General features: G+C 38.8%; 9 protein-coding genes across 15 annotated transcripts in view; 6 read left to right on the top strand and 3 right to left on the bottom strand.

The window, feature by feature from the left end:
- The window catches only part of LOC120288233 (protease Do-like 10, mitochondrial), a 1,946-nt gene extending 89 nt beyond the window's left edge, over nucleotides 1–1,857 (bottom strand). The window contains exons 1-3 of the mRNA XM_039301860.1: nucleotides 1,820–1,857; nucleotides 828–921; nucleotides 1–645 (exon numbers count right to left, since the gene is read on the bottom strand). The exon at nucleotides 1–645 is cut by the window's left edge and continues 89 nt beyond it. Coding sequence (XP_039157794.1) covers nucleotides 412–645; nucleotides 828–921; nucleotides 1,820–1,857 — 366 coding nt within the window. The 3' untranslated portion in view covers nucleotides 1–411. The remainder of the gene's footprint in view (nucleotides 646–827; nucleotides 922–1,819) is intronic.
- A 1,036-nt stretch (nucleotides 1,858–2,893) lies between these two features.
- Nucleotides 2,894–5,129, bottom strand: LOC120288339. The gene is made up of 3 exons (XM_039302271.1): nucleotides 5,115–5,129; nucleotides 3,618–3,675; nucleotides 2,894–3,497 (listed from the first exon to the last, which is right to left on the bottom strand). The coding sequence occupies exon 3, from the start codon at nucleotides 3,290–3,292 to the stop codon at nucleotides 2,909–2,911; it is 384 nt and encodes a 127-aa protein (XP_039158205.1). The 5' UTR covers nucleotides 3,293–3,497; nucleotides 3,618–3,675; nucleotides 5,115–5,129; the 3' UTR covers nucleotides 2,894–2,908.
- Nucleotides 5,130–29,090: 23,961 nt separating this feature from the next.
- On the top strand, nucleotides 29,091–34,544 carry LOC104418047 (diacylglycerol kinase 2). The gene is made up of 8 exons (XM_010029254.3): nucleotides 29,091–29,292; nucleotides 30,106–31,275; nucleotides 32,113–32,488; nucleotides 32,572–32,648; nucleotides 32,983–33,102; nucleotides 33,187–33,351; nucleotides 33,537–33,674; nucleotides 33,978–34,544. The coding sequence occupies exons 2-8, from the start codon at nucleotides 30,196–30,198 to the stop codon at nucleotides 34,125–34,127; spliced, it is 2,106 nt and encodes a 701-aa protein (XP_010027556.2). The 5' UTR covers nucleotides 29,091–29,292; nucleotides 30,106–30,195; the 3' UTR covers nucleotides 34,128–34,544.
- A 1,967-nt stretch (nucleotides 34,545–36,511) lies between these two features.
- On the bottom strand, nucleotides 36,512–45,912 carry LOC104418011 (ultraviolet-B receptor UVR8). The gene is made up of 15 exons (XM_010029221.3): nucleotides 45,474–45,912; nucleotides 44,598–44,674; nucleotides 43,405–43,483; nucleotides 41,766–41,825; nucleotides 40,868–40,969; nucleotides 40,697–40,790; nucleotides 39,750–39,792; nucleotides 39,607–39,652; nucleotides 39,414–39,460; nucleotides 39,236–39,338; nucleotides 38,381–38,435; nucleotides 38,168–38,234; nucleotides 38,036–38,072; nucleotides 37,762–37,841; nucleotides 36,512–36,991 (listed from the first exon to the last, which is right to left on the bottom strand). Exons 1-15 carry the CDS (start codon nucleotides 45,742–45,744, stop codon nucleotides 36,866–36,868), a joined length of 1,287 nt encoding a protein of 428 aa, XP_010027523.2. The 5' UTR covers nucleotides 45,745–45,912; the 3' UTR covers nucleotides 36,512–36,865.
- Nucleotides 45,913–72,508: 26,596 nt separating this feature from the next.
- On the top strand, nucleotides 72,509–79,331 carry LOC104418010 (probable magnesium transporter NIPA6). 2 transcript variants are annotated; one of them, XM_039302102.1, is made up of 9 exons: nucleotides 72,515–73,129; nucleotides 73,233–73,289; nucleotides 73,514–73,604; nucleotides 73,723–73,883; nucleotides 73,986–74,113; nucleotides 74,251–74,388; nucleotides 75,393–75,485; nucleotides 75,594–75,711; nucleotides 78,685–79,331. In XM_039302102.1, exons 1-9 carry the CDS (start codon nucleotides 73,009–73,011, stop codon nucleotides 78,813–78,815), a joined length of 1,038 nt encoding a protein of 345 aa, XP_039158036.1. In that variant the 5' UTR covers nucleotides 72,515–73,008; the 3' UTR covers nucleotides 78,816–79,331. The 2 variants fall into 2 exon arrangements, with proteins under 2 accessions (XP_039158037.1, XP_039158036.1); XM_039302103.1 differs by lacking the exon at nucleotides 74,251–74,388 and having other exon boundaries at nucleotides 72,509–73,129.
- Nucleotides 79,332–87,227: 7,896 nt separating this feature from the next.
- Nucleotides 87,228–90,016, top strand: LOC104430641. The gene is made up of 6 exons (XM_039301859.1): nucleotides 87,228–87,286; nucleotides 87,708–87,827; nucleotides 87,908–87,986; nucleotides 88,210–88,296; nucleotides 89,567–89,629; nucleotides 89,939–90,016. The coding sequence occupies exons 1-6, from the start codon at nucleotides 87,228–87,230 to the stop codon at nucleotides 90,014–90,016; spliced, it is 486 nt and encodes a 161-aa protein (XP_039157793.1).
- Nucleotides 90,017–105,296: 15,280 nt separating this feature from the next.
- Nucleotides 105,297–107,671, top strand: LOC104418008 (ammonium transporter 3 member 2). The gene is given in 4 exon segments (XM_010029215.3): nucleotides 105,297–106,037; nucleotides 106,486–106,508; nucleotides 106,510–106,769; nucleotides 106,910–107,671. Coding segments are annotated over 4 exon segments (1,464 nt in total). The 5' UTR covers nucleotides 105,297–105,374; the 3' UTR covers nucleotides 107,428–107,671.
- A 2,573-nt stretch (nucleotides 107,672–110,244) lies between these two features.
- Nucleotides 110,245–131,724, top strand: LOC104418006. 6 transcript variants are annotated; one of them, XM_010029207.3, is made up of 21 exons: nucleotides 110,247–110,933; nucleotides 112,069–112,131; nucleotides 114,790–115,136; nucleotides 115,230–115,329; nucleotides 115,416–115,493; nucleotides 115,601–115,660; nucleotides 115,763–115,867; nucleotides 117,696–117,806; nucleotides 119,800–119,841; nucleotides 119,924–120,070; nucleotides 120,151–120,332; nucleotides 126,213–126,526; nucleotides 126,620–126,741; nucleotides 127,291–127,333; nucleotides 127,423–127,514; nucleotides 128,017–128,065; nucleotides 128,503–128,570; nucleotides 128,678–128,794; nucleotides 129,972–130,072; nucleotides 130,374–130,419; nucleotides 131,130–131,724. In XM_010029207.3, exons 1-21 carry the CDS (start codon nucleotides 110,787–110,789, stop codon nucleotides 131,178–131,180), a joined length of 2,385 nt encoding a protein of 794 aa, XP_010027509.2. In that variant the 5' UTR covers nucleotides 110,247–110,786; the 3' UTR covers nucleotides 131,181–131,724. The 6 variants fall into 6 exon arrangements, 5 of the variants coding, with proteins under 5 accessions (XP_010027509.2, XP_010027511.2, XP_039157578.1 ...); XM_010029209.3 differs by having other exon boundaries at nucleotides 120,148–120,332; nucleotides 131,105–131,724; XM_039301644.1 differs by having other exon boundaries at nucleotides 110,248–110,933; nucleotides 119,957–120,070.
- A 4,346-nt stretch (nucleotides 131,725–136,070) lies between these two features.
- The window catches only part of LOC104420089 (DNA (cytosine-5)-methyltransferase 1), a 10,690-nt gene continuing 3,018 nt past the window's right edge, over nucleotides 136,071–143,742 (top strand). Inside the window, 10 exon segments of the mRNA XM_039302002.1 lie at nucleotides 136,071–136,577; nucleotides 137,191–137,454; nucleotides 137,457–138,693; nucleotides 139,823–141,234; nucleotides 141,237–141,328; nucleotides 141,468–141,632; nucleotides 142,738–142,936; nucleotides 143,034–143,145; nucleotides 143,238–143,385; nucleotides 143,479–143,676. Coding sequence (XP_039157936.1) covers nucleotides 137,193–137,454; nucleotides 137,457–138,693; nucleotides 139,823–141,234; nucleotides 141,237–141,328; nucleotides 141,468–141,632; nucleotides 142,738–142,936; nucleotides 143,034–143,145; nucleotides 143,238–143,385; nucleotides 143,479–143,676 — 3,825 coding nt within the window. The 5' untranslated portion in view covers nucleotides 136,071–136,577; nucleotides 137,191–137,192.

The following is a 143,742-nucleotide window of genomic DNA, read 5'->3' as shown; positions in this document are numbered from 1 at the left end:
ACGAAGGTCAATTGGAAAATTTGAGGCATTTGTACCGGCTTGTGGAGCAATGCACTACTGAAAGCATACAATTTAAATTGGACGATGAAAGGGTAATTGTATTCAACTATCGTACGGCGAAAACTGCCACCTCTACAATTCTGACGTGCCATTGGATACCCTTCGTTTAGTCGGCTGATCTCATTGATGAACAGGACAGCAAGGAAGACTTGACTGAAGCATAAAGCCGGATTTGGTGTATCATAAGTGCTTAGCCTTTTTTATGGATTCCGATTCACTTATTGTCCTACTTTATATGTGACGAGTTATTCAATAATTAATAGAGCGGAAACTGTTGTAGCGGAGGACGTTGGCTGGGGGGGGGGTTGTGGAATTGCGGTTCTGCGACTGGCCAGAGAGGAGAGCGTTGAATTATTGGAAATGGTGGAGGACGGAGGAGTGAAGGTGGATCTGTACATTGAAACCAAGAATAATGACACCGATGAGAGCAGTGCCTCCACTATTTCCCGGGTTTATAGCTGCATCAATTTGGATTGCAAGAAGTTGAGTCGCACCATGCGCACATTCAGTAGGCTCAACTCTGGAGACAACACCTTTGGTTATGGAAATATTGTCCCGACCTAGAGCGAAGTAAGAGCTAAGTTGTTATGCACTAATGGCGTAATATAGGTCGGGAATTGTGCAGCGGGTACCTTGAGGATACCCAACAACGGCTATTTCATCTTTAGGAACGGAATGCATCCAAACTCCAAGAAACTTATGCCCGCCCAGAATTCTTGACTGTCCACCTTTTAAATGGCCTAGTTACATTCATGGTCAATAGATACGACATGGGCCCTATACTTGGTAGGCGAACCATGCTTTCTAACTTGATTGAATGTATGGTCTGCAACTACAAGAGCGTTGGTAATTGTTATGTTACTTTGATTAAGTTATTTTTATTTTCTGGGTTTTATTCCTTTTTGCAACATAAGTAGTCATATATAATTTAGATTCAATATAAACACAATGGGTTTAGGGCTTCTATTACATAGAATCTAGAGCCCGCTCTTTGGTTTTCACGTTCTCTTTCTTTCTTCTCCTCCTCTCTATTTCTTCTCTCTTCCTTCTCTCTCTTGCTACTTGCCGCAGGTTCTCTACTTAGCTTTGTGAGATGGTATCATAGCTGATCTAACTACTTAATTCCTTGGTCCTATTGCTGGTTTGAGAGTCCTCTAATAACTCTATTCCTTCCCTGGTGCGTAGCCACCAAAAGTTTCAATGTTTACCTGTTCAAGTCTCAATACATATAATATCAGGAGAAATCAGATTCATTAGGTCAGTTTGTGACCGTAGATTACAACACTTATTGATCAGCGGATTCATGAATCAGAGTACTTCGTTGATTATGATTGACTGGTCTTGTTGGATTTCCGTAGAAAATATAATTATTTGAATCGAGATTTTTGATAAGATATTTTCTTCTATCTAGCAGCCTATATTTATGAGATTTCAGCATCCCTTTGGTTAATTGATGGAGCCAATTACATTTGATTATATGTCAATATTGCTGTTTTATTTCTTGCAATGAAGTTTCGGCCTTCTTGATTAGTGATAGATATATTTTTGTTGAGATTATCATCGTGAGTAACGCTAAGCCTTCTACAAACAATGTCAATGTTTAGATTGCCACTATTAAATTAAATGGATCCTCCAATTATTTGTTGTGGGCCCAAGTTGTAAAAATCTATATTAATGCTTGAAAACTCAATTATTTTATTACAAAGCCCTTGCTGAAAACTCTAAAGATTATAGTTGAATGGATGAGAGAAAATGATACATTTTTGGTGTGGTCATCGAATAGCATAGACCATCCATCGCTGCTGATGTCATATCTCACACGATTGCCAAGGGAGTGTGGGATGATCTTATGGACAAAATTTTGTTTAAGGTCTATGAACTATATGAGAAGATATTTAATTTTAAATAGGGGAACAAGTCTCTTGGACAATAGTATAGTGCTTTGAAAGGCATGTGGGAAGAACTCAATTTTTATCAGCCCATCACTACTCCCGAGCTTGTAAGGGATTAGGCGAGCTTCACCTCGCCCGAGGCTAGCCAAGTTAAACCTTGTCTCAAGCCTTGGCAATGTCACTAGTGGCCTACCGTATTCGATGCCAAGGCCTGGCAATTAGAGGAAGGAAAGAAAAAAAATAAAGAAAAAGAAAAATATTTAAAAGAACAACTTTTTTTTTTTTTTTTTGCATGAGATTGAAATTATTTTTCAAATAAAATTCAAACACTAAAAAATATTTTTATCATATATTACCAAACAAAAAAAAATTAATCATTTTCCCAAAATTGATTTTTTGGAAAATATTTTCCTTTCGCATGAAAATAAAGGCCCCTAAGTATTTCATGCATTTCACATGGTCAACCGACAACAACAACAAGAGACAGATACAAGAAAAACTTCATTCCGCCATGAATCAGTTGTATCGACCACATTCTACCTAAATGCAGATCTTCGACATTTACCATCCGGAAGTAAGTAATTTTAAGCTATGTAGCACCGACACGCTACACGCGACACGACACGACACGACACGTGACACGTCATTTCTAAAAAAGTAGAGAATTTCGACACGTTCCGACACGTTAAATATTAAATAAATATTTTTATATATAAATGCATAAATAAGTAAATAATAATAATAAAAAAGAGTCTAGAATTAGTCTATACTAAAAAAACTAATCATACATTTGTTAATATCATTCATTCTTTTAATTTGACAAATTCAACTACATTTCATTGTAATAAACCATAAAACTTAAAGGAAAAAACAAGTAATCCACATCCTATTGTTAAATTTAAAATTTAACAATAAGCAAAAAAACAGTTAACATTCCATCAAGTAATATAACAAAGTCATTCATCCACATTATCCACTTCTTCTGCAAAAAAAACAGACTCCATCTCTGGCTCATCAAGTGAAAGATTTGCAACTTCAAGCACCCCAACATCTTCAAACGAGTCAAAGGCATCTCCGCCAATATCCCACATCTTAGTCTCTCCTTCTGCATATTGTGGGCTTTTTCTTGATAGAAGACGGAGATTGCTATGAATAAAAACCAAATCTTCTGCACGTTTTGGGGTCATCTTATTTCTTCTCGCCGAGTGCACAAATGAATAAGTACTCCAATTTCTCTCAGCACATGATGAAGAAGAAGGTTGTGCAAGAAGCTTTAAGGCTATGCTTTGAAGCATCGGTGCACATGCACCATGATTGACCCACCAAGCCTTAGGATCCATTGAATATCGATTTTGAATGGAATCAAATTCTCTAAAATCCCCATTTTTACTTGCAAAATCTACGTACTCCAAATTCACCTTGTTGCGCTCATCCAAGTTAGGAAAGTATTTCTTGAAGCATTTCAGTCTTTCTTGGTTGATCTCCTTATTCTTGTACGGAGAAATTCGAGTAGGATCTTCATCAAGCCATTGATCACTATAGTACCTTTATTTAATAAAATGAAATAAAATTAGAAAACAATAATAAATAAGAGGAGTATTATATTATCACGTTAAAGAAAGAATAACTACTAAAGTAATAATCTCATACAAATTTAGAACTTACCTAGGATTTAAGGCATGTGCCAAGCAATGAAGTGGAGTGTTGTTCTTTGTCCAACGATCTACAAGAATTGTGTGAATCACCTCATAAAATGTGGACTTCTCATCTAGCCTCTTCACTTCATGTGCATATATAACTTTCTTCACTTTTTCGATCATCGAACCCCACATATCATAAACTAAGTGAAGACAAGGCTTATCGGTGTCACAAACTCTAAGCATATCATAAATAGGAGCCGTGAAGAAAAGTATATAATCAATCAAATCTCACCAAAAATCATCCAACACCTTCTCCTTGACAAGCTTAGCTTTCTCTTGATTAACATCCCGATAGATATTCCATTTGTCACAAATCACCATGTTTTGAAGACCACTTTTTATTAATTTGAATCTCTTAAGCATCACAATCATCGAAGCAAAACGCGTATCCGCTACAGAAAGCAACTTCAAGCTAACAAACTCATTATATATTGCTAATCTCATAGAATGGTTCATGATGAAATGTTTGATTTGCATAACTTCCTTAACAATATCTGAAATCCAACTACATTCTTCATAAACTATTTGATTGCTCTCCATATTTTTTGCTGCACAAATGTTCTTCAAAGCTAAATTAAGGGTGTGTACCACACAAGGCGTCCACATAATGGACGAAAATTCCTGCTCAATGAGTTGTCCCGCGCCCTTACAATTTGAAGCATTATCCGTAATTACTTGGACCACATTCTCATGCCCAATTTCATTGATAACTCCTTTCAGCAAGTTACAAATGAAATGCATATCTTTTGTTTCTCCCGAGCAATCAACCGATTTTATAAACATTGGTTCTCCATCCGATACCGCCATGAAATTAATAAGCGGTCTTCTATGTGAGTCGCTCCATCCATCACTCACAATACTTACACCCTTCTCCTTCCACATGATTTTGATAGGTGTACACAACCTATCAATATTTGCCTTCTCCTTTTGCAACAAAGTGGTCCTCAACAAATTATACTTCGGTGGTACATAACCCGCAATATTATGATTAGCAGCATAAGTGAAAGCGGATTGAAAATAAGGATTCCTTGCTAGGTTAAATGGCAAGCCCGTCGAATAAAACATCCTAGCAATCTCACAATCTAGACGTTCCCGTTGAGTCATATTAAATGCATTTTCAAGTGATTTTCCACTCCCACTTTCGCCTTTCCTTTTTTTGGAGTTCAATGATAAATCCATTCTGTCACCACCACCACCACTAAGTGAATAACTAGCAGGAGGCAAAGGTACATTTCTAGGTGCAATACTCATTAATTTAGTATTGACCTCTTCCTCTAATCTTTCCATCTCCAAAAGATCTTTTTTTTCTACTTTTGTGCACTTTCCAATTCCTTTTCCACTTATCATCATCAAATGGCACCTCACTCTTGTATATGAACTCTTAAAATCTTTTTCACAATAGTTGCATCTCCAAGACAAATTTCCCCCCACATCAGTATGATTAACTAACTTAGTAACATACCTCCATAATGGTTGTTTTACAACTTCATTGCTAGAGGTAGCTTGTGTGCTTGAAGTACTACTAGCCATATTTGAACTTGAAGACATTCTGCAAAAAAGAAGAAAAAATAAACATGTTATTATCAATTGCTATAAGGTTTCAAGTCGGAAACAAGTGAACCAACATCAATGCTAGTCAAACACCCAAGAAAAAAGAAATCAGAACAGAGCACAATCCATATCATCTTATAAGGTTTCTCACTGTCTACCTCGTGTAGCCCCCTTTCCTAAACCAACATTCAAAACCCAGATCATAGATTGCACTAATTGTATGAATGGTAATGCTTTAATATCAATTACAAATCAGTAAATCGCCCAAAAAATTAAAGATTACAAATCAGTAAATCACCCAAAAAATAAAAGAATTCTGTAAAGGGGAGAAACACATTCGAACGCTATAGAAACAAAAGAACGAAATTCAAAACTATCCCCTCATGCGTTAGCAGCAAAAGCAGGCCAATCAACCACAAAAGTTTTGAGTCTTGCGACATATTCTTTGCTTTGCAGAGAGGTATTCTGACTCCAAATGCAACCCCAAAACTGAAACACAAGCGCAAAAGACGAGTACCCACCTCGGAATCAATACTTCGAATTCGAAAGGCAGCTCGGAATTACGGCGACGGTCGCGATGGTAGAGAGAGAGTTTCCAAGCAGCAATCAACAAAAAAGATAATTCACGGAAAATCTCACAATCGTGAACAAACAGAACGGACAGAGCACCAAAATCTGAAAAAAAAAAAAAAAAAAAAAAAAAAAAAAAAGAGAACGCGAAGCATCAACCAACGAGCAGTCCACCAAACAAAAACAACAACAACCTAGGGAGCGAAACCGGCAAAAGAACGGCACAAGAGCGGCGGAGACAGAGAGATGGAAAGAGGGTCCGAAAAATCCCCCTTTCCCCGAACTAGGGTTCGCCAAAAAATCCCAAATCGCAAGATGCTAACCTGAGGTGCGGGGGCTACGGCGATTCGGCGACTGGTGGGGTGGGCCGTGCGGCTGGCAAAGCAACACCGGTGAAAGAACGGCGAAAGAAGAGAACCGCTCACTGCTTAGGCTCGTTCGCTGCTACTGGAGAAGACAAAGAGAAGACTGAAGTGAAGAACCCGTGCGTGCGAGTGGACAAACGCGAAGAACCCGTGCGTGCGGCGGGCCGAAGCGGCGGGCGAAGTGAAGAACCCGTGCGCTCGCCGCTCACAATCGTGAACAAACGGAGCAACGAGCACCAAAATCTGAAAAAGAAAGAGAACACGAAGCATCAGTCAACGAGCAGTCCACCAAACAAAAACAACAACAACCCAGGCAGCGAAACCGGCAAAAGAACAGCACAAGAACGCTAGAGACAGAGAGATGGAAAGAGGGTCCGAAAAATCCCCCTTTCCCCGAACTAGGGTTCGCCAAAAAATCCCAAATCGCAAGATGCTAACCCGAGGCGCGGGGCTACAACGAGTCGGTGACTGGTGGGGTGGGCCGCGCGGCCGGCAAAGCAACACCGGCGAAAGAACGGCGAATGAAGAGAACCGCTCCTTGCTCGAGCTCGTTCGGCTGCGACCGGAGAAGACAAAGAGAAGACGAAGTGAAGAACCGGTGCGTGCGTGTGCAAGCTGATGTTTTAACTTTTATTTTTTATTTTTTTTTTATTTTTTTCATATATTTATATTTAGAGCCCAGAAGTTTTGAAAATTTATAAAAATAACCCCGTGCGTGTCGAAGTCACGTGTCGGAATTTCCGACTCGCGTGTCGGAGCGTGTCGAAATAGTTGACCGCGTGTCGATTTTCCCGACACGCGTTGACCGCGTGTCGGAGTGTGTCGGACACGTGTCGGAGTGTCGGACACGACACGAAGGGTCCCGGAGAGTGTCCGTGCTTCATAGATTTTAAGTGCCACCCATGCATTTAAAATCTACAACTACACATAAGAAAACAAATATTCTATGCGGATTATGCCTAAACTCAAAATCCCATCACGCTAGAATCTATCAATTACGTAATCAAATATTTAAGTCGAATAAGACGTTGAGCAATTACCTAATTCAATCAATGAAAGCCACTGAGGTTGGCGAAGAGAGATTCTCGGCTACCGACGGGGCAAGGCGAAGACGGCAAGAGAACCTCGATGGAAACCTGTGGGCTAGGTAACTGGTCCGTGGCAGATGAGGACCACCGGCGGTTACTAAGACAGCAGAGGAGCCGGGCTAGCCGGAAGCCTTGCTTGGAACTGCAAAACCTCTCTTGGAATTGTGGGTTTCCTTCAAGGATTCGCAGGGAGGCACGATGAGTCATGTGAGCTGTGGCGGTGCGGTGAGGAAGGAGGCGTGGCGGCTGTCCAGATGCTTGCAGCAGCGGCAGCGTGAGGTTCACGGTGAGAAGAGGAGAGCACGCGGGTTTGCAACCGCAAGGAGAGTCTCGGAGAGTCTCCTTTCCGTATCTTCTGTCTCTGTATAGACTTTATTCTTGACTCTCTAGTTTTCTTCGAGCGTGCAATGTGGACCACCTTTTCTTGTGCTGTTAGCATAAGTACCAGATGACGAGAGCATGGAGAAAATTGATAGATTTCGAAGGGAACGAATGCGTTGACTTCCCTTTTGGGGAGTGGGGGAATAATGGTGTGCACGTGCATTACTTCTTTGCTTTGATTATTCTTTGGCCTTACATTATGCGGCTGACCCGACTTGGGATTTGTTTATATTATTTCGAAATGCTCTTCCATCGAAGAGAGGAAATGAACATGAAAGTTCGATGATACGTCGAGTTTGTCCCTGAAATAAAGGAGATATTTTTCTCTAGTTGTGGCATGAGCTTTCAATAATTCGACCACAAATGAGATTCAATCCAATTTGTGAGATTCTCATGTCCGAATTTATATTGATTTTCCCCAGTAATTTAATAGTTTATCTTTTTTTTTTCAAAATACTACGCGTATTCATACGATTGATGGTCAACAACTAGAGTAGAACAAAAAACTTTATTGTGAAACCACCATTTTTAAATAAAACTTGCAACTTACGTCTGATTTTTTCACTTTCATATATCGACTTGCATGCTCATAACCCCACTTATTTACAAAAGTTGTCATCTACCTTCCCAAACTGTTCTTCCCAAAAAAAAAAAAAAAAAAAAAAACAACCACGAACTTGTATGCATGTTTTTGTGCTCTACCACCTCTCTTCTGCCCATCATCGGCTGGCAGCTGCCTCGACCAACAAGCTTTGTCATGGACCTTGTCGGGCTTGCGCGAGTCCCATGGGCCAAGCTCGCAGCTTACTCAAGCCCATCACGTTTGAGCTCGTCGCTCACGCAAGCTTGACCTCCCTGTTGGAGAAATCCTCTTGATGTGTTTTGAAGTTGACAAAACGTTTCCATCAGTCTAGTTTGAAGGCTTGCAGACTCTGCTATTTAAAGTCTGAAGACCTCTGGACAGCCAGACTCAAGACTCAAAGTCTATCCTCATTGACAGTTTCTAATCCGTTGAAAGGCTATCTAGAACTTGATGTTTCATTAAGGATGTGGCCTTATCGACTGGAGAAGATCTCTTGGCTGGATATGACATAACGGAATCCTTTATTTGATCATAATTGATTTGAAGATTAAGGATCCGATGATTGGCAAAATATACATAAAAGGTTCTACTTATGGAAACCGAGATCCTGATTGTATGGGCGAACAGGATTGATGGGCTATCGACATATTCCTTTAATAGCTCGAATGATCTTCCTAATTGATTCATTCCAACGGGTAGATTGGAGGAATTCTTTTGGAAAGTGCCAACGTGTATGATGGCATGAAGGAGTATATAAGGAAGACGTTCCAATTGTTCGAGAGTGTGCACGATAGAAGAATTCCAAAGTCTGAAGCTCCTTGTTCTTAGTCAATTCATTTGTTGAGCAAAATCGTGTAAACAAAAGAGAGTGCATATTCGTGAGAAACCTTGAGGAAGTGTGGTAGAACATCTACACTGTGGAATCAAGGAAAAGCTGTACTGTAACTTCTCTTTTGTTCATAGTGAAATCCAGCCGGTGGGCTGTCAGTGCGGAAGAGTGGACGTAGGCTTAGAATAAGCCAAACCACTATAAATCTTGTGTTCATTTCTCTCTTCCCTATCCTTTACTTTACCTTGATCGTATTTTTCTTTCTATAGTTTGCCTAGAATTGCTTCCGTATCTCAAAAATTTGTTTGTGCACCTATTCACCCCCTCTAGGTGATTATACTAGCTATCTCAATTGGTATCAGAGCATGTGTACTCACTTTGTTTGAAGTGTTTTACTTCAGAGTTAAAGATCCATGGCTAGTATGTTGGCTCCAGGACTGGTAGAAGGGCAAAGCAATACCAGACCACCTTACTTTGATGGAAAAGATTACAACATATGGAAAAACAAGATGAAAGCGTTCCTAAGATCAAAGGATCCTCTGGAATGGGACGTTGTAGAAAAATGGATCATTCCTAAAGCTGCATCTGTCTCAAAAAGAGGAAAAGATGTTGTTGAGTCTAGCGAAATGACTCAGGAAGAGAAAATCAAGAGACAAGCTCTTGATGCAAAAGCAATTTATTGTTTATATTGTGCTTTATCCCTCTTGAATATAACAGAATATCTTCTTGTGTTACAGCTAAAGAAGTCTGGGATAGATTACATATTACCTATGAAGGAACCGATCGAGTGAAAGAAACTAGAATCAACATTCTCCTCGGTTAATATGAAGCATTCAAAATGAAACCAGGAGAATCTATAACGGATATGTTCAGTCGCTTTACAGAAATCGTGAATGGTCTTGAAAATCAAGGTCAACCAATTTCTGATCCCATGAAAGTAAACAAGCTACTGCGTTGACTCTCTAAGGATTGGAATCACATAAATACCTCAATCAAAGAGACCAAAAGAATCATGCCACTATCTGTTGATGAGTTGGTTGGGACTCTTCAATCTTATGAAGTGGAACGAATCAATGAAGACGAATATCCTAAAGGTAAGAAATCCATTGCGTTAAAATCTAATGATGATTATGATGTTACAGATTCTAAAGACGATATGGATGATGAAGAACTTGCACTTATGATAAGAAGATTCAGAAAGCTGAACAGAAAAGGAAGAAGATTCAATCCAAAGAAACAAAGCTTTCAAAAGCAACAGACTAAGTCTGTTGAGGATGATGAATCAAACAAGGATGTAGTCTGCTTTGAATGTAAGAAAAAGGGACACATCAGACCCAACTGTCCTCTTCTGAGAAAGAAGAAAGGAAAAACTGAAAAGTACCAGAAAGCTCTTAAAGTTGAAACCTGGAGTGATACAGAGTGTGAAGAAAGTGATGATGATTATGCCAATATATGTTTGATGGCACAATCGGATTCAGATTCAAATTCCAAGACAGATTCAGATTCAGAAATCGAATTTGAGGTAAGTAACTTCAAAATCCCTATTAAGGTTTCAAAGTATATTGATGAATTGTGTTTCAGTCTTAAGACTTCTCTTAAAAGAATTTCCGAACTCAAGAAAGAAAATTCTGCTCTAAAACAACAGGAAAATATTTTGAAAGAAAAAGTGAAATGTTTAGACAAGAATGTTTCTTCTCTTAAAGAAAATGAAGACAATCTTTTAAAAGAAAATGCATTCTTGAAAAGTGATATCTCAAATATTTCCAAAAGATTTTCTATAGGATCTGAGAAACTGGAAAAAATTCTCTCTGTTCAAAGACCTTATTTCAATAAATCTGGTTTGGGAATGACTGCTGAAACCATTCATTTAATTGATTTTCCTAAAGTGAAGGAAAGAATCAAACAACGACCCACAAGAGATGCTTACAAAAATCATTTTAAAATGATCTTTGTAAAACCAGTAGGTCGCAATGCTCTTAGATGCTCAAAGTGCAATAGTGCAGATCATTTTGAAAAAGAATGTCCTATGATTTGGAAATCTGTTAAAAATGTATGGGCAAAAACCGCATATCATACTAACACCAATGGACCCAAGAAAATATGGGTACCAAAGAAGGTTTGAGTTTATTTTTAAATGCAGGTCACTATCAAGAAAAAGGTAAAATGGTATCTGGATAGTGGATGCTCAAGACACATGTGGAGACTCAAATTACTTCATAAAGTTTGTTCGAGTAAATGGTGAAAAAGTCTCTTTTTGAGGAAATGACAAAGGAAAAATTGTGGGATTTGGAACCGTAAAGATTGGAAATCTCAAAATCAGCAATGTTTCCTTAGTAGAAGGGCTCAATTACAATTTGCTCAATATTAGTCAGCTATGTGATCTTTGGTTTCAAAATCAACTTTCAAGAGGGAATATGTTCGGAATTAGTAAAGATTCTACTCGAGTCATTCATGGGTCGAAGACATGGAAATATCTACCTCTTGGATGTGAAACCAGATGAATCACAATGTCTAATCTCAATCTAAGACGAAGCAAACTTAAGGCACAGAAAGCTTGGGCACGTCAATATGAAGCAAATAGCCAAAATCTCAGCAAAGAAGCTTGTTCGTGGTCTACCCAATTCATCATACCAAAAGTCTGATCTATGTACACCATGTATATTGGGAAAACAGAACACAAAGCATTGGAGGTAAGAAATATTGCCTAGTAATTGTGGATGATTACTCACGATTTACTTGGGTATATTTCTTGGCAAGTAAGTCTGAAACTTTCTCTTACTTTGAAAAGTTTGCTAAAAAGGTTCAAAATGAAAAAGGGTATGTTATCTCAAGTATAAGAACAGATCATGGAGGTGAATTTGAAAATCATGATTTTACAAAATTCTGTGATGAATTTGGTTTCCAGCATGTATTCTCCTCTCCATATACTCCAGAGCAAAATGGAGTTGTGGAAAGAAAGAATAGATCTCTTCAAGAAATGGCTAGAACTCTTTTAATTGAAAGTAACATCTCTTCACGTTTTTGGGCTGAAGCAGTTTCTACAACATGTTACATTATAAATAGAGTTTTTCTAAGGCCTATTCTGGAAAAAACCCCCTATGAACTATTCAAAGAAAAGAAGCCTATTGTTTCATATTTTCATGTATTTGGATGCAAATGTTTTATACTGAAAAATGCAAATGATCGAGTTGGTAAGTTTGAAGAAAAGTCGATGAAGGCATCTTTCTTGGATATTCAACCACAAGCAAAGCATACGAGTCTACAACAAGAAGACTCAAACGGTGGAAGAATCAATGAATGTTAAATTCCAAGACTCTATGCAAAATGAATCCATTCGGACTCATCTTGAAGAATGCGAACTGCTCCGGACTCGCAAAGTCTAAAATAGCTCGAGACTTTGAAGGACCAAAGCAACAAGTGACTGTTGAAGATTCAAGTGAAGGAAGTGACCATCAATCGACAAATTAACCAGCAACTGGAAACATAAGTCCGGTCATCCCAAAGATCTTATTATTGGCGACATCAATGAAGGAATTCGCACAAGATCCAAAAGGCACGAAGAGTCTAGTCTTTGTGGCTCTTATTTTGAAATAGAACCCAAAAGCATAGAAGAAGCTTTATCGATGAAAATTGGATTGAAGCTATGCAAGAAGAGCTCGAGCAATTCAAGTATTAATGATGTCGGGAATTGACTCCTAAACCGAAAGGTAAGTCTGTTATTGGAGCTAAATTGGTTTTCAGGAACAAGATGAACGAGAAAGGAAAAGTCATAAGAAACAAGGCAAGACTCGTGGCCAAGAGATACACACAAGAAGAAGGGATAGACTATGACGAGACTTACGCATCAGTAGCAAGGTTAGAAGCAATTCGATTATTACTTGCTTTTACTTGTTATAAGAATTTCAGGTTATTCCAAATGGATGTCAAAAGTGCCTTCCTAAATGGATTTATCCATGAGGAAGTCTATGTGGAACAACCACCGGGTTTGAAGACCCAAGGAAACCAGGACTCAGTATTCGAGACTCAAAAAGGCTCTATATGGCTTAAAACAAGCACCTCAAGCTTGGTACGATGACATCGAGTAAGTTTTTAATTGAAAATGGATTTGTTAAAGGTAAAGTAGACACTACTCTTTTCATTAAAAGAGAAAGCAAGAGTTTTCTACTTATTCAAATATATGTCGATGACATTATTTTTGGATCATTTAATGAAAGTCTGTGCAAGAAATTCTCTAAGACTATGCAGGATGAATTTGAAATGAGCATGATGGGTGAGTTAACCTTCTTCCTTGGACTTCAAGTGAAACAACTAAAGGAAGGAACTTTTATTCATCAAGAAAAATATGCTAATGATATTGTGAAGAAGTTTGGACTGGACAATTGCAAAAAGGCCGATATACCAATGTCAAGCTCCGTGAAGATAGATAAAGATGAAGGAGGAAAGAAAGTCGACCAAAAGTTATAGGGAGTATCATCGGTTCACTTCTTTATCTTCTTGTTTCTAGACCTGATATTTTGTTTAGTGTTTGCATTTGTGCCGGATTTCAAGCGCAGACCCTAAAGAATCACATTTAAATGCTGCAAAGCGTATTATCAAATATATTGCATCAACTTCAAGCTTCGGTCTCGGTATCCTAAAAGGGAGACTTTACTCTTCTTGGGTACTCGAGACGCGCAGACTTAGCCGAATACGAGTTGATAGAAAGAGCACCTCAAGTACTGTCAACTACTTGGAGCGGGGGTGAGTGTCTTGGTTTTCAAGGAAGCAAAGTACAGTAGCTCTCTCTACAGCAGAAACAGAATATGTAGCTCTCGGAAGTTGTTGTTCACAAATTATGTGGATAAAACAACAGCTAAGAGACTTTGAAATTGAAGATTCATGCACGGAGATTAAATGTGACAACACCAGCGCAATCAATCTCACCAAAAATCCAATTCTTCACTCAAGAGCAAAGCATATAGAGATTCGACATCACTTCATTAGAGATCATGTTCAAAATGGAGAAATTATGATTCGGTTTGTTGACTCAAAGAACCAACGGCAGATATATTTACAAAGCCTTTGGAGAAAAATCAATTTGAAATTATCCGTTCCAAACTCAACATTTTGAGGTTTGAAGAAATTAAAGTCTAGAGACTCTCGGACTCGGACAAATAAGACTTTGACTCGCAAGACTTTGTTGTAAGTTATTCTCTCTCTCTAATCTCATCTTGAAAAGGTACGTTCATCAACCGTGTGGATTATTGTTATCTCAATTGCTATCTTTAATTGACGAAATTATTGCATTGTTTCCTTTAGAAAAAGAAGTTATTTTGATGTGACCATTTTTTTTCCGAAAAGGCAGTTATTTTTTAAAAGGCATCTTTTCACTTTCCATTACGACGATTGGTATCCCCTCCTTACGACTGTCTTATATACAGTCGGTTTCTCCTCGCTTAACTCCAAAACCCTAAAAAGCACCAATCTTCCATTCTGTTTTCTTCTTTTGTTTAATCTTCGAAAAGTTGTCATCTTTCTTGGGAAAGTCAAGCAAGGAATCTTTCAAAGACTAAGAAAGATGTCGTCTTCAAGAAAGTCTTCGAGGATCGCAAGCAGAGGGCCACGACGAATGAGTGAGGGGCCTACGCACTTCGATCTCACTGAAGAAGAAGTGTCTCCAAATCAGCAGCAGAGCCCACAACATTCTCAGCAGCGTCATTCTCCTCAATCTAGTCCTTAAAATGTTGATCATCATCAAAATGAAGAAATCATTGAAGATGCAGACCCTATTATACAGCGAATTTCAACCAAGAATGGGAGTTGCGGCGGAAAATCGAGGAAAAAGGGGAGAGTTGTTTAGATCGAAGGAACATAAGGATCTATACTCAAAATTGCTGAAGCGTGGGGTGATAAACCCTAGGAGTGTGGATTTTGACTTTCTGGATGCTGTAAGTGTGAACTTAAGGGAAAAGTCCGATCATCTTCAACTTGAGAAATTCTGCTCTGACACCACAGAGGCATATCCTCAACTAACTGCTTATTTCTATTCAAATCTTAGTTTCTTGGATGTGAATAGATTCTCCTTCAGTGTCAAAGATTAAGACTTTGTTGTGGATATGGATATGCTGGCAGATGTGTTAGGAGTTGAGAGAGGAAGATATCAATGGATCAAAGTTTCTATTGCTCGTACTACTCTGGAACTTGTTAAGGACAGGAGAACAAATGGAAAGATTTCCTATTCAAGGATGAGTGCATTTAACATCTTGCTGCACAAAATTGTAATCAATTGCCTCAGACCGAAATCAACTTCCAAGACTGATGTCTCAAGTTCAGAGGCAAAGCTAATGTATGCTATCATCACTAGGAAAAGGTTTTCTCTTCCTCACACTGTTATGTTCCACATGTATAGAGCTGTGATGAAGGACAGAGGACAACTTTCTTATCCAGGTCTTGTGACGAAGTTATTCAAACATCTGAACATTCAGCCTCCGCAAATTATTTGTGCTCGATCGTGCGATCATATGATGGTAGGACTGAAAATGGTGACCAAGATGCGTCTGAAGGAACTAAGCAAGGCATTGGAGAAATTTAAGGAGAAGACTCCAGTCAAATCTCATCAATTCTCTTCTGCAGGGAAAAGGAAAGGGAAGGAGCCCATGGATGCTCCATCTAAGAGAAGAAGAGCTCTCCTCGTTGAGGATGAAGATGATGAGGATAACATCACTATCTCTGCAATGGCTTTGAAGAATCTCAGTCGATCTGTTCCAAAGAAAGAGTCAGAACAACAGACAGAAGAAAGAGCAGAGAAAGAAGCAGAGGAAAAAGAAACGCAGGAAAGAGAAGAAGAAGAAGAAAGAGATGCTGAGCAAGAGAGAGTTGAAAAAGAAGAAGAAGAGAAAAGAGATCAAGAAGAAGGAGAAAATGAGGAGCACTCTCCACCTGAAGGCATGAACATAGGGGGAGACCAAGAGAAAAGAGGAATGACCTCAAATCCTACAACCAGTGAGGGAGTCAGTCGATCCCCAGCAGATCCAGAGAAGGTTTTTGCCTCTCAGTTTCCTGAGGAAGGTCATGAGGTTTCTTTGCCAAATCTGCGTGATTATGCTAATCTACCATCATCTGCATTTACTCCATCAGATCGTGCTAATGCCGCACTGAGACCGATAATTCAGCAGACTTTCGCAGAGTGATGGATATTCTCTTGGAGATGCAAGGTCAGATATATGCATTGGGATGTGAAGTTCAGAACTTGCAGAATGCAGGACAAGTCTCTTCAGACTCATTAAATGATCAAATCCAAGCCCTTTCTCTTCAGATTCAGGCTAATGCAAAGGGTGAGGATGTTGCTCAGCTGAAGGAAGACTTTAAAAGGCTGGAAGGCATCGTTCAGTCGATGGGAGATTTCCAGCTTGTTCGTGTTCCCAAGAATCCTTGACTTCATTTTCATCTCAATCTTTTTTATGCTGACAAAAATGGGGAGAGTTGTGAGACTTGAAAAACTTTGAACTTAAATTTGTCGAACTTTTGGCTTGTTTGTTTTGTGGTTTGTTTTGACTTGACTTGTGTGTCTGGATATGGACTAAATTTGGGATTTGGATTTGACTGCTTATTATTAACTACTATTGACATCTTATGGATGGCTTTATTGCATATTGGACTAACCTATTTTTTGTGGTTACAGATTCTAGTGTTATTCATTTAGCCATTTATCTATAAGATATGCATATGTGTTTGAGAAATGTTTTGCAGGTCAAAGTTTTCCAAATTTGCAGGAAATTTTTGTCACCATCAAAAATGGGGAGATTGTTGGAGAAATCCTCTTGATGTGTTTTGAAGTTGACAAAACGTTTCCATCAGTCTAGTCTGAAGGCTTGCAAACTCTGCTATTTAAAGTCTAAAGACCTTTGGACAGCCAGACTCAAGACTCAAAGTCTATCCTCATTGACAGTTTCTAATCCGTTGAAGAAAGGCTATCCAGAACTGGATGTTTCATTAAGGATGTGGCCTTATCGACTGGAGAAGATCTCTTGGTTGGATATGACATAACGGAATCATTTATTTGATCATAATTGATTTGAAGATTAAGGATCCGATGATTGGCAAAATATACTTAGAAGGTTCTACTTATGGAAACCGAGATCCTGATTGTATGGGCGAACAGGATTGATGGGCTATCGACATATTCCTTTAATAGCTCGAATGATCTTCCTAATTGATTTCGTCCAACGGGTAGATTGGAGGAATTCCTTTGGAAAGTGCCAACGGGTATGATGGCATGAAGGAGTATATAAGGAAGACGTTCCAGTTGTTCGAGAGTGTGCACGATAGAAGAATTCCAAAGTCTGAAGCTCATTGTTCTTAGTCAATTCATTTGTTGAGCAAAATCGTGTAAACAAAAGAGAGTGCATATTCGTGAGAAACCTTGAGGAAGTGTGGTAGAACATCTACACTGTAGAATCAAGGAAAAGCTGTACTATAACTTCTCTTTTGTTCATAGTGAAATCCAGCCGGTGGGCTGTCAGTGCGGAAGAGTGGACGTAGGCTTGGAATAAGCCGAACCACTATAAATCTTGTGTTCATTTCTCTCTTCCCTATCCTTTACTTTACCTTGATCGTATTTTTCTTTCTATCGTTTGCCTAGAATTGCTTCCGTATCTCAAAAATTTGTTTGTGCACCTATTCACCCCCCTCTAGGTGATTATACTAGCTATCTCACTTCCATGGCTACAAGCCATAAGCTCTACGAGAGAGAGGAGAGTGGGTGGATTGTCAAGGCAAGGGGATCGACCGCAAAGGGAATGGAGGTGGCGGCGGGTGGCGGCGCTGACGGTGGCAAGGGGTGGAGAGAGCAAGAGAGGATCTACTTTGTGTGAGTGACTAAGTGAGAAGGAGGTGGAGGAAAAGAGGGAGACAGAAGAGAAATCGATGTAAGGTTGGCGGTAGATGTGTTTTTTTTTTCCATTTTGGAGGAGATGCAGAGATGATGGTAACTTATATGAAAGTGTAAATTTGAAGGTACGTTTCGCAAACATCCCATAAATTTTTGCATATTTTTATAATGGGCTAATATTATGAAAAACCTCAAATTGATACATATATGATAAATTTACTTTAAACTAATTTTTTAATCACAAAAAATTCCAAACCGGTACATCTATGACAAACATATTCTCTGTTAGTTTTCGTCAAATTTTACCATCAAATTATCGAGTTAGATAAAATATAGCGATTCTGAGATGTACCAATTTAGGGTTTTACCCTCCATTAGTTTCCGTTAAATCTTACATTCAAATTACCAAGTTAGATAATATGTATTGGTTTAGGATTTTACACTTCATTAATTTTCATGAAATTTTACCATCAAATTACAAAGTTGGATAACATGTAGAGGTTGACAGACGTACAATTTAGAATTTTATCCTCTGTTAGTTTCATTAAATTTTACTACCAATGACCAAGTTGGATAACATATAATAGTTGACAAATGTACCGATTTAGGATTTTACCATTAATGGAAAATAATAGAGAATTGCGGTAAATCACAAGTATACCAATTTAAATTTTTTATGGTAAAAAAAAATTAGTTTCTAATAAATTTATCATCAAATATTCGAATTGAATAGACTTTGATTGAGCAATTACCTTATTTAATCAATGAACTCCATCAAGGTTAGTGAAGAAGTGATTCTTGGCTACTAACAGGCAAGCCAAAGACGGCAAGAAAACCTCGCGACAAAGAGTTGCGGGCTCAGTAAGGTTAGCTTAAATGGTTTGTGGCGAGAGAAGGACTACCAATGGTCACTAAGGCCTGTTTGGTAACCTTCCGAAGAACAATTATTTCTGTTCTTTTGTTCCTCCAAATGAAAAAAGAACAGAAATTCATTTGGTAAATTTTTTGTTCTCGAGAATAGATTTGGAATAGAATCAATAAATAGAAAAAAGTTAATTTTTGTTCTCGAGAACAATTCTTAAAATCAGTTTTTATTTTTTTCTCGTTTTTTTTCTTTTCTTTTCTTTTCTCTTCTTCTCTTCCCCTTTCTTCTTCTTCCTTTTGGATGGTCACCAACCTTAGCTATGGTCGGCGACCGGCTAGATGAGGGCCACAACCTCAAGCCACGGCGAGGGTCCGCCATGGCGAGGCTCGTGGTGGAGCCTCGCCGTGGCTAGGCGAGGCCAAGGCTCGTTGAACCTCGCCCAACCGGTCACTGGCCACCCGTGGCCAATGACCGGCTACAAAGGAGGAAGAAGAGAAAAAGAAAGAGAAGAAAGAGAAAATTAAGAAAAATATAATGAAAGTATTAAAAAATTAAAAGAAACAAAAAAAATTAGGAATCTAGCAAACGCATTTCTATCTCGGGAATGGAAATTTTGGGCATTTACCAAGCATGTTCTTTTACTTAGACATTGTTTATGGGAATAGAATAAAAAATAATAATTTTTGATCAAAAATTGTTTCTGAGAATAGAATCGTTACCACGCGCCTTAAGATGGCAAAGGAGCCGCTACAGCTAGAAGCCTCGCTTGGAACCGCGAAACCTCTCTTGGAATTGTGGGTTCCCTTCAAGGATTTGAAGGGAGGCGCAATGAGTTGTGTGAGTTGTGGCGATAGAGCGAGGGCAGCAGTGCAACAATTGTTCGAATGCATGCAGCGGTGATGGCGATGATGGCAACAGCAACGGCTTGAGGTGTTGGATATTTCAATAATATTTTGAAATATTTACAATAATAGCTTCGATAAAAGTTATGACTGCATTGAAGACCATCATTATTTTTTAACGGTCGCATAACGGTTTCTTAACGGCCATATAACGGCTTTTCAATCGTTTTGTATCGTTTAATTTATTTTTCAAATAAATCATTCATTATTTTAAAACAACTCTTTTAATGGCTTTATTTAGTCTAAATATAAAATCTCATAAGACAATCTTAAAAATATATACACTGAATGAAACAGAGAATATTCTTTCTTTAAAAAACCTTTCCTTTCCTTTTCCTTGCTGGATTATACACAACGTTGTTTCTGTTCCTTCTAATAGTCAATGCGGAATATAAAAGAAGGTTTGTTGTATCTTGGGAGGATAGCCGTCAGAAGCCTATAGCACCGAGTTTCGCACTCCGAGGGGCGGAATTATCCTTAAGGACAGTGCTTACCCTTGCACGCCTTAGACAAATTTATTTATTCTCATCGCTTTTTTCCTACAATCTTAAGGATAATTCTCATGGAGCATCAAGTTGATACTGTTGCTGATGCCTCAATCTCCACCAGTCCAGTTGCACTACCACCATTACCACATATGTCCTATGCCAAACCATTCCCCGACATATCAAAGATCGAAGTTTTTAATGGCAACAATTTCAAAAGGTGGCAAGAAAGGGTTTTCTCTATCCTAGATGTGCACGGCATGGCTTTTGCACTTACGGAAGCCGAACCAACTGATAACAAGCTTCGAGATCAATGGATACACGCTAATAAGGTATGTAGGCACACAATTATTAGTACTCTTTCTAATGAATTGTTTGATGTCTACTGTCCGTACAAGGAAGCGAAACAAATATGGGACTCCATGACTACAACCGGAAATTATTATCGTTGGGAAAGATCTGATGATTAGGAGATCAAGACGCAAATCAATGAATATCACAAGCTAGTGGAGGACTTGAAGGCATAAAACATCAATTTACAAGAAAAATTTACTGCGGGCCTGCTGATTGAAAAGTTGCCTGAGTCTTGGAATAACTACAAGCAACTCAAGCACAAGGACAAACAATTGTTACTAGTCGATTTGATCGTGCATATTATCATTGAGGATACAACTCACAAGGAGATCAAAGCTGCCAAAGCTAAGGAAATTGCTACTAGGGCAAATTTGGTGTAAGGCAAATTTCAACATCACCAAAACATGTATTATAACAAAAAACCTAATTACAAACCCAAGGTTAAAAAGAAAGGCTTTTCTTTGTTTGTAGAAAACCAGGTCTCACCATTTAAAAAAAAAAAAGGCTTTTGCTTTGTTTGTAGAAAATCACCAAAACATGTCATCAGGCTTTTGCAGAAAACGTCATTGTAAAAAAAGAGAATAATGGGAAATGACAATCCCGCTAAACCAAAAGTTAATTTGGTTAAAGCATATGACTCTAATGATATAATTGTTGTGGTTATTTCCCAGGCTAACATTGTGGCCAATGTGAAAGAGTGGGTGGTAGGTTCAGGTGCTACCAGGCATATTTGTGTAGATAAAAATGCATTTTCCTTCTACATGCCAATAGGGGAAGGAGAAAAAATTATTTATCTTGGTGATTCAAGAACAGCTCAAGTTCTCGAGAAATGAAACGTTCTTCTCAAGCTCACATCTGGTAAAACTTTGGCCCTGAATGATGTATTACATGTTCCTAATATAAGGGCAAACCTAATCTCAGTAGCGCTTTTAGGAAAGGTTGGGGTGAAGATGTCATTCGAATCTAATAAGATTGTAATGACAAAAATAACATCTTTGTGGGAAAGGGTTATTGTAATCAAGGACTTTTTGATCTTAACGTTTCCAATGTTATCAATGAAAATGCTACTACTTTCGCTTACTTGGCTGAATCTATTGATTTATGGCATGGTAGATTAGGTCATGTTAGTATTTCTTATATTAAGAAAATGCAAAAACAATGTTTAATTTCTGGAATTAAAAACCTATGTTTTAATAAATGTATAATGTGTGCTGAAACAAAATTAACAAAAAAGCATTGTATTTCTATAAATAGAGAATATGATTTGTTGAGTTTAATTGATACTGATCTAGGAGATTTAAAATAAATTATGACTAGATGAGGTAAAAAAATATTACATGACATTCATTGATGATTATTCTAGATTTACTAAAGTTTATTTGCTTAGGTATAAAGATAAAGCTTTTGATATGTTCCTTTTGTATAAAGTTGAGGTAGAAAACCAATTGAATAAAATGATAAAAAGAATTAGATCGGATAGAGGTGGAGAATATGTATTGCTTAACGAATTTTGTGAAAAGAAATGAATAATTCATGAAACTACGCCTCCTTATTCCCCTAAATCTAATGGCATAGCTGAAAGGAAAAATATGACTTGAAAGAGATGATGAATTCTATACTTGTTAGTTCTAATGCTCCAAATAATTTATGGGGTTAAGCTATTTTATTTACATGTCACATCCAAAATAGAATACATCATAAGAAAACAGGTAAAACACCCTATGAATTTTGGAAATGTTATCGTCCTAATTTAAAATATTTGAAAGTGAGGGGGTGTCTTGCTAAGGTTATGCTTCCTAATTCTAAGAAAAGGAAAATAGGCTCTAAATCATCTGACTGCATGTTTATTGGTTATGCTGAACATAGTGCTGCATATAGATTTCTTGTATTAAAAAGTGATGTGCTTGATAATAATACTATAGTTGAGACAAAAAAATGCAGAATTTTTTTAGCATATTTTTCCATTAAGTGTTGATACTATTTCTCATGCACCTCTTCATAAAAACACTTTCGAAAATTCAAATGATGAATTGAGAAGGAGCAAAAGAATAAGGAAAGAAACTTCTTTTGGAAATGATTTTTATACTTATCTTATTAATAATGATCATTTGACTTATTCTGAAGCAATATCTTCCTCATAAAGCAATCTTTGGAAAGAAATTATAAAAATTGAGATTGATTCTATCTTATAAAATCAAACTTGGAAATTAGTTGATTTACCACTCGGTGTAAAATCAGTCGGTTGTAAATGGATTTTTAAAAGAAAATATAATCCTAATGGATCTACTGATAAATATAAAGCAAGATTAGTTGCAAAATGTTTTACTCAAAAACAAAATGTTGATTATTTTGACATTTTTGCTCCAGTTACAAGAATTTCATCAATTCGTGTTTTAATTGTTTTGGCTTGTATTTACAAACTTATTGTTCACAAAATGGATGCTAAAACATCATTTTTAAATGGTGATTTAGAAGAGGAAATTTACATGGTGCAACCTGAGAGCTGTATTTTTCTTGACCAAGAAAACAAAGTTTGTAAACTTATTAAATCCTTATACAGCTTAAAGCAAGCACCAAAGTAATGGTATGAGAAATTTGATGATGTTCTAGTTAATAATGGATTTTCCTTTATAGGAGTAGATAAATGTGTATACACAAAAACTATTGATGGTGAATCTATAATTATTAGCTTATATGTTGATGACATGTTTATTTTTTGTACATGTATTGATGTAGTGAATGAAACAAAATGTTTTTTGACTTCTAAATTCAATATGAAGGACATGAGGAAGCTAATATTATTTTGGGTGTTAGAATCATAAAGAGTGATAGTGGCCTAATGCTTACTCAATCGCATTATGTGGAGATGCTACTTAAAAAATATGATCACTTTGATGTCAAATCTGTGAATACTCCTTATGATTCTAATATCCAATTAGTGAAAAATAAAGGAGATGATGTGGCTCAGTCTAAGTATGTAGGAGTTTAATGCATTTGATAAATTATACTCGACCTGATATAGCTTACGCTGTATATAGACTGAGCAGATATACACAAAATCCCAATGATGATCATTGGATTGCTTTGAGTAGATTAATGAAATGTTTGAGAGGAACTAAGAATTATGGTATTTTATATAGTGGATTTCCCGCTGTATTAGAAGGATATAGTGATGCTAATTGGATTTCGGATTCAGATGAGACAAAATCTACTAGTGGATATGTGTTCACCCTTGGTGGAGGTGTTGTAACTTGGAAGTCAGCCAAACAAACAATAATTGCTAAATCTACTATGGAGTCAGAGTTTGTGGCTCTAGAATTGGCTGGCAATGAGGCTGAGTGGTTAAGAAACCTCTTATCAGATATTCCTTTGAGAATGAAACTGACACCTTCTATGTCTATGCACTGTGATTACCAAACGGCAATAGCCATTGCAAAAAATAGAACTTTCAATGGTAAAAATAGACACATCCGATTGAGACATGATGTAGTAAAGCAGCTGCTTAAAGATGGAACTATATCCATTGATTTTGTAAAATCGGAAGTGAATTTGGCCAATCTTTTAACTAAACCTGTGAGAAGAAAATTAATTTATGACACATCGAGGGAAATGGGACTTAAGCCAATTGAGGAAAAGCAATAGTGATGGTAACCCAACCTATGTGATTGGCGATCCCATGAATTAGGTTCATATGGGTAATAACAAGTCACTTGTTGTTCTAGTGATGCACTATTAAAAATTATTGTCAATCCTAAGATGAGAATAGTGCAAAACTGCAAGGAAAAAAGAGGTTGAGCTAAGCTCTTAATGAAATTCCATAGCCATTATTGGTGGTGTATTAAGCTACAGAATACACTTGATGGAATCACCTATATAAGTATGGAGTGGGGCCACTCCTATGAGAATTTTTGGCAAAAATTTCTAAAGCACTTATGAATAAACCAAGCACGCGCATGGCCTATTAGCGCAAAACCGCATTGAACAACAAAGTTTGTGGGAGTACAATGTGAATGATGAAAATTATAATTCACAAAAGAAATTTTTGGTTCATAGAAGTTTCAAACTTTACCAATAATTTCGTGAATTATATTTCATTTTTTCTAGGGCTGGTTCATAGCCTAACACGCACCAGTTCTGATGCATTACACTCTCATAACCCAGCATCATATTAATTTTTTATTTTCAAAATATTTTGAAATATGTGGGGGATTGTTGGATATTTCAATAATATTTTGAAATATTTACAATAATAGTTTCGATAAAAGTTATGACTGCATTGAAGACCATCATTATTTTTAACAGTCGCATAACGGTTTCTTAACAGTCATATAACGGCTTTTCAATCGTTTTGTAATGTTTAATTTATTTCTCAAATAAATCCTTCATTATTTTAAAACAACTCTTTTAATGGCTTTATTTTGTCTGAATATAAAATCTCATAAGACAATCTTAAAAATATATACACTGAATGAAACAAAGAATATTCTTTCTTTAAAAAACCTTTCCTTTCCTTTTCCTTGCTGGATTATACACAACATTGTTTATGTTCCTTCTAATTTTCAGTGTGGAATATAAAAGAAGGTCTGTTGTATCTTGGGAGGATAGCTGGCAGAAGTCTATCGCACCGAGTTTCGCACTCCGGGGGGCGGAATTATCCTTAAGGACAATGCTTACCCTTGCACGCCTCGGACAAATTTATTTATTCTCATCAGTTTTTTTCCTACATGAGGTTCATGGTGCGAAGAGCACGTGGGTTTGCAACCACAAGGAGAGTCTCCTTTTGCCTCTTCTTTATCTCTATATTGACTTTATTCTTGACTTTGTAATTGTTTCACTGGTCTTGAATCCCTCAAGAAAATATCTTTCACCATCAATTACCAAGTTGAATAATATGTAATAATTGACAAATGTACCAATTTATGATTTTACCATTCATTTGTCACAAGTATTAATCCAAATTAATGGAAAATAATAGAGAATTGCGGTAAATCACAAGTATACCAATTTGAAGTTTTTGATAGTAAAAAAAATTAGTTTGGAATAGATTTATAATCAAATATTTGAATCAAATAGACTTTGATTGAGCAATTACCTTATTTAATCAATGAACTCCATCGAGGTTGGCGAAGAAGCGATTCTCGGCTACTAACAAGCAAGCCAAAGACGGCAAGAAAACCTCACGACGAAGAGCTGCGAGCTCAATAAGGTTAGCTTAACTGGTCCGAGGCGGAGAAGGACCACCGATGGTCACTAAGATGGCAAAGGAGCTGCCATAGCTAGAAGTCTTGCTTGGAATCGTGAAACCTCTCTTAGAATTGTGGGTTCCCTTCAAGGATTCGAAGGGAGGCGCAACGAGTTGTGCAAGCTGTGGCGGCGTAGCGAGGGCAGCAACACAGTGGCTGTCCGAATGCATGCGGCAGCGACAGTGATGATGGCAGCAACAACAACGGCTTGAGGTTCACGGTGCTAAGAGCACGTGGGTTTGCAATTGTGAGGAGTCTCCTTTTGCTTCTCCTTTGTCTCTTTATCGACTTTATTCTTGACTTTGTAATTGTTTCACTGGTCTTGAATTCCGCGACGAAATATCTTTCACCAAACGTTATATTTTAATTTTTATTAAAGGAGACTCAATTTCTATGTTAGTTTTGGATAAAGTGGGTTAAGTGTGAACGAGACTATACACTATATAATCTCGAATCTAAAAAAGTCGCCGACTTAACGCGAGCTTAATATCAATGATAATCAATGTCAAAACTTAATCAATAGTGTCATATAAACTCATTTTAACACGATAAAGAAAGCCCATTAAAATTAAAGTGATTTTTACAATATAGAAGATGTTTCGATAACGCTAGATATTAACAAAACACTTAAAAGCCATTATTTAATCGACGATGTTGGACGATGAAGATAGCACCTAGTAGGTTTCTAGATGGTTATGAGGACACAATATCGGAATCTAATCAATAAAGTCGGACAGTGGTAACAATACCTAGTGAACACTCTTCTTGGATGAATGTAAACATACAACGTTAGAATTTAATCAACAATGTTGGAGAGTAGTAACATCACTTAGCAAACACTGCTCCTAGATGCATCTAAGGACACAATGTCGGAATCTAATCAACGATGCCAAATAGTAGGTTAGCATTGAATCTAATCAATAGCACTATCCGGGATATAAACACTTGCTGAATTTGAATCTACGACGGGAATCTTAAACTATGGCTAAGCTAGACTAATTGAGGATAAAGTAAAATAAAGTAATTTTGTGTGTTCTTCGGAGGCTCTTTGTTGGATTGCCCATGGTATTTATAGGCCAATTTGGTAACCGTCAACAATCGGTTAGTTTCTCCTCAAGAGTCGTTCTACATTTTATGTTGAATTGCATTACCTCTGTATTTGGTTTCTGACTTGTTCGACAACATTCTCATAACTTGTCCAGCAAGAATTAAGTGCTCTTCTTGAGTTTGGTGCCATTTTAACTATTCCCACCTAATTCCACTACTATTGTTGTGTCTTCAATAGTGATCATTCACTTCGACACGTGACAACCAACTACTCCGAATTATCTGTCCGTGCTTGTATGTCCATCGAAACTTAGCCTAAGGATTCTTGAAATTCTTGACTATCTTTTGTTTTCATAATTACTTATGGGCTGAAATGATGTAAATTATAACCCACATACGGCAATGAGGGCGATGTTAGAATTTTCTATCCCTCGCACCAAAACGTGTTTGAGGGGGGTATTTTTGGGGGTCAATTCGAGCGTGCAATGGGGACCACCTTTTCTTGTGTTGCTAGCATGAAGTATCATATCATATGACGAGAGCGTGGAGAAAAGTAAGGATTTCGAAGGGAAACGAATGCGTTGACTTCCCTCCTGGGGAGCGCGTGCAGAATGGCGTGCATGCATTACTATACTGCTTTGACCATTTTGATTATGCGACTACCCCGGCTTGGGATTTGCTTATATTAATTTCAAAATGAGGTTCCATTAGAAGAAAATGAAAAAAATCTGATGATACGTCGAATTTGTCCCTGAAAGGAAGGAGATATTTTTCTCTACTTGTGGCATGAGCTTTTAATAGTTCCAACGCAGATGGGATTGATCCAATTTGATTCTCACATCCGAATATTTATTGATTTTTCCTGAGTAATCCAATAATTTATCTTCTTTTTTTAAAGTATTACGTGTATTCATGTGATGTCAACAACTAGATTAAAATAAGATAATTTTATCGAAAAACCATCGTATTTTTTTTTTAAAATTTACAATTTACATCTGATTTTTCCACTTTCATTCTCACGACTCCACTTATTTACAAAAATTGATGGAGGGTTGGGGGTAGCTATGTATTTTTTTTTTTTTTCCAATTTGGAGGACACGCAAGATGATATTATTTTACTTGGCCATGCAACAATAACTTTTCGAGGCTACTAGTTTATGAAAAGTTAATGTCACATTGTGAAAAGTGGCTATCATCTTCGCAAGTAATTTTCTCAAAAGAAAGAATAAAAATAAAAATTGAAGAGTCAACTTTTATTCGAGAGATAGATCTTGCCACTATTAACCTTGGTGGCGTTTGATCTATCTAACGAATGATGACGTGACCAAAGGCGACTACCATGTCACCAATAGAGTTTAGACTTTGATTACCTTAAACGAGGCCGTGCCCCTCAATTTAATAACAATAAAATATATGCATTCTTCGAGATAAGATTTCATGAAATTACATCAAGATTTCTCCCCGAATCTGATTTTGCCCAACAGCCCTAGTCCGAAATTCCCTTGCTTGAGCGCCCTTCCCTCTTCGCCCCAGTCTCTCTGATTGATGGAATCGAGCTCCAAATTGAAGTCTCTTAACATTCTCCCCTTGGCAAAATTGATCTTTGACTTTCAAGAACCTTGACCCTAAAGCCGCAATTCTCTCTCTCTTCTCCCCCCCAACCCAAAGAAAACGACATCATATCTGTTTGGAACTTTCACTATGATGGTCGACATGGCATCCGTCACTGCCCGGTGGATGACATCACCTAAGTAGAGTGTAACGAAATATCTAACTAATGGTGGCCAGATTATGCCCAAGACGAAAATTGAGACGTTTTCACGACCCACAAAGAAGATGCGGATAAATTTGTTTTTTCCGGATGATAAGGTTGCTCTTGCTGGGGACTTCCGTTCATTTATCCCTTTTCCTGAAATGTTACGATTTTCCCGGAGAGATACGCTTTAATTGTCGTTATTTGCATCTGATCTCCCGATGGAGAGAGAGGAAGAGATACGACAAGTGGAAGAATAAGAGATCCCCTCCACGTTTGCAGAATCTAGACGCGAAATCCCCAAAAAGGGGCGGCCGAGATCCCCGGCCGACGCCCCTGCCCCGCGGGCAACACGGTAATTTCGCGGGGACGTCGTGGGGGCTGGGGGCTCCAGGCTCCAGCGCAGCCTGCTCGTGTCGGGGGGGCATTCCGCGTTGCCTTCGCGGGCGGGGCCCACGAGCGCCCACCTCCCTCGCTCGCTTTCTCCCCTCCCGTTCAAAACTTGTCTGTAACACAACAACACAAATAGTCTCTCGTTGAAGAAACCAATAAAGGCAAAAAATTAAAAAGAAGAGAGGCGAATCATCATCACCGCCCTGGCGAGCCAAAGCGCTTTTCGATTTCTTCGCTCCCAATCCAAAAAAGCAACCCACGATTCTCTCCCCCTTCGCCTCTCCGATCTCGCCTCTCTCTCTCTCCGTATCGCTTTCCGTCCGTTTCGATCGGATCCGATCGCCGTCGCCGTCGCCGTTCAGGTCAGTTTCGGTTCGCCGCCGTTCGCCTCCCCCCTCGTTGACCTCCCCCGCCTGTCTCGCTCGCCCGATCTGCGGCTGCCGGCGTGGTTTCGACCTCGCCGTCCCGTTTTTCTCCGCGTTTTTTCCGCTAGCCGCGCCGATTCCGGGACGGAATGAGCGTGCGTAGGTTCGATGGATGCGGTTGATGTAATGTGGCTTCGATCGCGGGCTCTCGAGTTGCGCGCTCGATGGTTTTTTGGCGTTGTTTAGGCGTCAGAATCGCCGAGGCGGTCTACGGGGTTATTGGCCGTGTGTTTGTGTCGGTCCGTCTGTTGATTTCGCAACCAATGGATATCTCTCTTGTTGAGCTCGATTGATCGGTAGAGCTGGCAACATTGCTTCGTGATTATAACTCGTACAATTAGCTCTCTTGATGATGCGTATGGAGTAATTTACTCAGCTCATGTATGTGCGTACGTTCGTATGTATGTTGTAATTTATTCTGCTTCGTGGTTTTTGGTGTTGTTTAGACATCGGAAACGCCGAGGTGGTCTTCCTTTTGTTTGTGTCGATTTCTCTTGTTGAGCTCGATTGATCGGGCAGAGCTGGCTGCATTTTTTCGTGATTATAACTCGTACGGCTGAAAGTTGGCCTCTCGTTGCTTGATGCGTATGGAGTAATTTGTTCAGCTCATGTTTGTGGGTATGTTTGTGTGTATGTATGTAGTAATGGTATAGAATCATGGGAATGTGAAGCTGTGCTTTGTTATGCACGGTAGTCTTGCACTTTGTGCGTTATTATCCGATGGTGTCTTATCCCTCTTTTATTGTGCAGTTTTCATCCGCCTAACCCTTTTGGGGATTGAAGGTTCAAAGATTGCATTTTCGAGAGGGGGGTTGTTGTTAAGAATGTTAGATTAGTTTTATGATGATCGAACTGGCTATATCACTTGTGAGGTTGCTTTCCAGCTCCAGTAGTTATGGCCCATTCCTTTTAGGGTGGACGGTCACCTTCGCATTTGGGATCGTAGCTTTTGTGTACGCATTCCTCAAATGGCAGAAGACTACGTCTTTGCATTGGGTGAAAGCTGCTGCCATGGCGAAGACGAAAGTTTGGAAGAAGCTAAAAGTTCCCCTGTCGTTTCATATGTGGGTAGAAGACTCTTCTTATGACGAGCAACCATCCACGTGTTGTGTCTGTTTGAATTCACTAGTACCTCATACATTGGGCACAAAAGTGGCATCGCGTAGTCCGCTGCATAGGTGCTGTGTCTGTGGCGTTGCTGCTCATTGTGATTGTTCTCAGTTTGCTTCGAAGGGATGCAAGTGTGTTGCTCAAGCTGGTTTCACCCATGTGCAGCATCACTGGTCAGAAAGATGGGTCAACATGGACGAAAATCCCGAAACCTCTGCCTTCTGTTTTTACTGCGATGAACCGTGTGGAGTTCCTTTCTTGGATGCCTCTCCGACTTGGCATTGCTTATGGTGTCAACGGCTTATACATGTAAAATGTCATACCAAAATGTTGAATGAATCTGGGGATGTCTGCGATCTTGGTCCTCATAGAAGGATGATCCTCTCTCCATTGTGTGTGAAAGAGGTTGATGAGGATGTTGCAGGGGGTGGAACGCTTGCAAGAAGAAGGCGCCACAAAGGTAAAAATGGAAGCACTCGTTCGCTTAATGGTAAACTGCTTAATGCTGCTGAAAGTAATCCAGCCTTGGAGTATATGTTCAATGGGTTTGTTGGCTTGAAGAAGTTGAGTGGGGAGAAGAATGTTGATCATTTCATGAAAAGGGATGGCCGGGTACTTGGTTTGCGGGGGCCATATAGCAGGTTGTCACAGAAAAAAGGTGAAACCAACTATGGACAACTGAAGAAGTTTGCCCTTGTTGATCTGCCAATGGATGCACGACCTCTATTAGTCTTCATCAATGTCAAGAGTGGAGCACAATATGGGCCTTATCTTCGTCGGAGATTGAACATGCTTTTGAACCCTGTGCAGGTGAGCCATGGCTACTCAGGTATATTATGAGAATTGATAGCACTATTGACATCTAATGTTTATGTCTTTAATGATCAAAAGAAATGCTCTCGAACAGAAGTTTAACCATTTTTTTTTTCTTTTGGGGAAAGCCTCAATTGCGTAACTTCCCTCGATCAGTCCAGGTACTAAGAAGCAGGGGTGAGCAAGTTAGGCCTAGTTCCCAATTTGACCATAGTTTCTGCTAGATCGAGCATACCAATTCCGGTTTCCAAAAAGCGGGAATCAACTTTGACAGTTCCCACCCCGGAAACCTATTTTGGAACCGATTACCCCTAATAAGAATTTATATTCCGTGACCCTCCTCTCTTGTTTTGCCAAAACCCACCACCCGCACAGCCACACAAGTTAGACATATTTTCTCCTCTGGTCGGTAGTGCTCATTACCATATTTGTCTGAAAAAATCGAAAGAACAGTTTAGAGTGCTATCCTTCCCCAGAGCCATTTTCCTTGGTGTTGATTTTTTCTTATTCGCCGGTATTGCTTCGTAAGATGATTTGTGACATTTCTTTGAGCAAGACAAATTTCAAAAATGGAGTATTAATGAACGAAATGGAATGCTAAATGGGCTGTTTTGTGAGTGTTGTTTGTGTTCTGCCTGAGGATTGCTTTTGACTTGCATTCATCTTTTAGCAGGTGAAAATTATCTGTCATTTAACTGGGGAGTATCAATCTTACCCAGTAGAAAATGGCTTCTTTCCTGTAGTCTTATGGAAGAAATCTAGGTTTCTCAGTACCCTATCCTGCAATTAAATGGCTTTTATGCTAACAATAAGTTGATTGCTTTTCCTTTGCAGGTTTTTGAGCTGAATGCTTCCCAGGGGCCTGAGCTTGGTTTGGAGTTATTTAGTAATTTGCAGAATTTTAGGGTTTTGGTCTGTGGGGGAGATGGAACAGTTGCATGGATAATTGATGCAATCGAGAGGCGGAATTTCGTATCCCCTCCTCCAGTGGCCATTCTTCCTCTTGGCACGGGAAATGATCTGTCAAGAGTTATGGGGTGGGGAAGAGGTTTCTCACTTAGCAGTGGTCAAGGTGGCTTGAACACGCTTTTACATGATGTTAATAGTGCAGCAATTACCATGTTGGATCGGTGGAAAGTGGACATTAGTCAAGAAAAACCTGACGGCAATTCTCATAAGGCCCATTCCAAGTTCATGTTGAATTACTTAGGTGCTTGATCGAACTTACCAGATTTTGCTGATGATTACTGTTAATCTGATCTTCTTACTGAGTTCTGATTTCTTATAATGTAGGCATTGGATGTGATGCTAAAGTTGCATATGAGTTTCACATGACTCGAGAAGAAAATCCAGAGAAGTTTTATAATCGGGTATGGATATATTTATTTTCTTTGTGGTCTTACCAACTTGATGTTGGTCAAAGTTCAGAATATATATATTGTATATTAACAAACCAAGAGTATAATTTGTTTGAATTTTTGGAGTTGTCTCAATGTGCTTTGACTTAGTCTAGCTAGCAACATCAAAATTCTATGGAGTTGATTGAACTCGGTGCTTTCAATCATCTTTGCTAAACTTGGCTTGTGCGGTTTTAGTATTTACTACTTGTACTGAGCTCTATCCTGCCGCACCCTTTTCTTTTCACTTTTTACTCTTTAAAATTCATACAGATTGGCATATTGACACCTTAAAATATATGAACAGTTTGTCAACAAATTGCGTTATGCAAAAGAAGGTGCTAAAGATATCATGGACAGAACCTGTGCTGATTTGCCATGGCACGTTTGGCTTGAAGTTGACGGTAAAGATATTCAGATACCAAAGGTATACTGTAATGATTCAGTTGGACTTGCTTGTCTTTTGCCTTTGCTTTCGTTAGTTATTTACTGATCATTCCCTGCTTTCCAGGATTCTGAGGGATTAATTGTGCTAAATATCAGCAGCTACATGGGTGGAGTAGATCTTTGGCAAAATGAATATGAGCATGACGACGATTTTAGTGTTCAGAAAATGCATGATAAAATGCTTGAGGTTGTCTGCGTCAGTGGAGCGTGGCACCTTGGCAAGCTTCAGGTTCGGCACCTCTCTGAGATTTTTCTCTTACTTTAGAATACTCTTATCCTCTAAATGTCTTTGACTTTCGATTGGACTTTAAGGAGAAGAACGAAATTAATTTGATGGAAATTGTTGTTTATAGACACAAAAAATGATCCGCTCAATTTTCTATAATTTTTATGCCATGAATGTTCTTGGTACAGGTTGGCCTATCGCAGGCAAGGAGACTGGCCCAGGGGAATGTCATAAGAATACATACTTCCAGTCCTTTCCCTGTTCAAATAGATGGAGAGCCCTTTATCCAGCAACCTGGTTGCTTGGAAATAACACATCATGGGCAGGTGTAGCTTGTTTTGTCCAGCGTTTTATCTTATGCTTTTTAAGGTGTAACTTATCAATTAATATAGTTGCATGTGATTTACCATAATAACTAACAAGTGCTTTCGGCATGAGACGAAGTCAATCCTGCATTTTCTAGCTTGTTGCTTCATGCACGTGAAATAGAAGAGCTGTTATAACTTTATTAAGAAATATATGTCAGAGCAATATGTCGAGTAACAAAAGACCTTATGATTATTCTTTTTATCTATGGTATTCCATCCTTGCTATTTTTTAATGCTAGAAAGTGCCTTTTCATTTGGTAGGTGTTCATGTTGAAAAGGCCCTCAGAGGAGCCCAGGGGTCCAGCAGCTGCAATTGTGACAGATGTTTTGGCTGATGCCGAATGTAAGGGCATTATCAATGCATCTCAGAGGAACATACTCCTTCAGCAGGTGGCCCTGCATCTGGCTTGACTCCCAACTTTCTGTTCCTGCCATTTCTCCCTTGTTAACCATATAGATGCAGGTATTTTGACCGATGCCCCCTTATTTTCCTCGTGTAAATTTGGGCAACACGTCTTCCCATACAAGTGTCAACTCTTTGTAACTTTGTAGTGGCGTCTATCCTCATGAAGAGGAATTTTGTAAGCCAGAGAGAGAGAGAGAGAGAGAAAGAGATGTATAGGAGGGAATGCAGAATGCTGAATGCAGATGAGAGTTCAGTACATATTTGCTCCAGCTTGACTCTCATTTCTTTTTCCTTTTTACTTCCAATTGGTTGGACTCCTGAAACTTGATCGTGCACTAGGACTTTGGACTCAAGAATGAGCAACTGAATCAAGGTATAGGGAGGCGGAGATGATTGAAATAATACTGAATTTCTTTTGATTTCGATAACTGTGCAAATGAAATGGATAAGATGCACATGTAGAGATTTGAAGAATCATTACGAGGATGCATACCTTTGCCTCTAGTAGGGGCTACGTGATTTCCACGCATGGTCTCCCGGATGAAACCTATCTACATTGCCAATAACTCCTTAAGACTACGTATTTTAGGATTTTTCTATATCCTATTTATTGTTTAGTGAATCGCAATATTAAGATTGGAACATATTCATATCATATCATGTACATTTTTTTTAAATATAAATAATATCATTGTAAATAAATCTAAAATTCATGAATTGATCTCGCGATACTATTCTCTAATTTACTTTTATTTTCTTTTTATTTTATTTTTCCTCTATTTTTAAATTATTTTCTTTATTATTTCTTTTTTTCCCCTTCCATCATTCTTTAATAAAATTTTATCAAATAGTAAATTGTATTAATATATCTAAAATACAAAAATACCTAAAATATGTAATAAATATAAATATATAATTTATAGTTTGAATTTGTATGATTAGATAGAATTAAAGTTGAATATATAAATTAATATAAGATTAAATTAAAAAATAATTTTTTTTTTTTTTTATTTTTTATTTCTTAAATTAGAATTGAAATATTATTTATATTGAAATATAGCTTCAATTTTGTTAATTTAATAAGTTTGTTATTCAAGAAAAATAATTTTTCTATTATGGACATTATAAATCATATCCATCTTTATTCCACCTCCTTTATAGGATAATTTTGTCCGGCATATATTCCATTTATATATGATTTCATCATATTCTAATCAAGCATCAAATGTAAGATATGATAAATCATATCATATCCTAAATTTTATCCTAACTACCAAACGCAACCTAAGAGTTTGAGACTTGTTGACTACTCCATGCTCAAATTGGATTAACTTTCACACAACTTGATTTACCCACAATCTCATAGGCATGCTTTCCTACATTGGTCTAGTATATTCAGGATTTTACTCTCTAGAGTGCTCCCAAATGAGGCTTAAGCCGCGACCACAATGAGAGGGACAAAATCCATTGCAATGACACTTCAATATATCACTTTGGAGAATACCTTATATTACTTAATTGTGGTAATGAATTTGAATCTAGGACCAAGTTCTTGCATGCATGTAGATGGGCTTTCAAAGGATACACATTGCTCTCACTTTAATGCCCTCATCTACAAGTAAATATATCTAGAATAACATGATATATATTGTCATGTGAACAAAGGAAGATCATTAGATACATGAGGTGAACTTAGAATAATGGTTCGACCAAAAGAGGCTCGAAATTGTCCTAAACTTTGGTGGGAGAAGTACCAAAAAAAATCTTAAATCTATTATATTGATATCAATTCAGTCATACCCCTTTCAATTTGACTAACTTAATCCTTAACTTTTTTGCATATGTATCAATTAAATTCATTTGACCAATTTAGGTCGGACATTAGTAACATGGATGCTACTCATTCTACATTGCACCAAAAACATTGACCAATTTAGGTTAGACATTAATAACATGGATGCTACTCGTCCTACATTGCACCAAAAACACTGACGCGAACAATTTTTTCGTAAATTCCAAAATTTAAATATTTTTTTGATCTTTTTATTAATTTTAAAATTTTCTCTTTTCTTCTCTTTTCCTCGATTTACTTTTTTTTTCTTTCATTTTCTCTTTTCTTGTTTCCTTATTTTCTCTACTAGTCGCCAACCTCCGTGATGCCAGCCAAAATAAAAATAAAAATAAAATATCAAAAAGAGAAGGAAAATAAAGAAAAGGAAAAATTAGTAAAAAATTCAAAAACGCATCTAAAAATTTTAAAAATGTTCATGTAAGACAATCGGCATTAATATCAGCAATTACAGCTTGAACGAGGGCAAGCCCAGTTTAGCCCAACTCAAATGAGCTGTTGGAGAGCACGAAACCAAATGCATCTTCACTGTAGATGGAATGCTAGAAATAACATATTATAAGGGAAGATAGACCACAAAAAAACGAGGAGGCTTATTCATATACAGAATTTACTGTACAAGTTCTGTGCCTTATATCACATGCAGGTATAATTATCAAAGCAGAAAATATAATATCCTGGTACAGGTCAATCATAACAAAGATTGTTTCTGCATTTGTACAGCTATATGTTCCTCCAAAGGATCTTTTCTGCATGTGTCCGTGTCAGCCTGCCTATAATCACCTCCTCAAGTACTTGCTCTTTATGGATGTTATTATTCCTTGCGTGGTCAATAATCATATGGACATCATTATTGAGATCGAAGAGTTGGCACCACTTGATCTCACGTAAGCCCTAAGCTTCAGAGAACTCGAATATTGCACCTGTGTGGTTGAACCCGCATGATACAAGTACTGCTTTCACATGCTCGTCAAAGTCGACCATTGCCGGTTTTATGTAGTCCACGTCATCCCCATGACCCTGAGCCACAAAGCACACATTATGCACAGTGCAAATCCATTTAAAAGAGCAAAGTTTTCAAACAAAAGGATCCTTAGGCAATAATCGAATCCCTGACAACAAAACACGAAAAATGAAAGTACAAGCAAATGAACCACTTGAAAACCACCAATATAGTGCTCATTGAGCTGAGAGCCACATTGTGAGAAGCATGAACTATAGAGTTTGCAATTGCAAGCAGCAACTTGCCATACTTCGAGGGGTAAACTTTCAAAAGAATTCAGGATGGAACTGCAACTCCTCGAATATCCAAGAGGGACAAATGCTAAAAAGTTTCTGATTCAGGTAAAACTTTCTTCATACTTTGAGTGAAAAGATTAATGGATCCAACCACATCAATAAGCTAGAATATAGAGCATTAGCTTTCATCTACCATTATAAAAAAATGACACGAGCATATTCTTAGATCCCCATCATATGCCGGAAGAGGAGCTTTATTAGTTGCACCATCACAGAAAACATTTATTGAATACCCCCAACTGGACCACATTACACAATCATAATCAGAAATAGCTCTTGGTAAAAGAAGAAACTATAAGTCAAGCTCTGGTCTTATTGCATGTTTTTTGACCCAGCGGCACCTATTGCCAGTTAAAGGTTTTGTGTGCTTCAATTCACTCCATTATAGATAAAAATGTGACAAAAACCACAAATTAGCAAAATGCATATATTACTATTGCACAAACGTAATGTGGTCAGCAACGCAAATTTTGGGAGATCTTTTTACATACCAGTTGTCCACCAGAAGAATGTCCATCATCTGAGAAAGTCCCTTGAGAACCTCCCCAACCCCAGGTGAAAACTTTGCCATCTGCATAAATACAAGCCACAATGCTCGAAGCATCAGTTTACATTGAGTTCCTAAAAAATCTCAGTCAAAGCATCAATAAGTTTGTCTAAATGCTCTCAACTTCATAAATAAAAAGGTTTTGGCACAAAGGAAATTATAGTTAGGGAGTTCAGATCACATCCAGGTTTAATTCCATGAGTTGAATGATCTCTTACCAGAGATAGCAGCTGTATGCTTCCAACCACAGGATACCTATAAGGACAAAAGTGACTAGCTTATACACATCTTCCTCTGAGACTTTCAATAGAACACTTTCCGAATGTCTACTGAATGAGGTGATTGCCCACCTTGCTAACAGGAGATTTGACAAAAGGACCCTCGACTCTCTCAGGTAAATGGAAGACATCTGTTGACCTGTCCATAACAAGTAAAAAATCATTCCAATAAGAACACTGAGAATAGCAGCAGAAAAGAGAAGAGGTTTAATGCTGCATATGGATCTCAAAAAGTCCTCCTTTTGTTTGGAGGGTAATTAAAAACAGACAGTAAGTCGCTTATACCCATTTCCCAAGCAGCCATTTTCATTTGAGCCCCATGTATAAAGCTCCCCACCACCTACAACAGAAGCATGCAAATAAAGCACTAAGTTCACCTAAGACAATACATTGGATGAAGAAAGCAGATTCCATCTAATTAAGTCCAAAGAGTAGCCTCAGAATACTGGTTGTTGAGACTCTCAGTAAGAGTTTAATAACCTCAGGAGCTCATTACTGATCAAAAGGCGACAAATCAAGAAAGAAGAAACATATAGAAAATCAACACAGCTGCCAGAATTCCAATAATTTGTCTTCCTTAGACTGACTATAGAAGTTTTGAAACATCTTCTGCAACTTTTTCCTGTTAATTGCCAATGTACACTTTAATTTGTTTCTCACCAATCATGATCACTCTACTCTAGAACGAGTTAACCATGGATAACTGTGTGAGCATATACCATTTTAGCAGATGGATGAATATCAGCAGTTGTCAGAAATAGATAATGCTTAAACCATAGATAGCCTGATTGATTTCTCATGTTACTTTGCAGTAAAGAAATTTTAGTAGGGGAATCTCTTGTTCCCTTTCCTACTTGTGTTCAGCAGGAATCTATCTTCATTGCTGGCTTTAGCTGATTTATCCCCAAATCCAATCTTCATTAACCACCCTTCCTGTCCTAAAACCCTATCCTGATTTTATTGTGGGGTCGAACCTTAATTCTGATTTTAACCTGTTGGAATTTGGTTGACCATTTCATATGAGAATTCTTTTAAGAATAAAGATCTGCTAAGAAGACTTCCGCTGATCCTCCCGTTGAACTTCTAAAGACAATGATAAAGAATAGCACAAATCAAACATGATTAAAGATAAGTGGTTACTTGTTATAACGCATGTGTGATAGCCACCACAAGCAACTTCTCCAGAATATGGTAGCTCATCAATCATGGACGGAGTTGTTGCATTTTTATTGCCTCCAAATCCCTGATACATAAAATGACAGTCATTCAATTGCTAATTTAACCACACTCTGGTTGTTATGCCAAATGAAGCACTTACCAGTTTTTCTAAAGCTTTCTCACCAAATAAGAACACAGAGCCATTCTCTGCACAACTTGTGAATTGACTGGAGTTAATACTTAAAGTACAGAACAAAGTGTCACAGATTGAACACCCACCCACCCACACACACACACACACACACACACACACACACACAAAACAAAAGAAAAGCCTGGAAACTGAAGAATACCATCTATGCAAGCTGAATGCAGCAGCCCGGCAGCAATATTTTTAACCTAAAACAAGAGAGAAATGAAGCCAAGAACCACAATGTGTATAAACATATAAATGAGAACATGAACTGGGAAAGCAGAATTTGCAGGTGAACACTACCTTCAACCCCTCAAGCTTCTTGATGAGCCTTGGTGTGTATTCACTGCATCAAGAAATAAGGTTAAAGAAAATGAGAAAAGGAATAGCATGGTCGAATAATCATACAGGATTTTACACTGGAGAAACCATCAGAAGTCATTTGACTTTCTCATAACAATAACAATGCGTGCTTACCTTTTTAGGATGCACTACATCTTAGGGAAAATCAAATACATAGGGAAACTAATTGCAGGTGGCTTAAACAATTAAAGCAGAGATACTGGGGGCATAAATAAGAAGCTGTGATGGTGTCACCAAGAAAATATGAAACAGATCAAAGGATGGAGAAACCTTATGTTTTGATCTAGAAGGGCTGCTGAGAAAAAAAGATGCAAACTAGGATATTAGTTGATAAAACATATCACTTAGGGCCGTAGGTATGATATAATAACTACATTAAGCAGTATCACACTAAAAAATGGGCTAGATCAAAGCAGCAGGAGGCCCAAGTAGCCATGCAAAAAACTTCTTAAGGACTTTAATGGATTACATAGAGTACAAATTGGACAGACAGGTACGTACCCTACCCTTCAAGCATGTTAATTCAAGCGGCTGCTGTCGGGAGACTAATCTTTATCGTGGAGAGCTATCATACACTTTACTCAATGTCAGCAATGCTTTTACTCCCAATTAAACTGTAATAGAATCTCTCATCATTTTTGTAATAGAACTAAAATGCAAATTAACTCAAGATTGCAACTCACATATAGTGGACTAGTGCCAATGTCTATATTAAGATGTTATGGGATCAACACTGGTCATAAAGGATAGGCGGTCCTTTATATAGCCCAAACCAAAATTGTTTTGGAGAAAAAAAATGCAAAGCAGTGCTAATAATGATCTCCCAGTATCCAGAAGAGTTTAAAAAGCCCAAAAGTGGAAGCTTCTCTAAGACCATAGATACCAACCAGCTGCTTCCTAGAAACCCGAAAATGCTAGATTCATGTCCATGACCAAGTCTGCCGGATTCTCCACCTCCCCAGCTCAAAGCATCACCTTCATCTGGCATTAACATAGGGGTGAGTGAGAGAGAGAGAGAGAGAGAGAGCAGGGATTTGGCAAAAAGGTTAAATTCCTACCTGTAACAGCAATTGAATGCTCTGAGCCCAAAGCTGCCCTTTTTACAGACATTCCAGTCAAGCACTCCACTTTAGTCGGCACAGGGACAACTTTTTCAGATTCTGCACAAGTTCCGGAGAAAGGATGCTTGAGCAAGTTATCTAAGATTCACTTGACAAACACAACAAGTCAAGTTGCGACTTAATGATCTGACAGTAACAAGATGATCAATAGAAACAGGCTTGTTTAGTTAAAAGGTGCCTGCTTGAAAAAACATTTTCACATTTGAGTAACACGGATCTTATCTTCCAAAACTATTAGTATTATCTTTGTAATTTTTCATTTTAATAATACCCAGGAACACGACATACAATCCCTGAATACTCAGATTATTTCCTTCTGTCGACAATACAAACAATATTGTAGATTATGAATATAGAATGAGTGCACGAAGCAGCTGCACAACGGGTCAATAGAAGATCAACTACAGGTAGAAACTGCTTCACTAAGCAGTTGCATTAACTGAGTAAAAGTTTCTACATCAACTGTGCCAGGCAAAATTCTGCACCAATCATGACAAACAAGCAAACATCAAGTCATCGACTAGGACATCAGGCCAAAAAAAATCTGAAACTGTAAAACTTGTTTGACTGATAAATGTGTCATCTTTATCAAAGTTCCAAGGAGGACAGATGGCCAAAGAAGCTTGAGAACAAAGAATTGAAATTATTATCATTAAAGTTACTCCTCATAAAAAAATCAATAAATTGTGCACAATTGATGACAACTCTACATTGTATTACAAGATGGAAATTTAGAAAATAGACTGAGTATCCACCAGTTGAATAATTAATCCCTCACAATCATAGTAGTATATGAATCAGTTATTTAATAGCATTTTCTATTTCAGGAACTTACTTTTTCCAAGGCCAAGCTGTCCGCTTGAGTTATTCCCCCACATGTAGAGTTCTCCATCCACTGCCGAAGACCACACAGAGTATTAGCCAACTTACACAGAAAGGACTTTAATAGCATTTATAGCTTTATGTGATTTTCATTAAAAAAAAAAATATAGAAGAAAATGACAGATAAACATTCCATAGAGCAGGATAGATCCATTTTAGAGGACAAAGAAAAATGGAAAACCTCCTAATAGCATCTTCAAAAGTCCATCATTGACAAATGACGCAAAACTTAACCAATTATATGAAGATCGACTGTACACTGCTAAAGGGGAGCCACACATCTTTTAAGCTTCCCCTTGATACAATCAAACAAAGAGAGATAACCTTCCTATTGAACAGAAAAGTTCCCCCTAGGAAGCAAGTATTTCCAACTAGGCAACAGATCCAACGATATCAGGCCCACCATTATGACAGAGACATGTAATCACATTATAGCAAACATCAACACAGCAATGCACTCCTTATCAAAAAACAGCTTCCTCCTAATTCAACTTTATAAGGTGAGATACAACCAACAATAATCATCCCTTCAAGAATGAAGCCATTAGCCAAAAAACCAACTCTTGAAATGCTGCACAAGAATGTAGAACAGAACCAAATGGTACCTATCAATGTTGAAAAGAATGACTTGCCCTTGGACTTCAAAACACACCACAGAAGGCAACAACCAATTGCAGACATTAAAAAGAGAAAAGTTTACCTAATGCATCCTAAATAAAAAAACAAAGCACATATATCACCAGAAAAAAGAACAATGTAGGGCAGATTGGTTATAAGAGACATCAAAACAGATGGTCCAAAAGATGAGCTTAGCTTGTCCAATAAAAGATTGCAGCAAAGCTAAAACCAATTCACTAAAATTTGGACCAAAAAATTGCTCCTGCCAGGAGATTAGAGAGCTGCAACATCCAATACCATAAATTTTCCTCCCAGTCACATATGTCATTTGCTCCACTAGAATGGGTATCTTCTTGGAATTCTGATAAGACCAAGTCATGTATACACTTTCAGCTACCTTATGTTCACATAATAAGTGCCAGAGCGAGAGACATGATGCACCAGAGTAATTGTTTACCAGTATCTCTTCTTTTCTTGAAGAAAGAATTTACGACATTGTACACGTAAACTCTCCTAACACAGACCAGCCACATCAAGACAACTCCATTGCAGTTCTGCTCCCAAAGATTACTTACTTTCTCCAGAAAAGCCATATTCGACCATCAACTTCCATTTCGTCAGATCAATAATAAAAATGCCTGATTGATCGGTTCTCGTCCTTTATTATCAAGTGAAAGTTCAAAAGACCTCTAAAATCCAACCGAATCATGTTTCTGAGAAAGATCAATCTGGGAATTCTAAGTCTTGGAACAGAGGATGGACCACTGCTTCCCCAAGGTAGGAACCAAAAGTTGGATCTTCAGCTTGCAAGTCAAATGCCCTTTACGCCTTCTAGTTTATCATGTGATGTAGAATTAAATCTTCCCAACCCTCCCAAACACCCAGAACATTCCCACACATAGATGATAATAAGGACTGTGTAAATATGTTCTCATACATCCGGAGGAAATATCACAGCAGGACTAACTCCTCACCCGTGATAGCACAAGAGTGATGGTAGCCGGCAGATATTTCAACAATTTCTTCAGGCAGTCCAGAAACTTCTACAGGCTCCTGCAAGGATCCAAAGAGGTACTAATGAATAAATTTATTCATGATATCCACAAGAACCTTAACAGTTTACATTCCAACTAAGTGCATTTAGGATAACTTCATGAACTCCCATAAGATGATCTAAAACTGAAGTTGAGAAAGCCTGAAAAATCTCAAACATTAAATAGCAATACTTCTAAGCAAAGACTACTCCATACTTTTAGTTTCTTCCACTTTTTGCCAAAGAAAGAATTATGATGAATCTACAATAATAAAGAAAAAGATGACTCTAAAATAAAATCAAGTGAAAGGTGTGCTGGCCTACCTGACACTTCAAAGTGACATAAATACAATGCACTTTCATACTGCTTCTTAAGAAAATAACATGATGACAAAATCATCTACTTCTATTCATGAATTTTGTATAGCCATGCCACATCAAAAGCAAATATATCACCTCCCATAGAGATGGATTGCAAGACTAAAATGGACTATTCATTATGGCTCAGTTTGAAGTTTATATCATACTCAACACAGCCTATCCCGACATGTAAACCTAGAAAACATCACCCCACCTGAAGAATAAATATGAACCCTGTAAAAAGGAATGCCCGCATAAAGTTCATGTTGTGACCCCGTAAATAATAAGACATGGTGCTTTGGTTGGAATCAATTTATCCCCATCAGCTAGGTAGCATGGGGCGAGGTAGAATTACAATAACTAGGGCCCAAGGTATCTGTATACATATGTAATCAATTATTGTAGACAGTATCTTGTAGATTGACAAGCTATCAACAGGAACATAAGGTTTCTAGTCAAATGAAGGATTTCATGTGTGTGTGGGTATATATGTGTGCGCGTGTAAGACACACCGAGGCAGACACAGGCACAGGGTTACGATATGCATCGATAGATGGGAAGAGAAAACTTGCATCCCATAATTGTCAAGGACAAAAGATGTCATGCTTTGAGAAGAGTGTACCATTTCCTCTCAAATATCAACCAAAAGAATCTAACTAATAAAATAGCATCAAAAAACTAAAATTTAAAAACAACAAATGGCATCAAATTGTATAATAAAATTATATATTTGGACCAAAGGATGCACTAAGGACAAGGTGAAGAGGATCATACAGTAGTATACATTTTATGATCTGAAATTCCAAGCTGTCCATGATCATTCAGACCAGTTGCATAAACTTGCCCAGATTCTGTTACATAATAGAGTCATTAATGAGCATCTATTGAAAACAACACAAATTCCACAAACTTTGCAAGGTATTTTGAGATAACTAACTTTTAGTCTCCTAAAACTGGACTTTAAAGGAACAACAAGACAAAATAGCGAGTGTTTAAAAACCACAAGAAAGTGCTACCAAATGAACCCTACAATCAAGACGATGAATAGTACAGCCAAGTTCTGTCACCATTGCTGCAATTACGATAAAAAAAACTCTCTTTCTAGACAAAGAAATTTCAACAAGTAAAGAGGCTCCGTGGGATTGCTTTTCCAAAAATATTGCTGCAGGATCCTTTTCTTGCAGCAAAAACAACCTTTATGTTTGGCATGAAAAGCAAGAACTTGAGCGCAAAGAAATAGCTCACTGATCCAGTAAGATATTTCTGCTCGCAGATTGATCTCCATCTCGTCAATGCAGTTTGCGAAGGCTAGCCATGTTATCTTTATAAATTCAAGGATTGTATACTTTTCTCACCCACCTCTCTTTCATCATGACAACAGATGTACATCAATTTCCGCGGTCATACCAGGGTCATTGCTTCAGCTATCTTAGCTTGAAGGTTCGAATTCACGCTTATCTACTAGATCGCTCCTCATTCAATAACCCACTCGTTGCTAACAAGCACACAACTCAGACTTCAAATTTTTCAAGACAGAAAACGGCATCATCAAACTAAAAATTCAAAATTGATGATCAAGGGAGATTAAAACGGCGAACCCACAAAACTCCTACAGCGGAAACATCAAAAAAGGAGTGGAGACAGCGAAACCTGTCAGGAAGAGCGTGTGAGCTCCGCCGCAAGCGATGGACTTGAGACCTTGTTGCTTAAAACCTGAGAAAGCGACGGGCTTTGGCCTCCATTGCGACTCCAGATTACCGTGCCCCAACCTCCCGTAATCCCCGTTCCCCCACACCGCGGCGAACCTCCCTCCGCCGGACGGCTCGACGGATGACGCCGCCGACGACGACCACCGCCACCTCCTGATCGCGCGGCTCGCGATTCCGCTCCTCGCCTTCGAATTCCCGATTCTGCTCCACATTTCGCCTCCGCTTCGACGACCCAGTTCAGCGTACACGTCGCGAATTCAATTCACAATGCTGCATCGATCCCGCAAAGCGTACGATGCGTCTAGAGAGAGAGAGAGGGAGAGACAGCGAGTGGCTTCGAGCGAGCCAACGTAAGACCATGGCCTGCAGGAATTCGGTGGAAGCTGGCAATGTCGGTTTTTTTTTTTTTTTTTTGAACTTTTTAGACCATAGTCCCCTCTTTTTTTGGCTAATTTCACTTTAACCCCTGCTTTGACAAAATCTATCCAATTTGGTCCCAATTTTGGAAATCGGAGCTGAAATATCTTTCGCATTCGCCATTCAAAATTAGAAGAGGAGAACGTCCAAATAACCAAAAATAATTAATAGATTGATAATCTATGAAATTAGGAACATTATAAGGAGTCAAACGATACTTCGAACTTGGAATGAGCATGAAGAAATTAAAAATATTTCTTTATTTTCTGAGTTGTTCTGTCGGATTGATTGCTCAAAATCTTTAATCTTCATCCGGACCAAATCAAAAAAATGCGATCATTAAAGATGTAAATTCTAATAAGAGAACTACCAAATCCAATTACACATCCTCATCATTTTAATTATATGGGCTTTCATATCATGATAAGTAGCACCTATGGTTACTGATGGTTTTAATTTGTGATGGGCTTAAGGCCCGTCCGCCCATGCTGGGCCCAAAAGGCCCGGCCCACGGGAATAAGGCCCGTGGATGGGGGAAGATATAAAAGGGAGGAGAGAGAGAGAGAAGACAACTGTTGGAAATTAACGTACGTCTTCTCCTTTCCCGCGCGCTCTCTCCCTCCAAAAAGAACAGTAAGCACAAGGCCACTGTTTTCTCCCCTTCAAGGCGTCGTCGGATCGAATCGGATCGAACAAGGGACAAATTCTCTTCCTCTTATCGGCATTGGTGTCTAATATGTGGCTAACAAGGTACGCTCGAATCCGTGGTGTGCTTTACGAACGGTGATACGTGTTTACCCGGGTTTCGTCTTCCGCTTCGCTTTAGGGGTTCGATTAAGTGTCGAATTCGGTTTTCGGGGATCCGTTATTCCCAACATTGGTATCAGAGCACTAGTTCACGTTTTCCCGACCCCTTTGATGTTTTTTGATTGAATTTTCGCGAAGAAAATCGGCCGGCACAGATCGGGGCGAGAAATCCCGACACCCGAGCACTGTTCATCGATTTTTTCGAGTTTTCGTAAGTCGAAATCGATTTCTGAACAAACAGGGTGAAAGAGATCGTCGAGGCGAGTCCGGCAACATGTCGTGCGCCGCCGGGAGACGCCGCACACGCCCACACGCGCGGCCAAAAGCCGATGCGCATGGGCGCGACGCGCCCGGAAGCGCTGGCTTTGCCAGCACGTGCGCCACACGCGCCAGTGGCAAATCGGCACGTGTGCGCTGGCAGCCGGCGAACCGGCACGCGCCGGTCGGCGGACCGACGCGTGCTGACATCACCGTGATGTCACGGTAACCGCCGGGATGACGTCATCGGTGACGTCATTGCTGACGACGGTTGGCCGGCCGGTGACCCGACCCGACCCGCGCGAACACCTGGCACGCGCGCGGCACGTGCTGGATGACGTCTGCGTGACGTCAGCCAGCGCACGCGCACGGCACGTGCGGTCGGTCAGTCCGACTCGGCCCGACCAACGCAACCAGTCCGACCCGCGCGCCCGTCGACCCGATCCGTTGACCGACGACTGTTGACCGTTGATTTTGACCGTTGACCCAAAAAAAGAATTTGTTTCTTTTTCAATTATGTCTATGTGGGTTAGAGATAATCCATTTTTTTATTCTGCATTTGTTGCATGAATAATGGAAATTTATGTATTTTCCATTCTGTTTATTGTGGATTATAAGTGATCCATTTAAGTTCTGCATTTGTTGTAGGAACTATGATGCGTTATGTACGGATACCTGCAATCTCAAGAACGGACGAAGGAAGAGCTAGACTGAAAAGGCTAATGAAAGAGTTAGCTTATTATCGGTGGCTTGATGGTGATTTAGTATCACACATGGTCAAGGTCAATCAGATGATACAGGAAATCATCTGAAATGGTTATCTTATGCCGGATTTTGAGAAGGTGCCGGCTTTGATGAACACTCTTCCACCTGAATGGAAAGCAGTGTTAGATCGGTTATGAGAGGTCAACGTGGTCTCGGGTTACAGGGGGTTAGTGGAAGCTTTTGTAAGAGAGTACTATAGGATTGAGTTGGCCAAAACTTCAACCCTTAGATTGAGAGCCACATGGCGCAGAGTGAATGCGCCTTGGTGGCGACATGAGAGCTCTCCAAAAGTTTTTCCATAGTTGGCAAATGTGCCTTCAAAAAATTTTCTCAGATGTTTTGACTGATAGATTAGAAGGAACATTCCCTAATTATTTCTTAGATTAGTTTGAGATATTATTGAGTGTGAATATCTTTTTCTATGTTGATATTTTCTTCTGTGTATATTACTTAGTGTAATGGATTGTTGTATTATGTTGAAAGCATTATTGTTTTATTGGATATCAATTATCCGTTGCTTTTATTATTGCTGGTTCTTTGTGGGTAATTAGCTGTGGGTAGTTTAGAAGTTTTTGTAGCTTCATAGAATTGATTTTTGCATATGACAATCAGATTAATGATAGTTTTAAGTTAGGATTTTTGGAGGATGATTGGAAACGTAGTGACATTTTGATTCTAAAACCTTACTTGAAATTGTTCATTAATATGATGGGTCTGTACAAAAGGGATGCATAAATGATAGGCATTAATTGTTCGTACATATAAGTCTGATGTGTTTAGATCGATGGTTTCAGCAACTAAGAACGTAATTGCTGATATGAACGGCAACAATTGTGGAATATTGAATATGAAGATTCAATATGTGCTGGAAAAGCTAGAAGCACTAGAAGCTCTTGACCATATTATGGAAGATCTAGAGAATGTTGTGCGCCACATTGAGCTAGTAGAGGACTGCCTATCGGTATTTGAGCCGAAAATATATATTTGCTATGCTGGTTCTAGCTCAGAAAGGGCTTTGAGCTCTAAGCGCAAGCATATTGATTCGTTCAATATGTGGGAATGCAAAGGATCAAGTCTTTATTGCAAGAGATCAAGAGTTAACCAACACAAGAGAGGAAAACGTCCTCAAGTGAAGAAAATGTCGAGGGTGAGGTGTTACAATTGTGACAAGAAATGTCATTATGCTCGCAACTGTTGTGAGCCGAAAAAGGTAAACACCTCTTATACATTTGAGAACTTTGTTTATGTGTCAAGTTCTGCTTTATAGACTGAATCCAATCCTTTGTGGACTATAGATTCAGGAGCGACAGACCATGTAGCAAAGGATAGATGATCCTTCGTGGAATTCTGACGAGTACTAACTGGAACTAAGTGGATCTATGTAGGAAATAACTCCAGAGATGAAGTTAAATGGATTGACACTTGCCAATTGAACATGCGTGGTGGACGCAACTTGTTCCTACATGATGATCTATATGCTCCGGAGATTCGTCGAAATTTAAGTGTCTGTTTTGGTGTTGGTTAAGCTTGGTTTTGGTATGAACTTCCATAATAAAGGTGTAGATTTGTGTTTAGATACAAACTACTATGGTTGTGGTCACTTTCTGGATGGTTTTATTGTACTGAATGTTGATTTGTAGTGATGTCAATATGTTATTCCCTTGTTTCACGTCTTTTACTTCATGAGATAATGATGTGAATGTGTGGCATGCTAGACTTGGTCATATTGGCCAACAACATATGAATAGACTAGCCAAAGAGGGCTTGTTGGGCAACATTGAAAAAGTCGATTTGCCCATATATGAGCATTGTCTAGAAGGGAAAACGACAAGGAAACCATTTGGAAAAGATAAAAGGGCTGACGTTCCTCTGCATTTAATCCATTATGATGTCTGTGGTTCAATGAATGGGAGAGGAAGGCATGAGACTGTTTATTTCATCACTTTTAATAGATGATTATACTCGATTCGGATGTGTCTATTTGATTTCTCATAAATCTGAAGCATAAGTTGTTTCAAAAGGGTTTATTGAATTTGGAAGAAAATCAATTAGACAAGAAAATAAAAGTATTAAGATCCGATCGAGGTCGAGAATATTTATCTGATAAGTTCAGAAAATAATGTGATGAAAAGGAATAGAAATACAGTTGTCTATTCCATATACTCCTCAACAAAATGGTGTTGTAGAGAGAAGAAACAGAACCCTACTAGAAATGGTTAGGTCCATGATGGCGCATGCTAACTTATATATCACTTTTTGGAGTGATGCGTTGTTAACTGCTGCCTATATACTTAACCGGGTGCCTTCCAAATCAGTTAGTTCCACTCCATATGAGTTATGGACAAGTAGAAAACCGGACTTAAGTTTTTCTTAAGCCATGGGGTTGTGCTACCTATACTCATGAGTCCTCTCACAAGTTTGGGAAATTGGGTCCTAAAGGAAAGAATAGTATTTTAATGAGATACTCCGAACACTTGAAATTGTATGTGTTCGTAGGTGAGTAGGAAAGTGAGAGTATAACTGAATTTGAATCACGGGATGTCACATTCTTAGTGGATGAATTTCCTAAGAAGGGCGAAATAGGAGAAGATTACTCCATATTTGAAACCTTGGATCAAGATAATGATATTAGTGGAGTTCGTCCAAGTGGGAGTAATATGAGAAGTGATGAATTGAATTCAACTCATTCTCAATTACAACCACATGATGAGATGATATCGTCATTATCTAATCCGAGTGGGAGCATAATTGGGAATGATGTGCCAAGTGTACTATCTCCCATACGGCGAACAAGTCGCCACTTTTATAATTGCTCCACAATATGAGGATGAGCCAAGAAATATTAATGAGGCTCTGAATTGCCCTAGTAAGAAAAAATGAATTTATGCAATGAAAAAAGAGATGGAGTCAATGAAATCAAACCAAGTTTGGGAACTGATTGATCTTCCAAAAAGGACGCAGAACTATTGGGAACAAGTGGGTTCTCAAAATAAAGCGAAAGGCTGATGGCTCAATAGAAAGGCATAAGGCCCGCCTTGTGGCGAAGGGGTATAATCAACAGGAAGGAATTGATTATGAAGATACATTTTCTCCTGTAGTGAGATTTACCTTGATTCGCATAATTCTGGCAATAGTGTTTAGTATGGATCTTGAGTTACATCAAATGGATGTAAAGACTGCTTTCCTCAATGGAGATTTAGAGGAATGAACATATATGGAACAACCTGCTAGTTTCATAGTGAAAGGCCAAGAAGAAAAAGTATGTTGACTTTTGAAGTCGATATATGGCCTTAAGCAGTCGTCAAGACAATGGTATATACGATTTCATAATGCCATAGTGGCATATGATTTTAAAATGATAGATGATGATCATTATGTATATATCAAAAGATCCAAGGATCAATTTGTGATCATATCATTATATGTTGATGATATACTAATTGCCGAAAGCAATATGGAGCTTGTCAATGCTGTCAAAAGTTGGTTGTCTTCCAGCTTTGAATTCAATGATATGGGATTGTAAACCCATAGACACTCCTATTGCAAAAGGTGAAGGATTGAACCATAGACTATGTCCAAGGACTCCACAAGAGAAGGAACAAATGAAACATGTTCCTTATGCTAGTGCTGTTGGGAGCTTGATGTACGCCATGATGTGTACAAGACCTGACATATGTTATGCAGTTAGAATGGTGAGTAGATACCAATCCAATCCAGGTCAAGCATGTTGGAAAGCCGTTAAATGAATATTAAGGTATCTAAATGGGACTGCTGATTATACGCTGAGTTATTAAGGAAAGGATCTACAACTCAAAGGCTATTCTGATGCTGATTGAGGAGGAGATTTAAATGAAAGAAAATCTACCTCTGGGTTTGTTTTCTTATCGAATAATGGCACCATATGTTGGAGCAGTAAGAAACAAAAGTGTATAGCATTGTCCACGATTGAAACTGAGTTCGTGGCATTATCAGTAGCAATATAAGAAAATGTTTGGCTTAAGAGATTTTTTGGATCATTTAAGTGTTATTTGAAGTGCTGCAGATTCATTGTTGGTTAACTGTGATAGCCAAGCAGCAAAAGCGTACACCAAAGATCCAAAATATCATGACAAGACAAAACCTATAGATACCAAGTATAACTTTTGTTAAGGATATGATTGCACGAAAAGATGTGAACTTATAGTACATGTTACGCATAGAATGGTAGCAGATCTTATGACAGAGCCAAAACCTAAAGATGTGTTTTGTGGCCATGTAAAATCTCTAGGATTGCGTAGAGGCTGATGTACTGAATATTACAATTTCCCTAAGTGTTCACATTTGATGAATTTGTGTTTTCATCATTGATGCCTATGAATCTTTGTTTGATCTTTATGCATCTTAATGCTCAGTGCATTATTTTAAGTTGAGAAAATATGTCGGACAAATATAAGATTAGCCCACTCACACGGGTAATCGCATCTATTTACTGTGTGATAAATAGAGATGAGACTGTTTTTAAGCTTATTATCTAGGTGATAATCGAGAGCTCAAGCTTAAAATACGTATGTCGCCTTAACTGGGTGTTAAGATGAAGACATAATACTTACTATGTCCAAAAGTAAAATACCCCACATATTTTACTTTATCTGTCTATGATGCCAGATGTGAGTTCTGATGAATTTTGTGAATGAGTAGATACGTGAACTCAAGTTAGACATTGGGTATGTCTGAACTATCATCTGTACGGTATTAAATGTGTAGACATACGCTCCATGGGAAATGAGTTATTACCGTAATACGTATTTCATACTACGTATGCATGAAACGACCAATAAGAGTGGCAAAAGTTTGATCTCAACTTTTATGTCGTGTGAGACTCTTGAGGAAAAGAGTTCCTCAATTTTTTAATCCCCCCATGACTCTTACTTATTCTCAAGATTTCTATTTAGTGTTTGCTATTTTAGGATATTGCCAATGGTCATGAGTTGATTCGATCTAATGGGACATTTCTAGAAAAGCAAGCTAAACTGAAATTGAGAGTTTGAAGGAAAGAGGAAGATCGATTTTGGAGAATCACATTGTAGTTTTGTATTCACCGGTTAACCAATTATGACTGTCTTTGTGATAATCATAATTGTGAATACAATATATATATATATATATATATATATATATATCATTGTTTAAAAGAGATCAAGAGAGACATCGATCGATCTAGGGTACTGCATACTAAATCTACTCGGAGTGTGACGCCCATTATGAGCTGCTATATATTCCTAACAGATGTATAGCAACGAGCTCTCAAAGTATGCTGGTCGCACGGATTATTCACCGGTATGAATGTTGAAGAAAGGTAAAGAGAATCCTGTTCAGCCTACCATGTGCGAGTGGGAGATGATGGTTTTAATTGGTGATGGGCTTAAGGCCCGTCCGCCCATGCTGGGCCCAAAAGGCCCAGCCCACGGGAATAAGGCCCAGCCCACGGGAATAAGGCCCGTGGATGGGGGAAGGTATAAAAGGGAGGAGAGAGAGAGAGAAGACAACTGTTGGAAATTAATGTACGTCTTCTCCTCTCCCGCGCGCTCTCTCCCTCCAAAAAGAACAGTAAGCACAAGGCCACTGTTTTCTCCCCTTCAAGGCGTCGTCGGATCGAATCGGATCGAACAAGGGACAAATTCTCTTCCTCTTATCGGCATTGGTGTCTAATATGTGGCTAACAAGGTACGCTCGAATCCGTGATGTGCTTTACGATCGGTGATACGTGTTTACCTGGGCTTCGTCTTCCGCTTCGCTTTAGGGGTTCGATTAAGTGTCGAATCCGGTTTTCGAGGATCCGTTATTCCCAACAGTTACTATGCCATTAATCATGTACCAGGATGGTATGTCCTTTGATAATTATAACAAGGAACTATGCTACTTATACACATTATATTCATTGGACTAACAGTTGACCAAAGTTAATCCCATAGACCTGTTCACCTTTAATGCACCTACCAAGTTACCACAGAAAATAACACAACACCTGACAAGGTTTTAATGTCTCTTGACATGCCCCTTCTCGCAGAGTCACGAAAGTATATATGAAAGCTACTATAGGCCTTTGGCATGTACAAAGGGGAGCTTCTACATTCGCCGATTATCTGTAATCAAGATGATTAGTGCAGCTCGAAGCATAGGTGATAGATTGACAGTGATTATCAACTCCAGAAAAGTCCTACTTAATATTGGATAGACTTAAATCACTTTTGATTCAAGAAATTACTAAATATCTAGAAAGTTACAAAGTGTCAAGCAGTGTGCATAGCAAATCCTCGTTCCCAGTTTTCTTTTTTCTTTTTCTTTTTTTCGTTTTTTAGTTTGGAATCATTGTGCTGAAAAGGAGAAGTCAATTTTTGTTTGGTATAGGCCATGCTTGTACGAGAGGCCACCTGCTATACATTTTAATGAACCGTGCGTCTTTCTCTATTTTTTTCCCTCTTTTACTCATTTGTTTCTACGGTTCGAGTGCAGGCTGAAGAGAATTCGGAGGACATTCAAAGTCCTCTGATGGCGAGTCCAGTGCCTCCTCAAATATAGGGTTTGGGTTCAAATTCTAAGGTAATACACATTTTCACTAGTTTTTAATTTTTCAGTTTGTTCAGTATAGGCCATGCTTGTACAAAACGTCATCTGCTATAAACTTTAATGAACTATGAATGCGAGACAGATTACTTTGCGTCTTTCTCAGTTTTTCTTTCCCTTTTCTCATATGTTTCTTTGGTCTGAGTGTAGGCTGAAGAAATTTTGGAGGACATTCAAAGTCCCGCAATGGCGAGTCCCATGCCTCCTCAAATTTGAGGTTAGTTTAGATTGTAACTGTTGGGAATAACGGATCCCCGAAAACCGGATTCGACACCGAATCGAACCCCTAAATCAATGCGGAAGACGAAGCCCGGGAAAACATGCATCACCGATCGTAAAGCACACCACGGATTCGAGCGTACCTTGTTAGCCACAGATTAAACACCAACGCCGACAAGAGGAAGAGAAACGGTCCTGTTCAATCCGATTAAGCAATGAAGGGAAGAAGAAATTGCCGAAGCCTTACTGTTTCTTCTTTTTCTTTTTGAGAGAGAGAGAGTGCTCGGGAGAAAAGAAGCGTACGTACTGATTGTTCCAATCGGTGTTATGTCTCTCTCTCTCCTCCCTTTTATACCTATCTCCTTCCACGGGCCCTATTCCCGTGGGCCGGGCTTTCTGGGCCCAACTTGGGCGGATGGGCCTTAAGCCCAATACCAATAAAGCCTTCATCTCCCACTCGCACATGGTGGGCCGAACAGTATTCTCTTTACCTCTTTTCAACATTCATACCGGTGAATAATCCGTGCGACCAGCATACTTTGAGAGCTCGTTGCTATACATTTGTTAGGAATATATAGCAGCTCATAATGGGCATCACACTCCAAGTAGATTTAGTATGTAGTACCCTAGATCGATTGATCACATTTATATCTCTCTTGATCTCTTTCAAACAATGATATATTGTATTCACAATTATGATTATCACAAAAACAGTCATAATTGGTTAACCGGTGAATACAAAACTACAATGTGATTCTCCAAAATCAATCTTCCTCTTCCCTTCAAACTCTCAATTTCAGTTCAGCTTGCTTTTCTAGAAATGCCCCATTAGATCGAATCAAACTCATGACCATTGGCAACATCCTAAGATAGCAAACACTAAATAGAAATCTTGAGAATAAGTAAGAGTCATGAGGGGACTAAAAATTGAGGAACTCTTTTCCTCAAGAGTCTCACACGACATAAAAAAAGTTGAGATCAAACTTTGCCACTCTTATTGGTCGTCTCATGCATACGTAGTATGAAATACGTATTACGGTATCAACTCCTTTCCCATGGAGCATATGTCTACACCTTTCAATACCGTACGGATGATAGTTCGGACATACCCAATGTCTAACTTGAGTTCACGTATCTACTCATTCACTAAATTCATCGAACTCACATCCGGCATCATAGACAGATAAAAGTAAAATATGTGGGGTATTTTACTCTCGGACATAGTAAGTATTATGTCCTCATCTTAACACCCAGTTAAGGCGACATACGTGTTTTAAGCTTGAGCTCTCGATTATCACCTAGATAATAAGCTTAAAAACAGTCTCATCTCTATTTATCACACGGTAAATAGAGGCGATTACCCGTGTGAGTGGGCTAATCTCATATCTGTCCGACATACTTTCCTAACTTAAAGTAATGCACTGAGCATTAAGATGCATAAAGATCAAACAAAAATTCATAGGCATTAATGATGAAAAACACAAATTCATCAAATTGTGAACACTTAGGGAAATTACAATATTCAGTACATCAGCCTCTACGCAATCCTAGAGATTTCATATAGCCACAAAACACATCTCTAGGTATTGGCTTTATCATAGGATCTGCTACCATTCTATGCGTAGTATGTACTATAAGTTCACATCTTTTCGTGCAACCATATATTTGACGAAATTATACTTGGTATCTATATGTTTGGTCTTGCCATGATATTTTGGATCTTTGGTGTACACTTTTGCTGCTTGGCTATCACAGTTAACCAACAATGAATCTGCAGCACTTTTAATAACACCTAAATGATCCAAAAATCTCTTAAACCAAACACCTTCTTATACGCTGCTGATAATGCCACGAACTCAACTTATATCGTGAACAAGGCTATACACTTTTGTTTCTTACTGCTCCAACACATGATGCCATTATTCGGTAAGAAAACAAACCTAGAGGTAGATTTCCTTTTATTTAAATCTCCTCCCCAATCAACATCAGAATAGCCTTAGAGTCGCAGATCCTTTCCTTAATAACTCAACATATAATCAGCAGTTCCCTTTAGATACCTTAGTATTCTTTTAACGGCTTTCCAATGTGCTTGACATGGATTGGATTGGTATCTGCTCACCATTCCAACTGCAAAACATATGTCAGGTCTTGTACACATCATAGCGTACATAAAGCTTCTAACAAAGACTAGCATAAGGAACATGTTTCATTTGTTCCTTCTCTTGTGGAGTCCTTGGACACAGTCTATGGCTCAATCCTTCACCTTTTGCAATAGGAATGTCTATGGGTTTACAATCCCATATCCTTCAATTCAAAATTGGAAGACAACCAACTTTTGACAAAAGATTAACAAACTCCATATTACTTCCGGCAATTAGTATATCATCAACATATAATGATATGATCACAAATTGATCTTAGGATCTTTTGATATATACATAATGATCCTTATCTATCATTGTAAAGTCATATGCCATTATGGCATTATGAAAACGTATATACCATTGTCTTGACGACTGCTTAAGGCCATATATCGACCCCCAAAGTCGACATACCTTTTCTTCTTGACCTTTCACTATGAAACCAGCAGGTTGTTCCATATATATTTCTTCCTCTAATTCTCCATTGAGGAAAGCAGTCTTTACATCTATATGATGTAACTTAAGATCCATACTAACCATTATTGCCAGAATAATGCGAATCTAGGTAAATCTTACTACAGGAGAAAATGTATCTTAATAATTAATTCCTTCCTGTTGATTATACCTCTTCGCCACAAGGCGAGCCTTATGCCTTTCTATCAAGCCATAAAATTTTCGCTTTATTTCGAGAACCCATTTGTTCCCAATAGCTTTGTGTCCTTTTGGAAGATCAACCCGGTTCCCGGACTTGGTTTGATTTCATTGACTTCATTTCCTCTTTCATTGCATAAATCCATATTTCCTTATTAGGGCAATTCAGAGCCTCATTAATATTTCTTGGCTCATCCTCATCTTGTGGAGCAACCATAAAAGTTTCCCCTTCAATGTCAAAACGTCGACGGGGAATACTTTGGCGACTTGTTCGCCGTTTGGAAGATTGTACACTTAGCACATCATTTCCCATTATGCTCCCACTTGGATTAGATAATGATGATGTTGTCTCATCATGTGGTTGTAATTGAGAATGAGTTGAATTCAATTCATCACTTCTCATATTACTCCCACTTGGATGAACTCCATTAATATCATTATCTTGATCCAAGGTTTCAAATAGGAAGTAATCTTCCCTTATTTCGCCCTTCGTAGGAAATTTATCCACTAAGAATGTGACATCCCGTGATTCAAAATTCAGTTATTCTCCCACTTTCCTGCTCACCTATGAACACATACCCTTTCGAGTGTTCGGAGTATCTCATTAAAATACTCTACTTTTATCTGGGACTCAATTTCCCAAACTTGTGAGAGAACATATGAGTATAGGTAGCATAACCCCATGGCTTAAGTAAACTTAAGTCCAGTTTCTACCTATCCATAACTCATATGGAGTGGAACTAACTCGATTTGGAAGGCACCCGGTTAAGTATTTAGGCAGCATTAACAACGCATCACTTCAAAAAAAAAGTGATATGTAAGTTAGCATACGCCATCATAGGCCTAACCATTTCCAAAGAGGGTTCTGTTTCTTCTCTCGCAACACCATTTTGTTGAGGAGTATATGGAATAGACAACTGTATTTCTATTCCTTTTCACCACATTAATTTTTTGAACTCATCAGATAAATATTCTCAACCTCGATCATATCTAAATACTTTTATTTTCTTGTCTAATTGATTTTCTACCAAGTTCATAAACATTTTGAAACAACTTATGCTTCAGATTTATGAGAAATCAAATAGACATATCCGAATCGAGTAGAATCATCTATTAAAGTGATGAAATAAACAGCCTCATGCCTTCCTCTCACATTCATTGAACCACAGACGTCAAAATGGATTAAATGCAGAGGAAATTCAGCTCTTTTACCTTTTTCAAATGGTTTCCTTGTCGTTTTCCCTTCTAGGCAATGCTTACATATGAGCAAATCGACTTTTCAATATTGCCCAACAAGCCCTCTTTGGCTAGTATTTTCATATGTTGTTGGCCCATATGACCAAGTCTAGCATGCCACCATATTCACATCATTATCATATAAAGTAGAAGACGTGAAATAAGGGAATAACATATTGACATCACCACAGTCAACATTTAGTACAATAAAACCATCCGTAAAGTGACCAAAATCATAGTAGTTTGTATCTAAACACAAATCTACACCTCTGTTATGGAAGTTCATATAAAAACCAAGCTTGACCAACACCAAAATAGACACTTAAATTTCGACGAATCTCCAGAGCATATAGAACATCAAGATGCGTCCAACATGCATGTTCAATTGGCAGGTGCCAATCCCTTTAACTTCAGCTCTGGAATTATTTCCAATATAGATCCACTTAGTTCCAATTGGTATCGTCGGAATTCCATGAAGGATCCTCTATCCTTTGCTACATGGTCTGTCGCTCCTGAATCTACAGTCCACAAAGGATTGGATTCAGCCAATAATTCAGAACTTGACACATAATCAAAGTTCTCAAATGTACAAGAGGTGTTTACCTTCTTTGGCTCACGACAATCGCGAGCATAGTGACCCTTCTTGTCACAGTTGTAACATTTCACCCTTGACATTTTCTTCACTTGAGGACGTTTTCCTCTCTTGTGTTGGTTAACTCTTGATCTCTTGCAATAAAGACTTGATCCTTTGCATTCCCACATATTGAACGAATCAATACGCTTGCGCTTAGAGCTCAAAACCCTTTATGAGCTAGAACTAGCATTGCAAATATCTATTCTTAGCTCACATGCCGTTAAGCGGTCCTCTACCAGCTCAATGTGGCACACAGCATTCTCAAGATCTTCCATAACATGGTCAAGAGCTTCTAGTGCTTCTTGCTTTTCCAGCACATATTGAATCTTCATATTCAATGTTTCACAATTGTAGCCGTTCATATCAGCAATTACATTCTTAGTTGCTGAACCATCGTTCTGAACACATCAGACATACATGCACGAATAATTAATGCCTATCATTTATGCATCCCTATTTGCATAGACCCATCATATTAATGAATAATTTCAAGTAAGGCTTCAGAATCAAAAGGTCACTATGTTTCCAATCATCCTCCAAAAGTTCTAACTCAAAATTATTATTAATATAACTGTCTTATGCAAATAAATTCTATGAAGTTACAAAAAAACTTCTATTACTACTCACAGCTAATTACCCACAGAAACCAGCAATAGCAGAAAGCAAATAAAATCTTAACATCGAATAAAATAACAATGCTTTCACATGATACAACTAACATATCGGTTGCTACATCAACAACAATCAGGTAGTAAACATTACATAATTAATCAAAGAAATAAATAGGGAATGTCCCTTCTAATCTATCAGCCAAAACATCTGAGAAAACTGAAGGTACATTTGCCAACCATGGAAAAACTTTTGGAGAGCTTTCATGTCGCCTCCAAGGCGCATTCACTCGGCGCCATGTGGCGCTCAATCTAAGGGTTGAAGTTTTAGCCAACTCAATCATATAGTGCTCTCTTACAAAAGCTTCCACCAGCCTCCTATAACCCGGGACCACGTTGACCTCCTATAGCCGATCCAACACTGCTTGCCATTCAGGTGGAAGAGTGTTCATCAAAGCCGGCACTTTCTCAAAATCCGGTATAAGATAACCATTCCAGATGATTTCCTGTATCATCTGATTGACCCTGACTACATGTGATACTAAATCACCGTCATGCCACCGATAATGAACTAACTCTATCATCAGTCTCTTAAGTCTTGCATTTCCCTCGTCCGTTCTCGGGATTGCAGGTATCCTTGCATAACGCATCATAGTTCCTGCAACAAATGCAGAACTAAAAATGGATCACTTATAATCCATATTAAATATAAAGGAAAATACATAATTTTCCAAAATTCATGCAACAAATGCAGAATTAAAAATGGATTACTTATAATCCACATAGGCATGACTGAAAAAGAAACAAATTCCTTTCTTTCTTTTTTTTTTTTGGTCAACGGTCAAAGTCAACGGTCAACTGGTCAACGAACGGTCAACGGTCGTCGGGTCAACGGTCAACGGGTCGGGTCAACGGGCGCGCGGGTCGGACCGGTCGCGACGGTCGAACCGGTCGGACCGCTCGCGCGGACCGACCGCACGTGCCTCACGCGTGCGGGGGATGACGTCACGCAGACGTCATCCAGCACGTGCTGGGCGCATGCCTGCTTACGCGAGTCGGGTCGGGTCTCCGGTAAAGTCGGGTCGCCTGCCAATGACCGCCCGGCGAAACGTCGTCGTCGATGACGTCATCGGTGACGTCATCCGAGCGGTTACCGACCGTTGGATGACGTCACGATGACGTCGCACGCGTCGTCCACGGACGCGCGTGTCGGTCCGCCGGCGCGTGCCGCGCCGGTTCGCCGACTGGCGCGTGTGTCGCACGCGCTTGGCGATCCAACGCCTCCGGGCGCGTCGCGCCCACGCGCAGCGCCTTCCGACCGCACGTGTGGGTGCGTGCGGCGTCTTCCGGTGGCGTTCGACCTATCCCCGGACTCGTCTCAACGTCACCTTTCACCCAGTGCTCTCAGAATTTGATTTCGACTTACGAAAACCCAGAAAAATGGCCGAACAACGCTCGGGTGTCGGGATTTCTCGCCCCGATCCGTACGGCCGAAAAGCTTTTGCGAAAAATCAATCAAAAAACATCAAATTGATTGGGAAAACGTGAACCTGGCTCTGATACTAATGTTGGGAATAACGGATCCCCGAAAACCGGATTCGACACCGAATCGAACCCATAAATCAATGCGGAAGACGAAGCCCAGGAAAACACGCATCACCGATCGTAAAGCACACCACGGATTCGAGCGTACCTTGTTAGCCACGATTAAACACCAACGCCGACAAGAGGAAGAGAAACAGTCTGTTCAATCCGATTAAGCAATGAAGGAAGAAGAAATTGCCGAAGCCTTCTTGTTTCTTCTTTTTCTTTTTGAGAGAGAGAGAGTGCTCGGGAGAAAGGAAGCGTACGTACTGATTGTTCCAATCGGTGTTATGTCTCTCTCTCTCCTCCCTTTTATACCTATCTCCTTCCACGGGCCCTATTCCCGTGGGCCGGGCTTTCTGGGCCCAACTTGGGCGGATGGGCCTTAAGCCCAATACCAATAAAGCCTTCAGTAACGTAACACACATTTTCACTAGGTTCTAATTTTTCGGTTTGTTCGGCATAGGCCATGCTTGCATGAGAGGCCATCTGCTATGCACTTTAATGAATTGTGAATGCGAGACATATTACTTTGCGTCTTTCTCTATTTTTCCCCTCTTTTCTCATGTGTTTCTTTGATTCGAGAGCAGGCTAAAGAAATTTCGGAGGACATCCGAGCTCCCTCCGATGGCGAGTCCAATGCCTTCTCAAACTCAAGGTCTGGGTTCAGATTGTAAGGTAACACATATTTTCAGTAGGTTTTAATTTTTTAGTTTGTTCGGTATAGGTCATGCTTGTACAAAAGGCCATCTGCTATGCACTTTAATGAAAGCGAGATAGATTATTTTGCATCTTTCTTTGTTTTTCTTCCCCTTTTTCTCATGTGTTTATTGGGTTCAAGTGCAGGCCGAAAAAATTTCGGAGGACATTGAATGTCCTCCGACAGCGAGTCAAATGCCTCCTCAAACTTAGGGTTTGGGTTCAGATTGTAAGGTAACACGTATTTTTACTAGGTTTTAATTTTTTAGTTTGTTCGGTATAGGCCATGCTTGTACAGGAGGCCATTTGCTGTGCACTTTAATAAACTGTGAAGGCGAGACAGATTACTTTGCGTCTCTCTATTTTTGCCCCCTTTTTTTCTTTTTTGTTTCTTTGGTTCTAGTGCAGGCTAAAGAAATATCGGAGGACATTCAAAGTCCTCCGACGTCGAGTCCAATGCCCATAATACCGAAACTCCAAGGACTAAAAAGGAGAAGTCAGCTTTCTCAGACTTAAGGTTTCGGTTCAGGTAAAGGGAAATCTCTATTTTGTTGTGATTTAGCGTAGCTCTAGGCCGGTCTCGATTGCTTCATTTATTTTCTTTGTTCAATTTAGTATCAATAAATAAAAAATAAATAAAAAAACTGCATTTTATGTGGCATTGAAGGGATGCGATTCTTGCGTATCCCTTGGATAGTGTGTAGGGACGACTTACTCTGTTGCATTGATTTCATTTGTCTCGGAGCTCCTTTCTGCGTCTTCTCCCCTGCTCGCTCTCTTTGAAATTTTACTCTAGATCCGACGACCATGTCCGGACGACCGCTCGCCGTTGTCCTACTTCTACGTTTGGTCACTGCTGCACCAATGAGTTTCAATTTCTATCTGCACCTCTGTTTTGTCCTGACGCTCGCCAATTCATGCCTCCCCAACCACCACCAATACAGTGGCGAATTTCCATTGACACCACCAACCACTAGATGAGATTTAGCAGTCTCGTTAGCGTCCCAACATTTTAAATCAGTCCGTCAATCATTCTTTTAAAATTTTCCCACTTCAATTATTTGAAATATCAACTGAACTTTACTTGTTTAATTTTATTGTTCTTTGTTGATGTTCCCAACCTAAATTCATCAACACGGAATCTTCTAAACCCAAACCCTAGACCCTAAACCAACTAGCAGCATTTGAAACGAACAAATAACGATTTATGGTGAAAAGTAATGAGTTGCTGATTTCGTGTAGAATCTTTTGAGGATGTGAAAAGGTTGTCACAAGACCACACCTAAAAGGTTTTAGGGCTTATAACTTTCAAACTATGTGATTACCAAAAAAATTCTTGCATTTTTTATAATCTGAGTGATTCTAGGGGGATATTCTTGACTAGATAACAAGACTGATGATCTGAGCCAGGTCAATATGAATCATCTGCAGAACACGTTTAAATATGATGGTGGTGCTCCCCTGCTACGCAGGTCCTCTTGAAGAATTGCCAAGATAGGTATTGGCACTAATGTTTCAATGAATTACTGGTGGAGGCGGTACCTTGCTCTTTTTGTGCTATTCCATGGTACTGCTCCAAGCATTGCCAGCTACAATCAAGACATTGATCAAGAAACTATTGAAATATAATAAGCGAAAACGACAAGATCTTACAATTTACGTCAATGCGAAATCACCAGAGAAATAAACGAAAAAAATAAGGACATTAGAAATTTACATGGTTTAATCCGAATATCGGTACTTATGTTCACGGAGAGAGCCAGTAGCAAATAATCCACTGTAATCAGAGAATCAGAGTTTATAATCGCTCAAATATTCAAGTGTTTCCTATACCTAAATTTAACTTTCAACTCAAAATATTTATAAATAAACAACTCATTTGGATATAAACGTATGCTACAAAATTACCGAGCGTTCAAGCTCAAAATAGAAACGCTCTATGTATGCCAAAGAAACAAGAACAGCTTCTTTATTTACTTTCACGTACGTATCTTCGCTTCAGCAAGCGGCGCTCCTTACGGCTTCTCTCTGTGTGCGGCTTGCAGCTTCTCACGAAAAAATCTGATAGAAATATGCGTGTGCCCAAGCGGTCAAAACTTTGACCTAGGGCCCACCTTCTATTTTTCTTTTAGGCTTCACCCCCACCACCAGGTTTCCTTTTTCTAAGGAAATTCGTAACTGCAGGGATTCTTTTCCTTTTCTATTTTCTTTTGTCTTGATTCGCACGTCCCATAAAAAAAAATTAATCTAAGCAAATCACATTTTTACAAACGCTTAAACTCGAAATATAATTTAACAATTAAGAAATAACATAAAAGATGTTGGCCTTCACGTAGAAGTTCCTAGAGAGATTGAAAATCCTATCAAGAAAAAGTTAGTTCTAAAAACGGGGAAGAGCAAAGTCTTGAGCACTTTCCAGAACAGACGTGAATGCCTGGAGATAAAAAGCTTTGGTATCTCATGACCTAAATTAAATTGTCAAGTTCTTGAACCTTTTTTCATTATCACGAGCTGCGTGAGTATCTCATGGACGTTTTTAATTGCAGGATCTTTCTTATGGTTACACTGAATTGGCGGTGGAAGTTAAACTGGAACTGTGTAAAAACGCAATTGTACAACTTTTTTTTCTCGTCTTCTGCGATCTCACAGCCTTGGCCTTCGAGTAAATCCTTATTTTGTATCTCAGGTCTCTGTCTCTCTCTCAACACGTGCACGCAGGCATTTGTATTCTTGCAATCATAAGCTCGCATGGACACTGGGATGCGTGAGCACACTATGGGGCGCCCTGTGACATGAGAAAGATGAATGTTCCTGCCTATTTCTCCTTCTTCACTCATGCAACTAACACTACGTCCTTCCAGGTGCAGTTGGGAATTTTATTTACTTCTATCCGGTGAATAATGCTTCGCACCCATTTTGTAGATGCAGATTATCATTATTATGTGCTAAATAAGGCTCAGTTCTATGGCTATCATCCGGATGAAATCTAGTGATCTCAATGCTCTGCAAGATCCTCAAAGAAAATTTTCATCTAATGGAGGTGCTTCAGCTATTATAATAGAACAGGTTTCTCCTAATAGTACGCTCTTTCTTCAAGCCTAAGCATTTCTAATGAAATGTCATTGGAGGTATTTTGACAATCTTCTTTTCGCCTATTTATTTCCAAGCAGTATATCACTTTTCCTGTAACAAAGTAGAATAAGTCCCTCCGATGTTATATGGTCCACTTTGGTAAGTATTATGTAGGTCAGCGTTGGTCGAGCTATTTTTTCTTATGTGGTCTGAATATTCAAGAAATAGGAACAAGGGAATGTTGATGCAGATCTTTTGAGTGTACTTTGTTTTATTTTCCAAAATTTAACAATGGTGAAAATGTTATTCTAAATTGAAATAATGACAAAAAAATCAAATGATTTTATCCGTTTGTATTATTTATATATATTTTGAAGGATTTTAAATGTCCGTGTTCAGTTATGAATATATATATTGAATATCGGATCCAATAAAAAAAAATACAGTTCGCCTCAAGCAAGAGCTTTTTTTTTTTTTTTTTTTTTGGACAAGTTATTGGAAGTCTTTTGGGAATCATTTAAATTATTGAACTGGGGAAAAAAGGTAAGAAAAGGAAGAACAAGTTTGTCAAACTGCTCTTGGCAATAACATTGGTCTAGTGAATCTCGAAACGATTCCCGAGTCCCTTTCATAGTCTCACTTTTAATTTTTCACTTAAATATATAACCATTTTTTAAATATATTTTTAGTTCTTTTAGTCAATGTCGAAAGGTCCCATGCTATGGCCATGCATCTATTTTAACGCCAGCCTAGGCCCTCAAGGGCACATAGGCACACAACTGCGTGTCTTACCCGTCTTGGTTCATCATCGTCAAGACTTCCAATGCCTCTGCTTGGGCCACACGACCTTGCTTTTTTTACTCTATTTTCTCTTTCTTTTTATCTGAAATATTTATATATTTTGATGAGATTGTGATTGCGTGCGTACCCATGAAATTCATTCGTTCAACTTTTCAAATCGAATTAGAATTGCATCTACTCGGTTCATCTATTTATTTTATCCCGATTAAGGAAATCCACCTCTTCTTCTTTTTAGCCAAAGGAGACTCTCCTTGTGAGTTGCAAAGTTCTGCTTCTCCCTGGTTTGCGTTTTTCTTCATTAGTACCTAAAGTTGGGTTCTTTTCTAGATAATTTAAATTAGTTTCACACTTTGCATTGCAAGAACGATGAGCAATGTTTAATTGGTTCCATTCTTAGTTTGGTTGTCACGATCGACATGATTGGAACACTAATTAAGAAGCTCAAAACATTAATGACCAAAATTATCTTTGAGCATGGGCACCTATAAAATAATCGAATGCAAGTCATACGGTAATAAAGAGTTCATTGGCAAGATGCTAGGCATGTCACACGTTTATCAATTACCAACACTTTTTAAAATAGTATCGTTATTATTTGAATATTTAAATTTACCAACTGTTCCAAATATTTAACAGCATTAATTTTTCAAGGTCACACTTGCCAATTTTTATCATATTTTTCCAAGTTACCATGTGAATGATTTACCAATACTTAATTTAATTAGCTATCAACATGTTAAACCCATCAACCTTACCAAAAAAAGCATGTTAAACCCATCAAATAAGATTAGTAATATCGTGTGAAAGTTAATAGGTTCATATACGGTTCATGATGATAACCCTAAACTCCAAACCAGTACACATGTAATAAAATTTCCCCAAACTAATTTTTTGACCACTAAAAATCCCAAACTGGTGCACCTGTGATAAATTTACTCTCCATTAACTTCCGTTAAATTTTAAATTTAAATTTGCTTTTGTGGATGACACATGGTGCCGTGGTATGATGATGTGGCAAGTCCACATGAAAATCCTTAGAGTTAACACCACAAAAAAATCCCAAATCGGTACAGTCAATTCTTCTTAGGTATATTGATTATGCAATTCGAATGACTCTTTTGAAGCTTCTCAAATACATGAGAAGAAAAACAATCTTATTTAGTGTCATTTTTGTAATAAAATTGGACACTTGATGAAAGATTACCTGAAGCATAAAGCTTGATTTGAAAAGAATGGTAAGACTTATGTTTTAGTGTGTTTTGAATTAAATTTAAGTTCCTCATAAATCTTAGAGGATTGATTGTAGTGTCGCCACTCATGTTTCAAATATGATGTAGAGATTAATTTCGATTGAAACCATAAAGCCAAATGAGAATTATGTGTTCATAGAGAATGGAAACAAAGCTTACTTGTCAGTTAATGTTAGATATTGGACATTATTTGAATTTGTTTTGAATCATTTATGTACCTATATTTTCCCTCAAATAAGTTTCTTTGCCAAAACTTGATGTTGCAGGTCTTTCTTTTGAGTTTATTTATGGATTCTTCTTTTTATTTAAGAATAATAATATCATTGGAACTAGAATTTTATATTATAGTCTCTACAAGATTAAGCTTGATAATGTTTCCATCGAAAACTTTACTGACATTGTATCATAACATCGGCGCTAAACACAATTTAGTCGATGAGAATTCTTCTTACTTGTGGCGTAAAAGTTAGGTCACATATCCAAACAAAGAATGCAAAAATTAGTGGGCAATGAAATTATTCCGAATTTGGATTTCACAGATCTTGGAGTGTGCACTGATTTATTAAAGGTAAACAAACAAAAAATACTAAGAAAGGTACAACAAAAAGCATGGAGTTTATTGAAATTATGCACACTGGTATATGTGGTCCTTTAGGTGGAGAAAGTTACTTTATCAGCTTTGTTGATGATTTTTCACGTTATGGATACATTTATCTATTACATGATAAATCTCAATCAATATAAGGGTATATCGAAGAAGTTAAGAGGCAATTAAATAAAATAGTGAAAATAGTAAGATCATATAGAGGTGATAAATATTATGGAAAGTATAACAAATCAGGATAATGTTCGAGTTCATATGATAATTCTTGAAAGACATGGTATTTATGTTCAATACACGGTGTCCAATACATTTTCGCATGCATAACCATTTTCTCGGCCCTACAACACCATATGTCACTGTCCACATTGAGCTTCACACATTCAAATTGAGCTTGATGCAGACTTATTGTCCAAATGTTCATTGCTGATAACTGTAATGATGTGAACTTAAGGCTATCATTTCCCGAATGCAGGACTCTTAGTAGATTTTCGAGTTATCGGATGGGGCACATGTTTAACAAAGTAGCGTGCTTATGCATTAGCAAAGAAGGGTCAAGTGCGAAGGAGGAGTGCACATATGAAGAAACACCGCCGGAAATTTCCCAAAACCTACAACTATTTTTTAGAAACTATTGAGTTTCCTAGACATGCTTGTTGGAACCAAAAAGAATAATGAAGACATTGGAAATGTGACAGCCTGAATTTCTGCTTCTATTTTCAATTAAATAAATAGGGCTTTTCATTGACGCGCCTATAGTGCTGTTCTCTGAGCCAATCACTCATGAGATAACTAGACTATTTGAGAAAGTCATTGAGGGATTTTAAGGCAATAAACTTGAGAATTCGATCAGGAATCGACTACTCGACCGTGTTAATCTATAAGGGTCATTGCGGCACAGTCAAAAATCTATCAGAGATCGGAGATAGGTCGATTCGACTGAGGTGTGTGATTAAGTGTGAGTGATTCCACCTAATTATAAAGTTCTCGTTGATCGATATTAGACCGATATTTCTATCGTTTTGGTACCCTGTGCCCATATTTAAAATCTTGAGGTTTTCACGGTAACCGAGAGTCGTCAATGAATTGAAAACGTACATTGTGGCTCGAAAATAATCGACCACGGGTTAATTGCCCTAAAAATTCCTAAAAGCTATCCATTAAGTTAAGTCATACTAAAATCACGTCAGATTAAAATTAATTGTAAAATTTAACCCGATTTTAGAAATTGAGAGTCCTGCCGTGTCACGATCAATTCTAGGAACATTGTTTCATCCTTTCAAGACTTTTTGACGAACTTGAACTTTGGTGGTAAATTCAAATGCAGCAAATTAAGTTGAGAAGGGGAAGGACCGCATTTAAGTGAATTTTTAGTCTTTAATGCAGAACGGTTAGAGATGGGAAATATAAGGATTTAATTGAGGCCTTACCATTGTTACATAAGGCCATTAAATTGCAAAGTACTAAAGTGAAAAGCTAGTGCAAGGACTGCAAATTCGGATGACCCAATGCCAAGAGGGATTTCACCTTCATGTGGGTTTCATTTGAAGTAGATAGGATCACTTTTGGAGGAGTAGGACCCATGTGGCCCATGACTTCCAAGGCATTTGGACTAAGGTGTGACTTTGAAGAGGGGAGACCCTCCTTGGCCTTGTTTTTCTCTTTTCTTTCACCCCAACCGTGCGTATTTCTTCTCCCCCCTCGCTCGATTGACTCTCTCTCTCTCTCTCTCCCTCTCTCTTTCCTTTCCTTTTTCCTTTCCTTTTCCTGCCGCAAACTTCCTTGTCCTTGTCCTCTTCGAGTTGCCTAGTTCTGCTTCCTCTTTGCCGACCGAACAGCAACACAAAAATAGAGCAAGAACTCTGTTTTGTGCTGCTGATTTTCGAACCAGTAGAGCCCCACCGACCAGCCTTTGCCCTTCATGTTCTGGTTTTCGCTTTTGTGGCACCGCACCGTCACTCACTCCCCTCCACAGGTAGCCCGTCGCCCCTCCAAGTCCGGCGTGCTCCCTGCATCCCTCTGCCAGAAGCTTCGCCCCTTTGCACCTGGCTGTTGCAGCCACTCCTCCGCCCATCCCTCCTCTGTTTTGGTGCACCAGCCTCACCGGAAACCACAGTCCCTTCGCCTTTACTGCCGCCCCATCGCAGGGACTCCAGCAGCACCTATCTAGCCCACCAATCGACCAGTTAGCCCCGCCGAGCCGCTGTCTCACCCTCGTGGTCCCTGTGCGCATTTGTCTAGTCGCGACCAACAAGGGAAGCCGCTTCTCGACAGTGAGCCAAGAGCCTTGTTGGCTTGCTCAAGGCTGACTGGACCTCCTCCGGCATCAACCGGGAGTCAAAGCTTGCTTGCCGTTGCCGGAAGTCTCTAATTCCCAACCTAGGTGAGTTAACCTCATAAGTTTTTATTAGGGGTTAATTACACTTATTAAGGGGTGGATTAGGCTTAAGGGTGATTAGTAATTAGTCTAGTTAGATTAAGTCTTAATTAGTTAAGTTAGTAAATAGGACTAGGTGGTTAGTCTAGGTAATTACTTTAGTTAGGCCATTTAGTTAGGGATTTAGTTAATAGTTATAATAGTTAGTTTAGGAAGTTATTCTAGTGGGTTGAATTAGTTAGGTATTTGAATAGTTGGCTAAGACTATGATCAATTTATATGGGTAGTTTAATTTGATAAGCATCGAGTAATTAAATAATTAATTTAAATGATTTAATGATAATTTAATTAATTATTTAATATTTTTCAGAAATTATACCGAAATAGCCGGTGACCGGAATTTTGTGTTGATTGCAGTGGTATGTTCAATTTATGCGATTGATTGTTAAATTATATAATTGAGTAAGATTGTAAATTTTGAGTAATTATTCCAAAAGGTAAAATTTTGGTATTTAATTAGAAAATACCGAGTGTTGAGTTTTGACATCGAAAACTGTGTTTAATTACTATATCAAACAGTGGGATTTTTAAAAGGGATGATACCAATTTTTTGAGTTGATCTAATCGTGTACCCACGCACGATTATTTTACGATGTATTTTAATATGAAGAAAATAAGCTAGGACCACTATTTTAATTGAGGCTTTTGAGTGCAAAGCACAGTGTCCCAGGTCGAAATTGGGTGAATGCATGAATAATATGAGAACCCGTCACGAGCCTTTGTAACCAAACGATGCTCTTTCGAGAATGCCCTAAGTCTACGAATGCCGGTCGCAGTGGAGGTTAGATCGATACTCCTATGAGGAATGCCATTTAGATGTAGACGTTACCGTGCTTGATGGTGTGAGACGATGCCCGGCTACATCGGAAGACCGCTAACTATTGGGTCGGTCATGGCTGGTGGGTCGTAATTAATTGGGATGCATGAATGATTGGATTAAGGGGCTTGATTAGGAGACGGAGTTGTGTGGCACAGTATGGGACATGTCATAACAATTTGGTCTGGTAATTGAGACCCACGTAATTTTGGTGATATATGTGTGAGACGTGCCAATGATACATGATGTCAATACAAATATATGTGTGAATTGAATTGTACTAACGTACAGGGGAAACTTGGTGCGAGATAAGTTTCCAAGAGTGTGTGGTTAGATTAATCATGGGTGTACTTTTCTCCTAGTCGAGATTTAGGGCGTGGACTCGCTGAGATGTCGTCTCACCTCGTCGTGGGCTAAATTTCTCAAGTCCCTATATGGAGGAACGCTAGGTGAAGTACGAGGTTCCACAAAAAGTGGAGTTTAGGTCTTACTATATCCCCTAACGGGTTTTGACGGGCTTTCCATTGGAACTGGACAGTGGGTGACACTTCACCCTATGGATATCGAGAAGTCTGATAGGGTCGTAGGGGACTCAGTCCCGTGGTCGAGGAGCTTAGAGCGTAGATAGCCTAGTAGCTCTTCTTTTTTAAATAGACCCACATTGCGTTAGACTTTTATGTATTTAAACGCTGCTGTACGATAAGGGTGTTTTGTGAAAACTTTATCCTACGTTTCTATCCCACTCTTATGTTGTCTGGAGATTGTTATTACATTTTCGCATGTGCAATAAAATGAATGGATCGGCGATATTTCCTGAAACATCGCAAATTTTATTGACCACCGAGAGATGTACATGCGCTTGACAGGAAATTTGGATAAAGTGCACAAGTTCGAGGGAGAAATTGTTAGCAAAACACCAATGAGACATTCCGCACTTAACACACACGTACGAAGTCTTTGAGCATTCCTTCTAGCAACATTAAAACGAATCAACAAAAGTCCACAAAGCTAAAAGAAAAAACACATAAATAATAAATAAGACAAAGACATGAAGTCTTTACTCCAATGAAAAAACCTCACTCTTTGACCAAATATATATATGAAATATGAAAGCATTTATTCCTTATTGAATGGTGGAGGGACCACCCAAACATAGTTCACCATAAATCATATTGATTTTCTTTTGTCTCCAATCTTTTTTGATGCCCACCATAAATCAAGACACAAGTCATGAACGTGTTCAAATCTAACAATCAATTTCATATTATTCTAGCAAGGAAAAGTATTACAGCTGATGTACATGGTAAGTAGCCATTTTCTGGTAAGATTCTTAAGTGACTGGTCTTTCTCGTACAGGTGGGCACGGGGCATTGAGGACTGAGGAGGAGATCCAGCGGAGAGACCAGGCCAGCCCTTGTCTTTTCGGTTTTCTTTTTAGTTTTGCTGTCAAGAACGAAGGGCCACGCCTCCCAAGTGGACTGGCAGGTGAGCCCTGTAACGACCCACCTCCCTTTCGCCTCCCCCTTTCGCCTCCCATCCGAGAGAAGCATCAATCCACCGAAGAAGAAGACTACCCCCGAGAAAGGGTCGTGAAAAAAGCTGCTCCTTTTGTCGATCTCTTTCAGAATCGAACGAGACCCAGAAGACAACTGGAGGCTTGTGCTTTGGGTGTTGAATCTTTTAACCCTTTTGCTGCGTTTCCTTCCGGGAGCAAAGTCTGGGCTCGCATCGTGCCGCACTGTTGAGTGGTACCCACATCAGATTTCTGTCAACTTCCCTCGAACGCCATGATCACTCACATCGGGAACTGAAGTCGAGAGCAAGAGGGAAGGGACACACATGTTTGTGCAGACCCAATTGCGTGTGAATAGATTAGATGTACTCGAGCAATTTGATAGGGTTCATACTGGCACTGGTGTCCAGTGCCTTCATCGGCTCCAGCTTTATCATCAAGAAAAAGGGTCTTCGCCGAGCCGGCGCGAATGGCCCTAGCGCGAGTATGCCTTCTCTTTTCTGATATATAATAGTCCGTTCCATTGCGATGGAATTTTCATGTTGTGGCTAATCGGGTGCCTTAATGTGCCTGCAAATTGATTGAAGGCGTTGGAGGCTACGGTTACCTGTTGGAGCCCCTGTGGTGGATCGGCATGATCACTAGTAAGCCACTAATTCCTCAGCTTCTGCTACATTGCTAGTCTATTTGTTCTTCTTAGGACGGTTTTGCTTTATGCTTTTACCTCAATTCTGGACTTAATTTGATTCGCTTCCAAAGTTGTCTGATGGCAGAAAATGGGAATCTCTTTTCCAAAGGTGTCCTTCAAATTGTTCTATACTGTGGTCAAGTTGTGTGGCTGCTTAACTGTTGTTTTGATATTTTGCAGTGGTTGTGGGAGAAGTAGCGAATTTTGTAGCATACATATATGCCCCTGCTGTGCTCGTGACTCCACTTGGCGCATTGAGTATCATTGTTAGGTACATTTTCTATTCATGTGCGGTTCCCCTGTTTGGTGCTTGTCCATACATTTTATTGGTTTGTAATGCATTAACTTTCTTGACTAAGTTTGGTTTATATCTGAATAATGTTGGGCAGTGCTGTTTTAGCGCATTTCCTTTTGAATGAGAAGCTACAGAGAATGGGCATGTTGGGTTGTCTTCTTTGTATTGTGGGTTCTACAATAATTGTGCTTCATGCACCTGAAGAACTGTCCGTCGATTCTGTGGAAGAAATATGGGAGTTAGCAACTCAACCAGGTTTGTCATTGTAAAATTCACTCTAGTGCTAGATGCTAACAACCTTCCATTTTCCATCCCATTTCCTTTGACTGATTAAGTTGATTTTGTTTACGCTTTCAGCATTCCTTTTGTATACAGCGTCAGTAGTTGCAGTGGCATTGGTGCTGATACTATATTGCGCTCCTCGCTATGGTCAGACAAACATCTTGGTTTACGTAGGAATTTGCTCTACTATTGGATCATTAACGGTAACAAAATTGCCTCTTCAGCTTTAATTTCTGAGTATTAATTGAGAGTTCAGTTATTCTTGATCGATGCATATTAGATCTTTTAGTTCCCAATACTTTCACAAACTTCAAAAATGATCCATAGTGGTATCTTTCAGGTTATGAGTATAAAAGCAATCGGCATTGCAATCGAACTCACTTTAGAGGGCTCAAATCAAGCTGTGTATTTTCAGACTTGGATTTTTGCGATGGTTGCGGTGACTTGTATTATCACTCAGTTGAACTATCTAAACATGGTATGAACTTTTTGTATGGTTATAGCTTTGATAAAGTTTATTATTGTGGAAGTGCCTGAAGGCTGCTCCATTCTTCTTTTCTTGAAGTTTTTCTGTAGCTTAGGATAGTTCTAATTTGAATACGTTGAGTTTTCCTCTCTGTTGGGGTAGGGGAAGACTAATCTTAGATGATCTTGTCCCGTTCAAATTTCATGTTCTTGAGCTCTTTAATCCTGTTTACCTATTTAATAGTGGTTATAGCTTTCTTCATGTTGATCGTTATGCATTCTTCGTTCTCCATATTGGTTTTTCTAATGTAGTTTTCATGTTTGCATGCTTACACCGGTAGATCATTTCAGGTTAAAACTCTGCTCAGTCAATTTCTGATTGTGTTTACTGGAATATGGATACATGGATGGCACAATTTGTGTTATTGTTGTGTCCACTGGTCATGAACCTCTACCTAATCTCCAAAACGCTTAGTGAGGAAATGATGCAAATTCAGTTGCTTCTCTATAACTAAGTTTTGTCAAGTAGGGATTTTGAGAAATATTAGACATTGCTCTGAAATACATTTTTATCAATCCTATCTGACGTTTGTTATTATTAATTTTGTAGCCTTTTCCCATTTTTCTTGCCTGCTTATGTTTCCCTTTCCACGCTTTGTATCTATAGCCAGGTTATCTTCTTGAATTTATATGACTGTGTGTGTGCACTCCCTATCCTGATATAGGACAAGAAATAGACTTTGCCTTACCTATGTGTGATTACCTATACATTTGTGCTTATTGTTGTTGAATTTTCTATTTTCTTTTTCTTTTTATCAACCCTGTTAGATGTCCTTAACGAAATACCCGAGAAATGAAAATAGTAAGAACCAGCAGAAGAATGTCTAGACTGTGTTGCTGAAATCGGCAAGTTTCCAGGGTATTTAGGAATTTTATACCAAATAGACAGTGTTGTGTCACATATTTGATTGTCATTATACTCTAAAAATCATACCTATTTGCTTGGCATCGCTGCAGGCATTGGATACTTTCAACACAACTGTTGTTTCTCCGATATATTACGCCATGTTCACAGCTTTTACAATCTTGGCCAGTGCAATAATGTTTAAGGTATAGAAACAGGATGACATGTTTCCTTTTTTTGTTTCTTTAGATTCTTTAATTGTTATAGGGAAGAGATAGAAAATGATTTCTAATATAGATTTACAAAATGTGAAGGATTATTCTGGTCAAAGTGCGAGCAGCATAGCATCAGAGCTTTGTGGGTTCATCACCGTGTTATCAGGGACGGCTGTATTGCATAGTACAAGAGACCCAGATCCTCCGCTACTTACAGGTATACATCTCAAATATGTTAATCGGACCCTCATGAAAGAAATATGTTGCTTATGTCATCGCGATATGTTGAACTATTACTCATTCACTTCACATGGTATATGTGGGGCTTCTTTGCAAAACTGTCATGATTAAGCAAAGACTAAACTTAATTTTCACCAAAAGTGTATTTTAATAGTTTTCTAATAACTAAGATGGAAATAAAAAAGCACATTCAGTAGAGAGCTATACGTGCCAATAAAAAATTAAACTAGCAAAAAGGCCACACAAAGCCGCACAAACTTCTCTCTCTCTCTCGCTAGGCCATGAAAACAGGGCCGTCGCTCATTGGAGTCAAATCATTGGTGGAATATGTTTCAAATTGGTGAAAGAAACAGACATGGAAATAGAGTGAAAGCAAAAGAACACAAAAGGAGGGAGAGGAAAAACGAGTTAACACCATATTAGAGAATAAAGAGGATGTCTTTCATTTCTAGCATTTTGCACAGGGACTTGAATCCCAAACATAAAAATCAAGCAGAAAAGAGAGTCCAGATATTATTTTATCAATTTCTTTGCCATGTTATTTGGATATACATTATAGGGCTTATAGTACACTAATTGCGGGATAAAGGGCAAGTGGACCTTATATCCTGAATTTATAGGCCTTGCACACTCTTATTGAAGCACTTGAGTGACTTATTTGTTTCAGTCATTGATATGTCTAGTGCTTACTTATTTCTTCAAAAACTTTTCGCCACTTTTGCTACTGAAAACGACCCTCCACTGCAAGTTATATGTCACCTTGGCAAATCTCCATGACCTCTTTCAGAAAAGAGCTTGATTGGACAAAAAAAAAATTGTCATTCTCCAGCCAGGAAGGGCTTGAACATAGATTTCCAGCTTATATATTTTTGATCCTCCACAACAATTTTGCCACTAACTTGTTGAACATTGGCACCTTCACCAAGTTGGCTAGATGAGAACAGTCTTCAATCAATTGGAGGAAACTTTGGATCAAGACTTAATCAAGCCCTCTATGAGACTTCTTTAGTATCTTCATCTCCAACAGTCCTAGGCTTTCTAAAATATTTTCAGGATTCTGAACCTCTTTAAAAGATTTGATAAAAATTTTGACCTAACGTCTTCTGGTAAGCCTTGAGAAAGCAATCTTGCTGTAATTTGTACTGCATCCTCCTTCACATCTTTAACTGACTGAAGGTAGACTCCTGAACCTCACACTCTGTCCTGTTAGCATGAGAAACAACAGCCTCCAGCAAAGATGTTTGAGAAGATTCTCTGAAAGCTCTTCTAAAAAATCTGTCACTCCACTTTTAATATCAGCTAGTGGTCAAGAATTTCATCATCCATCACCAACTTCCAAATCTGGTTGTGTCTCCCTTTCAGTTGTGGATATTTGAAAGAGTGTTATGGTGTTGTTGCATTCTTAAGTAGCCTTTAATTTTGCTTTCAACTGGTCGTTCTTGGCCAATTCTTGAGAAGATAGACAACTTCGGGATGAGAATATTTCTGCATTTAATATCATTACATTTCTCGCTAGCAGCTTTGTTATTCCCCTCAAGGAATTGAGCTTTTTACCTATAACAAAGCTCTGAATTACTTCAGCAGAGTACTTTCTCTACCATGGATTAATCTTACGTGGTCCAAAAAATCGTCCATTTTCAACCACATTGCCAAATTTAAAAGTTTATGCATGTCCTAGGAATTATAAAAGAGAATGGTCTATTGATATTTTCAACAACCTTGGCTTTGCACTAGAGATCCATGTAGTTCTTTATTAGATGCCCTTAAGTTGAGAACCCCAAAGATCTTCCTGTAATGGAAGACCAATAAGATTAAATAATTAAATGGGTTAATACCCTGAAAAACCCTAAACTGGTACATCTATGACAAATTTATCCAAAACTATTTTTTTGACCACCAAAAACCCCAAACTGGTATATCTTTGACAAATTTACCCAAAATTGGTACACTTGTGATAAATTTACCCTATGTTAGTTTTCGTTAAATTTTGATTAAGTAAAATGACACGTGACAGTTGACTGATATATAAATTTGTGATTTTACACTCTATTTGTCACAGTTTACAATTTTTGTGATTTTTTTCTGGTATTAATTCAATTTACCGGAGTGTATATTTATCACAAATTTACCAATTTAGGATTTTTTGTGGTTGAATAAATTAGTTTTTGGTAAATTTGTCATAAATGTACCAGTTTATGGTTTTTATTGTCAGTCGGGGTAAATTTGTCACAAATGTAGTAGTTTGGTGTTTTTCATGGTCAAAAAAATTGTTTGGGTAAATTTGTCACAAGTGTACCAGTTTGGGGTTTTTCAGTGTATAACCCTTTAGAATATGGAGATTTTGGAGTATGATCAATTAATTTTTTCCTTCATTTGATTAACTTATTTTCTCACTTACACTTCATTAGAGGAAACCAAACACTTTATTTTGCTCTGTTAATGGCCATTATGTCTTGCATTTCTTGCTTGACACATCCTGTCATATATACTTGACTGGAACGGTAGATATGGGCACGTACTTGATCATGTAATAGGAAAAAAAGCAATCTTGTTGAGAACGTAAGGTGTTATTCCATAACTCTTAGGAAGCAAACTTCATGAGATATAAGCCTTCTTTCCTCTATCAGAATGAACAGTCAATGGGCTTTACTCGCTCAATAAACATGCAGATCTGACTTATGGCTAGAATGGGAAACTTGGGTTGCACCTACTCATTACCATTCATGCTTTGTTTGGAAAGTGTGTAATGTGACATATACAGCAGTTTTGAGATGAATAGATTGTATCATCTCCTCTAGAAGTGTGCCTCTTTCTAGATTTCCTTTTCTTGGTGATGGAGCATCATTTATCGAGCTGTCTGCTGATTTGAATTCCTTGTGCCCTACTGCCCTAATTTGGCTTGACATAAGAGTGGAATCTGTGGTTTTTTAATAACATCAACACCTTGCAGATTTATACACGCCATTATCTCCAAAAGTATCGTGGTACATACAAGGAAATGGTGAAGTTTGGAAGCAAAAGGATGAAGACGGCTCATCCCCTAGTTTCATAACAATTCTTCGCCAGGACTATTTTAAGTGAAGGTGTAACCAGACATGCTTAGAGGAGAGGCGTTTGGAAAAAATCATCAGTTTGACCCACTACTCGAGAGAATTGATACATGACTCAACATGATCTCTGAGTATTCAAAAGACGCAGTGAAGTTCAACTCTTGACTTGCCAAATCTCTTGTTTCCCTGCTCAGCATGGCCATTTAAGCCATGTAACGTAAGTGCCATCAGGTGAAAACATTATCCTTGCCTTCCCTTCTTCGGATTTGTCCAACAAATGAGTTTTGCTGCGTAATGTTTTGAGCCTTTAGGCCACAATTATTTGTTTGTTTGAGGCCTGGGATTCACTTTAACTAATTATTTGATTAGACACAGAATATGCATTTGTAAATTATTTGTGGCTGCTGGTTTTCCTGGTGTACATTGCTTGTTTACGAAGTCCTGTAGGGTATATTTTTCTCAAGTTTGTTATATGTGACACTTAGATGAGTGAAAAATGAAATATTATTGGTGACAGTGTCTATTTAAAGCATAAAGATTGTGCTTATTTATGCTCTTTCAAGATCTTTGGCTTTAGCAGTCCATATTGTATTGCAAAGTCCTTTTATTTTCCCCTTTTTTTGTGAATTAATCTTAAATTACATCAACAGAATGGAAAACAGTTTGAGGGCTGGGATATGCTATTTCTGTAACTTTTCTCCAACGGTAAGGAAAATCTTCATGCTCATAGAGATTAGGTTGTCGGAGAATCCACTACTTGTGTCTGATGGGCATAACTTTTTAATTGATTTGAGACCTTGGTACATTTGTCTCGGCGTAATTTGTGTTATTTCAAAGTCATTACACTAAATTTACTGCAAGCAATGACCTCTGACAGGTTGCTTGCAAGAACAGGACTCGTCTTTATGACAACATGAACACGCAGCAAAAACTTGTGTCAACACAAACAGAGATTAGGTTAATTGGCAGCAAATACAAGTAGATGATAATATTGATGTTCATGCAACTGAGAATTGATTGTTTTTTAGCAGGATTTGTCAAATGCTCTTTGAAATTGAAACGTGAACTCTTCTTTCTCCTTTTGGTCCAAATCATGCAATTTTCAACTCCTGGTATATTTCATGCAGCGTCACCTACCTCTGGAAGTATATACTAAGAGAACCACATTCACCAGAAAACATGATTAACAAGAGACCAAGAGCATACTAACAAGTCTTAAGATTTAATTAGAAGATAGGAAATTGATATAATTGGCTCATCCTCATTGGATGGAAACAAGCAATGGGAGATACTGCCTTCAGGGTTTTATTAAGGATCTCGGCCACAATGGAAGACATAAGAAAAGAAGACAGCTAGTAAATGGAACCCTGAAGATTGTCGTTGAAAGCAGGTCCGGAGAGCAACAATGACAAAAGCTCTTCAATTTAAATGAGAAGTGAAACCTGAATGGAGAGTTACTAAATCTCATTTCAACCCATGACTTGGTATGAAGGCGACATGTAGGATCTACTAATCATGTTATCACGTTTGCTTTCAAATTGGAAAAATTGCTCAAAAAGTCTTAAATCTATTGTATTTTTTGCCAATTTAATTATAAATCTTTTAATTTTATCAATTAAACTCTAAACATTTTGACAATTTGAAAATTGAGCCTCAAAATGCTTATGTGCATATGAAGTCAACACTGGCCATCCTATGTGCCGAATCGGTGGTGATTGGCATAGACTTGGACGTTGGAGATCAAAATAACATCCTTTTCATTAATTTTTTTTTTTTTAAAAGCCCTAGTCATTCTAGGTTGTCAATTCTCTTATTTCTCACTCCAAATCATCGAACGCTCACCAACCAAAGAACCCTAATTGAGATTATTGAGATTTTGAAAATTGAGCCTCAAACTGCTTATGTGCATATGAAGTCAACACCGGCCATCCTATGTGCCGAATCGGTGGTGATTGGCATAGACTTGGACGTTGGAGATCAAAATAACGTCCTTTTCATTAATTTTTTTTTTTTTTAAAAAGCCCTAGTCATTCTAGGTTGTCAATTCTCTTATTTCTCGCTCCAAATCATCGAACGCTCACCCACCAAAGAACCCTAATTGAGATTATTGAGATTTTGCTCTAATCTATTCAATCTCAACTTTTATCGAAAGATTTCACTGAAGCCGAGTCGTTCATTCATCAAATCGGCTTCCCCATTCATCCTCACACCTTCATTCGTCCCGATCCCACATTTGCATGCCAAACTGCAGACTCAATTCGACCATACCTAATCGTGACTCAATTCGACCTTGAGAATTGAACGCGACAGAGTGTGTGGTCCTGATTTTCTTGTGTTGTCAGCATTCAACGAACACGACATAAAGGTATGTTTCCTTTTGGATTTTCCCACTTTGCGATGAAGTCTCTTTAGCTTTTGTTTACGCAAGTAGAGCCCAAGATTTGTTGTTTAATTTATGCAAAAATCAATAATAAAAAAATGAGGCTGTTTTAATAATTTGAGCACGTGTTATATCTAATTGTGATACTTTGAACTGAAGCATTCGCTTTAGTATTGCATATAAGATCATTATTTGAGTAATATTCAACTTGTTCAATAAAATGCCTAGGTGATGATAGAATGTATATCTATTAGAGAAAGTGAGTTTAATAGTAATATCATTCAATGTAAAATTTCACATGATTAGATCTGTGTCATTTGAGGTGTTCATATTTTCCATTCATTCTTGATTCGAGAGCTATTGGCCCGTCAATCTAATTAGAACTTGCTTGTAGAAGTCTGTCATGATTTATTTAATCCATTATATAGAAACAATAAGTCATAGCTTCTAGGTCGCCAAGAATGGAATTATCAATTAAATTGTTGTTTTATGAATTCACTCTTGTCATGCAAGGTCATTGTTTTGTTACCCTTTTGCTTCTGCATTTTGTATTGCCACCAAGTCGAGTGTGACTAGATACATGGAAGATTAAAGGAATATGATATCATTTTCAATATAAAGCAATAATAACTAAAGACAGTGCGCACCTAGGCTTGAAGGTGCACTTATCGAGATCAGGGTAGAATTTTAGTAGTGAACCAAAATTAGAACATGGAGAAGATGCTTTGAAATTTGGGTCAAGAAGTTTTTCTTTTTTCAAAATGAACCATCTTCATTCAATTAGCAAATCTAGGAGCAGAATGAAAATTAGCATCCAAGCATAACAAGTCCCAAAGGGGCTGGAGGGCTTAAAAAAACCAATTAGAAGGAAGGAATCCTAATCGATGGGCTTTTGTAATCCAGTTTGCACATTTGTTTGCTTCAAGTGAACAATGGACAACCACCACAATTCCCAGCTAGGCCGAGAGATTCATGCAATATTAAGTGCTGAATAGCTCATGGGCTAGGAGCTTTGTGAAATGAGCTCCACAACTGACTTGGCATCATTTATCACTTGAGGGTCTCCAAACAAAAAATTAACTAATCGCTTAAGAGTCAACATGACTCAAATTTAATGAATCCAGTTTGATATAGACAACTCATTTATAAGTGATCCATATTTTAACCCATTTTTTCCAAAATCCAAAAAAAAAAGAGTCATAAATGGACCATTTTAAGGGAAATTCTAAACAATAGCCCAAAATGAGGTCATTTTCTCAAAAAATTATAGTAGATATTATCTCAAATAAAGGTCTCAAATGCTCAAATCAACCTCAAATAAAGACTTGAGCTCGTCCACCGGCAAGTATGTGACTTTTCCCGATGACTCGATCGAAGGCATTTTTGTACAACCGGTGATGGGGGCGTTTGAGTTTTTATTTAATTCCATAACCTCAATCATTCCGTTGAGGGAAGAGAAAGTACTTGGGATTTTTAATTTTATAAATTTGGCTTTTCCTTTTATTCAAATTATTTTTGCACAAAATTTCTTTGTTTCAATTGCCAAAAAAGTTAGATCAAATATGTAGGGGGCGGTCGCATCTCTTCTTATCTCTTATTATGCACATAAGGGAGGAGCCATATGAGGTGAAGGTGTAGACCTTTATTTGAAATAATATTTGAAGTGATAGAAGGAACACGGGAAAATTGTCTAAAAAGTCCTGAACTTATTGCACTTTTGCCAATTCAATCCTGAATCTTTTAATTTTGCCAATTGAGTTCTAAACATTTTCACTTTTTGCCAATTCAGTTCATTCGGCCAATTTTGGCCAGAAAATGCTAATATGGACATTGGTGATGCCACGTAGGACTACCGGTGCCGACGTGAACAATTTTTAATAATTTTTTAATTTTTTTGAATTTTTATTATTATTTTATGTTATTTTCTCTTTTTCCTTTTTTTTTTTTCTTTCGGCTTTTTTTCTTGGCCTTTTCCCGGTGGCCGACCACGGCCACCGGCCCGCCCAGCCAGCGGCTGGCCAAGCGAGGAGGAGCCCGGCAAGGGGAGCCCTTGCCCAAGCGCGGCCCAACCGGGGTCACCTATGCGAGGTCGACCCTCCCCTAGGCCAAGATGGCCTCGCCGGGGCTCGCCCATACTAGATTTAGCGAGGCCGGCCCTCGCCCCTGGCCGGGCAAGCCTGTGGCCGGTGGCCAACGTCCACCCGGCCAAGGGCGAGGGGTTCGGCCTCGCCAGATCTGGTTTGGGCGAGGCCGACACTCGCCTGGGCGAGGGCAAGCCCCGACGAGGGCTCCCCTCGCCAAATTTGGTGAGGCCAGCCCTCGTCGAGGCCAAGGTGGCCTCATCCAGCATCACCGTTGCTCGGCCAAAGCCCAGCGAGGCCGCCCTGGCCTGGGGGAGGGTCGGCCTTGCCCAAGCAACCCTGGCCGGGCCGCGCTTGAGCGAGGGCTCCATTGCCGAGGCTCCTCCTCACCCGGTTGGGCCTCACCTGTGGCGGATGAGGCCAGCCGACTGGTTGTGGCCGGTGGTTGGCCGTCACCTGTGGCGGGTGGTCGGCCACTAGAAAGGCCAAGAAAAAAAGCCAAAAAGAGAAAAAGAAAAAAAAAAAAAGGAAAAAACAGAAAATATTTTAAAAATCAAAAAATATTAAAAATGTCAACACGCATCGACGGTCCCATGTGGCACTGTCAACGTCAATGTCGGCATTTTTCGGCCAAAATTAGCCGGATGGATTGAATCAGCTAGAAGTGAAAAAGTTTAAGACTCAATTGGCAAAGTTAAAGGTTTATGACTAGATTGGCAAAAATGCAATAAGTTTAGAACTTTTTGGACAATTTTCTGGAAAGACCACCCTTGAAAAAATAATCCCATTTTCATGCTCTTGGAATTATCCCCTGACCGGCGTATCTCCTCGAGCATCGCAGCATCACAACCCGAACGGGCTTACCTCGCTTGCGTGCCCGTTTTCAGTGGTGAGATTTTTGTTGCTGTCGACTGGCGGGCTGAGCTGGAAGACGGAGCATTTCGCCTCTTCTGCACTCAAATTTTTCGCTCCATCAGATTCTGTACGTGTCTACCGTCGCTCCATAAAATGTGGGTGCGGATAATGGCTTGATTTTGTTCGTTTGCGTCCTTAGACCCGGGTTGTGAGATGTTGTTTTGCTTGATGGGTATTGGGTTGCATTTGCTTTTTCGGACAAAATTCCTCCAGTTCGTGCCTTTTGGTCAGCTGCTAGTGTTTGCGTGGAGTCAACGTTGTGTGCCTTTATGTGTTGCGTCTTGTCGGAATTGGGGCTGTGGAATTGATTAGGATGGACAAAATTTATCAGACTTGCGGAATGAAGTATCACATGAAATCTGGGTGAATATCTTCCTCTATCTTCTGATCATTTGTTTTAGATTCCAAGACACCATTACTGAATCGGTCCACGTCATCTTTGTACGCGCCTTCCTGCAAGGTGTCTTCATCTTGGTACTCCTTGTGGCTGCAGTTGATTGACTGATCACCGGGTCGTTGTCGTTTTCTCTTTTGGAATTTCGTCCAACTGGAAGTCCTGAAAGCTAACGCATTTTGGTTCCTAGGTAGGAATTTGCCATCGCTAGTCCATGCTTACTTTGGCTTCATCTGCCGTTGTTCGTGTAACAAGCTGAGAAGGCCTTATGGCAGTCAAATATGTTGTTTTTCATAATCTTAAAAAGCATGGATGATAGCAAATAGCTGCAGTCTCCTAATCACTCGGTTTGCTAACAATTTAAGTAGGCAAATGGCAGTCCGGACTCCTCAACTTATTGAGTTAGAAAACTGTAGCTTTGTTTGGGCAAACTGCGATTTGCTAACAAGAAATGGTGCTGATGATGATTTGCTAGCAAGATATGTTGCTGATGCTGATTGACTTTGCATATTTGACAATACAATGTAATCAATTACTATTAGCATCTCCTTGATGATCAAATCAGGGCTTCACTCGGATCTGCTCAGAGAATTGGACTCTGTATCGAAACAAACGGCTAGAACATTAACGTTCCTCCATTATCTTCACAAATTCGTTTGGCAAATGGTATCTTCCATGTTGAAGTTCTGCAATTAACTTAGATCCAGCTATCTGCCATTCCGTTGGTGATCATTTTAGGATGTGATATAGTTCTTGCAATACAGATGACTTGTTCTTTCATTGGATCGATTGGTTGTCAGCTTATTTATTGGACTCCTAATTGGAAAGCTCAAATTTGATAGTTATCTTTTCTTGTACAAGAGTGGGATTATTGATGCTCTCGCCCTGTTTTGGACTTGAGTTTTCTACTGGCAATGCAAGTACATGGCCTATGACTGCTAAATAGTTGATATGCATATAATTGAGCAAAACAATGTTGGAATTTCAAACTTTAGCCATTAATTAATTTGATAAATTTGGTAGGATCTTATGATCCTTGATTTAATCCTTGAAGACCTCTGAACTATTTGTAGAATCAGACCCGCATAACTTGCTTGAGTGGGTGTGGGTCTTGCAAAATGGGCCATTGGTATAGAACCAAGCCTGTCAAGTGATAAGCATATAGTTTTCAAGAGGAGAAGCTCTTGTTTTGCTCTACTAGAAACTCGCAGTCAATGGCTACTCTAGTATATAATAAAAGTGGACTTGTGAACCAGCATGCAGCATGCTATCAATAGCTTTAAGAATATTCTCAGTAGTCATGTAGTGTGGGGATGTGAAGCTGCAGTCCTTATTGCTGCACGTGGAGTGTTGTCTCCTCGCCACTGCAGAGGCACACAAGTGCTACTCTGGACGGAGATACAGAGGGCCTCACGAACTTGCAATGCGCTTTAGAGTTTGGCCCAAGATGACATGTCGTTGTTGGGCTTCAATGTTGGACCAAACTACCCACATGTCAATCTTCATATTTGTCTTCATCATCTACGAGAAAATAAGGACCTTGCAGATTGTTGGCAAAATAAATCGCGCATGATAAATGAGATAGTGCGTGTAGCCTCAGTCGATGGAAGAGAACTCTAAATGGAAGTTTGAATGTCAGCTACAAAGTGGACTTCTGAACCAGCATGCAAAAAATGAGTGGCAAAAAAACAGACGGTGCTTTGGGTGGACCCTTCATCGATGGCAGCGTCTGGTCCTCAATCAATTAGTTGATGCATGATCGCGCCACCCTCCTTATTTTATTACATCATAAAATTGACAGAGATTAGCGAGTCAGTCAACACCTTTAGAATAGAATTCCATGAGGTTAGCAGGGACTTTCCTGGAATCGATCATTACTGTTAATCTATCACTGATGCTTCGAGCTGCACTTATCATCCTGATTACTGGAAATCAGCGAATGCAGAAGCTCCCCGTTGTACATGACAAAAGGCTAATACTAGCTTTCATAAATACTCTCGTGACTCTATGAGAAGGGGCATGTCAAGAGACATTAAAACCTTGTCCAATGCTGTTTGTTATTTTTCTTTGTGGTAGCTTGGTAGGTGCTTTAAAGGTGAGCAGATCAATGGGATTAACTAATGGTCAACTGTTAGTCCAGTGAATATATTGTATATAGGTAGCACAGTTCCTTGTTATAATGGCCATTGGTATAGAATCAAGCCCATCGATTGATGAACATATACTTCTCAATAAGAGAAGCTCTTGTTTTGCTCCGACTAGAAACTTGCAGTCACTGACTACTCTAGTATATAATTGAACAATTGAGATTTGAGATTCTTGGCTTGAAAAGCTTAACTCTATAGCAAGTGGGGTGGGGTTTTGGGTTGAAATTTGTTGGTGTGATCGCCGTGCGAGTTTGTAATGATGGATGGTGTGATATTTGAGGTTAACCGTATCTCTTTGACACTTTATACATATCTTACACTAATAAAACAAGCACCTAGGTGTTCTACTTCCTATTTTTTTATGCGACATATCGATCTCTTGATTCTTGAACTTGTTATGATGAAATGAGAACATAAGAATTTATTATGTACTTCATTCTGATGCAGGATTTGAGGCCTTCAACAAAACCTTATTAGGAAGTTCAATCGAAGTCCGGAAGGCGGATCTGGTTCTTTTAAAACTTAAATGGGTAAAAAAAATTCAGTTTTGGATAGGATGATGTGCAATCTTCGGGCAACATGCAAGTGTGAACGTCATTCTCTTTCTTCATTTTATTACTTGTACTTTCTCATCATTCTCCGCATTTGAATATTGAGTCTATGAGAAATTAAAATTTGCACTATTCCGCATGTTTGCAAAAAGATTCCCTCAATTTAAACTCCCTTAGGCAGTGGTTTTCTGTCTAAGCACATTTTTTATGTGTTCGATCTATTTAACAAGCATTCTTTTAAAATAAGAATGGCGACAACAACAACTTGCTAAACTTGATAATGGTGCTTGACATAACAAAGAACTTATGGTTGACGGTTTTCAGTGCTCAAGCAGGATTATGATTTTTCAGCACCAGCTTTCTAGGCATTGCCAAGGAAACTCCTGTCTGATCAAACATCTTGCCCATGAATCTCATTGTCGATTTTTATTTTTCCTATAACAAAACTTTTATAGGTACTATACTGGTTATCCACAGGATCTTGGACCATCACCTTTGATTCATTTTTCGTCGGAACGTGAGTTTGTGCAACTTCTTCATCAAGGTCATCCTGCGGTTGTTGCATTCACGATCAGGTATCATTTTACTTCTGCCTCTTTCACTTTTCTCCTCCTCGACGTTGTTCCCCATGGTTCTGACCATACTGATGATACAGAGGTAATTACACAAAGCATCTAGACGAAGTGCTGGAGGAAGCAGCTGTTAATTTTTATCCTCATGTGAAATTTATGAGGGTAAGTCAATTTTTGGCTTATGTGCAGTGAACGTGTTAACAAATTGGTCTTATTTGTAATGTTGCCGTCAGTTGGCTGCTCCACATTAATACAGATTATTTTTTTTTTTTTTAAACTTTTGATGTTTCAATTTTCCTTGGTTGTTCATAGCCAGTTTTCAAAATTAGTCTTAATGATGAAGGATTAGCTTGATATGCATCCGTTTCTTGTGCACACTTTTCAGGTGGAGTGTCCAAAATTTCCTGGGTTCTGTGTATCACGACTGAGGAAGGAATATCCATTTATTGAGATATTTCATAGTCCTGAACAGGCAAGAGGAATATCCCTTCATCACATAAAGGTTGTCATTCTTCTATCTCATTTCTCCCTTCATCACATAAATTTTGTCATTCTTCTTGATATAGCTAGTATAAGCACCTAGAAATAATTTTTCAAGATATGAAAGCAATACTAGGCAGACAATAGAAAGGAAGCTCTCCTTTAGTTAACAAAACAAACTATGATCAAAGTAAAGCAAAGAGTAGGGAAGAGAAAATTGAACGTGGTTCGGCTTATTCCAAGCCTACGTCCACTCTTCTGCACTAACAGCCCACCGGCTGGATTTCACTATGAACAAAAGAGATCTTACAACAATGATTTCCCTTGATTCCACAGTGTAGATATTCTACCACACTTCCTCAACTATTAAAAATATAAACTCTCTTTTGCGTACAAGATTTCGCTCAGTAAGTGAATTGACTAAGAATCAAAGAGCTTCAGACTTTGGAATTCTTCTATCGTGCACCTCCTCGAACAACTAGAACGTCTTCCTTTTATACTTCTTTGTGCCATCATACCCGTTGGCACTTACCAAAGGAATTCTTCCAATCCTCCCGTTGGACAGAATCAATTAGGAAGATCATTCGAGCTATTAAAGGAACATGTCAATAGCCCATCAATCATGCTCATCCATACAATCAGGATCTTGGTTTCCATAAGTAGAACCTTCCAAGAATACTTCGCCAATCATCGGATCTTTAATCATTCTTGATTTGAATAAATGAATCCGTTATGTCATATTCAGCCAAGAGATCTTCTCCAGTTGATAATGCCAAATCCTTAATGAAGCATTCAGATCTGGATAGCCTTTATTCAATGGATTAGAAACTGTCAATGAGAATAGACTTTGAGTCTTGAGTCTGGTAGTCCGGAGGTCTTCAAACTTTAATAGTAGAGTCTGCAAAACTTCAGACTAGACTGATAGAAATGTTTTGTCAGCTTCAAAATATTCTAGAAAAATTTCTCCAACACTTCTATCTCATTTATACTACATTATTACCACCTCTCCACTTGGGCCTTTAATGTGTTGTTTTCTCCTTGATGGAATGGAGAAATATTTCAAAACCAAGACCACTCACTGAGGACCTTTCTTATGGAAGTTTCCAAAAGCATTGGTGATCATCCCTTTTTTCTTTTTCTTTTTTTGGTTTTAAAATTTTCCTTTGTTAGGTTTCAATATACATATATAAATTGCAATATGCAGATGGGCTCGCATATTTCACTATCAACTGAAACTGCTTCTTGATGTTTTGGTTAAGCAGGCTTCTAATCAGGGAAGAGTTGCTGATTCTAATATTACAAAGTACTCTGTCAAGGTTCTACCTGTAAGTTTGAAGCATGTTTGAGGTGTAACATCAGTGAAGTGATGGGTTGCTTAAGTCATGCATATTGCATTTATAGTTAAATTAGAGTTGGGACAGCCTTTCACTCATACCATGTCAGCTTTTCATCCACTACATTTTCAGAATTAAATGGAATCCACTTGGAATGAGTGTCAGTCTGCTCGTAATTGTTAGTGGATGTGGTCTCCAAAATGCTTAGAAACTTGTAAAGGATCTGGTTAGTCATAATATTTCTTTCGCCTTTGCTTTAAGGGTTTCCTGATTCTATCCTTCTCCTTTTCTTCTTCCCAGTTCAATTATGACCAAAGTGTGTACGGGTTCAGAGAATATTTCAGGTGCCACGGAGTGAAGTCATCAGATTCTGTTTAAAGTTGGTGACGATTGTGGCTTGCAACTTAGGTAATCAAGGCAACCAGTCATCTTGTAGAGATTGATTAAAGTTTCTGTACATTTGGGTGCTCCCCTTCGTGTTTGTGATGTAGCCCAATAAATCTATTGATAATTTAAAATTGTCTGTTTACACTGTTTAGCCCTAGTTAACAGGCTATTAGGCTCAGATCTTTAAATGAATTGTGTGAACGGTGCACTATGGCATAGGATATTATTGATTAGGGACGTTGAAGCAACATGCTTAAGCTTTTGGTTGGTTATTTTACAGAAATTTTGACTTTTGAATGAGGAACAATTCTTTTCTCGCTCGTGTGTTCCCCCATCTAAGTAGCTGAAGGAGCCTAGGTGCAATAAGTCTACAGACTTCGTTATGTAGAATGAAAATTTCTTTCCACTACCATGAGTTGTTAAACATTCCCCACCAAAGGCTAAAGGCCTGTTTGGCAACGTGCCAAACAATGCCCGATTCTGATTTTTTGTTCCCAGAATCAATTTGGGACGAGAATCGCGTTTAGTAAAATTTTTGTTCCCGGGAACAGATTGGGAAGAGAATTGAGAATAAAAAAAAAAATGATTCTCCGTCCGAGAATCAAAAAAAGAATCAAACAGTGAAAGTCTCTCTCTTCCCTTCCGACATCCCACGATTGCCGCACTGCCCGCCGCCGTCTGCCACCGTCGCCGCCATTCGCCGCCGGTCGCCATTTGCCGATCCGGTGAGCTTGCCGGAGGCTCGCCAGGCTAGGGCTAGGTCCGGTGAGCTCGTCGGAGGCAAACCCAGCCACCGGCGAGCTCGTCGGAGGCAAGCCCAACCACCAGCGAGGCCGGCCTAGCCACCAGCGGGGGCTAGGCGAGCCTCACCGACAGCCGAGCAAGGCTCGCCCAGCCCCACCGAGATCGAGCGAGGCCAAGCCTCGCCGATGGCCAGGCGAACCTCACCCAGCCCGGCGAGGCTCGTTCAGCCACCAGCGAGGCTCAACTGACGAGGGCCGACCTCACCGAGGGCCGGCGACGCTCCGATAAGTGTCGTCGGCCCTCGTTGACCGGCCACATGAAGAAGAAGAAGAATAGGAGAAGAGGAAAAAAAAAAATATATATATATATATATATTTATATTTATTTAAAAATTAAAAGAAATTAATTTGGAACATAATCAATTAGCACGGTATCAAATGAAATTCTATTTCCGAATCAAAAATTTTGGACAGTTACCAAACGCGTTTTTTTACTCATAATCAGTTCCCGGAAACAGAATAAAAAATAATCATTTCTAGTCAAAATCAGCTCTCGGGAACAGAATCGTTACCAAACGCGCCCTAAGAAGATTGTTGTGCTTGATTCAAGTCATTAGATGGAAACAATATGTCATAGCTTTGGGTCATTGGGAATAGAATCAATCAATCGAGACTCGGATACTACAGTGGAAGTGTGTTGAATCAATTTGTTTATGGATTCATTTTTGTTATGCACTGCAATTGTTTTGTTACCTATTTGCTTCAGCATTCTATATTGCCACCAAGTTGAGTGTGAATAGATACATGGCATATTAAAGGGATAGGATGTCCTTCTCAGTATGAAGCAATAACATGAATGATCTGATTGAGAATAAGAATGATGAAGAGGATCAAATTGTTTACTTGATCTATCATGTTTCCTCATAGGAAGTATACATACCGGAAGCGTTCATATGATGGCACATATTCATCTATTCATCATGTTTGCTCACTGTCTTGACTATTGGAAGTGTCCTTTTAGATTCTCTTTAATTTTATGCCATCATCACTTTTTCCCAAATGGCAAAATCACAAAAGGAAATTCTAGTGGCAAAGAGTGTGTCCAAAAGTTTTCATCGGAACATCATCGAACAAGAACCAATGTCGACCCATAATGAGAATGGTGGTTGTTCGATACACATTGAAATCAAAAGCTCTCAAAGCACGACTAAAACATGGGAAACAAGATTTTGCAAACTTGAAGAAAGAAAATTCCAATTTAAAAATAATGTTGGTTGTGTTATTGATGTTTATAGTAATAATACGTGGAATGTGCATTTGTAAATTATTTGTGCCTACTGGTTCTCCTTGTGTACATCGCTTGTTTCAAAGCCTTGTGGGGTGTATTTTTCTCAAGTTTATACTATGTGACACTTAGATGAGTGAAATTTTATTGGTGACATTGTCAATTATATAGCATAAAGAATGTGCCTTTATATGTTCTTTCAAGATCTTTGGCTTTTTCTTTTTTCTTTTTTTCCCTTTCAAGATCTTTGGCTTCAGCAGTTCATAACATCGCAGAAGTTATTTTGTCTTCCCGTTTTTTTTGTGAATTAATCTTCAAATTACATTGATGGCGTGGTAAACAGTTTAAGGGTCGGGATATGATATTTCTGTAACTTTTCTCCAACAGTATCGAAAATTTTCAAGCTAATAGAGATTAGATTGTTGGAGAATCCACTATTTATGCCCGGTCTGCATAGCTTTATAATTGATTGAGACCTTAACACATTTGTCCCGGCATAATTTGTGTTATTCAAAGACATTACACTGGCTTTACTGCAAGTAATGACCTCAGTCAAGTTGCTTACAGGAACAGGACTTAGTCTTTGTGACGACATGAAAAACTCAAAACGACATTAGGTAAATTAGCAGCAAACACAAGTGGATGATCATATTGATGTTCATGCAGCAGAGAATAATTGTTTTGGAGCTGGATTTGTCAAATGCTCTTTGGAAATTGAAACGTGCACTCCTCCTTGTCCTCATGTTCTAAACCAAGCAAAATTTTCAACTCTTGATACATTTCATACATTGTCACCTACCTCTGGAAAAAAACTAAGAGAACCACATTCACCAGAAAACGTCATTAACAAGAGACTAAGAGTATGCTAACGTCATTAACAAGAGACTAAGAGTATGCTAACTTATCCCAAGACCTAGTTAGAAGATATGAAATTGACATAATTGGCTCATCCTCATTGGCAGAAAACAAGCAACGGAGATAGTGCCATTAGGGGGCAAAACTACCAAAAAGTCCTAAACCTTTTACAATTAAACAAATTCAATTCTAAACTTATTGTTTTTGGCCAATTGAGTCATAAATCTTTTGCAATTATGACAATTAAGTTTATCCGACCAATGTTGACATGGACGCCGACCATCCAATCGATACTGACGTGAATAATTTTTTAATAATATTTTCTTTTTTCTTTCTTTTTATATTTTTTTCCTCCATCCTCCGTCTTCCTTTGGCCGATTATCAAACTAAGGCAACCTTGTCGTCGCTGGTGTGTGACAACTGGAAATTTCCATTTTCAATTATAGTATTTAAAACTAATTTCCACGATGGGATCAATAGGAATATGAGGTGATAAAATTTAGTTAATAGATTTTGATGTGTACATTGGCAGTGTAGAGCGACAATATTTAATTCGCCACTAAATTATTGGTAACACTTGGTATGTATGTCCTGAATTTCATGTTTGAAGATATTTAAGCTTTAAATTTACTATCTTGAGATTTTCCTAATTTTTTATATTTTCAATCATTTTTATGGATTTAAAATATCTTGGCCTCATATATGTCCAAAAAGAGAGGTTCATAACAAAAGTTAGCTTCCTAAATTTCTACTCTTCCTCCATTTACACACGACTTCTCATTCTTCAATCAAAATTTTAAGCACCTGCTTTAATTTGATACATTGCACTTGGTAGTCTTGACTCCATACATGAAATCACTAATTTTAAACTTTCATTCATTAATGCATAGATCAGTCATACAATACTTGGCCAAATGGAATAGACTTATCTTTATACTTTCCAAGATATCTTCATGTTAAAATTCTATTGGACCATTTGTGCTCTACCTAGTTCCATAGGAACACTTGAATTTCATTCATTGGGCTACTTAGTATCTTATCCTCAAGCTCATCATAATTTTTAACCATAGTTAATACTTCTTAATTGAATAAAATGATACTATTTTTTTTATCCGAAATTAGATGGATACTGAGAACACTCAAATTCCAAAATTAAAAGCTTTTCCTCCGACCACCATCGATCATCAACTTCTTCTCCAATCTTTCACTTTCAACAAATAGAAGCAAATGTCCCACTCTTGATATACCAAGATTCTGTCTTGATTTTTTTAGTTCGAAAAAGGTAAATTGTGGATTTTCACTACTTTCTACCAATGGATTTTATCATTTTCGAAAATAGGCTTTGTTAATTTCGGTTGTGTTGTTTTGTTTGAAGGTGACTTAGATTTTGAACTCGAAGTTGCTTTCAAGGTAATTGAAAACACTAGGCATTAAGTTGGTCTGATCTACTTACACTTTTGACTTAGTTAATGATTATTAATTTTCATTATAATTGAACTTTATGGTAAGTGTGAGCAAGTTCTAATAATGGTGTGTTGAGTTATAGTGGTGATATATCTTGTTTTTGTTGAGTTCTTTTATGCAAAAAGGTGTTTAATTAATTTCCGTGAGGTGTGATGATACGTTGAAAGTCTAAAAATGTGAAAATGGTAAAAGTTGGGTTTATAAGTATTATTTTCGTAATTTTAGCTTACTAGCCACTTATTATATTCACTTTTAACTTACTGGTCACTACTTATATTCACTTACTGAGTATCATCATATAATATTTTATTCACTTTTTGAATATGACCACTTACTGCTCATATTCACTTGCTGAGTATTATTCATGTTTTGAATATGACTACTTAGTACCCATATTCATTTACTGAGTATCATAACATATGGCTCATATTCACTTTCTAAATATGATCACTTATTACTCATATGCACTTGTTAAATATCATCACATATAGTTCATATCCACATTCTAAATGTGACCACTTAATGCTCATATTCACATGCTAAGTATCATAACATATTGCTCATATCTATTTCTAAATATAACCACTCATTGTCCATATTCACTTATAAAGTATCACTACACTGCTCATATTCACTTGATGTTTACCGAATGCACCTACATATGTTTTCATTGTAGGGCAAAACAATGATATTTATGAAAAGAAGATAATTATTAAATATATTTGCATGAGAAATGGAAAAGAGGTAAGCGTATGGATATCGCTATTGACGTATGTAAGCATTGAAAAAGTGAGGTAAGGATATGCATAAAAATGTATTGTAAAATGAATGCCGATTGTCGAAATGAGTGTTGGTTATATTCTTGATGCACAAAAAAGCATGCGATATTAATGACGTGTGATCACATGATTATATATGAAGTGTAAAATGTGATCCATCACCTATATAGTGGTGTGTGACAATATCTCGGGGTGTCTTGAGATATTTAGGGATGCCTCAAAAGTTGAGATGCCCATAAGTTGCGATGCCCTGTGGGCGGATGGTGCAGGATGCCTTGGAATTGAGAATCCCATAAGTTGGGATGTCCCGTATGTGTGACGAGATGCCCTGGAAGTATTTGGGGGGAGAAGGGATGACAAGCATGATGCATGCTCATGAATATACATATTTGCATGTTGATAAGGCACCAAATGATGCCAATGCATTAAGAAATTACATGCTATACATGGTAGATTACACCATACATTCATGTGAGGCATTTGCAACAGAAGGTAAGGTGTGCGTTCATGCATTGATTATGTTGTATTAAATGCTTGTGATTGTTATGTTAGATTAAGTGGTAAAATGATTTACTAACTTAAACTTAGAGATTTCACCTATTGGGTTTCGGCTTACTCCTTTACTTTTTTAAAAAATGCAGGGTGGACAACTCACCACCTATGTTTTTTAGAGTGTCTATGCATCATGTGTATGATAATGAGGCTATGTCTATACATGGGTTAGAAAGCTTCTATGCTAAGTATGCGTCTACTATATTGGTTGATGAAGGACTCCTACAGTGGGTTCTCCACTATTTTGTAGCTTAGTACTTGAACCTCCATGGCGATTTGATCAGATCGTTAAGGGGCTTTTTTTTTACTTTTGGCTTTCAAATTAAAAGATAAGAGTATTTTAAACCATGCACCTTTTATTTTAGGAATTTTTAAAAGGAGGCTATAAAAAGAATGTGTTTAATAGCACATCTCCCACCCTAGCCTCTGTATTATTTCCTGTTTTGTTATTTCCTATCTTCTTGTTGGATATTTTAGATCTTGTGGCTCACCAGGTGGTTTAAGAGTCTTTTAGATTGTATTCTAGTGTTTTGTGTTGAAGAAAGTGAAATCTCTCTTTCCCCATGATTTTTTTCCATTTTGGGTTTTCTACGTAAATCTTATGTCTCGTGTGATTTCGTTTTTCTTTCATCCTTTGCTATTTGTTCTTAGATTGGTACATCTTTGATTAGCGTTTTTCCACAACAAATTGGTATCAGAGCAAAGAAATTTTGATTTTTTTCTTCAAGATGACATCTATCAAGTTCAAAATGGCACCATTCAATGGCCAAAATAATTTGGGCTATGGAGGATCAAGATGAAGGCGTTGCTATGTCGAGAAGGTTTGATTAGAGACTTGGATAGAAATTATACCAACGATATGACTACAGTTGAGATTGAGAAGATGGAAGAAAAGGCGCATAGCACCATCCGATTATCTCTATCCAATAAGGTGCTTCGTGAAATCGTAGATGAAGAAACAGCTTTGGAATTGTGGGATAACTTGGAGAGCCTCTACATAAAGAAATCTCTTACAACAAAATTATTTCTGACCCAGCGTCTTTACACGCTAAAGATGCAAGAAGGTACTCTAATCCAAGAACATCTAGATGAATTTGATAAAATCATTATGGATATAAAAGATCTAGATTTGAAGTTAGATGATGAAAATCAGGCCCTAATTGTGTCATGTTCATTGCCAAGCTTGTATAAGAATTTTGTGAATTCTATGCTATATCGAAGGAAATCCATAGCTCTTGAGGATGTGAAAGCCTCATTGAATTCCGTGGAGATGTGTACAAATTGAATGCGAGTAGCAATGGTGATAAAGTTGATGGCTTAATTGCCAGGAAAAGGTCAAATCATTGTGATAGATGCAATATTAGTTAAGCGTGTTTGAAATTTAGATTGAACGGAGATAAGAGTAAAGTGGAGTGTTACTACTGTCACAAATTTGAGCACTACTAAAGTGAGCGTCCAATGCTCAAAGCCAAGGGGAAGAAATTCATGGAGAATTCTGATTTGGCTAGTTTAGTGAAAAATAACAAGTCCGTTAATACAGACAATGTTCTTACTGTTTTGTCTTCAGATTGTCATGTCAATAATGCATGGATTTTGGATTCAGCATGTTCATACCACATGTGTCCACATAGAAATTGGTTCCATATATATGAGAAAATCAATTATGGTTTAGTTTTGATGGGTACCAATGCAATTTGCAGGATTGTAATTATTGGTAAAATGTAAATTAAATGTCATGACAATGTAGTAAGAATTTTGATAAATGTTAGACACATCCCAGGTTTGAAGAAAAACCTTATTTCATTGAGCACTTTAGATTCCATTGAATGCATGTACATAGGTGGAGGTGGGGTTTTGAAAGTTTCAAAAGGCTCATTGACTATTATAAGAGATAACATTAAAAAAAAAAAAAAAAAAACTTTACATTTTACAAGGAAGTACAGTTGTGGTTTCTTTAAGGGTGCGCATGATAACGTTTCTTGGCTGGGGAACAGTTTCTTTTTAGAAATAGTTCTTTTTTATTTCTATTATGGGGAACAATTTCTAAATAAAATAAGATATTTGGTAACTATACAAAATTTATATTTTTGAAATAGAAAAAGAATAGAAATACATTTGATACAATTTTATTTTGTATTTATTTGTTTTTTTTTATTCTTGCTCATGGACCGCCGACCGCCGTCTCGCCACCGCCCATCACTCGCTTGCCATTGCCCGCCGCCCGTCGGCGACGGGCGACGGGCGGCGGCGACAACGGCGGTCAGCGGTCCGGCGACAACGGCGGTCGGCGGTCCTACGACGACGGCCAGCGGTCAATAGTGGCAACGGTAATCGGTGGCTGTCATCGGCGGCCAGGCGAAGGTGGCTGGTGGTTGGTAGGCAGCCACCCAAGGCCGCAACAAGCAAGAAAAACAAAAGAAAAGAAAGAAAAGAAAGAAAAGAAAAATTTGCTTATTTCTAGAAATTGTTTCCGGAAACAAGAATTTACTATTTTTTATTTCTTATTTCTGTTCCAAATCTTTTCCCGAGAACAAAAGTTTTATCAAATGAATTTCTATTCTTTTTTTGTTCCAGAGAACAAAAGAATAGAAAAGAATAAAAATTGAGAAAAACATAAACGTTACCATGCAGGCCCTAAATATAGCATCCTCTTTAGATTCTAAAAAATCAATGTTGTGGGATATGCGATTGGGCCACATAAGCAAAAGATGAATGACTATCTTGATTAAATGTGGTTTGCTTTGTGAGAATCATATGGTCTTACTTGACTTTTGTGAACATTATGTTTTCGGAAAGCGGCGCAAAGTAAGTTTCAATACAGATATACACTTAATGAAGGGTACAATTGACTATATTCACTTCAATTTGTGGGGACCAACATAAGTAACATCTAAGGGTGGTGCAGTTTATCTTCTGACATTTGTTGATGATTTTTCCAAGAAGGTCTCTATTTATTTCTTGAAGCGTAAAAGTAACGTTTTTGCTACTTCAAGGAGTAGAAGATGTTAATAGAAAATCAAATTGAGAAGAAGATAAAGTGTTTCAAAGCAGACAATGGTCTTGAGTTTTACATAGGTGATTTCAACAAATATTGTGAAAATTCGGGGATTGTTCGATATCAAATAATCAAGTACACACCTCAATAGACTGAGGTGGCAGAGCGCATGAATTGGACACTTTTAGATAAAGATAGATGTATGCTTTCTGATACTGCACTTGGAAAAGATTTTTGGATTGAAGTTGTGAACACGGCATGTTATTTAGTAAATCATTCTCCTTCAATCACAATTGAATGTAAGACTACTAATGAGATATGGTATGGTAAACCTTTTGATTATTCTAATTTAAAAATATTTAGATGTCATACTTATTATCATGTAAAAGAGGGTAAGCTTGAACCTTGGGTCAAGCAGTATATTTTGCTGATTATGCAAATGGGATTAAATGATATAGATTATGGTGTTCTGACCCTCAGTCATCAAAATTTATAATTAGTAGGAATGTTACTTTTGATGAAAATTTTATGCTTGGAAAGAGAAGGGTTGTTACTGAGTTTACTGGTATTCATGAGGAGAATGTTTGGAATGAGGTGGAGCTTCATGTAAAGCATCCATAGAAAATAATTGAATATGTTCCTATTCAACTAGAAAGTGACAATGAGTAACAAGTTTCAGATTCTATGAAAGAAGAAGTAGAATAAATTGAGCAACATCAAAGTTTGACTGCAGAGAGGGCTAAATGACAAATTAAGTCTCCCTAAAGGTATGGTTACACTGATTTGGTAGCATATGCTCTTATAGTTACTGAAGAGCTTGATATTGAAGAACCTTCTACATTCCATGAAGCCACTATTTGTTTTAAATTTGAAAAGTGGCTTGTTCCGATGAATGAAGATATGGAATCTCTTCATAAGAACCAAACTTGGCATCTTGTGAAATTACTTGAAGGCAAAAGAGCTGTTGAGTGCAAGTGGGTCTTCAAAAAAAAGAGGGAATTCCAAGAGTTAAAGATGAAAGATTTAAGACACGTTTGGTAGTGAAAGGTTTTAGTTAGAAGGAGCAGATCTATTTCAATGAAGTGTTCTCTCTAGTTATAAAACATTATTCTATCCATGTGTTACTCGTGTTAGTAGCCCTTTATGATATAGAACTTGAGTAACTTGATGTCAAGACTGCTTTTTTGCATGGCAAGCTTAAAGAGATAATCTATGTGTCTCAACCCGAGAGATTTATTGAGGGTAAAGAAGATCACCTTTGTAGGTCGAAAGGTTTCAAGTAATCTCCGTGGCAATGGTACAAGAGGTTTGATAGCTTTATGTTGAGTCATGGTTACTCACGAAACGCGCATGATAATTGTGTGTACTATAAGAGATTGCATGATAGTTCTCTTATCTATTTATTATTATATGTGAATGAGATGCTCATTGCAATGAAAAACATATTAGAAATACAAAATTTGAAGAGGCAACTTAGTAGGGAATTTGAGATGAAAAAACTTAGAACTGCCAAGAAAATTTTAGATATAGAAATTCATAGAGACAGATAGGTTAGGAAGTTATACCTTTCGTAGAAGAAGTATATTGAGAAAGTATTTGAGCGCTTTGGCACAAAGAATGCTAAATCGGTAAATACTCATTTGACATCAGATTTTAGGCTTTCGGCTTCTTTGTTGCCCAGAACAAAAGAAGAGGAAGAGGAGATGCCTCCAATTTCATATTCTAGTGCTATGTAGTCTCATGTATGCTATGGTTTGCACTCATTTAGATATTTCAGGGGTTGTTAGTGTTGTGAGTAGGCATATGGCACATCCGAATAAAACTCATTGGCAAGTTGTGAAATGAATTCTTTGGTACATCCGGGGTACCCCATATATGGTTTGGTCTTTAATAAAGGTTATGATATAGGACTATCAATTGTTGGCTTCGTTGATTCTAACTATACAGATGATCTAGACAAAATGAGATCTTTGACAGATTATATTTTTACGCTTGGTGGTTTTGCACTTTGTCGGAAAGCAACTTTGCAGGACACAATTGCTTTATCTACTACCAAAATAGAATATATGGCAATAGCAAAAGCAGTAAAGGAAGCTTTTTGATTGAAGCATTTGGTTACAAAACTTGATGCGAAACGAAAAGAAGCCTTCATTATCTTTTGCAATAACCAAAATGCGATCCGGTTAATAAAAAAACATGATGTATCACGGGAGGACAAAACATTAGGGGTGTGCAACGGAAACCGCCGAACCAGGACCGGACCGGCCGGTTTTGGGTGGTTCCCACGGTCGGCGATCCGGTTCCCGGTTCCAAGGTGGGAACCGGACCGACCGAGACCGACCGGACTGGACCAATTTTTTTTATATATAATTTATATACATATAATATATAAACACATATAATATATTAATATTATATATAAAATTTGTTGCAATCAGAATTGCAATTGAGGTAACAACCTCTTATGTGGCCAAGAGACCACCAAAGCTCTTAGAAAACTTATTTATTAGTTTTATCTTCTACTCGATGTGGGATAAGGCTCTAGGAGTTCCTCATGCTCACTCTCTCTCTTGCTCCCCTCACTTGCAAACGGAGTCCGACATCGACTAAACATTTAAAGCATAGAAGAGAAATTGTCTATAAAACCTAAGTCAAGCACAGATTTTACTCCAATTGTTCATGGCTTTTATGCTTAAAATTAAGAGTGAAACACATAAATTATGATTAATATTCACGCAAGTGAAGTTTGAATATTTTGCACGTGAAAACACGTATGAGTAGTTTTATTAGATCGCCCGAGAACCGAATTAAATTGATCGGTCTTGGAGCATGATTGTTCTTTAATGAATGGTTGTTATTTAGTGAAAAAAGAAAGTGCCGATCCTATTGGACCGAACCGGACCGGACCGGAACCAATGGTCCGGTCCACGGTTCCCAAAATTGGGAATCGGTTTTCCCGGTCCGATTCCCGGTTCCACCTTGGAACTAGACCGAACCGGGAACCGATCACCCCTACAAAACATATCGACATATGGTATCATTTTGTATGTAATAAGGTTGTTAAGGGTATGGTTATGATGAAAAAAGTATTTACGATGTATAATCCGGCAAATATGTTGACCAAATTAGTTCCTTTGATCAAGTTCAAGCATTGCTTGGACTTGATTGATGTTTTCGCCATTTGAGTTGTTTAGATAGAGTTGGTGGCATTTCATCCCTTATTTCCTACACTAAGTACACTCATGTAGGCTTAGGGTGTGCATCATCAATTTTATCATTTTGGGGGTGGCCATGTATGGTCACTTTAGATGGTGAGGGAGAGCGGTCTTGTGTTGTTTGGGATAATGCTCTTTTAGAGAATTGAAGTTAATGTGGAGATTTGTTGAGTTTTGACTTTCATATTAAAAGATGAGTATTTTAGACCATGTTCGTTATTTCCTATGTTCTTGTTGAATATTTTAGATCTTGTGGCTCACCAAGTGGTTTGAGAGCCTTTTGGGTTGTATTCCGGTGTTTTTTGTTGAAGAAAGTGAAATCTCTATCTCCTCCTCCCCTTTGTTTTTCTTTCATCCTTTTGCTACTTGTTCTTAGATTGGTGCATTTTTTATTGACGTTTTTTCGCAGCAACTTTGATAGCGAAGGCGACGAGTTGTTGGGTGAAGCAGTTGACCCATAATAAATGGTCTGCTTTCGTAAAGACAAGCCTTTAAGCGTGAATAGTTAGGAGATAGAACCCTTCCCAATTCTTTTGTATTTTGGTGTGCTATTTAAGATACTATTATAGGTTGTAAATTTAAAGGTACCATAAGGAAATATACGTGTAATGTTTTAACTCATGCGATTTTCGATGTGAGATGTATGTTGACGTGTTCATGATGCTTCCACTTGCTATTAATCAATAGAAAATATAATTGGTAATGACATGTGTAGAGCATGACGTGCTTGGGGCGTCACAAGGTGAGCTCGCCCTTGCCAAGGTTGCCTCAATTCGATGAACGGTCAAAGAAAAAAAAAGGAAAAAATAAATAAATTTAAAATTTTGAAAAATAAAATAAAATATTATTAAAAAAAATTGTTTGCATCAAAGTTGGTTGTGTTGTTCGTGTTTATAGTAATAACACATGGAATATGCATTTGTAAATTATTTAGGGCGGTTGGTTCTCTTGGTGTACATTGCTTGGTTAGCCTTGCTGGGTGTATTTTTCTTGAGCTCGTACAACGTGACACCTAGATGAGTGAAAAATGAAATTTTATCGGTGAGAGTGTCTATTATATAGCAAAAGAATGTGGATATATATGTTCTTTCAAGATCTTTGGCTTCAGCAGTCCATATAATATCGTAGAAGTTATTTTGTCTTCCGGTTTCTTTTGTGAATTAATCTCCAAATTACATTGGGGGCGTGGTAAACAGTTTGAGGGTCGGGACATGCTATTTCTGTAACTTTTCTCCAACAGTAAGGGAAACTTTCGTGCACATAGAGATTAGATTGTCGGAGTATCCACTATTTGTGCCCAGTCAGCGTAACTTTTTAATTGATTGAGATCTTGACGCATTGTCCCGGCGTAATTTGTGTTATTCACAGACATTACACCGTATTTATTGAAAGTAATGACCTAAGTCAGGTTGCTTACAAGAACAGGACTTGCCTTTGTAACAACATGAAGAACGCATGAGGACATTAGGTTAACTAGTAGCAAATCCAAGCGGATGATGATATTAATGTTCATGCAACTGAGAATTATTGTTTTGGAGCAGGATTTATCGAATGCTCTTTGGAAATTGAATCGTGCACTCTTCTTTTTCCTTATGTTCTAAACCATGCAAAATTTTCAACACTTGGTATGTTTCATACAGTGTCGCCTGCCTTTGGAAATAAGAGAACCACATTCACCAGAAAACGTCATTAACAAGAGACCAAGAGTATCTTAACTGATCTCAAGATTTAATTAGAAGATATGAAATTGACATAATTGGCTCATACTCATTGGATGGAAACAAGCAATGGGAGAGAGTGCCATTAGGGTTTATGATGGCCTCGGCCACAAAGGAAGACACAAGAAAAGAAGACGGCAATAAATGGAACCCTAAATGTTGTCGTTGTCGTTGACAAGGTCTGAGAGCCACAACGACAAAAGCCCTCTAATTTAAATGAGAAATTTACCTGCCTGGAGAGTTCTTAAATCTCATATGTCGTCTCATCCATCACTTGATATGCGCATGTACCAGCAGCACTAGACAACCAATACGATTCACGGGCCACGGTTATTGCAGTCACTTTCCAATAATGACGAACACATTACAACATTTGATCATGCCTAATTGATGGAGAAATTATATGATGAATCCCTACATCTAGGCAAAGGGGCAAGTAAACCATGGAATAAATCGCAAATGTGTTGATGGGTGCCGCTGGGTAAGGGAGGAGAAGTATATTCGATGGATTCGAAGCTTCAAGAGATGCATCAGGATTCCGAAATATGATGGCGATGGACAGCATGCGAGCTGTCGGTTTCCACATGACCCGGTCGTTGATCAGGAAAAAGTCCTCTCTAAGTTGCTACAGATGTGCTTCTGCTAATATAACCCTCCAAGCCAAATAATTAAGTGCCGTGGTCCATAATAATCGAGTTTGAAATCACTAGTTTATTGATGGTTTTGTTGTTTTTTTATTTGGCTTTCGCTAGCTAAGACAGTAGGGCTTGGAATTTTTCTTCCACTAAGCAGCAGATCTGTGGTTTTCTTTTTTGTCGTACCCTGAATCGGTTTTTACGCACCGGACCAAAGTCGTCACTTCTCAATCTAATATACAGCAAGCCTTCTATGTATTATCGGGACTACAAGAGCTTCACGAGAAATTTCTTTCTGAGAATCCAATTTGTGACATCATTTCTAGTGATCAAGAAAGGTTCCACATCTCACGTCACTAAATTAAAATAAATTTCATATTTAAGCTGTTTGTTCTGGCGCATTACCTGTGCTTCGCATAGTCTGTGAGATTAATAAAGTATTTCATAGACTAAGAGATTATCTACTTAATAGGCCGGCCTTCCTCATTATAAAGAATATCAGCTATCAGTGTCTTGCTTATGATAAAAATAGGAAAGCAACGAAATCTATTCCAAAAAGCATCATTGTCCCAAAATGAGAATCAACCCTTTATGTTGATAAGTGAGCTTTATCCCTACCTTAATAGAAAGATTCAATCTATCTGCATTAATTCAGGCGAGAATAAGTAAAAAGATAGACACATATACATACATTCCAGAGTTCAATAATAGAATCAATTTAGGCAATAACAGGACATGGAATCTTGTGAAATTTTCCTTTATAGGGGATTCGAACTTGTGAAAATACTCTAATCGCCCGTCAGGAAAGTCTTCCAGAACTTGTCGTTTTGTGACAGGTCATCCTGACCAATGGGACAAGATACCGTCCTTGGAATCTTATAAAATATGCCCCATATGTCATAACCTGAGATGCAATTCAAGTACCCCTGATGCCATGGATCTCTCTTCCTGTATTATTTATGTACAAACCCAAAAGCTTTGACCTTTATAAATACACGTCTCACCCTCCACTTCCTTCTCTGATCTCTTGCCGTGTTGCTCTTTCTCTCTATCTCTAGATTCCTTCAAAGCTAGGGAGGGAGGGAAACCTAGTTATACTGATTAGAAAATGGCTGCTCCGCCCCCGGACCCCGTGCCCATGGCATACCAGGGCGGCGGGTCGGCGGCAGTGCCCGTCTGGCTGAACAAGGGGGACAACGCGTGGCAGATGATCTCCGCCACGCTGGTGGGCCTCCAGAGCATGCCGGGCCTCGTGATCCTGTACGGGAGCATCGTCAAGAAGAAGTGGGCGGTGAACTCGGCATTCATGGCGCTGTATGCGTTCGCGGCGGTGATCGTATGTTGGGTCACCTGGGCCTACAAGATGGCGTTCGGGCAAAAGCTCGCGCCCTTCTGGGGCAAGGCGGGCCACGCGCTCAACCAGGAATACCTGGTAGGTCAGGCCGTGCTCCCTGCCACGGCGCACTATGGCAAGGACGGGCTCCTGGAGACGACGATGGCGATGCCGTTCTACCCGATGGCATCGATGGTGTGGTTCCAGGGCGTGTTCGCAGCCATCACGTTGATCCTGCTCGCGGGTTCAGTGCTGGGGAGGATGAACTTCCGGGCGTGGATGATGTTCGTCCCCCTGTGGCTGACGTGCAGCTACACAGTCGGCGCCTTCAGCCTGTGGGGCGGCGGCTTCCTCTTCCAGTGGGGCGTCATGGACTACTCCGGCGGCTACGTCATCCACCTCTCCTCCGGGATCGCCGGCTTCACTACCGCCTATTGGGTCAGCTCATCTCTTTCTCTCATGGAAATTTGACTACCTACCTTCCATTTTTATGTTCTGATAGAAAGAAAATTTTCATTTCCAAATTCTGTTTGAATAAATTCGTGTTAGGTAATTATATTTGTGTTTTATATTCCAATAAAGAGCTTCCAATGAGGATGGAGATTCGGCGTTGACCTCGACTTTCGAAATTTGATAACCTCTGAGCTTGTCGATTTATTATATAGGGTTTGCTTCAGATTCAAGATACTGAGATCATCATCTTTGACAAACGAGAAGCAAAACCCCATTAATTTACCCGATTTTTAAACTTGACAATTGCCTCCTACGCTAAAGAACAAAGAAAAAAGAAGGATTACTCACTGGATAAATCTCTATCTGAAGTATATTAGTGTATCACGGATGTTGAAAGAATTATGTACAATTTTTCAGCGTGATTCTTGTACAGGTAGGACCCCGGTGCACGAAGGACAGAGAGGTTTCCGCCGAACAACGTGCTGTTGATGCTGGCGGGGGCGGGGCTGCTGTGGTTGGGGTGGGCGGGGTTCAACGGGGGTGACCCTTACACGGCCAACACCGACTCGTCCATCGCCGTCCTCAACACCAACGTCTGCGCGGCCACCAGCCTCCTAATGTGGACGTTGCTCGACGTCATCTTCTTCAAGAAGCCCTCCGTCATCGGAGCCGTGCAGGGCATGATAACGGGCCTCGTTTGCATCACTCCCGCCGCAGGTACTCCCCGTTGACCAGCTGAATTAAGAAAGTTGCAGCTGTTAAGCAGCTGCAATTGACTAGCCAGCCAGCCACCTTTCACATTGGAATCTGACTGACTTTGTTGACGTTGCCTTTCCGCAACCTTTCACATTGTACAGGGCTGGTCCAAGGTTGGGCGGCGATAGTGATGGGAGTCCTCTCCGGGAGCGTCCCGTGGTTCACCATGATGGTCGTGCATAAGAGGTGGACGTTGCTCCAAAAGATCGACGACACCCTCGGCGTCTTCCACACCCACGCCGTGGCCGGCTACATGGGCGGGATCCTCACCGGCATCTTCGCCGAGCCCACGCTCTGCTCCCTCTTCCTCCCCGTCCCGAACTCCCGGGGAGGAATCTACGGGGGCTCGGGCGGGGTCCAGATCGGGAAGCAGCTGGTGGGCGGTGCTTTCATCATCGGGTGGAACCTCGTGGTCACATCCGTCATATGCATCTTGATCGGCCTGGTGGTCCCCCTGCGGATGCCGGAGGAGGAGCTGATGATCGGGGACGATGCAGTGCATGGCGAGGAGGCTTACGCACTGTGGGGCGACGGAGAGAAGTACGACTCCACCAAGCACGGCTCGGAGGACACGTTGCACAATAATATGTCGTTCACTGGGGCGACTCAGGTGATCTAAATCGTGGATGCTCAAGATGTTATCGATTGCATTCTTGCCGACGTTTGGATGCATGATTTGGGCGAGGGAAATCATGGGAATGTGCATGATCCATTTTCATCTATCGGTCTTGTTGGTTGAAAAACTTATGTAGCGAGCAAATTGTCCATAGTTCATATGGTTGTGTACAAGCGGTCAAAAAACCAAGGTTTCATCACCACAAGCACTACTTTTCTACTAGTAAATTTGGCTTTTTTATGCATCATATTTGCTTCTTTTATTCATCAATCTTTGTTCAAGCATTTGGTCTAATTGCCTAATAATACATAAATTTAGAAATGAGAGAGAGAGAGAGATGGGCCTAAACCCTATTTGGGTCCAATTGAGACACCAAGATCCAAGCCCAAAGATTGTATTTACCAAATTCAATCCTCACCAACCCAATCAAAAGCTCAATTTCCAAGCGCATGTCCTTGGCACTGGCAATTTCCTCCTCGGCCCGAAAGAAAACTTACAAAAAGATAAACCGCTGTCATAGATTCCGTCCGATTAAACCCTAAAGCCGGCCTAAGAAATGTTCCTTTCACATGGGGTGGGGAGGCCTAGGCGATGATACTATTGCATGCACATCAAAGGCCCTTTTCGCGAGTACGTGCAATCATCACTTTCAAGATCACTTTATCAAAAGCCATGCATGGAGAGAGAAGAAGCTTCCCTTCGCCTTTTTAACAGAGAGACAGGGGAATGCTCTCTCTCGAAAAGTTGAAAACTTGCCTTAGAAGTGAGGGCCTATGATGATGTCCATGATGCCCAGTGTTGGCAGCGGGTGCTTTGTTTGATTAGCCCTACGTGGCCCTTTCAAATTTGTTCTAATCACAATTAAATTAATGTATATATATTTATGTGTGTGAGAGAGAGATTATCCATTGATCATTAGGCATGTTGGCCTTCGACAATCTGCGCCCACGTGTTTGTCTATCCATTCAAAGGACGAAAACATTAGATCCAAAATAAGCTCCGCTGTCTCTAATATTTATTCGATTAAAGTCCTTCCACTTTTTGCCCCGATAGTTAAGAATTTTTGGCATGTTTGTTTACGATTGAGTTTTAAAAAAGTACCTTCTTTTTTTACTCTCTTACGAAAATTTCAGATGTTATTTGAACTTCGCAAAATCATGATATAATGATTGGTGAATCAATTTTGTATATTGTGAAAATTCCAATTATTTTTGTTAAGATAAAGTCAAAATGGGTCTGTTACAAATTTAAATTGAGTAAATAATAAAATGTAAAAATCCACACAAATAGGTGCTTCAGTGCTCCATCCGTACAATAAATGACCCAGCAATCCCACTAAAAAAGAAAAAAGATTACGTTGCAATAATTGACGCTTGAGTGATCATGCTCCAAATTCTAAAGAAAGACGCACTTTTCTCAATTTCATGAAGCACATTTATTTTTTATGTTAAAATCACGAAAAAATCTTCAATTAGTACACTCATACTACATTATTCCAAGCTAAGTTTTATTTTTCTATAGAAAAAATTGCAAATTAGTATACTTATGCCACATTACAATTTGGGGTAAATATGAAACTTAAATAACAATTTTGGGGTAGGTGTGGCATAAGTATACTAGTTTTTGGTTTTTTATTATGCAAAAATTAGTTTTGGATAAATGCGACATAATATATACCCATCTGAAAGTTTTTGGTGATGTAAAAAATTAGTTTAAAATAAATACGACACAAACATGTTAGTTAGAGTTTTTAACGGTATTAGCCCTTATTTTTTCCAATTTGGTCTTTCTATATTAAGAGTTGTAGCCGTGACCTACGGAAAAAGAAAAAAAAAGAAAGGAAAAATAATAAATAATTGTCCACTTTCAAACATGTTAGTTATGATACATCTATATTAAGAGTTAGCTCTCTATGGCATCGTTCTGTGACACAATTGAGGGGAAATCTCAAATAGCTTATTTATTTTTATGCTTATTTCACTTGGCATAACCTCTCTTTTTCAGATTTATCATCTCATTCCAAACATAAATTCACTTGTTATTGCCATCTCGAGGTTGCTAGTCTCAAAACAACCATCGGGGCATAATTATCGAGGTAGTCGAATTGTGGTAATCTTTTCAATTTGATTACTACGCGGGTGGGATCATAAAGATGACGTCATTACGAATACACTATGGTAACGTTCGAGCAAAGTGCACTTAAAATATTATAAAATTGTGCATGTACACATACATAGCATTTGGCCTATACTTATTAGCTATTTTTCCAAAAACGATTGATTTTATGGGAGCCATCATTAACTTATAACCTTGATTTATTTTTGGATAATGGCATATATGATTCTGAACTTCGACCAAATATACAATGTGATTTCTAAATTTTATTTTAATTTGCAATATTATCCCATCATAAATTTTTGATTTAATCTTAAACCTAGAAAATGTTCAACACAATCTCTATATTTAAATTAATGAAATGACAATATGAATAATTTTTTTATATAATGTAAGGCGTAAATTGAACATGCATAAAAAGTTTAGAAACTACATTAAATAAATTCAGACTTCAGAACTAACATTGCAAAGCGAGTTTAAATTCACGGACTATATTAAACAAATCAAAAGTTCATAGAGATGATATTATATATTGAGGGATCATTTCCCTCGTTTGTCTCAATTTCATTCTCTTTCTATTTTTATGGGAAGGACATGTTTTTGAATGGGAAGATTTAAATGGGAATGGGGTTATCAATCATGATGAGGAAGCACAAAACATAAAAACCAAGGAGAGAGAAAGACAGTTGATGATTGTTAATAAACCATTTTAGAGAGAGAGAGAGAGAGAGAGAAGAGGAGAAGAGGAGAAGGGAAGACTCGTCCGCGTCTTCTTTGGCGTCTTTTCTCCTGCGCGCGACGCGAGCTCGAGAAGCGGGAGTCGGGAGAGGAGGGCGACCGACGGACGATGCTGCATCGCCGCCGCCGCCGCTGCCGCTGCTGCCGCTCGTCGTCGTCGTCGTCGATCTCGCCGTGTCCGCCGGGCTCCGATTGGCGATCCCGATCCCTTTGCTCCGCCTCCTGATTTTTCCGCCGCCGCCGCCCTCGCCGTGGTTCCCCCGGCGTTCGTTCGTTCGTTCGTGAAGGTGGGGTTTTTTCGCTGCGGGAGCTGGGGATTCGCATGAATCGGGGCGCGGCTCCGCGGCTCCGGTCGAAGAAGCCCTAGATTGGGTGGAGCGGGGAGCGGAGTGAAGTGGGGGAGAGTGGAGCTTGCCCCTCCCGGCCCTCGGCCCTCCTCGATCTCGCGGGGGTTTTCTGCTGGGTCTTGACCGCGTGTCGGGTTTGAGAGTTGCGCGCGTTGGAGGAGGATGGAGAACGGATTCGATGGGAAATTGGCGGAGAAGCTGTCTGGAATGGCGCTTAATGACGCGGCTTCCAATGTCAACTCCAACAGCGATAGCTTGACTCAGGTCATGAACGCCGTTGAAGCTGCCGAAGCCACTATTAAAGAGCAGGTTCCTCTTTCTTTCTCCCTCCTCTCTCTTTCTTTCCTTCCTGTAGATAGTTTATTTGATGCCCAATTCGCAAAGCATGAGGTAGGTCGAGCATCGACGAGCCTTTTGTAGTGGATGCCGAGTTCCTAGAAATCGCACTGCGGAAGATTCTTGCCCAATTGGGAACCATCGTTTAGCCGCTTCAGTCCGTGATTGAATTAGTCGTGAACCCTCATTCTGTGTGTGAACATGCTCGAAGAGGTGTGGAATATCTCAACTCTACCTGCTAATTATGTACCCCATATGTTTTTTTTTCCTTATGGATGCGTAAATGCAATTCATTTATGAGCGCCAAAGGGGTACTGAATAGATGGTCGATCTGGCGACCTTGCTGATTCCTGAAACTCGAATGAGTACGACTCTTTGCTTTTCACTAGTACGATTGGAGCACCTATCTTTGATTTTAGATGGGGTGTATGAAGAGTCCTAGTTCGACTACATCTGGGTGGAAATGTAGGCAGTTTTACTTTGAAATGGAATTAATTGTTTGGCAAGGACCTATATTCTGTGGGAAATGGCTCTAATGATGTATTATGTAGATCCTTCCACATGACAAATCTCCTTAAACCATCTTCTATAAGAGAACCCCCACCCTCACCCTTCTATAAAGAGGAGCATCTTCAACAGAGAACCTCCATGACCTCTGCAGCCTAACACCCATACCACCACTACAAAGCAGTGAACGCTCAGTTTCAAGTTCATCCAGGGTTTGACTTTCTCAGTTGCATTTACTGCATTACTTGGTCAACTCTTTCTTGCTCCCATTCTGTTGCAACCTCCTACGTGACAACTGAAGGGGTGAGAAATTATCCTCCTAGTTCACCATTGTGGATGTCACCCTTGTAATCAAGTGGACATAAAAGTTTATCTTGCGCTGGAGTGGGGCATTGCTTGGTGCCTTTTACTTTAACTTTACTTGTTGCAAGTAAATGACGTGCTCAACTATGAACTGATGCTTGCACTTTCACGTTACATGACATGTTGCTAGAAGAAGATGATTACATGCTTAAAGTTATGATGGTGCTGTATGCTGCGACTCTGTGACATTGAAATTTGACAAGAGGATGATCTTAATTTTCCATTTCACTCATGACAGATGGACGAGAATAATCGGCTGAGGACCGAGCTACAGGAAAAAATGCAGGAACTGGAAAGATATGTAAGTCATAGGTACTTTTGTTGGAGCAGACTAGTTTAATCGTACATATGTTTGCACTGAGAATGTGTATAATTTAAATGTATAGTACCTGTACATATAGACATGCATCTGATGGGCTTTCCACTTTTCTATTTATTTTTTAGTTAATGTTAGGATCTTCTTTCTTGATAGCCAAAAGAGGTTGTAGTTTGGACGTTGAAGTTGATTCATTCTGAACATAACGAGAATATTTCCTTTACCTGGCCCTAGCTTTTATGCTGTCTCTCTATCATTAAAATCGTAGCCTGGCCATGTCAAGCAGTTGTTGAGTTTGTCTTATGTTTTGTTTTAGGAGCGGTTGAATTCTTATGTAGAAAGGGTTAGTGTTTGGCAAGCACTTGGGAATTAGAAGCATGTGAACTTCAGGTGCACCCTGATATTCTTCATGTATACGAAAATTCTACAAGAACGCGCATCCAAATTTTTAATATGGTGAGCATGTGAAGGAAGCAACCGACTACTCTTTTCAAGCACTAATTTCCCTTGCCACCATACTTGTTTGCAGCCAAGTATGTTTGAGACTGAATAAGTTTGGCTAAATAACTCATTGGTCGATTCACACTGTACTAGTTCCTTTTTTGTGAAGGAAAGATAGTTGAACTATAGGAGTTCTCGACCCTAGAGGAAGGCAGTGATGCCAACAAGGAGGGAAGAGAAATTTTGAGAGATTCAGCTAGGGATTAAAATTGGCTAGTCCAGTGGGCCAGCTTGGGTTCGCAATGAATTTCACTAGTCTCTTCGAAAATGATGCCCTAATAAGTAGGGTGGTTGCAACCCAGTACTTTAGCTAAAGGTCAAGAAGGCATTTTACACAGTGAGATAGATATTGATAATGTATAAATACATGTGTGTATATATATATATATCTGTATGTATGTGTGTCTCATTCCAACTCTCATACAACTTTTGAGGGGTTCTTTCACTTGACACTGGACTTGAGCCACTTTAGGTTTTCAGGTATTCTGTTTCTTCATGTTCTTTCTTTTTCAATTTAAAGATCATTTTCTTCGCGAGCATGTTCACCTACTCAAAATGTACATTGTTAGAATGTCCAACTTAAAAGTTTGCGCCATTAGATGGAGGGAGATTTACGTGTATATGAGGCTCATATATGCTAATTCACATGCAAACCAGATTGAGAGCGGCACATGGAATTGACAAATAGGGGGCCACATGTGGGAAGTAAACTAGGTGGAACGTGTGTATGATATCATGCTAGAAAATCCAACCCAAAAGCTTAAGCCATCACAATCTCCATGGACAAGCATTGTGGGACACTTTAACGTAGATATACCTAGGAGCTTTAGCAATGATGCTCCATTCCATGATGAGGATTGTCTAAGCCACTCCAAGACCCCTCAAATAGACCTATTTTTCTGCTATGCACCTTCTCCAGAGATAATCCAAAGTCAGGATTTTGTGAGAAGCCAAGATCGATTCTCTAGGTGGGCAAGTAGATTTCAAGATGAGATTCTAATGGCCTCTGGCTTAAATCACATGTCTCTTTAGGGTCCTGTAGGAGGATTTCACATTGAAGCCGTGAAGGTGACTGGCACTATCTCTTTTTCCATATTTACACATAGTTTGCCATTGCTTATGTCATTGGTCTTTACTTTCAATTTGGCCTATAGAACAGATTCTCATTATTTGTACGCCATCTCCAACAACTTATTTTGTATATCTCAGAACTTCAACTCTCCTTCATTTTAAGGATTAACTTTAGGACATGACCACCTATATGATGTGCGTCTGACTTTTATCACATCGCCTCTCTCTTTTTTTAGCATCTGTACAACTTTGATGCGTGAGTTCTTGGCTGAGTTGTGAGTATGGTCACACAGGAGGATTCTCATAGGTTGATGTTTCATCTAGTGTTTATGATTTTGTATTTCAAGACATTTAAATCAACTTTTTGCATGAACGCTAGCTCCTGTCCTCTCTCACCCTTTTGCATGACCCACTTAGTCAGTACAGATAAAAAAACGAAATGAGTCAATTGGGAAACAGGGCGGCTTAAAAGTATTCAAATTATACTTATCACTTTCCTATCTAAGCAAAATTTAGTTTATTTCCTGAGAAATTATTAAATGATTCCAAATGACTAAATATCAACATGCATATGATTTAATTATTGAGGTGTTGTGTAATATAGAAGTCAAATCTCAGATGCTAAATTATGAAGTTCAAGTGGAAAAGAAAAAGGCAATGTCATTCCAAACATGCCCTAATGTGCCAAGATAAGTATGACAACAGTACCACCATCCAGCAGCTGATGCTTCTGTCATTCTTAGCCAAGGAGCTGAAGGATCTGTGGATATTGTAAATAGGAGGTGGAATGCGTATTGGTCTTGTGGACTCAGGGTTTTGGTGTTTTGGTGGATGATTGATTGGGAGAATGTGGTCTTTTTTTCTTTTTTTGGGTTGAAGTTTAGGAAAGAGGGACCTCATGTTATTGTTAAATCAGTAGTTACTGCATTATGCAATTTTGCAATTTTGTGTGTTGTAGTTTTGTGACCCAGCTTTTGATTTTTGTATTTTTCAACCACACATTGATCAAGAAATCTCAGGGGTCATTAGTACTAATGAGTCATGACTATTAATGGACTCTTTCTCTTGCAGAAATCATATGAATCAATGGCTTCAAGACATGATGTTGGGGCACCAGATGGCCTTCTTCGCAGAGTCAATGATGCTCAACAATCTATACCGTCTGTGGGAAATCCAGAAGAGGGCGTTAACAGCATAGGAGGCACTTCTCCACGTGATCAAGCCAGTTCTATTATTGTTCACAAGGAGGTGAAACTAAGTAATCAGAATGTTGCCGGACATACTCAGGGGCAAGCCCACTCTGAAAGCAATAAGGCTAATGGGACATTAAAAGTTCTTCCTGGTCCTCAAGTTCCCACCGATAATACTGGCTTTTCTCAGTTATCATCACCATCAGCAACATCTTTTTCTCCTAACAGGTTTTACATTGGATTTGAGCAATCCATCTTAAAGTGATCAATAAGTCAGTGTTGAGATGTATAGAATCTTAGACAGAATTTCGTGCTTTGTAGATATCAAACTGAAGGAGAATATGATAGAAGACTTAATATCTCTGGACATGGGCTTATGCGGATGGCGGAAGTCAGTAATTCTAGCAGCCTCCAGAAACAGGTTGCTGTGGGATGATTCCACAAATTCCTTTTACTTCTGATATTTGTGTTGATTGCATTGGTTTATGAATGAAATGATATTTGTAGGATCTCATTCATAAGGTTCAGGAACAGGAACAAGAAATTATACAGTTAAGGAGATATTTGTCAGATTATTCAGTGAAGGTGAGAGTGATAAGTGGGGTCGCTTGTATGACAGAGTGGGCTTTTACTTGAGTCTCCTTCTGGACTAAGTAGTGTTTGGAAGTAATACAAGTTAATCTTGTTTGTAGGAAGCACAAGTACGAAACGAAAAGTATGTTCTGGAGAAGCGAATTGCTTTTATGCGTATGGTAGGAAGCTTTTGATCAGTCATTGCTCTCCACTTCTCCAATTCTGGTTCACCTTTCCTTATCCATGCAATGGACCTTTGCCCTCTGTTTTTGGAAATGTAGGCCTTTGATCAGCAGCAGCAGGACCTTGTTGATGCTGCTTCTAAAGCTCTGTCGTACAGGCAAGACATAATGGAGGAAAATATTCGTTTGTCATACCAATTGCAGGTATACTTTGCTCGTCCTAGGGAATTTTTTTTTTTTTAAATAATGGTAATTTTGATAGTGTGCATGCTTTTCGTATTTTGCTAGAATATCTCTGATTTTGTGCTTAATACTCTCTTTATTTCATGAAGAACACCTTTTTTTCCCCTCTACTGTTTCAGCTTAGTGAAAGAAATTTTGATACGTGTGGTATGGAAATGCATTCACGTTGTAGGCTGCTGACTTTCTGTGGGTTCTCATTAACTTGTCTCAAAGGAAAGTGTGACAAAAATGCAAATAGAATTCTCCTTGCCCCTCCTATCCTTTTTTTTTTTTTTTGGGGGGGGGGTACTTGCTCCTCATATAGGCACCAGCAGACCTGGGGGCAGAGATTTGCCACCATCTCCACTGAACTTAGAGAATAATCCCTTTATATGTGACCAGTCTTATTAATTGTGTGAGTTCCGCCCCCGCTAATTGTGGCTTTCTTGTTGATACTTCCAAAGTTCTTGCCACTAGTAACTACTAATGGTTCCCATAATGGGTGGAGCCATAGTCTTGTAAATAGTACATGACTCCATACAGAATAACAATTCATTTCAATTTAAAGAAAAATGAAATGGAAACTTGGCAAATGACAGTCATATAATATCTTTGATTCGATTGTTGATCTTCATTCGAAAATTTGTTATTTCAACAGAAATGTGGGATGAATTATGTGCACATGTGATATGCATTGACATTCTCTAGGTTTGCTTATGCATGAAAATGTAATAGCCACCGCATGGTGATGTGTGACATGCTTATGCACATGTCATGTGATCTTTCATTTAGGGTTTTACACTTTTGGTAGAGTGGAAACTTTCTTATGGATTAAATGCCTCAGGTGATTTGATTTAGAGAGTTGTTTTGCAAATGGCTTTGGTTATTTGAGGTCTTTTTGTATATGGGTCAGCACCCCTTGGTGCTCTATAATCGATCTTCTTTTTACCTGTAAAAAGAAATGAATAACATGGTAAAAAGTTTGTCTACTGATTTCAAAGCTGAGATAAACTTGAGTATACATGTTATCTGAAGGCGTCTACTCCTTTTACGTGGTTTGACATTGAGTTAATAAAAATTTGACCTTGTCCTATCAAACTGTAGCCATTGATTTTCTGACTTGAAGAAGGGGAGAGAGGAATCTCAAAGTCTCTAGGAAATGATGTTTTTACAAGATGCGCATGGTTCAACTTACAATAATTAGAACCTTGTGTTCCTGAGATGAATAAAACAAAGTAAAAAGTAAGAACATCGTATTTGTATGTGTATCTACATATATGTGCATGCAAATTAAATGTTACTATCATTTTCTGTAAAAATAACAAGATAAATATGGGCCTCCTCAAGTAGGGTTGTGGTTCCCTTTTGTAAAAACCAGAAGCATAACCCCCCTCTCCTCTCCTCTCTCTCTCTCTCTCCCTTAATTAAATGAAAGATCAACTGGCAAATAGGAACTCAAAACGGAAGTACAATTTTTCAAAGGAAGAGTATAAATTGGGAGACTATGTTTAGGCTTGTCAGAGAAATCTGGCTTCACCAACCCTAGGTCTCAAATTTGGGTCAGCCACTACATATAGGTCTTCATTATTACCTAAGATATTGTTAAATTCTGGTGCCAAAATGGGCTGTTGCTGAAAAGGTAAGAGTAAATGACACACTTGTACATCATGTTGTAGTATCATCATTAACAAATCTAATCCAGAATCTTACTCTGCCCTCTTCTCTCTCTCTCTCTCTCTCTCTCTCTCTCTCTCTCTCTCTCAATGTTTAGGAAAAAGCAAATTTTGAGGTTCTTGTTTTTGTCTCCCAGGCTGCACAGCAAGAAAGATTGACATTTGTGCAATCTTTGCTGCCTCTCCTTGCAGAGTATTCTCTGCAGCCTCCAGTCCTCGATGCTCAGTCAATTGTTAGCAATGTCAAGGTATGTCCAAATCATGGAGTTGTTCCTAGTCCATTACACGTGAGTTGTATATCGTCTCTCTGTTCTTGTAAATTCATGATGTTCTTGTGCCTTCCTTGTAGACTAAGACTGGCTAAATACGTTTTTACGGGGTGCCTTTATTACACAGAAAATCAATGGCATAGAAAACATTTACTAAAAATGATAGTTTGTATTGCTTAAAAAAATTTAAAAAAATTAGTCGATGGAAAATTTTTTCATTTACAACAACAATCTATGCCATAACATCATTTATGATCAAAGTTGTTTTTCATTCATTAATTTTTATAAGCGATACAAACTGTTAATTTTAGGAAAATATTTTTCAAATCAATGATTTTCCAAGAAACACATGCACCCTTTGTATTTTGATTTTGTTTTTGAAGCAATAACTTTAGTAGCTTAAATGTCAGAGCTTTGGTAATTCTTTTACCTAAAGGACTCAACCAAACAAAGGACAGAATTATTGAGAAGCTAAAAATGCACTAATACAGCTGGCAAATCAAAAGAGGATCAAACTTGCTTGCATATGGATTTTGAAAAAGATTTTGATACTCCAGTGATCACTTCTAGAATTAATTGTGATAGCACCGTCGTCGCTGTCCTGAATGTCCCAAGCCCAGCCAAAAATTCTCCCATTTGGTTCTGTGGTAGCACTTTCTGTTGCAACCGATGTACAAATGAACTTAAACAAAAAGGTAAGATAGTTACTTCTAAAGGCAGTATATATGGAAAAAGAAAAGAGAAACAATCAGAACTTGCTTCTATTGTTTGTATTGGATCTTTTAAGAGAGAAAAGCTTGCAATTTGGTGGAAGAGACAGCATTTCAGCTTTTCTATTGAAATCTGTTGAAATTCATTTCACTCTGTAATTTTGCTGAGAGATTGACATGACAAACTGGCAACACATCTTTTCCCTTTTTGGGTCCTCTGTTGATTTTGACATGCACTTTGACTCAGCCAGGGTTGGCAATTCCTAACATGACTCAAACATGACATGAATTTACTGAGAAAAACACAAATACAACATGACTTTAACTCAAAACTAACACGAATCACCACATTTTCAATCATTTCTAATGGAAAACCCCCAGTAATAATGCTGAATCAATTTTCTTAATGACATGAATTATTGACATGAATATGCTGACAAAACTTGAATTTCCAGACCTACTTTCTATTTTTTCTTCAATAAAATCTTTTTATTAATGGGTTTTATCTTTTCCCAAAATAAATCTTGAGATGCTTGATTTTGGTAGAAGCATGTAACACCATTGAGACCCACTCTCATCCTGATGGCTGCCACAGCGAACAGCATGGTTTTTCAGTGGTGGAACTTTATTAAATACATAATCTTTAATCAAATAATTCATCACATGAAGCATAAAAAGAAAAACTGCATTTTCTTGGGTGAATGCAGAATTGCATAGTTGCATCTGAAGATGGTAAAAAAGCAAAGAGAAAGGGACAGAGAAGAGCACTTTGTTGCTAATGGCTTGTATCAAATCTTTTGATGGACAGGAAGTTGTAGTTGAGAAATGGAAGAATGGCATTTCAGTTCCTCTTGAAATCTGTTCAAATTGTTTGGACTCTGGAATTATCCTCGAGTATATGACACTATAGACTGTTTTCATATCTTTTTCCTCTCTGGATTTCTATGTGTGCACTTTGATTTATCTCTTTTTCTTCTTCTTCTTCTTCTTCTTCTTCAAGAGTGCCTTTCTCATAGGTTTTGACTTTCCCAATATAAATATGGGCATGCTTCATACATTAATGATTATGTGATACTATCCAAAACTATTCTCATTCTTGTGGCTGCCATAGCAAACTGCATGGGTAGTGTCAGACATAAATTGAACATGGAAATTGTGCCTGATAGATTTTACTAGATTGCTATCGTTTTGACTGGTGAAGTTTGAAGCCGCGTCATGCAAGAGATAGCTGATTTCTTTTCCAATGGACATCTTTTTTGCAGGTCCTTTTTAAACATCTACAAGAGCAGTTAAATGTTAATGAGGTGTGTGGCCTAGATTTGAGATGGCAGCAACATCATCCAACATTTGATGTGAAATTTGGTATTTAAGCTCATCTTATTTTAGGTGCTCAACAAATTGTCGTCTTTCTTGCTTCAGACCAGACTGAAAGAATCACACTATCAATTGGCCCCTTGGAATTCAGAGGCAAGTCCATCAAGTTTCGCGCCACAGTCGCCTGCTTATTCCGTTGGTGCAGCGTTGACGACTTCAGTATGCACGAATATTCAGATCTCAGTTCCTTTTGCCTGTAAAGCATCTTTCCTAATACCTGCAGTTTTTCTTGCCAGAAGAGAAATGGACTAGAACTGGTGCCACAACCTCCTTTTTCCCTAGGAAATGCACCAGTTTCTTCTGATGCTCGGCCAAGTGCTGGGTGGGATGCATTGAATGCCCATCAGACTGCTTTCGGAGGTGTCCTACCCAAAAACATGGAACCAGATGACATAGGGAGGTATTCACCCCTTGCAAGCAGGTGAGCTTGGTCAAATGGAGCCTACTGTAACTGTGAACTGATTGTAACACATTTCAACTATCTGCGTTTGTTGGTGGGATCAGTCTTCGTTGAATTATTGTGTTGATTGCTTGCATATACTTAAGTTCTGCCCTATGGTGCTCTTGGACTTGACAAATGTGAAATTCATAGTTTTTCTACTCCACATGTTCCTCAATATGAACAATGCTGCTTGCCTATGAATCTTGGAGTAGACCATGTGATTACAGCAATAAATTTTTAGTATCAGCGCATGCATTTTTTTATCAAACATTCTGTAGCTATTTAAAAGGGCACAGGAGTTGGTGATGTTTATCAGTTCTCTAGCACAGAAGATTTGCATTCACAGAGGTAGACTCCTTATGTTGGTTTTGTGATCCCAACCTTCTTCCTGGCAAATGTTTAACTTTTTTGGCTGATGGTTTATTGCTACTGTAATCTTTTTTCTGCAAATACCTTTTTCCATGTGTGAGATGAACTTCTAGGATAATGAGTCCTTGGGTGGACCGAGTCTTTTAACTGGAGAGTTTCTTTGACCCTTTATTTACTATAAATACTTTAGTTTGACCATTTTGTTGAAAAGGGAAGCAGAAAATATTTGACTGGAGTTGTCAAGCATTGTCCTGATATGAATATGATGTCATGAATCAGTTACCAGAAAAGGAAAATGTTAAAAGGCCCCTAGGGTACTTGTTAAGCCTCATTTATTGTGCTTTGGAAGCATAATATTTCAATTTGAAGCTGGGGACTTTCCAAAATGAAGAAAAGAATCTGTTTTCTTATTTCTCATAGAGTGATTGCAATGAGTATAAATACATGAACAGATAACCTAAATTAGGTAAGAAACCTATTTAAGTAAAGATCCTAAGTAGCCTCTAATCTCTATCAATATCTAATTTATAGCTAACAAAAATCAAATCAAATCACATAATATCACGTAATATAATCACGTAATATAATCAGGGAGAAATTCTAGAAGATTTCCTAATACATTCCAACACTCTCCCTCAAGCTGGCTTGAAGATGTCTTCCATAGACAGCTTGTTCACTAGACAAACGAATTGCCTTTTATGTAATCCCTTGGTCAGAATGTTGTCAGCAGCCTGATCATCACTTGAAATAAACGGCATACAAATTAGTCCGCTATCAAGTTTTTCTTTGATGAAGTGTTTATCAACTTCCACATGCTTTGTCTGTTCATGTAACACGGGATTATGAGCAATTGCGATTGCTGCCTTATTGTCGCAATACACTTTCATTGGTATGGAACTTGGAATCTATAGTTCATCCAAGATACCTTTAATCCATATAACTTCGCATACGCCATGTGCTACTAACCGAAATTCAGCTTCAGCACTGCTTCTTGCCACCACACTCTACTTTTTACTCTTCCAAGTGACTAAATTACCACCAATAAAGGTGTAGTAGCCTGAAGTAGATCTCCTATCCATATTGCTTCCAGCCCAATCTGCATTGGTGAACACCTCAATTTCCAGATGTCCATGTTTTTCAAACATTAGACCTTTACTAGGACTTCCCTTCAAGTAGCCTAGAATTCTATATACTGCTTCAAAATACCTTGGCCCTGGTGAGTGCATGAATTGGCTCACCATACTTACAGCAAACAATATATTAGGTCGAGTATGAGATAAGTAAATAAGTCGACCAACAAGCCTTTGATACCTTTTTCTGTCTATCACTTCTTCAGCCTTGGCAAGTTCAAGCTTCATATTTGGTTCCACAGGGGTCTCTACTGATTTACATCCTAATAGACCTGTCTCTTTGAGCAGATCAAGAACATATTTGCGTTGGTTTATAAAAATGCCCTTCTTGGATCTCACAAATTCTATTCCAAGAAAATATTTCAAGACACCCAAATCCTTAACCTCAAACTCTCAGCCAGCTTTCCTCGCAAGCTTTCCAACTCAACTTTGTCATCACCAGTCAATATTATATCATCAACATAGACGATTAGAATTGCACGCTTACCTTCCTTTGAGTGTTTATAGAATAGAGTGTGATCTCCTTGACTTTGGTGATAACCAAACCTTTTAACCACCTTCCCGAACCGTTCAAACCACGCTCTTGGAGATTGTTTAAGTCCATATAGCGATTTTTTTAATTTGCAAACTTTGCCTTCAGCTTCTGCAAAACCTGATGGTAAACTTATAAACACTTCCTCCTCCAAGTTACCATTGAAGAATGCATTCTTCACGTCTAACTGATGTAAGGGCCAATCAAATGCAGCAGCCAAAGATAGTAAAATTCGAATAGAATTTATCTTGGCAACTAGGGCAAAAGTCTCCTGATAGTCCACTTCATAAGTTTGAATGAACCCCTTTGCCACCAGCCTTGCTTTATATCGCTCAACACTCCAATCAGGTTTACATTTTATAATAAATACCCATTTACAGTCAACAATCTTTTTTCCTTCTGGTGCATCAACCAATTCCCATGTGCCATTCTTCTTAAGTGCAAACATTTCATCCTCAACTGCTACCTTACACTGTGGATCCTTCAAAGCTTCATGGATATTTCTAGTAATAGATATGTGAGATAGATTTGACACAAATGCTCTATGATGATGAGACAACTTTTGGAATGACACATGTTCTGATTTAGGATGCTGAGTACATGATCTAACTCCTTTTCTAAGAGCTATAGGCATATCAAGATTAGAAGCATTAGTATTAGAATTTAAGACAGGAATGGAGGGAAAATGAGTACTACTAGGATCACGTGATGACAAAGGCAAGAGATCATCTCTCGGGTCTGCAGACAGATGAGGCTTCAAGACAAAGTTCTGATCTGCAACATTTTGAAGAGTTTTTCTTCTAGTATAAACCTGAAGCTCGGGTTTGTTGATCACATTGTGATCTTGAACTTTTTCTCCCCCTATCCTTGACACATCAAGATTCGGCAGAGGTGTTTTCAAAGATTCAAACAAAGGAGTAGGAAGGACAAGAGAGTTAATCTCTTCACTAACTTCGCCATTCTCCCCCTGAAGAGATTTGTTAGAAAAAAACGATTGTGACTTGATAAAGATTACATCCATAATGATATGAGTTTTACCAGTATGTGGATTGTAACACTTGTAACCTCTTTGATTAGGTGCATACCCTATAAACACACACTTTTCAGTTTGAGGATCTAATTTGGATCAACACTGAATTGGGAGATGGACAAATGTAGTGCAACCAAACACCCTTAGAGGAATATGAGAAAAAATACGGGCTGTGGGGTACACTTTTTTGAAACAATCTAAGGGAGTAGTGTAGTTTAATACCTGAGTAGGCAATCTATTAATTAGATAAGATGCTATTAACACAGCTTCCCCCCATGAGTATTTAAGTACATGCATTGAAAAATAGAGGGCACTCGATACTTCAAGGAGATGGCGATTTTTGTGTTCAGCAATGCCATTCTATTGGGGTGTAGTTCGGCAAGTTGACTGGGGAAGGATGCCTTTTTCTATCAAAAAACTCCTCAAAAGCTGGTTATAATATTCAGTACCATTATCAGTACGAAGAATATTAATAGTAGTACGGAATTGAGTCAACCATTTGATAAAAAAATTTGAACAAGGACTCAATCTCAGACTTGGCGCTCATCAAGTATGTCCAACATAAACGGGTATGATCATCTATAAAGGTAACAAACCATCGTTTTCCGGTTTTTGTTGGCATGGGTGAAGGACCCCAAACATCACTATGGATTAAGTAAAAGGGGATGATGCATGATACTTTTGTTTTGGATTATAATGAGTACAATGACTTTTAGAAAAAGACAATTGTCACAATGTATTGAAGAAACATCCACATCTTTGAACAAATGAGAAAACAAATGTTTCAAATATCCAAAGCTAGGATGGCCTAATCTATGGTGCCAAACCATTATTTGTTCTTGAACAAGGGAAGAACTAAAAGTTCCATACGCTTGAGGTTTTTTATCAGAGTCAAAATAGTAGAGACCATCCCTCATCATCGTCTTTTCCCCGAGATCTGATCTTGAAACTCACAATGGGAAGCAAAAAAGACAACACGGCTGCTAGACTCTTTAGAAAGTTTACTAACAGACAAGAGGCTGCAGGCATTATGAAGTTTAATAGAATCAGAAAGTGGAACTAATCCTTTGCCTGCAATAGATGAAAATCTCACATTGGCAATCCGAATTTTTTGGTTGCCGGGATAAATAATATAGGATTTGAACAAATATGAAATATTAGTCATATGATTGGATGCCCCTGAATCAATGATCCAAGGTATAGATTGTGAACAACAGAAGAGGGCATTTAGATTTCTACCTTGGTGGGCAATCAAAGCAGTAGGATTACCCGATACGAACCCAGCTTGAAGTAGCTGCAGAAGATGGTTTAGTTGTTCTTTGCTGAAAGGGAATGCAGTGACCTCATTAGCAGTAGGAGGCATACGTTGAGATGACTTATTATCACGGCTGAATGAAGTTGGTCTCCTTGCCTCACTAGTTGTAGAAGCTGGACGGCCATGAATCCTCCAACAGGTCTCCCGTGTCTGACGGGGTTTGTTGCAGAAATCACACCAAATACGGGGTTTCCCATCTGATCTTCGCAAGTTAATGGGGATCTTGCTTACATTTGCCTCGGAGACTATTGTTGTAGGAACATGGCCCTTCTTGTCTTTGAATATAGTCAATGCTGAACCTTCCGATGATCCATCCTTTCCGCCGGTAGCTAACTTGCCCAGCATTATTCCTCGTCTACTTTCTTCTCTCTAAACCTCTGAGAAGACCTCTCCAATAGGTGGAAGAGGCTGCTTCCCAAGTATTCTGCCGCGTACCTCATCAAACTCATCTTTAAGCCTTGCTAGGAAAGCGTAAATATGTTCTGCTTCTACAATTTTCCTGTATCGATTACCATCTTCAATACACGTCCACTCATATGATCATTGAATACATCCAACTCTTGCCACAAATGTTTCAAAGAGTGAAAGTATTTCATGACAGTTTCCTCTCCTTGTCGCATCTTCCCCAGCTTCAAGGTTAACTCGTAGATTTGAGATTGATTACCCAAATTTGAATACATCTCACACACCGCATCCCAGAGTTCCTTTGCGGTATAATAGCCTAGATAATTTACACCAATATCTTCTTCCATGGAGTTGGTCAGCCACATCATAATCGCTGAATTCTCTGCATCCCAAACAGCCCAAGTGGGGTCATTCGTCGTCGGTTCTGCGTTATCTCCAGTCAGATAGCCAATTTTTCCTCTTAACTCGTATATACATTCGAACGGTTTGAGACCACCGGAAAAAATTATCACCATTCAGTTTTATGGAAGTGATCTGAATGGGATGAGGTTCGGTGGACTTTGTGAGAAGTGATGGGAGGTTAGACTGGGTGATTGATGATTCGTCCGACATAGTGATCAAACAATCTCAAAAAAAAAAAATTACTCGAGGTGAATAGATAAAGGACCTTTGGGCTCTGATACCATGAAGAAAAGAATCTGTTTTCTTATTTCTCATAGAGTGATTACAATGAGTATAAATACATGAACATGGAACCTAAATTAAGTAAGAAACCTATTTAGGTAAAGATCCTAAGTAGCCTCTAATCTCTATCAATATCTAATTTACAGCTAACAAAAATCAAATCAAATCACATAATATCACGTAATATAATCACGTAATATAATTAGGGAGAAATTTTAGAAGATTTCCTAATACATTCCAATACAAAATGTGTTATTGTTCTTTCAAAGTGTGTTGATATGCATTATCAATTTCAGTGGTCTTAACCAGTGCCCAGGGGGCACTGGTTAACAAGACCCATCAAAAAAGATCATTGACAATGTGATGTACTAATTTGCTCTCTTGATGTTATCAGGGGTGCTGTCACCCGTGAAATGGCAGGACACTTAGCAAATACTCAGGGCAGCACACCTCTCAACCGTCATAGTGAAGAAACTACCAAGCAAGTCACTTTTCGTGAGCCTGTTAGCAACACAGAGATGGATGATCCTGATGTAGAGGGAAGTCACAGTGAGAGAGAGTCTTTGGCTAATTGGTCTTCTGGGAATTCCCCCTATTCAGCCCCATATAATAAGCCAGGCTATGCAGCCCCACTTGATAATCCCGGCTCGTTATATTCCCCCTATCTACCCCCAGTTCTTGAAGAACCTGCTTCTTCCTTTTCAGAGGGTAACAGTACATTCTTGTTAGGATTGACTTGTTGTCTTGTCAACTCTGTCATAATCCTTTTTTTTTTTTAACAGAATTGTTTATGTCATGCAGCTGCAGAAGATGATCCATTACCAGCTATAGAGGGCCTCCAAATTTCAGGTGATGCATTTCCTGGTAAGGAACTGCAGGCTTGTGGATACTCCATTAATGGAACAACCAGCTGCAACTTTGAGGTGTATATCTGGTCATAAATAACTCTTTTGTTTTTTAGTAGTCCTGGCTGGAGACTTCCTGTTATCTAAGGTGGCATTGTGGTTCTGTTGTTTATTATTTTCGTGGATGAGACATCTTTTCTTACAATCTTTTATGTCTTATCATGGTACGTTTCCTATTTTAAGATGAAAACTCTAGGAATGAGCTTTAGAGTGATAGATTATGGATTCTTGAAGTTGCTTTGAACTTGATGGGAGGCCATGAGAAGTAACAGGATTTACCGTCTGTTGATAAAGATCTTGAACCACCAGGAGCCCTGTTCAGGATTGGGCGAATATTAAGACAAGACTCAAGCTACAGGATGTCCTAAAGGGATTATATCATGTTAGACCATTCTGCTATTATTGGATAAGGGTTTGCAGCCCCTTGTTGCCCTATAGTTGATCCTTTTACCTATAAAATACCTAACGTTTAACCATTCTGGATTTCTTGCATCTGTGAAGCTTTCATTTGTGCAAATATTTTGTTGCTTGTCATTCCTGACAATGGACTGCCTTTCTGTTTAACAGTGGGTACGTCATTTAGAAGATGGGTCGATTAGTTATATTGAAGGTATGTTTTTAGGCTTGCACTTACATTTTTCCTTTTATTCTTGAAATATGTTATCTAAAAGCTGGGTACTGTGGATTTTCATATGTTAGGAGCTAAGCAACCAAATTATATTGTAACTGCTGATGATGTTGATGCGTACCTTGCCATTGAAGTTCAACCGCTGGATAATAGGAAGCGGAAGGTACTGATTTTCAATTTTGGCTTTGGCAACTGTGGTAGTTTATGCAGACTGTTATACTGTCAAACGTGCATGTCTTTTGTTCATTGCTTCTCTGTTTTTCTCCCTTGGTCTTCATCATGCTTTTCTGCAAGTTTTCAGTGCGGGGTCAGTTTTGAAATCAAGAGCCCTAGAGTGAGTACACGCATATTGGCTGAATTCCTGACATTTAGGGAAAATAAAAAAGGCATGTGTTGGAGATTGGGATTTCCAAGTGCTAATAGCAATTCTTCTTATGTCATATTTTCAGCATATTCGCATGAATTGGGTTGTGATTGTTTTGTGTTTTGATCTGATTGAAATTTTTTTTATCCTAGTACGATCTCATTCAGATCACAGTCTTCTTTACCTGGCTGAATCTGAAGTTAGAGAAATTATTTCAACCAACCATGTTACAGATTCTATATGTCCTCGTTATGTTGGATATCAATTACTTAGCCTCTGACTTGTTCTCTTCACAATCTAGGGGGAGCTTGTGAAGGTATTTGCTAATGAGCACAGAAAGATTACGTGCGGTGGGTAAAATTATGCTCCGTACCCTTCTCATCTATTGTAAATACTATAATTGGTAGTTCATATCACATCCATTTATCCTCTTTAAAGTGAAAAGGATGGAACGATTTAATTTACTGTCATAATTAGTAATTTTCCTCTAAGCCATGCTTGTTTGATGTTTTGCCGGTAGAATTTTCAATCTAAACTTAACCCAATTAGCCAAGGAAGCACATCATTATTTTTCTTTCTTCTTTCTTTGTGGTGTAGCTAGTTATGCTAAAAAAATGAAAGCCGTTATGTTGAACCTGGCATATTGCTTGATTATAACCAAATTACCAAACTGCTGGCTTCATGTTTCCCAGAATTCTCCATAACTTTTGTTTCACTCTGTCAGTGAGGATTGTTCCCCGTTTCATGCACCATAAATCTTCTAACTTCTTCTCCTCTTTGTTCGAAGGTCCTATACAGAATACCATAGAAAGGACTTTTCATGAAGGGCATGCATCATACAAAGTTTCATTATCGGTATGGAATCCTCAATGATAATTGTGATTGTTGCCTCAACTGTTCATTGTTCTCTCTTCACTTGCTAAAAGAAGCATGACTGGCTTTATGTAAGCTGTTGATGGCAGACGGGATATCTTGACATATGGGAACCGGCTATATTGGCTGTTAAAAGGGAAGGATACAGCATCAAGTGTACTGCCAGTGATGATGTATTAACAGAAAAGTTTTCTCCAAATATGAAAGTATGATCTTATTCCTTTTATCCTTTTTTGATACTCTGATCAATTTGTTTCTCAAGCTGTGATATAAGTGCTTGATTCTAGACAAGGGGCCTTATCAATCCTAAAGGGGTAAAAGAACTTCACCTATTTCATCACTTGGCATCATTAAACCTGCAATATGCCTGAGACCATTTACGTTCTTTTCTACTTTAACATCCATCATTTTTGTAAATTCAATTTTCATCTTGAGAGTCTAATTGAGTATTGAAAGCGTCATTATCCATCCTTCCTATGTTCTTTGAGGGAAATGAAAGGGGGGCATGTGAACCAGATTTAAATTTAATTCACTAAAATCACGAAGGAAGGGACTAGACACACTTTGATTCAAATTTAAATTTAGTTTACTAAAATACTATAGTATTTTTGTGTTGATGCCTCAAATGTAGGAAAATGTGGAAGCCACTGTAACTGGATTGTGTTCTGCATGTCCTTGTCCCCATCAAAGTAGCTATTAATTAACTAACTTTGTTTAGATACTTTTGTTGTCCAAGTTACCTATGGGAGAATGTGTTGAGCTTCAATATTTTAGCCATGAGATTTTATATATATATAATTACTTTTGTACTGGTGAACTGGAACACCAGAAGTCAGTTTGTTAGCCAATATTTATCTCTGGAAAGAAGAGAACTAAATGAGTAGTATATTTGACTAGAAGAATTCCTGGTGTTTGGTGTCCGTCATCCTTTGTCACAGTTTCCATATTCAATATGCATAATCAAAAGGCTGTTGTGCCTATAAGAGTTGTGTTCATTTCCATAATTTAGTACCATCACTAAGTCGTCATTTAAACTCAATCACTAATATGGTCATCGACGCTCAAACTCTTGGCCATGAAGTTTGGAGCGTGTGTGGCCTGAAGTGGTGGGTACTTTCTTGCCGAAACATGGATACAAATGCTGGATGTAGAACAATGGTAAAAAGTTTATCTTTTAAAGCTTTAGCTTTCTTGATATGCACAACTTTTTAGGTGGAAGCATGAAGTGAATGTTACATAAGTAGGAAAAGATGTGCTGTAATGAAAGGAAGTCTTATCAGTTCAAACCTTTTGCTTTCTTAACAAATATCGATATATTAACTTTGTAATTGGACTAGAGTTGAGTAATAGCTTTGTCCAACATTCCTTTTTCTTCCCCTGCAGATTACAATTCCCTATGGAGATGACACGGCGTTCTGGATAATAAGTTCAAATGACAGTGAGCGTTTCTTAAGAGCAGAAAACACTGCAGAAGACATTAGCTGGTAATGATCCATGCTTGTTATGTTATGTTACTTTCCTATGCCATCTGAGATCCCTATCAGATTTAAAATACGTTAAGACTTTGGAATAGAGGCCAATGAGGTGCTAATATTTTTCACACGGCATGTTTTGTCTAATGTTGGATGGTAAAGAATCGCATGGCACTCTTCCTCCACTGAAAGTGAGAGAAAAAGAAGGAATGAACAAGTTATACGTTAGTTCAGGGGAAGGATTTTCTTATATTATGATCCTGTTATTTGGCATCATGTTGAAATGTAATTGCTGTTCTCTCTCTCCCTGCAGCTCAAGAGATACGATTGTGCTGACTCTGAGGCTGTTCATCTTAAGGGTACTTTTCTGTTTTTCTTCTCATCACATCTCTTTCCTTATTAATATACGGTTTGAATTATGTACGAATTGTACCGTCCAACAAGAAAATCTTTCAGAGTCAATATCAGAATGTTGATTTAACATAAGTGAAAGTTGGAAAAACCAGAGTCCCCAATATTCGCAAAATCTACTTCCTAATCATCATTTTTATTCTGTTTTTCACCCTTCTCAGACCCTGGGAAAATATTTTGTGCATGCAGAAGTTTCAGTTAAATGATATCAAGGGGTAACAATGCATTCAGAGGAAGCATCTGTTGCAGTCTGTAGGATGTACCAGATCTGACAATTTGAATGCCTTTATGAAGTTTCAAAAAGTAAAGGCAAACCCACGGCAAACGAAAGTGATTAATGACTGCTCTTGATAATCAGCAAACTTAAAGTTCACAACCAAAATTAGCAAAGGGAATCAAGTGAAGCAGCAACCCTTAAAAGGGGTCCACGATCAAACTTAACATTTGAATATAACTCAATTTATCAATTATGGGTTTGTACGTGCCATCACCATGTTTCATTAGGGCTACAATTGACTCACTGGGTCTCACTCAAGGACCATAAACATCAGTCTGTTTTCTTCTGAGTTCTGTGTGACTGACATTTTTACTAACCTGAATATGGACATGTATATTGAAGCATATAATTCACAGGGTCCATATCCTGTTGCTTATGCAGGCTGGTGATAAAAGGAAAGGGAGGAAAAGGAGTCTGTTCTTCAACAAGTAAAAAAAATCTCCTCTTTTACCTTTCACAAATGTTCATTGCCTCATTGAGAATTGCAAGTACAACACAGGATCTTTGGATAGCATGCTGCATAGTTCATTATTTGAATTCAGACTATCTGAAGGTGAGTCAGGTATGCCCAATGAGGGCTGGTTGTATAGTTTTTGCATGAAACATACCCTTTCTTCCTTCTGGCCATAACCCCTTTCTCTTGTAATCTTTTCGATGTAAAAACCCTAGGAAAGCCAGAGGAGGGCATTTTTCACTTCATGTACAAAAATTTTGTTTATTGTTTTGGCTCAATATATATGGAGGAGGTATTCACTCATCAGATCGTTTGTTGAAGCAACTTATATTGCTCTAAGTGTCCATGGCCTTGTGAACTGGTATGACAATTTGTCTTGGTTTTGGTTAGTTATGAGATCTTGCCACATGGGGATTGTAAGTGAAGGCTTGCAATTGATGTAACCATTGGCATGACGTACTCTTGTTGAGTCTTCAAGTGATGTCAATGGATAATGTATCCCGTGATTCATAAGTTTAAAAATGAAGTCATGGCGGGAAAAAGAAAAAGGATGCTAAGCAACTCCACACAGGCAAAAGAAACAGAGTAAGGCTATGTAATCCTCCGGCTGTGTAAATTGTCTTTGGGTTGTGACTTGAACAAGTTGATTATTCAGTTTGTAATTGCTTGTTGAAGCTTCTCCCTCCTCATTCAGCATACATTCGCTTGATGTTGTTGGGAGATACTAATTTAGATGGTGAATCAAAGAACAAATCTATTGCAAGTGCAAAATGACATTGTTGATACCGAATGCAACATACTGTGAACTACTTATCTTACCGAAAATCATGCTGTGAATATCATGCTGTGAGGAAGGGGATTTCGAAGTGGATCTATATGCATTTCGTGATGGCGTGTGTGCTTAGGCTTGAAATGTGGATGTGGAGCACTTTGATCCTCTCGTGTCGCCAAGCGCCCTTGTGCCACTAACTTTCCGGCGAACACGTTTTCATTGGAAATGGACATCAGAAAATCTACTCATCACCTTTGGAGCTCTGTAGTAAGGACTGATACCGGCTTGATAATCGCTTTTTCATTCTTAAATCACGCTAGAGATGCTCAGCTGGCGAATCAAAATGCCTATGGTGATTTTGTTGAAATACCTCATCGGGGTCTCCATTCAGAAACTCGATACGTGTGCATACTGCTGCCTGATGAAAAAGAAAAAACCAGTGATGGGCGAGCCCTGTTGTTTCAATCTTAACAAAAGATTTTTGTAGGGTTGGGTTCTCGGACATCTAGAAGTGCTCCTTGTACGACCTAATGTGGACGCTACTTCTTTCGCAACTCGCAAGTCTCTCCAAAATTGGAATATATATAAAATTCAATATTAAGGGTGCATTTGGGAGTAGCATTTGGAAAGGATTTTATACACTATTGAGTGTTTGGCAAAAATTTTGTAAACCCCCTTGAGGAAAATTAAGCATTTAGAAGGTTGAAAGCCCAAGATAAGTAGGAGGCCGCCTTAGGTTTTCGCCGCCTTGGGCTTTCAGCTTTCTTGGCATGTTCATATGATATCATACAACTCTTTTTGTGTTTTTGAAATTGTCTTCACCAAACTTTGTGTTTTTCATTTTTACCCTCGTTTTGTGACGCTTTTCATCTTCCTTGAGCTGTGAGGGGCCAACAACGGCTCGAGAGGCGTCGGCATGCTCGTGGTGACCGTTGTTGGAGGTTGCCTTTTGAGTCACCACGACTCGCGAGGGGTCACTCGACCCAAAACAGCGGCCCCCTTGTTGTGGTCACATGGCGTGGCGACCCACGAAGGTTGCCGCGACCTAAATCTAAGTTGCGGCTTGGAGAGGTCGAGGGAGCAAAGGGAGTCCCCACGGGCAATGGCGAAAGAGGCGTCAATGACGCGAGGGTAGAGGGGGAGGTCGAGGGCGGCGGCCTTGGGGTAGCGGGCGAGGGCAATGGGGAGGTGTTAGATTGTTGGGCTTTATGCCTCTTCGTGGTTCTCAAGAAAAGAGATGGTGGAGAAGAACATGGAGGAGAAGATGTTGTGATGATGAGTTTGACAATGCGATCTCGGCAACACACGACCAGGCAGCCGTCACCAAGGTCACACAACCTTAGGCAGCCTTTGCTTGGGTTGCATGACCCTATTGACCCCCTCGGGCGGCTCTCGTTGACGGTCTCCGACAATTGCTTGAGGTCTTCAACTTGACGTGTTGACCGTCAACGTTAGATTTTGATAGCTAGCGACCGCTTGCCCTTTGCCAACTAACTATTTTTTTCCCCTTTTTTAATTGCAAAAGTCCTTTGTAAATGTAAATTTCTCAAAACACTATTATGCTCAAAGGTACTTTATAAATGACTTTTACATTACAATTTACTAAACGCAATTTACATTTTACAAAACTCATTTAATTTAAAGTTTTTTGCATTTTCCTAAAAAATTTCCTTAAAAGTCCAACCAAACGCACTTTATATGGAAGTTGAACTCAGGATATCAATAGTAAAAGCATAAGCAGAAAACCATAGTACTTAGAGCATGAGCTCCTCTTTTTTGACTCAATAGTCCTACTTGGGTTTTACTTTATGTTCTATTCATCGTACAAAGCTATCATTCATCAATAATTTGGTCGATTTTATCATTTCAAGAGGGACGATAGCACCTCTGAAAGAGCATGCGACGTGTCCACGCTTTGAAAATGGTCGTGCCGATTTGAGACAAAGGCCATTCGACTAGCTTGGGAGATGATTGCAAAATTGGACCTATCATTAGGAGAAAAACATGTGTGCTTCCGTCATCATTCAATGGATGTATTGAGAAAATGTACTAAACATTAGTCCAAGTGCTGTACCATGTTCGAGCACAACAATGCGAGATAATTTGACGGTTGCTTTTCAAAATTTCTCACTCTAGAATAAACATTATCGAACCCATTCATCATAGTCCTTGTCTAGATTGAACTTCAACATCTCCTTGCAAAAAAATAGATCTAGTAAACCTTGGGAGGGGAATTTCTTCCCCGAAATCAAGTCAACTAGACCTGGCAGACGTCAATTGTTATTTATTTATTTTTAATTTTTAATTTTTTTGGATTCTAGAAAACCAACGATGATCATCCATTTGGTCCACTTGGCTCAGGTAAATACAAGAATTGACCAGTTGCGAGTCGCTATCCTCTACATATTTTTATTTTTGCTAACATGTCGCTTTTTCTATGATGTCAATTTATATTCGGTCTATGGATCGATGCCAAGTGGTTACATATTTCTATTTTATCGGTCATGCACGTTTCTAAAGTCAAAGTGGTGATTATAACCTTGGCAAGGCAACAAATAGATGGTTAGGCGTGTGTAGGTCCTAGAATGGGTAGGGTGTTTGTCCAACCTGAGCCTATCCTATGAGTAGGGGTTCCAAGTTGGAACCACTTTTAAATATTGTTTCCATGATACCTCGTACTACCTTGTATTTTTCAAATTTGTTTTGTTGAATAAAAGATTATTGCAGTTCTAGTTCCTAAAACGTTGAAAATTCAGTGCAAAATATAAGTAGATAACAGTGTAAAATAAACGTCTATGGGTCTAATAGTAACGTGATTCGAAAATGATAATGATATCGAGAGTAGAAAAAAAAAAAGCAACGAAATTAAATCAGCTCTAGATAGGGAGCGAGGTGAAATGGGGTTGGAAATTGCTGATTAGTTATGACTTTACACATCTAAATGTGTAGTCTTCATAAAGACAAAGTAATAAATAATCAATTACACATATATCTATTTAAAAAATATTATATAGGCTACCATATGCCTTTGTACGCGATACCTTATATAAGGCACGAGATGCTAGGTACTAGGTGTATTTGTCAAGGTAAAATTACAAAAAATTGTTTGTACACCTATTATACGAATGTTAATTTAGCTCTAAATTTTTCGATTTAACAAATTTAGTGCTAAATCTTTTAATAATATATCAATTTAATCATTTCAGTTAATTTTAATTGTAAATTGCTGATGTAGATGCCAATTGTTTTAATACACATAACCGATGCCGACATTGATATATATTTTTTTAATTTTTAATTTTATTTTTCTTCTTTTTCCTCAAGTGTCAACTGGCCAACCTTTGTCAATTACTAGCAAAGGCGAACAACCCTCATCGATCTTTAGGTGATGGCCATGGAGCTCTTGTTGGTCGCAAGCAAAGGCTGCCCAAAAGACCCTTGTAAAGCCACCACCTCGATGGTCACCTTCACTTGTGGTTGGCAGGCACTGTGTGACCTTGATCTCTGGCCAATCCTCGCCTATGGTCACATTGGACTTTCTAGAAAAAAATAAAAATAGTTGACAAAAGAATTCCAACATAAATCGACTGTGCCACATAGAGTGACTGGTGTTCAACACGCCTTTAGCCAAAATTTGATTACAAAGATTATATTGACAAATCATTAATAGATCCGATGACTCATTTAACGAAGTCGAAACATTGAAAATCGAATCACGTCCGTACAACGGGTCTATGACTCTTTTAATAATTCTCCCAAATGCTAAACCCCTAAACCGACCATATATCTATTGATTCCATAAATCGAAACACAAATTACAATTATAAAAGCTTTTGAAATACAGAACATGATCGCTTCGGAACGTCATAAATGGTTCCCATCAGGATCGCTGTGTATGATAAGCGTATTCGTCGCCCTCGATCCAAAAGTCATGATGATTAGGATCGCTGTGTATTATAAGCGTATTCGTCGCCCTCGATCCAAAAGTCATGATGCTAGAATCACTACTAACTCCTGCAGACGTGGATCGCCTGTTGCCATTTTTCCAAGAAGGAGAAGGAAGACCAAAAGACGAAAGAAAGGGAGGTCGTCGCACTCTTTTCACGTGGAGGGCAGGAGCAAATTTCTGCAGAAAGCAAGCAGCAGAAGAAGAGAGAGAGAGAGAGAGAGAGAGAGAGAGAGAGAGGTGTTTGACCGATGGCGCCAACTTTTTGGGTTTTAGGCAATTTCGCATTCCCGCCATTTCGTCTTCCGCTAATCCCTCCTCCTCCTCCACCTCCTCCCGCCTTCGATCCCACCGCTGCTTCTCCCCCGCCCCTCTCCTCCCGCACGACCAAGCTTTGATCTTTCCCTCTCTTTCTCTCTCTACCTCCTTCTCTCTCTTCTGGGTTTTCATTGCCTTCCCAGTTCGAGCCCCCCGATTCCCCGATTCCCCGATTCGGGTTGCGGTTTCTGGGGGTCCCGATTCGACCGAGAGAGGGAGGAAAGATCTGGGCGGGCGATGGGATCCGCTGCCTTATTGGACTCCGCCGCCGCCGCGACGGCGGTGGGTAACGCCCAAGCGCCGCCTCCACCGATGACGACTCCTCAAAGTCATCGCCCGGTAAAAGATTTGAACTTTTTCGGTTCTTGTTCGATGGGGTTTCGCGCATTTCGCGTGTTCCATTTAATGTGCCTCTCGCTCCCCCGCTTTTTTCTGTTTCGCGTTCGCCCCCTTTTTTCTGGAAGGGGTGTCATTTAAGGACTTGCTTGATTCTGATTCCCCTTATCGGATTCGGGTGTTGTTCTTGCTTGCATTCCATATGGGTACTTACCAAACTCGCCCAGTTCTCCTGGATGTTTTATGAATTTTCTCCCGGTTTGGTATCTTTTTGAAATCTGGGTTTCGCGTCGCTTCCCCCGACCGAGACGTTTCGTGCTGTTTCGTGTTGTTAAGAGAGTCTCGCTCTCGCTCTCGTTCTCTCTCGCTCTCCCTTGACTGGGTTTTCTGAGATTTGCATTTTTTGTGCTGCTTCTTTTTTGCTGGGGTTCTTTCACTGGGGTTCTTTCACTGGTATCGTTCGTCTTACTTTTGTCATCTTCGTTTTCTTTTGGGTTTCTTTGGGTTGATCTTGGTTTTTGATAGTTGGACTGAGTATTTTTGTTTTTTGTTTTTTTTTTTCTTTGGTCTTCTTTATCTTACCGTGTTGAGTGTTGAATGGGTTGTGTACTCATAGGGATGGCGAGGAAACAAGGCAAGGAGAAGGCTGCTGTTGGTAATCCTAAGAAGGCATCAACAGCCAACAAGAAGGACAGGAAGCGGAGTTCACCGCAGGATGGTGAAGAAGCTGCCGGTTCCCGCAAGATGCCGAAGCGGGCTGCTGCATGCACGGATTTCAAGGAAAAGTCCGTGCTTATCGATGACAAATCGTCTCTGATCGAGACAAAGAAAGCAAAGTTAGCTGATGAAGAGATTCTGGCGATTGGCCTTACTGCTGGAGAGAAGAGGGTCGGCCAAATCGGAGACTCACTGAGTTCATTTTGTACAATGAAGAGGGAGTCCTGCAGCCCCTTGAGATGTTGGAAGTTGATGATCTGTTTATCTCGGGTCTGATTTTGCCTCTCGAGGTAAGCGCTGAAAAGGAGAAAGACAAAGAGAATGCTGTAAGGTGCGAAGGGTTTGGACGAATTGAATCATGGTCTATATCCGGTTACGAAGAAGGGTCGCCGGTGATATGGCTTTCGACTGATATTGCTGATTACGACTGCCTCAAACCGGCAGCTAGCTACAAGAAATATTACGATCACTTTCTAGAAAAAGCCCGTGCTTGCATGGAGGTCTACAAGAAGCTCTCCAAATCTTCTGGAGGAGATCCTGACTGCGGTCTTGATGAGTTGCTCGCTGGGGTGATACGTGCAATGAGTGGAAGTAAGAGCTTTTCCAACGGATCATCGATCAAAGATTTTCTTATTTCTCAGGGCGACTTCATCTACAACCAACTGATAGGCTTGGATGAGACTTCAAAAAGTGATCGTATGTTTATAGAATTGCCTGCTCTAGCTGCTCTTAGAGATGAGTGTAATAAGCATGGCAATTTTGCACAGGCGAAATCGGCATCTTCTGGTAAAGGCATAGTCATTGGTTCAAGATCTATAGATGGAGAGGCAGCAGCTCAGTATGGTTCATCTGCTGGAGGGGCTGAGGAAGATGAGGACGTGAAATTGGCTAAATTGTTGCAAGAAGAAGAATACTGGCAATCAAGGAAACAGAAAAAGAACCAGGGTTCAGCTTCTGGATCATCCAAATTTTACATCAAGATTAATGAAGATGAAATAGCAAATGATTACCCTTTACCTGCTTATTACAAGAATGATGAGCAGGAAACAGATGAATTTATAGTCTTCGACAGTGAACTTGATATGGTTGACATTGATGATCTCCCAAGAAGTATGCTTCATAATTGGTCACTTTATGACTCTGACTCTAGATTGATATCTCTGGAGCTTCTTCCAATGAAATCCTGCGATGATATTGACGTTACAATCTTTGGATCTGGCACAATGACTGCTGATGACGGAAGTGGATTCTGTCTTGAAATGGACACCAATCAATCTTCCCCAGTTGGTTCTGGAGCCCAGCACGTGGATGGAATGCCTATCTACCTGAGCGCAATAAAGGAATGGATGATTGAATTCGGATCATCAATGGTTTTCATATCGATTCGAACAGATATGGCTTGGTACTTTGCTGCTAAAATATTCTGCTCATCTTTCCAGTACTTTTTGTGCACTTGATTTCAGGTTTACATGTACTTAATGAAGTCACATGAATGCAAATTTAGAGTGCACCTGCCAAGATCGGGGCAAAAGCATATGCATGACACGTGCACGTAATGAGATAGGCGAGATTTGTTTCCATTTTCATAATTTATGAAATCCGAAAATTGAAAGAGCCACTCAGATAAAAGCAGATATTAAAGAGTGAATAAGTATCTACTGACATAAATGCTACACTCCGGAGAATCTATTTCTGTCATGACATATGGAATACGTTTTGATTGCGTACTTCAACTTAGCATTTGATTCTATAGTATGGACATCATGTTATTTAAAATAAGATAATATATCGGTCCCCTTTTTTTGGCAATTTGGCTATGATGGATATATGTAAAATGGGGCCAGATATGGTTAAATTGAAAGCATCATGTAAAGTATGAATTAAACAATTTTCTGTTTGATAGGTAAGTTTTGCGCTGCATTCCAGTGCGGGCGTCAAGGATCGAACCTCTCTTGTGTCCCCGAACCCCGTAACCCATGCCACTAGGCCAACTACCTAGTGTGAAAACATAAACAGAGTTAAAAAGAATATAAAAGGCTAGGATATGCATAATTGACGTCATTCTAAGTGCATCTCTAGATAGAGACTTCGAGCATTGAAATATGCTAGACTAGGTTTTTGATCTATTAAGAAATATTCTAAGCTTCTTCTGTTTTGGGTATTTGCCCCTTTCCTGACTAGATTTCCCTCAATTAAGTTAATGGTATTGTGAAACGGCCTAGCTATATCATGTCTACTTAGTGAGGTAAATGAAATTGGCAGGTGTTTGTCTCTGTGCTTGGCGGGAATCGCACTTGAGTGTGCTTACCTTGCCTAGATAGTCAAAAAGTGCAAATACGTGTTTTACGTCACCTGAGCATTGAACCTATGAGTCCATCAAATTTGTTGGCATTGCATAGAACAACGTACTTTTGACCTAAGAATATACTTTTGTGTCAATGAAGAGAGTATGATGATTTTGTTTTCTCTTAAATGTTGAAATCCTTTGGAAAGCGGACTGATGAGGGTTTGATTTGTCTCTGTATATTCAGGTACAGACTCGGGAAACCATCAAAGCAGTATGCTTCATGGTATACTCCTGTACTTAAGACAGCAAGGGTTGGAATAAGCATAATTACAATGCTGAAGGAGCAAAGCCGAGTATCAAAACTTTCATTTGCAGATGTCATCAAGAAAGTCTCAGAGTTTGACAATTCTCATCTGGCTTATATTTCTTCTAATCCAGCAGCTGTTGAAAGGTATGTGGTGGTGCACGGTCAAATAATACTGCAACTGTTTGCAGTATATCCTGATGAAAAGATCAAGAAGTGTTCCTTTGTGGTTGGTCTTTCAAAGAAAATGGAGGAGAGACACCACACCAAGTGGCTTGTGAAGAAGAAGAAGATTTTGCTGAAGAACCTGCCAAACTTAAATCCAAGGGGAGCTATGGGACCTGTTTTACCCAAGAGAAAGGCCATGAAGGCGACAACAACCAGGCTTATCACTAGAATATGGGGTGAGTATTACTCCAACTACTCACCAGAGGAAATAAAAGAGGGAACAGGCACAGATGCAAAAGAGGAGGATGACATTGAGGAGCAAGAGGAGAATGAAGAGGATGAGAATGAAGACATATCAGTAAATCCAGAGGAAAGTCCGAAAACTGGTTCCGCACCTAGGCGAAGTAAGCCTTCCTCTACACATAAAGAAGTAAGATGGCATGGGGAGTCCATGGGTCAGACATCTTCAGGTGAAGCTCTGTATAGACAAGCTGTTGTCCATGGTGAAACAATTGCTGTAGGAGATGCAGTAGCCTTGGAAATCGAGGATTTAGATGAGCTTCCTATGCTGTATTATGTGGAATACATGTTTGAAACATCAAGAGGAAGCAAAATGTGCCATGGACGAATGATGAAGCGAGGAACTCAAACCATCCTCGGAAATGCTGCTAATGAGAGAGAGGTATTTCTGGTGAATGAGTGCTCAAACATTGCACTAGCGGATATAAAACAAACTGTTGTGGTACATATTCGTTCAAGACCTTGGGGATACCAATATAGGAAAAGTGATGCTGATGCTGATATGATCGAGCGGACAAAAGCAGAAGAGAGAAAGAAGAAAGGATTGCCACTTGAGTATTACTGTAAAAGCTTGTATTGGCCTGAGAGAGGTGCATTCTTTAGTCTTTCTCGGGATACAATGGGTCTTGGGTCAGGAGTTTGCCACTCATGTAAAGTGAGGGAAGTTGAAAACGAGAAGGGAACTTTCAAATTGAATTCATTGAAGAATGGTTTCATCTACAATGGGGTTGACTATCTTGTTCATGATTATGTCTACATAAGCCCCCATTTCTTCACTGAGGAAAGAGTAGAGACCGGAACTTTCAAGAGTGGGAGAAATGTGGGCCTGAAGGCTTACGTAGTATGCCAACTTCTGGAAATAATCTGTCCCAAAGAGTCCAAGAAAATGAGGCAAACTCTACTCAAATGAAAGTCCGGAGATTTTACCGACCGGAGGATATCTCAACTGAGAAGGCATATTGTTCTGATATCCAGGAGGTGTATCCTTGGTCCCTTTATAGTTGTCAAACCTCTTACATGTTAAATTCTTGATTTCACCATTTGATTTGCATTTCTACTATTATAAGGTACTCTTGCTGTTTAAGAACACATTTAAATTCGTAATTGTTGATTGTAGGTCTACTATAGTGAGGAAATGCAAATATTGAATATTGAGAGCATTGAAGGCAAGTGTGAGGTAAGGAAGAGGAGTGACATCCCATCTTGTGATTCTCCAATGATGTTTCAGCATGTTTTCTACTGTGAACATCTATATGATCCTTCAAAAGGATCACTCAAGCAGGTAATTTGCCTTTCTCCTAGATTCTCTCCCAGCAACTTTGATTCATTTTGTAATATAAAAGAACTAATACGGGGTGTTTAGCGGGAGTGTCCTTTACCTGTTTCATTTCTATAAAATTGAAGTAGTAATCACAATCATAGTGGTCAAGTTAAGTTTTTTTTTTTTTTTTTTTTTTTTTTTTTGGGCATTGGTCGATTTAAGGTTCCAATCGTGAATCAAAAGATGCATTGTTTGTACCATGAATCTAATTCATGGTAAATGATAAGATTCGCAACAGCTTCAATGGATTGAAGAGGTAGAGTAGCTTACTGAATTAGGTATTAATTTGGAGAATTGATTAGACGATAAGGTATTATTTAAAAGGATCGCATATCATGATTACACTGTCTAATTGATAAGACCCTGGCATACCGATGGTCAATTTATATACTCCCTAAAATGAAGTGATCAAATGTGCTTTCAGTTCTGTAGAAGTACCCATCCCTTCCTTGATGAAGCAGCTGTGTTCATTTCATCCCCCTTCCATTGATCTTATTAGATGCAATTGTTGTTAAATTGAACTCTGACAATAGTGTATAAATATAAAGCAGAGAATGGTCAATTCTCCATTTTTTTCCCTTTGATGGTTAGCATGTCTATGGTATCTCTTTGTGTTCAAACGTAACCAAAATAAGGTTTCAGCCTCAAGTACACTGTTCAATCTTAAACTAAAGATGCTTAACTTAGGATTATGATGAGTTTAGTTCTTGAGTCTTTAAAACATCAAATCTTATGTAGGCAATAAAAGTTAGACCTAATAGAGGTTTATTTGGCTAATTCTAGAATTAATTAACCATCAATTGAAACTTGAATGAGAAACAAATCATGACAATATCCTGACCTTATTGCATGATAATTACACAATTTGGGTAGAATGGACTTGTATATGAATCTAATAGAATTTGTACAATCTGAATCATAAGTCCCATGATTGTAGCAACATCAATTGTGATTATGGACTTTCCCTTTATTCCTTTTCCCTTTTCTTGGGTTGGCATGATGGATCCTGTAAGTAAGTAAAAGGTGGAGGCGCAAGATAATAATTCTCTCTATTCTTTGTTGATAGTTGCCAAGTCACATTAAACTCAAGTATTCGGTCGGATTGGATACTGATGCTGCATCTAGAAAGAGAAAAGGGAAGTCCAAGGAAGGAGAGACTGATTTGGAATCGGAGAAACAGAGGGAAACATCTCAAGGGAACAATTTGGCCACATTAGACATTTTTGCTGGTTGTGGAGGCTTATCAGAGGGACTGCAACGATCCGGTAACTCTCTTCATAGCTTTTGGTGATCATCTTACTTGTCTATGCACAAGTCAGCAGCGACTTGTCTATTCTGACTTGGGAAATCTCCAATATGCAGGAATTTCGACCACAAAATGGGCAATAGAGTATGAAGAGCCTGCTGCAGATGCATTCAAGCTCAATCATCCAGAGTCGTTGATGTTTGTCAATAACTGTAATGTAATCCTGAGGTAGGCACAATCTTTAGGAAGTTTTTTCTCTCATACAACCAAGGAACCATCCAATTGTAACTGTTCTGAGCTTGAAGAGAATGCTAATGCAGGGCCATAATGCAAAAGTGTGGGGACATTGATGACTGCATTTCAACCCCTGAAGCAGCAGAGCTCGCAGCATCTTTAGATGAGAAGGAGAAAAGTAACTTACCTTTGCCGGGGCAAGTAGATTTTATCAACGGAGGACCTCCCTGTCAGGTTATCTTTATCTTTCCTGCATGCTATCCCTACTCTCTATGGTTTGTTATCATGACTCAGACGCATGCTGAGACCAATTAATGTTCCTACCAGGGTTTTTCTGGAATGAATAGATTCAACCAAAGCACATGGAGTAAAGTTCAATGCGAGATGATACTAGCATTCTTATCATTTGCTGATTACTTTAGGCCCAGATACTTCCTCTTGGAGAATGTGAGGAATTTTGTGTCCTTCAATAAAGGGCAAACATTTCGCTTGACTCTCGCATCCCTCCTTGAGATGGGGTATCAGGTAGAATCTTGGTAGTCTGCTGAAAAGGCAAATAGCTGTCAGAGAATTTCTTTTTCTTTTTCATTT

The sequence above is a fragment of the Eucalyptus grandis genome, chromosome 9, assembly GCF_016545825.1.
Source record: "Eucalyptus grandis isolate ANBG69807.140 chromosome 9, ASM1654582v1, whole genome shotgun sequence".
Classification (NCBI taxonomy): Eukaryota; Viridiplantae; Streptophyta; class Magnoliopsida; order Myrtales; family Myrtaceae; genus Eucalyptus; species Eucalyptus grandis.
The sequence above is the reverse complement of the archived record's forward strand: the minus strand, read 5'-3'. Positions and strand labels throughout refer to the sequence as shown.

Bases quoted from the DNA above. Each gene is read 5' to 3' on its own strand.
- LOC120288339 (XM_039302271.1), bottom strand. From the start codon at position 3,292: ATGGATCCTAAGGCTTGGTGGGTCAATCATGGTGCATGTGCACCGATG.
- LOC104418047 (XM_010029254.3), top strand. From the start codon at position 30,196: ATGATGATCGAACTGGCTATATCACTTGTGAGGTTGCTTTCCAGCTCC. The intron at 33,352-33,536 runs GTTCGGCACCTC...TTCTTGGTACAG, and splicing joins GGCACCTTGGCAAGCTTCAG to GTTGGCCTATCGCAGGCAAG. The intron at 33,675-33,977 runs GTGTAGCTTGTT...TTCATTTGGTAG, and splicing joins AAATAACACATCATGGGCAG to GTGTTCATGTTGAAAAGGCC.
- LOC104418011 (XM_010029221.3), bottom strand. From the start codon at position 45,744: ATGTGGAGCAGAATCGGGAATTCGAAGGCGAGGAGCGGAATCGCGAGC. The intron at 41,826-43,404 runs GTGAGGAGTTAG...GGTCTTCGGCAG, and splicing joins TCACTCTTGTGCTATCACGG to TGGATGGAGAACTCTACATG. The intron at 38,073-38,167 runs GTGGGCAATCAC...TTGTCCTTATAG, and splicing joins TCAAATCTCCTGTTAGCAAG to GTATCCTGTGGTTGGAAGCA.
- LOC104418010 (XM_039302102.1), top strand. From the start codon at position 73,009: ATGTACTCGAGCAATTTGATAGGGTTCATACTGGCACTGGTGTCCAGT. The intron at 73,290-73,513 runs GTAAGCCACTAA...GATATTTTGCAG, and splicing joins GTGGATCGGCATGATCACTA to TGGTTGTGGGAGAAGTAGCG. The intron at 75,712-78,684 runs GTATACATCTCA...AACACCTTGCAG, and splicing joins AGATCCTCCGCTACTTACAG to ATTTATACACGCCATTATCT.
- LOC104430641 (XM_039301859.1), top strand. From the start codon at position 87,228: ATGGGTAAAAAAAATTCAGTTTTGGATAGGATGATGTGCAATCTTCGG. The intron at 87,287-87,707 runs GTGTGAACGTCA...AAACTTTTATAG, and splicing joins AATCTTCGGGCAACATGCAA to GTACTATACTGGTTATCCAC. The intron at 88,297-89,566 runs GCAAGAGGAATA...TTGGTTAAGCAG, and splicing joins TATTTCATAGTCCTGAACAG to GCTTCTAATCAGGGAAGAGT.
- LOC104418006 (XM_010029205.3), top strand. From the start codon at position 110,787: ATGGAGAACGGATTCGATGGGAAATTGGCGGAGAAGCTGTCTGGAATG. The intron at 115,494-115,600 runs GTGAGAGTGATA...TCTTGTTTGTAG, and splicing joins TGTCAGATTATTCAGTGAAG to GAAGCACAAGTACGAAACGA. The intron at 127,334-127,422 runs GTATGTTTTTAG...TTCATATGTTAG, and splicing joins GTCGATTAGTTATATTGAAG to GAGCTAAGCAACCAAATTAT.